We start from the raw sequence: 128,862 nt of genomic DNA, 5'->3' as shown, positions 1-128,862 counted from the left end.
ATGTAGAGTACATAAATGGTATAATTTTAAGCTTGTTGGTGATGTGTAATAGATGAAAGGGTACTATTAGGTATAAGCATAGAATCGAGTAGTACCGCTTTCGGCTGTCCATCTTACTGACTCGTATTTTCTCATTTTCCATACTTATATTTTTTGAATTGCTAAGCAATATGTTCTTTTTTTAAAAAAATTTATATAAAAGTTACTTTTCTCTAAGGTGCTCAATATATTGCTAAGAACATACATATAAATGTTTCATTCATAAATTATTTTTTGTTTACAAATATATTGAGCGAAAAGATGGGCACCTTAATGCTTTTTTTTATTTGAAGAAATTTTAACTCATAAGAATAAAAAAGTAGAGAAATAGTAATGTATGTACACATTAATCCCTAGGATTTTTTAAAATGTTTAAATAAATGAAAAAATTATATGTTTTCTCTCTGCAACTTGTAAAAAATCTCTTGGTTTTTTGTTATACTTTATTCCTGCAAACCAAATGGCTTTAATAAGTTTTTGATACTTAGAAAATCAAATCATTTGTTTTTACTCCAAACCGAATAGGCCTTTTAACATGGTTTTTTTTTTAGGTAATAGTTGAAATCTTTCCGGAAATAACATTGAAATAATGATGAACCTTTTAGTAATTTGGGAATTGCTCACAAATGTGGATGATTGCTACTTTTCTCTAAGGTGCTTTACGATTTCCGCAGTTCGATAGGAGTGATGCATGGAGTATGCATGCTTATGCTCATGAGCAATTCAAAGGTATAATGTTGTTTGGAAAATTAAGTCCTTTGAAAAAAAAAAGGAATTGATTGAGTTGCACATGAATATTCATAACCATTTTTCATCAGCGCTAGCTTTCAAAAACTACAGTAGAAGAATCCTTTACAAGATTCCAATCCAACAAAGATCATCTTGGAAAACAAATAAATAAATAAAATCTAGCATATGCGAATCTAACTACGATAAGATTTAACCGTAAAAAACTACGATAAGATTCACATGCTACCATTTTCCTGCCATAAGTTTTATCCATCATACGTGCAAGATTATGGGTTAAGTAATTTAGTTGTGTATTAAATTTAGTATTCCCCGAGACGCAAGGTATTAGTCGGTGGATGGCCCACTGGCTAACAACTAGGCAGACAAGTCGGCTGCTTTAATTTGTAAAACAAAATTTTGTACACAAGTACAAACTATATATCGTGATATGTTTTGTAACATATTTTAAAACTAGCACTAAATGCGTTCTCTAGTATAGATTATTTCTCGGTATTTTTTGTATATTTTTGACTTATTAAACAATGTATTTTAAATAAAAGTTTTTAAATATAAGTTGATCAACTTGTATTTATAAAGTAAAATTTTAATTTTATAGTAATTGATTTATTGTTTATACCATGAAATGGCTATCACAGAAGTAGATAATCTTTCATCTTTCATCTTCATTTAAGAAAAAACATAACCTTAGTACTGAATATTGATTATTGAAAGAAAAGCCAACGAATAAAATTGATATTTGACAAGAACAGCTTATTTTGAAGGTATTGTATATCTAATTTTGCATCATTTTTAAGGTTATTGTGAGAGGGCGTGAAGTGAGAGAGAGCGTGATGAATAGGAATATATAAATTTTAATTAGCACGCGTTCATTTTTTTTTTATATCCTAGTCGACCCGTTGATTAGTTACAGACTAATATTTACCGACCTAAACCAACTAAACCGACTTAAATTGATTGATCGTTACGACTAACTAATTCACTATTTAACCCTGATCGAGTCAGCTATGCGGTATAGTTGACTGACTAGGCGAACACTGACTTAAGACAAGGAAAACAAATGAAGCAATAGAAACAATTTTTAAGGTAATAGTTTTATACTTATATTCTTACTTGTCCAAAAGTCGAGAAAAGCAATCCAAAATTAACTCTAAAATTAAGTTCAAAATTATAAATTATGGCCAATGCAAGTAGTAGCCAATGAGACGTCCATTAGTATTTATGAAGTGAACAAAGCAGTGGATTCATCACTCCACAGTCCACAAGTTATGGCGAAACATAATTCAAATGCCCACCTTATTTTACACACACGAGTGTGCCTTTTTCCTGAAGGAAATTCAGTGAATTCGCTAAATTTTGTATGAAAAATATTGCTGATTGCTACTTGTTCGTTCCATCTCAACAAAATAAAAAACAATGTGTGCGGCTAGGACAGCCAAACTAAGCCCGGTTTAGTTCCCAAAAATTTCCGCATTTACTCGTCGATCACGTCAAATCTTTAAACACATATACAGAGCATTAAATATAGTTTAAAAAATAACTAATTATATAGTTTGAAAGTAATTTACGAAACGAACCTTTTAAGCCTAATTAGTACATAATTAGCCATAATTGCTACAACAAGTCACATATACTAATGACAGATTAATTAGGCTTTAAAAATTCGTCTCGTGGTTTTCTACCACCCTATATAATTAGTTTTTTTCAATTAACCGCAGAAAATAGTCATTCCACATTCGATTAAATATCCGATGTGACATCTAACCTAAAAAATTTCGCGAAGGAGAATGTAGCAGTTGCTGCTGGTTGGTAAGATTTGGGCGGGTTAGAGCAAGGCTAATAATATAGCCAACAAGCTAGCTATAAGACTTCTTATAACCAACTCTTAGCCCACACATATACTAGTTAGCTTTTCATTATTAATGACCCACATGTCACTCTCAAAGAGTTTCTTGGTTCTTGTGTCTCAGTTGGCTACAAGCTTATAACCTGCTTACACTCTCTCTTATCCTCTCTCTCCTTCACATAAGCATTTAGACAGCTTATAGCATATTATTATACTTGCTCACATGTACGTGTACGTTTTGTGTGTCAGCATGGGGTAAAATTAATGTGTTTCGTGCATACATGCATGCATGCGTAAATGGTGCTACAGTTAGGCGTTCAAGTGCGTAATCAATGGAAGAAAGCGCGATCAACCAGCGGCAGCCAGCGCCGGAGTGGAGTTAAAATCCGACGCGCTTTGGTAGCTCGCGCTTTGTTCAATCCGCCGGCGGTTTTCCTCCGCCTTCCCTCCGCCGTACGAAACGTACTTCATATGTTCTGTTACCTCCGTCTATTTTACATCGTAGATTTTCTAATCTAGTCTAATTTATCTATCTCTATATATATATATACTCCCTCCGTCTTAAAATGTTTGAGGTCGTTGACTTTTTAATGCACGTTTGATCATTCGTCTTATTAAAAAGTTACATAATTACTAATTACTTTTATATCATTTTATTTATTGTTAAGTATACTTTTATGCATATATATATATATATAACTTTACATATTTTTTTAAAAATTAAATAAAACGAAAGGTCAAATGTGTATAAAAAAATCAACGGCGTCAAACATTTAGGGACGGAGGTAATATATATACATATCTTGATTCATTAGTATCCATATGAATTTAGATAAGAAAGTTTTACATTATGAAACTATGAAACAGAGAAGGCTATAAAGTCTTATATTGTGAAATAAAGAGAGTACTATGTAAGATATAATACTCAAGATGATTGATAGTATTTATAAAAATAAATTATTTCAAATTGAAATGGTATTCTTATGGGATAAATATGGTAACATTATTCTTATGTGATAGATTTTTAATTTTTATTGTAGATAATCTACTTATATGCCATTGGGTTTGTCCGAATTCAATAATTTACTATTGCCATAGTCACTTTCCATAACTTACAAGTGAGTTTATCCATGGTTCTACATTATACCGTATTACCATTGGCCTAGGAATAATTTTCAAATATACCCAAAATGCCATGGGGATGTTCCCTTAGAAGTTTTAAAAAATTATGAGATTTTGTGTGCAGCCTCCATGAAAGTTTATTTATAAGTTTCAAAATCTGTGTATTTTATTTTGTGTGTGTGTGTATAAAAATTTACCCGTTATACGCAATATAGTACTCCCTCCATCCCTAAATGTATGACGCCATTGACTTTTTTATACACATTTGACCGTTCGTCTTATTCAAAAAATTTACATAATTATTAATTATTTTTATATCATTTCGTATATCATTAAATATATGTTTATGCATATATATAGCTTTAAATATTTGACAATTTTTTGAATGAGACGAATAGTCAAGCGCGTATAAAAAAGTCAACGACATATAACATTTAGGGACGAAAGTATTATATAGTTTTTAAAGATAGAATTATTGAAGTATCTACACAAACTTCTATATCTTGCAACGAGGCTGTGCAAAAATTTATATTTTTAAAACTTCTAAGTGTATAAATCAATCGTGAACCTTGCATGTATGTAAAGGTATTTAAGATATTTTAGAAAGAAACATCGGCTCGACGGCATTGCAGAACATTTGTCAAAATCATTGGCATATTGTAGAAAGTGACAACATCAATGGTAAATTATTAAATTATAATAAACTCAGTGCAATGGAGTAGAATTTTCTTTTTATTAATGAGAAAAGATTAAAATGTTTAACTTTAACACTGTTGTAAAGATAGTTGGGTTTTGGGAACGAAGTACTTTCAATGTTACCGTGGTTGCTTAAGTCCTTGTTCAAGCTTTGCATGCCCTGTTGAACGCAGAAAGCAGAAACGAAAAATGAGGGTGTGGGTGTGTTCGAGGAATATTTGAGAATTTACCAAATATAGAAGTGATGTTTAACAAATTACCACCGTGGCACCCCACGTGTCTATGACTAATGAAACAAGACTAGTTGAATATCACTACTATAGTCTATATAGCACATTTAGTGTTGCAGCTTGCAGACTCGTTTGGTACATGCATATGTTGTCCGTAAATGCCGTTCGCAAAGGTTTATTAATTGGATGAGTTATTGCCCCATTCTTTATGGGCGTGGTTGGGCGTCATAAAATTTTATATAATGAAATAATCAAATACTTCAACCGTCAAAATATAATCTAACATTTAAAAATTATTTCACAATATAACAACTTATACAACGTAGTTTTGCTTTCAACGAATCATAAATATAACAACTTATACAACTACCTTTTGCTTTTAACCAATCATAATTTTATTTTACGTGCGCACTCTTCTAAATCAATCATAATGTTGTTCAAATTAATTTCACCAACTTCCTTAATGCTCATGGGTAGCATAAAAACCATATACTCTGAAATGAAAGAAAGGAGTATGTCTTTTTTTTAAGTTTATTATAGCTATTACTTGATTAACCGTATACTAGCGGCCTTTTAATCAAAGCTATGTATTCTATTGTATGGCGCCGATACCTCAATGCACAACGTCACTCATCTTTGCTACCCTGTATGCCAGATGCCAAACTCCACGTTGCATCCTCCATGCCACCCTCACCGCACGGTGCCTAATCCGGTACCACATGATACCAATTAGTATCAGTTGGTACCGTACCGGTTGGTATCATCATACTAACTAGTGTCATCTAGTATGAGCGCCGCCGGGTGACAATGGCAGAACGGATGGTACGACAAAGTTTGGAAAAGACCCAGAGGGTGGATGTAGATCGGTGTTGGCGGTGAGGCTAGTAGAGGAGGGGAGTAGTGTGGATGAAAGTCAGCCCTGGTGGCGTCTTGGCATGGAGATCGGTGTCGGTGGAGGGGAGCAGTGCGGCGTAGGGATGGGGCGCGTGGCGACGTGAGCGCAGGAGAGACAACGTTGAGTTCCTGCAGGCAAGTGTCATCGTTGGAGATGATATATGAAAGGTCAGTGCTAGTGGAGATGATGCACAAAAGGAGGAGCATGGGAGGAGGAAGACGGTGATGCACGAAACTAAGCGGAGGGAAGCAGCATGAAGGAGGTTAGTTCCAGCGGAAGGCAAGCACGGAGGGGTCGAGGGGTGGAGTAGTAAGGGATGCGTGAAGAAGTTTTTGTTTTGTGCGTAATTCTCCCGCCCAGACGATAATACATTGATTAGTCTTTCTGATATTTATGACATACTCTCTCCGTCCCAAAATAAACCAATTTTTCACTTTTTAACTATAACTTTTAACGCTTTGTCTTATTCAATTTTTTTACGATTGATATTTTTGTTTTTATTGGATGATAAATCATGAATAGTACTTTACGTGTGACTAGTTTTTTTCTAATTTCCTAAAATTTTTTCAAATAAGACGGATGATCAAACATTAGACAAGGAAATCAGAGAATTGGTTTTTTTTTGGGACGGAGGCAGTATGAAACAAATATCACATTTGGTGTTGCAGCCTGACTTGTTTGGTACAAGCTCGTGAACAAGCATGTTGCCCGTAACTGCCGTTCGCAAATCGCAAAGGTTTATTGGAGGAGCTATTGTCATAAAATTTTATATAATGAAATAATCAAAAACTTCAACTGTTAAATTATAGTCATATCTAACATTTAGAATTTATTTCACAATATAACAACTTATACAGCTACGTTTTGCTTTCAACGATCGAGTTATAAATATAACAACTTATACAACTGCCTTTTTTTTAACCAATCATAACTTTTTTACGTGCATACTCTTCTCAATCAATCATAATATTATTCAAATTAATTTTACCAGTTTCCTTAATGCTTACGGGTAGCATAAAAACCATATACTCAGGAACGAAGAAAAGGAGTATGTCTTTTTTTTAAAATTTTATTATAGCTATTACTTAATTAACCATATACTAGCGGCCTTTTAATCAAATCTATATATACCATTGTATGGTGAGACACGGATATAGTCTTGTTATTTTCAGGTTATTTACCGGATTAATGAACCAGACTATTGTAATCTTCAATGAAAATTGTTTTCCTCAAAAAAATTCTACTTATTGTTACCGGAGTATTTATTAAGATAATTTCTCAAGCATATAATCTGCAGTAATTCACTGGTACAAAAACTACTCATATGTGCCGGTTGGATAATCTCATCAGCTGGGCACTCTCATTAGTGCCGATTTCCTATCCGGCACGGGAATTTGGGCACTGATAATGGGAGCCCATCAGTGACGGTTCCTCACCCAACACTAAGCGGCTCTTCGGTTTGGACAAATTCTATTGGAATTTGGAGGAATTGAACTGTTTCCTCTAAAATTTCTGTAAAATTTCTATGATCTAAACAAGCCATATATCACATCGGATGTTTGGATATTAATTTGAAGTATTAAACATAGACTAATAAAAAAACTAATTTCATAAATGAGTGGTAATCCGCGAGATGAATTTTTTAAGCCTAATTAATTCATAATTAGAGCATATTTACTGTAGCATCATATAGGCTAATTATAGATTAATTAGGCTTATTGGATTCGTCTCGCGAATTAGTCCAAGATTATGAATAGGTTTTATTAATAATCTATATTTATTATTTATAATAAGCGTCTAAACATTCGATGGGACAAGAAACTAAAAATAAGTCCGTTTATCCCACACACCACCTAATAAAAAAGTGCACAAGCCAAAGAAAAGGACAGAGGTAGCCGGCCTGATCCAATCGAGCTGACTCGTCCAAATGCAACAAAAAATAATTCAACCCGCAAATCCAGTGCACAGAGAGAGAAAGGGATCAGGGACTCATAGGATGAAGCCGAGATGGTGCGGTCGGGGCTGGGGTCGCCGCCGCCAGCTGGCCATTTCGCCACGCCGGGTCCGTGGGTGGCAGCCCCGCGGTCAGGGCCGGCCGGGGTCACCGCCGCCGCCGCCAGCTCGCCCACGCACAGAGCCGTACAGACAGAGTGAGAGATGAGGGAGAGGCGGCAGGATCGGGCTAGAGTTTTGTTCTGCACCGTGGGCTTTCATAGTTTCATCACGGTATGATTCCTCGGGGCCTCCCGGCTGTACCCTTCCTCGGCCCTGGCTCAGGCCTCGAATCCTCGCGTGGCTAAAATGCCTTCACCCCCATCCCCGTAGGGGCAGGGGCAGGGCCCTGGCCCCGCGGGAAAAATTGTTAACTCTAAAAGTTTTTCACACGATTCACCTATTAGTTCTACTAGTGAATATAGTTATGTAGTGGAGCTCGTCTCTGATGAGTTTATAGCTCATGTCGTCTGTCTCTGGCCCGTTCTTACCGAATGAGAGGGTATTTTCTCGATAGACGGAGAAAATTTTGTTGTACGAGGATAGATAAAAAAAGGAAAGTAGTGGAATAAAAAATATTTTGTATACTAATGAAGAAATAATATCTAACTCTACCTTTATATATATCATCATAGAATAGATTATTGTTGCTAACATGAATCAAATAAAAGTCAATAGTAAAAGACTTTACCTTTGAACATGCCTTTGTATTTATGATTATGTGGAGAAGAGAGAAAATGGAAGATAATAAAAACGGGCTATAGATTTACATCTAATGTAGCGTAGGCTCCAAGACAATATATGTGTATAAGAGATGGACCATATATAATGATATAGTTATATAAAATATATAACCAATGGTGGATCTATCATAGGGCGGCGGGAGACTCAAGCCCCCGTTTCCCTTGTTAAAGCTATTGGAGTCCTAACGAAGACTCTCCTAAAATTTATGGTAAAGATCAATGAAAGGGGGTGAAACTCTATCTAACTTGTTTAAACCACTTTAAGCTTGTTGGCTAGATCCACCACTATGTATAACTATTATACAAGTTGACTCTGTGCTATCACTTAATGACGTGAAAAATTTTAGAGTAGGTAGTTACCTTTTCTATATCTATTGATCTTGCTCGTCGAATCGATTAGATAAGCACACTATAGCAGCCTATTAATTGTGACATACTACCCTATTTGGTTTGTTAACAAGGCTAACTTTCGGTGTTTGCAGTATGTACAACAAGCGATTAGTACACAAGTACGTTCTAATCATGAAGTAATGGGAAAGATAAGTTTCCGGTCTACTCACCATTTGCATGAATATCGTTTCGAGAGTATTACAATATGCATTTATTTGATCAAACATTTATTTTTATAAAGGCTCTTTCGGTTGATGCATACATATCCATAGTTTTCCGTAGGTTTAAGAAATCTAATTGTGCACTTTGTTCCCAAATGTTTAGATAATCTTTCTATGTACATATATGTAATCATTATCCTTTTTTGAGGTCAGGACAATGCCTCTTATTAAATGCGTTATTGTAAGTTAATTGTAAATATATAAAATTTTACACTGAAATTTTAGTACATCTGGTTACCTTGGTACCTCTTAGTACCTACTCAGGACTATAAAATTGCTCACAAAAGAAAGGGTGCATGGCTAATGAGGGATGGAGAGGCAAAACAACAACAAAAGCACCCCAATAATGCTTATATTCATAGATAAATTCTAAAATGTATTAATGCTTATATTTAATTTATGAACGGAAAAACATATCATTTTAGAACATGTGTATTGTCAAACTTCAAAAACACACATAAATATGAGAAAACACGTCAGTGGAATTTGAAACCATAGGACGACACGCGTTTCTCTAAATTCTGTTTGGTTCCTAATGATATAGGAGTATGCAATAATAGATCAGGTGGTACCAATACCCAAAAGAATTCCTTTCGTTAATTCCAATGTGGGAGATACAATGATCACCAGTACCTAGCAGAAGAGGGGCACTTGCCTATATGGTTTAGGGGTCCAATTTAAATACTTAATGACACCAAGGTGGTCATTGTTTCTTAAAAAAACAAAAGGTTATATGTTATAAATAAAAAATAATTTATAAATAAAACTTCCATACAATTGTGCTTAAATATCTAAAAGTAAAGTCTAAATAATAAACTATACTACGAAGAGAAGAGAAGAAAACGCTAAGATTAACTTCAAACGTAAGGTTCAAGATACAAATTCTGATTTATAAATATAAGCATAAGTGAAAAAACATACACCAATGATTTCGGTCGCCGTCGACCATGCACGATTAAACGGAAAAGAGCCGACAAATCATTTCCAAACACGAACGATAGATACCCCTGTATGCGAAATTAAAAATAAAGCGATATCGATGGCCGTTCGTTCGTTTGGTTACACGAGACGGAAATTATTAATTGGCCGTCTGGTAGGAGCCGAAATATATATATACGTGCGTACGTGAAGCAGCTAGCCATTCCTCTGAATAGCGGTTTAGACATGTGCCCATCAGCGATTTAATTTATCATCATCGTCGTCGGCTTGTATCGAACCGTACGTGTTTCTCAATCATTCAAAATTATCATGGGCGATTAGTTAACACCGCCATGCCAACTGCGTGTCGTCGCAGCTACCAGCTCGCTCTCAGAAATCTGGGGTGATGGTTTGGGGAAAAAAATCTAAAACGTAAAATATTTTAGAATAAAGTTTTTAATTATATACATATTCTTAGCGATAGCAGCAGATCTAGCCAGCGAGATTATGAGGGTCTGAAAAAGTTAGATAGAGTTTTAGCCCCCTCTTCTATTGATCTTTGCTATGAAATTTTAGGGGGTCTACGTGTGGGCTCTAATGGCTTTAACGGATAGTGGGGGCTCGTCCCCATGGTAAATCCGTCCCTGCTTAGCGATTTAAAGACAAGGCTGCAACATAAACTTCAATAAATTCTTTTCCATAATCAACTCTAAATTTATAATTAAAAATTTAAATTTTGGCTTACTAGTTAGCATAATCACAACCGAAAAGGTGACGGTAGTGTCGGTTAAATTATGACGTGATGGCGTTCATCGACGATGATATATAGAGGTTACGCGTGTGCAGTATGTCTGTTTCACGTGAAAATGCAGTGCAGTAAACAGTGAGTCGTGATTACAGAGACTAGTAGCGTTTGAAATGGAATGTTTATCGGATTGTTGTCATGAATTATATATCCACTTGACTATGGAGAGAAATTAAATATTCTGAGACAAAACAGCTTAGAAAATAGTGACCGAAATATATAGCAGAAGAATGTTTTCTTAGACAAATATTCATATTAATTTTACAAGTGTCAATCACTAATAAGGATGAAACAGCTGAAAGTAACCGGGCTATACAGCGATTTGGTGAAAGTAGATCTCTGACTTAATTATTGTCATCTAACTTAGAATGACGGATATGAGAACCCTGTACCGAGCGGGACTGTGGTGGATACAGCAAATGATCCTAGAGTGTCTCCATAAACTGGATATAGTTGTAGCTCTCTTTTTTATTGATGTTTAGCATAAAATTTTAGAAGGATCTAGCGGAGATTTTCAAATTTCTAATAGGTAACGGGTAGGGCTGTTAAAAAGGCTCAATGCTCACGAGTAATTCGGGCTTGGCTTGTCATAGCCCCAAACAAGCTAAGCTCGGCATCAAACGAGCTTATATTATTTATTGATAAACTAATAGATAAATAAACATTAGTATGTACCCATACAATAAATTAGTATGTGTTAGTAACATATATTTATCTTGATCCTTTTTTATTATTTTATTAATATGGTTAACTACAAAATAATTATATATATATTATTATTAAATATACATTACAACGGTGAATAATGAGCTAGAATAGAGATTGCTTATAAGCTCAAAGGTAAAATAGGCTCAGGCCGAGCGCTCAAGCTTAGCTCTTTGGGTATGTTTAAGGAGCTCTTTGCAGTTGTAGCTTCTCACAGAATCTCCAAAAGTCAGAAGCTGTTCTACACAGTCACAGAATCTCCAAAAGTCAGAAGCTCTTCTAAACAGTACTCAACTTATGAGAATCTAGAGTTACAGAATCCAAAAAATAAACTAGAAACTAACCAGAAGCTAAAAAACCTAGCTTTTCCAGATTCTGAGAAGTTGACTTTTCACTGGCTGCTTCTCAGAATCTTAGGCTCTCTAAACAAGGCCTTTGATAGCCCTAGTAGTGGGGACTTGAACCTCCATCGCCTTCATAGTAGATCTACACTATCAATGATCAATGTAAGGTAAGCTAGTAAGACTGCGTTTGTTTCCCATATAAGTTAATTTATCCTCTCGTTTTTCGCGCGTACGTTTCCCGAACTGCTAAACGGTGTATTTTTTACAAAAAAATTTCTATAGAAAAGTTGTTCTAAAAAGTCATATTAATCTATTTTATATTTTTTAATAATTAATAATTAATAATTAATTAATTATGTACTAATCTATTACTGTATTTTCCGTAAAGAGTAAGTTATCTTATCCTCTATCGATCGAACACGGCATAAGTTAGATGAGTCATACTTCCCGAGTTGGTTTGCTACCTATAAGATACTCTAGCAAGACAAATTACAACTTATACACATCTATATCTATATTATTATAAAAGTAACTACCGCTTCCGTCGTTGTCATATACGTTACCGATTCGGTGTCGTGCTGCTTAATTTTTTGTTTGCGTCAGGGTGCGCCACGATCGTCCAGTGATGACCATGTCTTGCGTCGCAACGAGTCCGCAAGCCGTAGGCCCCGTCCCTTAAAGCAAGACGAGAAACAGCAAACCAAAACCAAATTTTATATCAGATCAGATAAAGAGAAAATCCTAAATAAGATGTGAAATTTACGCTCGATCCGGATTTCAATATGTCGTTCCAGAATTACACGATTTATAAGGCTTGCATCGAGAAACACAAAACTTGAAAATTAAAAGGTTATTGGTAGTCATTGCGCACCGTTTAAAATTAAATATTTATATCAAATAAAAGTAGGACTCGAATAACTTGCTTGAAAATGACACAACAGGTTTTTAATGTCTCTTTGTTCCTTCATTGTCGAAAGACCAACTGCCATATTTAATATATTTATGATGTTAAGCAGAATTTACTATTATCAATTATAATCATTCCAATGTAATGTACGCTTTCCAAATCAATTATATGTTGATCATAATTTACTATTTTTGACTAGACGCACACTTTATTTTCAAAACTTATCAAAGTTTATTTTAATTTACACGACTAAAATTAACTTAATATGGTGCAAAGCATGTACATTTAATACTTAATTTATTCATATGTTCTATAATTCAAATCACTATTATCTCTACTATTATAAAAATTGATAGTGTTTCTATCATTTGTCGTTCGTACGCGTCGCCCACGTCACGCACATTGCATGGGTCTTCCATTAGTGCGAGTGGTTTTTCATGAGTGGATCATGACACGTAAGAACAGTGCATTTCCTTTGTAAATGAAAGATTGAGAGTTATGTCATCGTCGAGAGTATGTTTTGTGCTTTTAACATATGCTTCCCATTAATCATACGTTAATCACAACTTACCATTTCTGACTTACGCGCGATTTATTTTCAAAACCTATTTTTAAAATTATTTTTGTTTATAAAATTAAAATTACTTTGCCCGGTGTAATGCACAGGTATTTTTTCTAGTGTATATATGTACACACATACAGTATTAGAATTAAATTAATCAAATAATAATTCATTTCCCTCAAAACAAAATAATATTACATCGTCTCAGCACTATTGAAAATTTGACAATGTTAACATATATACCCTAAGAAAATTTCGCAACTTAGAATTATGGCTGAGTTATTTATCTCAACAAGTGTTACGATCATCATCATCTTCCCTATTAAAATTTGATAATCCCAGCGCCATATGAAACAAATTTAAACAAACAAATCCGGGCGGATTCTCACATTGTTTCAAGTTCATGTCCCATTCAAAGATTCAATGAACCGACGAGCACAACCACCACCACATCGACGACATCAGCCGTCTTTTAGAACTTTCATCGCCTTAATTCCTCATCGAGACATAGTCAAATAAGTAAGAGACTGGCTTTGCATAGCCTACGACGACAACACTGTTAACATAATAACACATGCTAAACGTAACTAATTTTACCCACAGGGTCATCCTTACTGTGGTCACAAGAAAAAAAAGTCAAAGAGACATATTTATAAACAAAAAATAATTTATGACTAAAATCTTTTACATACGTGTGCATAGCGATCTAAAAGTCATAACTGAAAAATAAACTTCGGCGAAAAAACCTCAAACTTCACTCTAAATTTAAGGTTGAAAAATTCAAATATCGTGGGTTATAACCCAAACCCAAAACCATAAGATGACAATGACCGCCACGTACGGCAAATTAAAGCATTATAGGAGAAAATTCGGTCCACTGCCAACCCAAACCGCCAAAAAGAAAAACGCTGTGTCAACGAGAAAAACGTATTGTAGCATTATTATGATCTCGGGGCGTGAAAAAGACCGCGGGACGGCGAGGTTGGTTGGTGCTCGCATGCAACTGTTGAACCCTAGCCAGCCAGCCAGCCAGATAGCTCAATCAGCGAGACGACAGTACGGGCAGACGGCCATGCCGGTGGTGGTTGATCTCCTCGTCGTCTCCCTCCCTCCTGCACTGCAGGATCCATCTATATATCCGGCCAAGCCACGCCACTGCGCTTGTCGCTTGCGCTTCTGGCCGGATTCCATCCCGTTCAATTCCATGGCCTTCTCTTCTCGTTCTAGTTCTAGGACTACTCACTTCCGTTCTAGAAACCCCTCCTCTACTTCTCTTTTTATGAATAGTTGGAAAATATTTTTTATCACTTGCCTGGAATATATCTATTATGTTTTTCTTATTTATCAGTTAAACAGTCATTAACTTTTTAAGAAAAATTGATAAGATAGATTAATATACGATATATAACTTTATAAATATGTAAAATTTAACTTCTACAAGTTATAATAAAAATAACAAATTTAACTGTAAATATACCATAGCAGTTTCAATTTTATTTGTTTTTTTATTTTAAACTATAAGAGTCAAATTTAAAATTGTATATATGTCAAGTGATATCTATTGTATTTTTTAAGAAACATTAATAACTATTTAGAAGATATATAAGAAAAAAATAGATATCCAGCTAAGAGCAAGTTTAATAGTATAGCCAACTAATAGCTCCAATTTTCTATAGTCAATCTAATAGCCAATTCATATAATAGTTATCTACAAAACATACATGGTCTCACATATCATACACATACTGCGTCTTGAAGCTCGTGCTGTAGCTAGCTACAAATTAGTACCTCACTGTCTTCTCTCTCCATTTTTATCTCTTTAAAATATGTTTACAACTGACTTAGGACAGGTACAATAGCAGACTATAAGCCAGCTACAAACATATTTTAAAGAGATGAGAGAGGAGAGAGAAGAATAATGAGCTAATAATTTATAGCCAGCTGCAGCATGAGCTTCAAGATATAATGTGTGTATGATAGGTGAAACATGCTAAGATATGTTCTGTAGGTAGCTATTGTATGAATTGACTATTAGATTGACTATGGTGGTGTTTAGATTGAGAAAATTTTTGGGAGATGTGTCACGTCAAATATTTAACCGGATGTCCGAAGGGGTTTTCAGACACGAATGAAAAAACGAATTTCACGGCTAGCCTAGAAATCGCGAGACGAATCTTTTGAGCCTAATTAATCCGTTATTAGCACGTGTTGGTTACTATAGCACTTATGGCTAATCATAGACTAATTATGCTCAAAAGATTCGTCTCAAGATTTCTTTCGTAACTGTGCAATTAGTTTTTTTAGTTCATCTATGTTTAATGTTTTATTTAGGTGTCCAAAGATTTGATGTGATGTTTTTAGAAAAAAAAATTGAGAACTAAACAAGACCTATATAGATGAATTGAAGCTAGTAATTGGCTATAGTATTAAACTTGCTGAAATAGTCTACTGTTGTACCTACACTACAGATTAAAATCCATATCGTCAATTGTGATGCTCCGTTTCACCAACGGCCGATCTGCCATTAACGCCTCGAGCGCATGGGTTGTTGGCGGCTGGGCTTGGCTACACTACATAGCTAGCTGCGCTGCTCGGTCAGCTGTCCCAACTGAACCGGGGGGTGTCGGGCCCACATGCAGTATGCAGGAGGAACAGTAGCACAGTGACAGTGGTACACAAGTGAGGAGGCTGCTTGCAAGCTGTGTGCAGAGGCTGGATGGCAAAAAGGAGGAAATTGGGTTGGATTTGTGGCACACAGGCATGGCAGCAGGGGCAGTGAAGTAGTCCACCCAACGCTATGGATAGGGAGACTGCTGTTGGTAATGGCTACTTTGGAGAAGGACAAAGAGGACGATATTGAACTATATTACCTTGTAGGACTATTATATTTATTTTAAAATATAATATGTATTACGAGGCGAACAAAATAACTGAAATAACTCTGAGGCATTTACAGTGCACGTACGTGACGAGTGGTTGTTAGAGATATAGATACATACGCTTAAAGATAACAGAGTTTAGTAGAAACTCTAGAGATAAAGATAAAATACTAGAGATATACAATAGAATATTTATCTTGTACTTAAGTTTTTATCTCTATGTAACCTATAAATAAACCCACGATGGTCAGTGCAATATAAAACAGAATACCACGGATCATAAATTTCTCTTCTATCCAATATTTTCTACGTGGTATCAGAGCCTAAATCCCGAAATTAGATGTTAATTTTAAGTCTACGTCGACACGCCGGCGAGCCATCCAACCGAGCAACTAAAGACGGCAAGGATGCCTTCCATCCATCGTCCGACGCATGCATCTGCTGGCAGCTTCCGATCTGCAGTTCAACGCAAGGCGGCGGATCGTTCCAACCTGCAGATCAAAGACCCATGGTTCAGCGGCAAGACGACGACCATGCGTCAGTTTTCAGCACAAATACAGTGCATGTTTTCTTCCTTTCAATTAGCTAGCTAACCCTAAAGATTATTTATAGATTAGATTTCTCCAATAATTAGTATTAGATCAATTTCTTTTTAATCATCATATATCATCTATATATTAGATTAGATTAGTTTCTTCTTGCTACAAAATCCCTAAATTTTAGCGGCAGAAGCAGAGGTGCGGCGACATCAATCAACCAACAAGCAAGCACTGCATCAAGCGGCTGACGTCTTCACCGAGTCTCCACGTCCGTCATCAACATGCATTTAGGCCTGCTAATGGGTTGGATGAAAATGGGTTAAATGGGTTGGTTTTAATTTGGATTGTGTTTGGTTGGGTGTAAATGGATTGTAACTTCAAATGGTCTAGATTGGATTGGGTTATAGAGACAAATGGATTGGGATGGACTGGATTTGGTTAGGTTAGGTTATTTTAGATTCTAAATGGATTTAACCCGTGGAGGGTAAATGGATCGTGCACAAAGTTACTTTTATACATAACAGATCATCCCACTAAATTTTAGTTAAATTTGATAAACTTTTATAGTGTAAACACGAGTTTTAAAATTTTAGGTCCGAGTTTATACATATCAAATGGTGCATCCATTTTGTAAGAGTGGGTTGAATCCATTTTAACCAAATGGGTTGGTGCGGGTTAGGCTAAAATCAAAGTTGGATTGGTTTGGATTGGATCCCAATGAAGAATAATTGGTGCGGGTTAGTTTGGTAGACTAATTAGCAAAGAAATGGATTGGAGTGGATTTGGATTGCATTACAATCCACTGGCAGGCTTAATTGCTTTGAAGTAACACCACCAATGGTCTACATCAATATGAGAACAACATGACGCCGCTTCGTCCACAACGATAGACATTCATCTCGCGTCCTCTGACAGAAATCTCTGTAAGACGCTTCATCAACGACAGCACCAACCGCGTCATCTACGACGAGCAAAGACTACATCTACCTGGCATCACTATGGTGATGACCTCCTACACGGCATACAGAGTTCAACCAAAAATTGGTGACCGACATCAACAACGTTCTCTGGTATCTGCAAGATGACCCAAGGGCATCCTCTGACATATTCAAAGACGCTTCCAACGGTATCCTCTGACATCTGCAAGGTGCCTCATCTACGATCGCAGCTCCATCTTTAATTTTTTCACCTTCAGCTATATGCGGCTACATCAACTACCATGCATGTCTACCACGACCACGGCTACCACATGATCGGCTACCTCGATGGACATCACAACAAATCATTGTCGACAACTCTAATCAAAAGCGTCTGTGTCATCGCTATCGTCCATGACACTCCCGCTATGACTACGGGAGGGAATAGAGGAGAGAGACAAGGGACGACATAAAAGGGGACGCGGTCACCAAGGTGGAGGACCGAAACGACACAGAAGAGGACACAATTATCAAAGTGGAGAACTATCCATTAGAGATGAAATCGATGATGGAGAAACAAAGAAGAAAAGATGGTGAAACATAGGATTTCAAATCCAGTCGCAATCGTTCGCTTTGCTCCCGTTATAACTGAGGGGGAATGTTAGAGATAACAGAGTCCAATAGAAACTATAGAGATAAAGATAAAATCCTAAAGATATACGATAGAATATTTATCTTGTACTCAAATTTTATCTCCTATGTACCTTATAAATATACATACGGAGGTCAGTACAATATACAACAGAATACAATAGATCATAAATTTCTCTCGTATCCAATATTTTTCATAGTGGTTTCAAACTCGCCACTAGAAAAACTGCATGGGTGGAGATAAGAGAGATGGAGAGGAGTGGTTTCATGGTTCTTCTGTGAAGGACGAGCAGCCTCGTGAAAGAACACAGCAGGGCACGGTGAGGACGCGCGTTGGGAGAGGCATGGCTCGGGCTCCGCCGCCCCAAGCTCTGTCAGCCGCCTCTGTCGCCGAGGACGGTGTGGTCAATAGGGAGCAGCCTCGTGAAAGAACGCAGCAGGGCACGGTGAGGACGCGCGTTGGGAGAGGCATGGCTCGGGCTCCGCCACCCCAAGCTCTGTCAGCCGCCTCTGTCGCCGAGGACGGTGTGGTCAATAGGGAGGGAGAGAAAAGTGTGTGTGGAGATAGGGACGAAGAACTACAGCATGTTGCCCACTTAAGAACATATGCAATCATCGATTTATATAAATGCTAATAAATCTAGACATATATAAAAATTATACACATTTATCGATTGATAAATTTAGGCAAGATAAAAAGTCTTACAATATAAACAGAGGTAGTAATTAATTATTGAGCATGACAATATATATAGTGTGGTACTGTAATTGGTGTTCAACATCAATTAAACGTGCAAAGATGAGGGTGATCGAGTACGACGGTATGTACTGTAGTCCAATAGTAAACAGTGATGGTGAAAGCTTTGACCGATTGCAAAACATGAAAATTCCATTTTCTGAATTTAAACGATCGATAAAATTTTCAGGCGTCCGATCACCTTGAATTGCATATGGCCTAGCCTAAATTTGAGGTGCTGTGTAGGGTACAATTGGATACTACTATCTCCATCTCATAATATAATCATTTTTATACTATTTAGCATTCATTAAAGTTAAGAAAATAACTATAATGTTTATAATAAATAAGGTATGTGTATGAGTTATAGGGTAGGTGGGGCAAAATGAGATGAATTTTACATATGAAGTGATTGACGATAATATTATAAATAGTGTTAAAAATACTTATATTTTAGTATAAGATTATAATTTCAAAAATATTTATAATTTAAAACAGATGGAGTGGAAAAATATTAGGAATAAGAGAGTTTATTTATTTCTGTTTTCTGGTAGAACGATAAAGATACCAAGATATACTTGCACCCTCGTCATTTCGCTTCTGCTCACGTTTATATGCCATAATTTGAATTTTCAATTTTAAATTTATGGTTGATTTTGGTGGATTTTTTATGATAGTTTATTTTTCAGTCTTTACTTTTAGATCACTGGGAATATATATATAATTTTTTATTTATAAATTAATTTTTATTTGTAAATATGTCGTTTGTTTTTTTAAAAAAACGTCAATCGCCCCCTTAGTATATTTTATCTCTAGATGCATCCTGTAGAGAGGTGTTGACACCTAAATATTATCACAGGGGGTTAAATTTGAATGATGATCAAAACCTTTTTGTAAAGGCTGGTCAAATTTATGGGGCAAAGGTAACCTGACCTAACCGGGCCCCTTTGGAAAATATTCAATTGGGGAAATTATATGATCTATAGTATATCACTAACCCTCATGAGTATATATATAGCGTACGTAGAAGATATAAATTTAGACCATAATTTAAATATTCTATCTAATCTATGTAGGATTTTATATTTATCTCTGGATATTTTATTAGACTCTATTATATTCTATTTGAAATCATGTCTTTCTAACATTTTCTATTCTTTATTCAACCATCATCAATTGAGTCTCATGTGTCCTTCTCAAGATGACCAGCATATAACATTTAATCTGTGCCTTATCAAAAAAATATTGTCATTTCTTGACCACCACAGCGCCCAAAGCATTGTCGTTGCCCCAACCAAAATCTAAGGTCTTATTTTTGAATCAACTATACTGAGTCCTGTCCCAAACATGTGATTATTAATATCTGAAACAACATTCAGTTGATAAGTCAATTTATTACTTATATCTTTTTTCTATCCATTTGGCCATTACACTTTGTAACCACTTATTGATCGTCGTCTTGTCCATGTAACTTTCGTGAACGTTATAGCTAGCTTGCCAAGCCTAACGTCACCTCTAATACTATATATTTTTTTTATAGAAAAGAAATAAAAGAGTATCTATTAACTTCCACATATTTTAATGTTAAGCGAGAATGAATTGTAGAGGCATTTGTATTATGAGTTAGTTGTAAAGAGCTGGACCATTAAAGAAATTGCCTTTTAGAATGTTTAAAGATAATATGTTATCTCAATTGTTGGAGGTGACATAAGGCAAATCGGCGTACACGACCACGACAGGGCTCCTCCTGGGCATATGTGCTATGGAGGCGGCACACGAGGGTCTCACTGTCGTGGAAAAAAAGATCGTACTAAAAGGTAGACTTTCGTGTGCCGATCTACACTACGACGCAACTATGCCGCCGCGACTTGGAGCAAACGCTGTTGGAAGATGATGACCGGGGCCTATCCGTGTGTTCCTTGGTGGTTGACTTTTTATATATACATTTGGTCATTTTCTTGGTTTATTTTTTTGAAAATATAAAAAATATTATGCTCAAAGTTTCTATTATAATTATAATAAATTACAGCAAAATAAATGATCACCACATAATTTTCTAATAAAACAAATCGCACATCCAAAAAACATAATAAATTCGGAGAGATGACCTCAGGAACGGGCCAGCGCTGGAGCAATCCTCGTTTTATGTAGCTTAGTGCTCAGTGTTTGGGCCATGCTAGTCTCTTAAACTGGGCAAAAAAAAAATTATGTTCAAAACATGATTGTGTATTTGTGTTCCAAGTTTCAAAAATAGGCATAGTGTTTTCAGCTCATGTGTGCATCCAAATTTACTCTAAATACTTCACACACATACTAACACCAGCACAAAAACTATCCATTGATCACATACGAACTTCATATACTATATATACTTGTATATAGATACATACACGCAAGATCGAGAGATTCAAGACTACGTAGCACACGCGTTTTCTTTTATTCGAATCCGGCGGCATCACATCCGTCAAGCCTGGGCCACACGATCGCCCGCGCCGCCCCATCTGGACGGACAGAAGGCGACCACGTAGTCCTGCGCGTAGCACCTCGCCGCCGCCGCCGCCGCCGTGTCGTAGGGGTAGCTGACGTACGCCGGGCACGCGTCCCGGAACAGCCGCGAGTACGCGCTGCCCCGGCACGTCTCCGCCGTGCCGTACGCGCCGCGGCAGCAGAACGCGTCCGACCCGAACGCCAGGCACGCGCTCTTGCACGCCACCACCGTCGCCGCCGACGCCGACGACGACGGCGGCGCCGCCGTCACCTGCAGCTCCGGAGGGCACACCGCGTTCACGTTCTTGGCGCAGCCGGAGATCACGCACTTGCGGTCGGCGTCGGCACCGGCGGCGGGCTTGGTCCAGACGGACACCGGCAGGTTGTAGCCGTCCACCAGGCTGACGTCGTAGGAGCTCCCCTTGCTCCGGTCCTCGTGCAGGTCCACCTCGACGACGGTGGCGGGCGGGGCGCCGACGGAGCCGTTGCAGGCGAGACGGCCCTCGCAGTCGCCGGTGAGGCACGCGGTGGTGCCATGGCCGGAGGTGAAGTTGCAGCCGGTGCGGCCCCAGAAGCGGCCGTTCCACGTGGCCGGCGCCCTGACGCGCCTCGACTGCCCCGGCGGGAGGAAGAAGCCGCCGTCGGCGAGCACCGGATGGGCGGCGTTGGGCGCCGTCGCCGGCCACACCGGGAACGGGCACTTGTTCACCACCCGGAACGTGACGCCTCGCACGAGCACGACCGGCCCTGATCGATCACGAACAAAAATCAATGGAGAGGTTCATTTTTTGTTTCTTTCGTAAAAAAAGAAACAAACGATCTATTTACAAATAAAAAATAACTTATTAATAAACATTTGTATATATGTTTTCTAGCAATCTAAAAGAAAAGATCTAAAAATAAACTAATAAAAAATCCTTTGAAATTTCAGTTTTTAGCATAAGCCTTGTTTAGTTCCCAAAAATTATTTTTTTCACAAAAATATGATATCGAATCGTTGGATATATGCATTAAGCACTAGATATAGATAAACAAAAACTAATTATACAGTTAGAGGGGAAATTGCGAGACAAATCTTTTGAAACTAATTAGTCCATGATTAGTCATAAGTGCTACAGTAATCCATATGTGCTAATGATGAATTAATTAAGCTCAAAAGATTGGTCTCGCGGTTTCCAGATGAGTTATGAAATTAGTTTTTTCATTCGTATCTAAAACCCCCTTCTGACATCCAGTTAAATATTTGATATAACACCTAAAATTTTTTTTCGCAAACTAAACATGCCCTCGTAAACAGAAGCAAAAAGACGACTGCGGGAAATTATGAACGATCAGCGCATTGCATGGAAGCATTGATGAAAGCAGCAAGGAGAGAACATGGATGTGATGTACAGTACCTGAGAGGAGAGTGGTGAGGAGGAGGATGATGGCCGCCGCCGGGAGGAGCAGCGGACGGACGCCGGCGGCGAGCAAGGAGAAGCACGCCATGTCAAGACTCGGAAACTGATCGACTTAAGCTGTCACGCAGCGATGAAGCAGGGATCTTTATACTACCCTGCAGGAGATCGATCTTCTGCAGAATGCGATGAAGGATAGATGCAGAATGGCCATGGCTAGCAGCTACTCTGGCTACTTGGCTAGGGTCGATGAGGTTTGTGTGAGTGCGAGTGTGACTTGCATTGCAATGGAAGCAAAGCAAGCCATGATTGGCGCAGCGGCCACCTGGTGCAGAAAGTTTGAGGTAGGTAAACAATGGATTCAAAATGGCGAACAACGTGCGCGGTGAGTTTTCGGGCTCTTTGTATAAACTTTGCATAAACTTCTTGTATTATATATGCTTCCTATTTAAAATGGATGTGACACGGTCACACATAGCACATCACAACTTAGAAACTGAATTCGAAGATATAATACTCCCTCGGATCAAAAATATATCATTTAGGATAAAATTTGATCAAACTTTAAAATGCCAATCATTGGTAATTTCTTAAATGCTTATTTTAAATATAAGACAAATAATACACATATATTCTCCTGGAAAGTAATGTCATAATATCATAAATTTATTATATTTTATAAATTTATTTTGACACAAAATTGTTTGTCGTATTTTTATATGTTTGACCAAATTTTGTCTAAGTGACAAATATTTTTAACATGTATATATCTATACGAACTTAAAAATCACAGATTGTTAAACAATAAGCCCCGCGTTGACGAGTCCAGCAACGTTGAAACATGGGCCTGGCTGCTTAGTATTTGCAATCCCCTGGTTGTTTGGGCCGGCTTCGAACGTTCGGTCCTTCCCAAGTAAAAAAGTCTACTTGATAAAAATCCACTATACTTCGTGTCTCATTCACAGCCCGCGCCCAGGGCCATCTCTAACTATTTGGGTCCATGTGCTAAATGTAGAGTGAGATTTATGCTTAGAACACTGAGGGCCTCTTTGAATCACATGAATAATAAAACAGGGAAATAGAAAAAACATAGAATTCTGATAGGAATGTAAGTGTAAAACATATGATTGTAAAACACAGAAAAAACATAAAAATAGTTGTTTGATTGGACCACAGGAAAAACACAGGAATTTAAGGAGAGATAAATACTCATAGGATTTTTACCATGAGATTCTACCTCTTGTTAAATTTCCTCCAAAGCATGTATGGGAAGAGGTATTCCATAGGAATTTCATATGGTTTATTCCTTTGATTCAAATGGCTTTGTAGGAAAAATTCCTATAGGAATGAAATTCTCTAAAATTCCTATGAATTTTCTTTGAATCAAAGGGAGCCTAGTATGATAGACTAATATTGTATCTGTCTTTCGCAATATACTAGGATAGATCTATACTACATTTCTTGTACCAGGTTGTTTAGGTTGAGTTCAATAAGGCTGCACAGTCATTGACGGGTGCAAATACCTCTAAGTTTACATGGTTTACACTTATAGCTAACATAATTATTTTTTACACCATAATCATCTGCAAGTATGCACAAGTCATTGTTCCTGTCATACGATAGTTGTTGCTCATCACCTCTTTTGATCTCAGTGAAAACATGACCTATAGTGAACTGTGTCTATATATTATGGACAACACATGACACCCTTTCTTCGTGCAATGTTTAGGATGACCGACATTTCTTCAGGTCACGAATAGGCGGTTAACTCCAGTGTCCATGGTGATGGAACATTCTCCCATGGTGTGCGACCTGATGAGGGGCGGACAAAGGGATCCTCGGAGAAGCAGCAACATGCTTAGGAGGTGTTTAGGTGGGGAAAAGAAAATTTTGAGTATCGCATCGAACGTTTGATCGGATGTTGAATGAGGTTTTTGGACACGAATGAAAAATTAAATTTCACACCTTGTCTGGAAACCACGAGACGAATCTTTTGAGTCTAATTAATCCGTTATTACATATGGGTTACTGTGGCACTTATGACTAATCATGGATTAATTAGGCTCAAAAGATTCGTCTCACGGTTTCTTCTATAACTATGCAATTAGTTTTTTATCTATTTTTACTGTTCCATTTAGATGTCCAAATATTCAATGCGATATTTTTGGGTAAAAGTTTTTGGGAATTAAACAGGGCCCAGGGTAGTGGCATCAGGAAAGAGAGGCTTGTAATGTTGATTACCTCTTACATTTCCGACTCCCATTGTAATATTATTTTTCTATAGAAGGAAATCTCTGAGACGGAACATTTTTATAACAGATTCAGATCCTCATATGCCATCATGGCTAGGGCTGCGATCGCCACCCTGCATAAGGTATCTAACTCCTCTCATTTCTCGCGCGCACGCTTTCTGAACTGCTAAACGGTGTGTTTTTTGCAAAAATTTTCTATAGAAAAGTTGATTAAAAAATCATATTAATCTATTTTATATTTTTTAATAATTAATAATTAATTAATCATGTACTAATCTATTAGTATGTTTTTCGTACCGAGGTAAGATATCTTACCTGCTTCCAAACGAACAGGGCCTAGGTCATTTCGATCTTGCTTTTTTTTTTCAACTGCAGTTCTTTTTTCATTCCCACCTTGACCGTGTAGTGTGTACTCCGGAGTAATTGGAACTTTCCTGACAAATTCTGGCTGTTGTTGCAGGGTTGACAGACAGGGAGAAGAATGGTTGGTGCATTGTGTGGGCACCTGATGGCTTGGACATCTGTAGTGGCTACTGTATCATGTATCATGTTGTATGTAGTAGATGGTAGTTAGCCTTGGTCACACTGTGCCACCGTGTTATGAGTTGGCTTGAACATGTTACATGTCTGATGTCATGTGTCTCTTAGCTAATCTTTGCTTGCTCAATCTGATCGTCACCAAACGCTTAACGGTTTAACATTAGTCCGTGTTTATTGCTTAACCACATGTGGTTAGCTCTCTAATCTTTGATTAGGTCATGGTCATGACTGACTAAACACAATTTCTTCTCTACGCCCTTGCTCCAGGAGGTTTCTTCCGTTGGTTGGTCAGCTCTGGTGGGACCCACTTGCAGTGAGAGGCGTGGTGATGGGGCCACTCAGGCGAAAGGTCGATGCTGACCTGTGGATGGCTGGCGCCGGGCGGGCGAGAAAATTTTTTTTACTTGTTTGACCGCGCAACCGCGTGCTCGTCCTCCGGTGTTTTTTGTCGCTGACAGCTGGGCCCGCCGCACTGTGGTGTTGACCACTGCTGGGCCCCACACCGTGACGTGTCCGTGTGTTTGACGTGGGCGTCGAATGCTGGGGGACTATTCACCACGATGTCCCGTCAGCGGCGTCAGGCGACGGCACGCGCCAAGGATGCCTCTGTTTTGGAGCGCTATTGCTATTTGGACGGATTCAAGATCATCCTGCACAAGCCAGATTAGGGTTCCCGAAAACTTCCCTGCTGTCCGTGCCACGGCACCGCGGATCCGGTTATCGCACGGTAACCGAGGACACCTACTAAATTTAAATCTAAAAAAATTGAATTCAAAATCTACAGTTACCGAGCAGTTTTGGGTTAAAACCACCTGGTTTCGAAAACCGCGACTAGTGCAATCTAACAACTGGATGAAATTAATTTTGAACAAATCTGTAAAATAAAAGAAAAATAGGAAAATAATATTTAGCTATATTTGTGACATTTAGGACATGTTATAGAGAAATAAGAAAGTTTTGCCATGATCATTTCTAAATTCTTGATAAATCTTGGCATGCAAGTGTACCTATAACCAAATATTACGTGCAAAATTATTACATGTTTGCAAACATGTGACTACATAGCTAATTTAACTCAATTAGCATATGGAAAATTAATAAAAAGCCTATAATAAAATATTACTAGCTATCTACATCACAAATAGCTAACGCAATAAAAAATATGCTTCATGTATATCAATTACGTAATCAACTAAGTGCTGCAAATATTCAATTACCATTTTTTATTTTACCCAACCATTTTTCGGCACTGGATTTTTATTCTTTAGTAGATTTAGTTTTTTCATCAATTTTTTTTCACCAAATATCATTGCAAATCAATCTGTATATCATATATTTTTTCCACGGATTTCCTTAAATGTTTTGCATTTGGATCAATTTTGTATGGCGAAACTGCGACATGTTGAAGCCGTGCCCCAGCGGAGAGCCCAGTTCCTATGGTTACGATTGGTTACGATATAAGACTTTATAACATTTGCTAGGTTTACATAGATGGTGAAGAATCTAGATATAATATAAATAATATGTATTGATCAATAGATAAATCTAGGTATAACTAAAACATCTTATAATATGAAACAGATAAAACACATGATTGTGTGTACGTAAGAATGCTTTCGTTTAGCTGTATGTATCTTCATGGCACGTTTAATAGTTACGAGATCAAATATGACTTGTTAAGTTAATTGTTATATATAGTTGACCAAACATTTTGTCCAACATATTGTGTGGTAGTTATGAAAAGGCAATCAAGCACCACAAACTTCCATTATGAAAAAAAATGACTATAAGTTCTCTTACATATCATCGAACTATTGCCAATAATTTTTAGGTCTCATTTGATGATAAATAGGAAGTTGTATGCAGTGGTGTAGATAAGGCCCATCTACGGATCTACCCATGAGCTAGTGCTCGGGACCAGGTGGGGGGGGGGGGGTGACTGCCCAGCTAAATTATCTATGCAAATTAGCATAGAATGGCTGAGTGCTTACTCAGCCTAGACTATCTAGGCAAACTAGCAAAACAGTTAAGACCAAAACAACATAATTCGCACACTATCCTAGCCCGTTAATTACCAATGCATAACTATCATCAACCAATCAACCTAATCTATTGCAATGATTTATTCCTCTAAATCGAACTCGCTATTATCAACTCTGCATACACGGATCTATCAAGTCGTATATAATTGTGTGGTTTGTCCAGATTCTAGAAAATTCATGGACCCAACAACGGCTTGTGCATATGTTTTATAAACTCACGTATTGACAAATAACATCGATAAGTTATTTTCTTTGAAACGATAACACGTGTTTCACCAAGAAATGTATAAAAACACACACACACACACAGTAAGGATTGTAGTGTAAGTAATTGCAATGAAAAAAAAGTGGAACATATGGTATATGGCAAATAATATGGGTTCAACATTTTCATGCTCTCTAGCATGGCATTGATTTGCTAGGGGTAAAATTAAACGCTAACCTCTCCCTACCTCACTTCTCTCTAATTAACCTTACCTAATATCATCAGATCACATGGCATGTTCAAAACTTAGTTTAAGATTAACATTAACATTACGTATGGTGAGGTAATTGCTTCTTTATATAATGCGTCTCCTTCATCCAACCTTCGTGATCCACTCTAACCCACTATAAAATCTAAAAAAATGAGTACCTTATGATCTCGTGGCAAATATATACTACACGAGAGCCTGGTTGATGGTTAACAACAATGCTTGATATAGTCGCATGACATATGAATTTCAGGTGAGAGAACCTTGTATATAGGGGTGGACACAAAAAAACCGAAACCCAAAAACTGAACCAAACTAATTGGAACGAAAAGAGAATTTTTCGGTCACTAGTTTGGTCACCAATTGGAACTAACCGAAATATTTTCAGTTACTTTGGTTATCATTATCTGTTATCCAATATAGTTAGACTAATTTAAACAACAATATATATAAGCTGGTAGCCCACAAAGTCTATCAAATTATGCAATTATAATGCTATGTTTGGAGATATATTTGTGATTTGGTGTCATCTCCTGATATTGAACTATCAAAAAGACATAAAAGAGAAAGTGTTGCCAATTTTTTTCAAGTTCTTATTATTTTATGTTGCAACCTTAATCTGTCAAATTTCGGTGACAATTGAATCCGAATTGTCCAGTCCTAACTTTTCCTAAACTAATTTCGGTTTTAACTTTTCGATAACCAAATCTCCCATGTTACCGAACTAACTAAATGTCCACCCCCTACTTATATACACTATTTATTCGACAATTATATAGCCAATTTCTAGACATACCTAGATTTTTTCTCGGTATTTGTTTTTTTAACGGATAGAGAGGGGGCAGATAGTACACACAGCTGCAATTTTCAGTATATCAATGTACAAATTCGCCGTTTCCTTGCCCTCTAGGTTATTCTCCCCCAAACGGGAAAAAACGCGGAAAACAAAAGGTCATCGATAGTACGTTTTCAAACTTGACCAAAACGCCGTTACCGAAAGCCTCCGTTACTTCCATACAAATTGAGGGCGGAAACCACGAAAATGCCCCTCCATTCCTCCTCCTCGCAGACCTCGCTTCGCTTCCTCCCCTCCATTTCCACGACCACGAGGAGAGGAAAAGTAGCCAAAGCCAAAAGAGAAAAAAAAAAAAGAAAAAGAAAAAACACAAAGCGAGAGCACGACGACGCGGCGTGATCCAAATCGAATCGAGCCGCCTCGCCTCCGCTGACGCCGGGGGTGAGCCGCCGCCGCGAACCCGGCCGGATTCGGCCGCTGATCTCCTGCGCCCGATCCGGTCGTCCCCCCCCCCCCCCCCCCCCCGGGAGGCGGTGGTTCCCGAGATCTCCGGCGGCGGCCGCGAGGGCTCCTCCGCGTCGGATTCATCGCCGCGGGGGAGTGGGAGCGGGGAAGAGTACGATGAGCGCGCGGATAAAGGAGATGGTGCGGGTCGCCACCGCGCGGCTCGGCGGGGAGTCGTCTCCGCGTGGCGCCGGGGGCCACTCCGCGGTCGGACGCGGGGAGTCGACCAGGACGGCGCGGCTCGGCGGCGGCGGGGCCAGCCTGCGTCGGCAGCCGCAGCCGCAGGCGCCGTCCGTGCGGACCATCTGCTGCAACGACCGCGAGGCCAACGCGCCCGTCGGGTACAAGGTGCGCGAGCGTTTTCTCGTTGATCCATCCGTCGAGCGTTTGGAGATGCTGGTCTGGGTTTAGATCTCGTTGCTCATAGCGTGTCCCTTGCTCATATGTGGTTGTGCTGGAGATGGGTTGCTCAATGAGCTGGAGATATGTTACGTGCTTCTCTGTAGTTTCCTGGACCGGATTTTGTTAGTCACTTGGGCTGCATTATATGGAGAACTGCGAGGTCATTGCGCAGATTTGAGCTTATCTATTTTTTGGAATTAGTTATCAGTTAGCCATTGCCAATGATGAGATACATACACCGCTCATTATCTAGGCTCGATGAATTATAGTACAATGGCTGAACTACGATTTGTATCGACGCGCTTAGCCGCCCAAAATGCATGCTGTATTGAATAGTTAGCTTGGATAATTGTGTCCGGAACGAGATCACCAAGCTAAGTTTAAGCTATTATTTGTAAGATCCCTTATGTTTCAAATAACAAGATTTTGGATCGTGTCCTGATATTGCAAGTACTGTTGATGCCAAAATGCATTATGGAATACCAAAATGGGGGAGGTTCAAGGTTGTGCCAAAAGGTGTTTGATTTTTTGTCTTTGTATTTGGCTGAATACTACTGATCAAAGTGTTTCCTTTTCCTACCTGCAAAACTTCTTTGATACAGCTGGGTATTCATTATTTTATTTTCACCACGCTGCTGTACTTTCCCCTTTGTTTCATCTGTTAGTATAAAACTCTAAATGATTAAATCCATTTCAAATCACTACTCTAAAGATTAAAATGCACTGACTTACTGCTATATTGCCAACATGGTTGTAGTTTGTTTGAACATTTATTCAATCATCTCTTTTTGTTTGATTTTTAAGTTTCCCTCATCTGGTATCAAACTGTCAATTATGGAAATGCTAATGCTTTGGTTGTTTGACAATTGACTGATACGGTGATATATTTTTCTCTTTTTCTATAACATGTTTTCACGTTGCGTGTTCACATTTGCAGGGAAATTCTGTGTCGACTACAAAGTATAATGTGCTGACTTTTCTACCTAAAGGGCTGTTTGAACAGGTATTACTATATTGTTTCTTTTACCATTACATATGTTGCCAATAAAGAAAATTTAGGTAATTTGGTTTAACCTCGTCTCAAGACGGAACTAAGTTACGGGCATTATAACTAGCATTGTCAACAATAAATGTATGCCACGGTGGATGATGCCCATGGCTAGATAGCAGCTTTTAAGTTATTGCTGTGACATCGATTTTATTTTCCATAGAAAAATGATATCAATGTGTGAACCTTTTGTAGTTATCTGTTCGTTTTGCTTTGACAGTTCAGGCGGGTGGCAAATCTTTACTTTCTCATGATTTCAATACTGTCAACCACACCAATTAGGTATCTCTTTGTCTGACATGCCCCTTCACACACCTGTGCTACTTTTGGAATTCATTGTTTTATCTTGATGAATTGAGCATATCACTTCCATTGGTTGATTCAGTCATCCTTGTTTTCTTTTGCAGTCCAGTTCATCCTGTCACCAATGTCGTTCCACTAAGTCTTGTGCTTTTGGTTTCTCTTATCAAGGAAGCTTTTGAAGACTGGGTTAGTATTCTGCTATTCCAGAACTGCTTAACTATTTCGTTGTGCTTTCTAAAACTAAGTTAACTTATGACATTACCTTTTTGTTTGCTGTTCCTTACACAGAAACGTTTCCAGAATGATATGTCAATTAATAATGCACATGTTGATGTGTTACAAGGTCAAAAGTGGGAAAGTACTCCATGGAAAAGACTGCAGGTTGGAGATATTGTGAGGGTAATGTCTTAAATCTTCCTTACAGGCTTTTTCTTCCATCTGGTTATCCACAAAGTAAATAGGTGAACTAATAGTGGTGGCATTTCTTTAGAGCAGATCAAGCAAGACGGTTATTTCCCTGCCGACTTGCTCTTCTTGTCAAGCACAAATCCTGATGGTGTCTGCTACATAGAGGTTTGTACATTCATTTTACCTTTTTCGCTACTAGTAAATAAGCTTTGAGAAATCTCTCTCTAAATTGAAGTTCTTTTAAATATATTTTTTGTTCATCTTAGACAGCAAATCTTGATGGGGAAACCAATCTGAAAATAAGGAAGGCTTTGGAGAAAACCTGGGATTACAAAGATCCTGAAAAGGCTTTTGAATTCAAAGGTCTGTGTATTTTTGTTTTGTGTTGAAGACGTAATTTGTAGTTGTTGCCTTGTTGCGACTTGGAAACTTTTCTCTTTTAGGAACTTCACTTTTTCCTGAAACTATGACACTTATGTTTCTGTGGTTATTCTTCATTGTGCGTTTTGTGGTTGACTTTCATACTTACAGGTGAAATACAGTGTGAGCAGCCAAACAATTCACTGTATACATTTACTGGAAATCTTATTGTGGACAAGCAAACTTTACCACTCTCACCAAATCAAGTACTATTAAGAGTATGCTTTTTTTTCATTCTGTTTAGTTCATTTCTATAATTTTTTCTGTTAAAAAAGGATTTTGACTTGCTATCTTACTTGTATGTTCCTAGATTTAGCATGCATTTTTTTTGTGCACTCTTAAGATAAAAAAGAGCATTGCCATGGGATTCATGAACATATATATGTAACTTTGACCAACTTTTTTATAGGGCACACAAAATTATGCCAGTAGATTCAGCACAGAAATGGCACTTATGATTACACAACTTTTGCCAATGAGGGTAGCTGTGGTGCAAATACTTTCAAGTAACAAAATATATTTCAACCTTCGTGCATGTAAACAGCACTTGTAAAGTCCCACCTATATGATGAGCTATGGGTGGTGAATTTTGTGCTTATAAAATGCAGAACAGATGACCAATAGGATTCAGCTTAGTTCACTAAATAGACACATACTGGATTTCCACTTATGACAATATGTAGCCACTGTTGCAAATATAAACTAATTAAAATTGATACTTTGAGAAAGAATTGCGCACAACCAGAGTTAGGTTTAGTTTCTATCTTGGAGATTGTGAAGTACCAAAACCTGATAGCCTATGCTTCTATATGCTGTTTACTTGCATCGGCTCTTGCGAGTTTATTTTTATCTATGCACCCACAAGGAAATGCTTGCATTGTATGGTTAGATTCTTAGATGGATTGTTGTTCTCTGCATTTTAGTCACACTCTTAAACCACTGTTTCCAATATTTGTTTACATCATCAGACTGAATGGAGTCTTGCCTACTTCTGTTTCTCTGTGTGTGGTTATGTGTGTGCACACATGAGAAAGAAAGATAACCTAACTTATTTTTGCCTTCTTGCCACAGGGATGTAGCCTTCGGAACACAGAGTATATTGTGGGGGTTGTTGTATTCACGGGCCATGAGACAAAAGTACGAATTCTTCACTTTTCCCTGTATATTTAACACAAAGTCATGATTGCTGTTAGCTTCTTGAAGCTTAGTGAATGTGGAACATTGTCACAGGTTATGATGAATTCTATGAACGTTCCCTCTAAAAGAAGTACATTGGAAAAAAAGCTTGACAAACTTATCCTTGCTCTCTTTGCCACCCTCTTCACAATGTGTGTCATTGGTGCTATTGGAAGGTGAACCTTTTTCTCATTCTACATCATTTATTTATCATATTTATTCTTTTATTGGACCTATTTCTGAAGGAAATGGTCTGTTTCTATCTGTTGAGTGTTGACTCTTTATGTGGTTGATTTTCTTCCTTCAACTTCTATACTGGACAAAAGGTAGTCCGCAACTATCAAAACCATTAAATAACGCCACTATGCCAGTTTTGCAAGCATTTTTAAGTGAGGTGGCTTGCCACATCATCCTTTTTGGCTTTGTCTACCACATAATAAATACCTTTAGCCCTAAAAAGCAAATGATGATAAAAGAATATGGAAATGAAATGCATAAGTGGATAATCTAGTGGATCCTACTATTTCCTTGTTTTTTGCTCACTTATTTGCCATGTAGGCAGATTGTCACCTGGCAAAAAACCACCAATATACTTAGCCATGGACAAGATTTGCATGGTTTTTACGGTTGAGGGATGGGTTCTGTCTGGTATTAGAGTTGAGGGATGGACATTAAACTACTTAATCGCATGGAGAGTTGGTGGACCAAATACCCTGACAGGGTAGCCTTTATACAAGTACCAGTTTGGTTGTATTGAGGCTTGCATGTTCAATCAATTTAGATAGTTCAAATATATCTAGAACAGACTCACGTGCATCTAATTGTTGCAATCTATTATGAGATCAGATAGTAACAGAAGATGTGCTGTACAGCCCAGAACAGGACTGTTGGCAGTTTATTTGGGGAATGTTTTCTGTTTCTGTTTTTTAGTGATTTTGTGAGGGAGGGGTGGATGAACAGGTCTTAACACACTCTTCGAAGAAGATATATTTATGTAAAGATTGATTCGGAAGAATAATTTTTTTAATGGTCGAATAGAGTACCTGTACTACCCTTTGCAAAACTTTCATATATATTGCTTTTCCTATAAAAAATGGTTTCTTGCATCCACATACGATAGAAGAACAATGAAGATGCACAGTTGATATACTTATAATTTCTTTCAGTGAATTAATATAAATATCTAGTTATCTACTAAATACAAACTTAACATTTATCTTTTTTTTGTCAACAGTGGCGTGTTTATTAATGAGAAATACTTCTATCTTGGTTTGCGTGGGAAAGTGGAGGACCAGTTTAATCCTAAGAACAAATTTGTGGTACATAATATTTCAGATAATATATGCTATAGCTAGTTTGCTATATGTGCTCTTATATCCTGTTTTTGTTGCAGGTCACCATTTTAACCATGTTTACTCTAATAACTCTATATTCAACAATCATCCCTATTTCTCTTTATGTGTCCATTGAGGTATTTTGTCCAACTTCTTAGTTGATGCTTCTTATTTTTGGACTTTTGGAGCTCATCCTACCTTTGGTTGCAGATGATTAAATTCATTCAGTGCACACAATTCATTAACAATGATCTGCATATGTACCATGCTGAGAGCAACACTCCAGCTTTGGCTCGGACTTCTAACCTGAATGAGGAACTTGGACAGGTAACTTGTCTCATGCTTATCTGTTTGGTTTGAAGAGAACCCAAGGTTTAAACGATGGGATATGGCTAACTTATACTAGACAAATGGATCTGGCTAAAGGAATGCCACAACCTTATTGTAATAGTAAATCATGCCAAAATTTAGGATTGCTTTGGGATTTATGGTTATTTGACAAACATTGAGTAACCTGATGCCCACTTAATAAGCATGTTGAGCAGCTTCATCTGTTCAAGCTAGATGCATCCAGCATGGCTTTGGTATTTACTTGAATAGAACAGATCATAAATGCATACAATAGTGGATTAATGCTCAGTCTTTCTGATGGATTTTCATAATTACTGATAAACCAAACGGTTCCCATATATGTACTCTTAATATTAATTTTTACCATTAACACAATGGCTCAGGTTGAATATATATTCTCTGACAAAACTGGAACACTTACAAGAAACTTGATGGAATTCTTTAAATGTTCGATTGCTGGAGAGATATATGGAACTGGCATCACAGAGATAGAAAAAGGTGGAGCTGAGCGATCTGGAATCAAGATTGGTGGTGATGAGGTATTTAATAATTTTCTTCTTGTATAGCTGTTGAACTGTGATGCATGCCATAACAGATTATTTGTGTTACTTTTCTTATTTTTGTTTTATTTACCTCATCAGGGTAAAGAATCAGCTGCTGCAGTGCATGAGAAAGGATTCAACTTCGATGATGCCAGAATCATGCGTGGTGCATGGAGAAATGAACCTAATCCTGAAGCTTGCAAGGTAGTTATTATATACTAGTTATGAAATACATTCAGCTCTTACTTTTGTCCAGTGTTGTCAATGACCATGATTTCTGATTTTATGGACAAGCATATGTCCCGTTGTAAAAAAGAAGAGCTTCGGTTAATGTCTTTGTTCGTTGTTCCCCTTTTGATGATTTTTGTAATGTGGTAAACAACCAATATTTGTATGCTCCTTTTCTCTTCAGGAATTCTTCAGATGCCTTGCACTCTGCCATACAGTTCTTCCTGAGGGTGATGAGACACCGGAAAAGATCACTTACCAAGCTGCCTCTCCTGATGAGGCTGCACTTGTGGCTGCTGCAAAGAATTTTGGCTTCTTCTTTTATAGGTAATCCCTAACTTAAGTTATTTTTGGCTAAATATGCTGTTTTGTTCTTTTATGTGTTTTATCCAGTCAGAATTTCTCGAATACCTCAGCTATATGGTTTCGAAGGAAGTCATGAAAAGGACAGTAGTACAGGTAGGTTTATGAATGGATTAGTGCTTGTTCACTGGTGGAGGCCAGAGTGTGCCCGTCAACCCCCACCCTTACAGGCCCAACACACCCCCACACAACAACTTCATCATTTGTCCTTGGATTGAGGCAAAACTTGTTAAAATCATAAAATGGCCCCTTCTTGAATCTTGGTGAAGCTATATGCCACTGAACCTGTTATTAGTAATTCCCTTCTAAACTATATCTGCATTGGCATCCTTGCCTTCTTGGTGATCCATATGCTTCTGTTGGAATAGTTCTTCCCATTCCAATGGATACAGGAAGTTAACTGTTAATACAACCATTGAGATGTGGGATAGTCATTTTTTTTAAATTGCAGTGCAATACTTGTGAACAAGAGATTCTGTTCATCAGTCATAATATGGGAGGGTATGTTTTTGTGCTCTTCTTGTAGACGTACTCCAACCACAGTCATTGTTCGTGAATCACACGTTGAGAGGATGGGAAGCATACAAGATGTTGCATATGAAATTCTGAATGTTCTTGAATTCAACAGGTTTGGTGTTTTCTTTTTTATATGTAAATTTAGTGAGATGAAATAGTAGTTCTGTCCTTCACACTCTACTGAACTAACAGTACAAGAAAGCGTCAATCGGTGGTTTGCCGTTTTCCAAATGGAAGGCTTGTTCTCTATTGCAAGGTAAACAAGAAAATGGCTTGATTTAACTTCATTCTGTACACGGTTGCCTTGTTTTCACTAACCTTAAATAAATTTTGTGTAATAGGGTGCTGACAATGTTATTTATGAAAGATTAGCTGATTGCAATAATGACATTAAAAAGACGAGCAGAGAACATCTAGAACAATTTGGCTCTGCTGGCTTGCGTACACTCTGCCTTGCTTATCGAGATCTCAGCAGGGAGCAATATGAAAGCTGGAATGAGAAGTTTATTCAAGCTAAATCTTCATTACGAGACCGTGATAAGAAGCTTGATGAGGCATGCATCTTTTGATTATTTCATTAGTATATTGTGGTGTATGTTTTTTTTTAAAAAAATTCTGTGCTCATAAAATTTTTGTCAATATTTCTTGCCTATTACTCCCTCCACTTCATGTTATAAGTCACCTTGGTTTTGTCCTAAGTCAAACCTTTTCAAGTTTGACCAAGTTTATAGAAAAATATACATCCACAACACCAAATCAATTTCATTAAATCTACAATTGAATATATTTTTATAGTATATTTATTTTGTGTTGGAAATATTGCTATTTTTTTATAAACTTGCTCAAATTTGAAGATGTTTTTGACCTAGGAAACCCAAAGTGACTTATAATATGAAACAGAAGCATTAGCATTGAAGTTTACTTTAGTTTTTCTCACCTACTAGGTACCTATGCTCTAATATGAATTAGGTCTTTAGAACAATTCATCTCTATGGATGCCTTTGCATGGTAAACTTGTTTTTTAGAGATGAAATAGGATTGAACTAATACATAGGACTATTTTAAAAATATTAAAGAACATGGAGTAGTAGTTCTGAAAAAAATAGAGTTGGTGGAGATGGCAGATTCATTGCCACCACCATTTCCTTCTTTTAGAATACTACAGACATTATAGAGTTACAGAAATGTTTATTAAGTTTTTTTTGTTGCAAAGCAACATAAGCCACAGAACCTATGAATGTCAAGGGGCCATCTTATCTTAGAGGACTAGAATTTAGAAGTTGTCTATTCTTGTGTTCCTGGGCAATATTGTGATTAAAGGTTGCTTTTTTCATCCCTGTAGGTGGCTGAGTTGATTGAAAAAGATCTTATGTTGATAGGGTGTACTGCTATTGAGGACAAACTGCAAGAAGGGGTCCCGGCCTGCATTGAAACTCTTTCTAAAGCTGGCATAAAAATTTGGGTTTTAACAGGAGATAAGATGGAAACAGCAATTAATATAGCATATGGTGAAGCTTTTACTCTCTCAATTATATTGCTCATGTGTTTTCTTTTAGGTTTTTGTGTGTGTGTGAGGAAATCGCCTTTTTGTTCTTGAGATCCTTTTTTGTGTTTCCTATTTCATCTTATAGATAAATATACAGAGGATTTTAGTTGATTTTCTTCTCTGCAGCCTGCAGCCTTGTAAACAATGATATGAAACAATTCATCATCAGCTCAGAGACAGATGTAATTAGAGAGGCTGAAGACAGGGTAAGATGGACATATATCGAGTTGGTTTTTTCTTTATTAAGCTTAAATGATCACAAGTAGAAGCTTTAAAAAGTTCCATACTGAATGATTACATGAATTCTAACATGACGCTCATTGTGAGACATACATGTGGGCTCATGTGGGTCCAGGGCCCACATGTTTGAAGCATCAGTTTCATTTGGTGAACATCCAAGGTTGTGTATCGGTATATAATGGTTTGCCTTCCAAAGCACTTAAGAAGTAGGTGATACAAGTTTGCTTGGTACCTGGGTTTGGTATGACTTGTTTTGTGGGAGCTATAGCATTAATCCTCTTCTAATTTTATAGAATGAACAGAATGAAGTGATATTCTTCAATCATTTTTTTTATGGATGGTGTTGCTTTAATGGTTTAACGTCTCCATATATCAATGCATGTCTTGTACACATTTCATGTATTCCTTTTATTTTTGCATTTACTTGAGTAGGAAAAAAATCAGCTTACTACAGAATCCACACAAATCAGATTTTTTTTGTATCCTAATTTATTCTGTTCATGAACCTACCTATACCATTTATAACTCTAGCCATTTTCAGGGAGACCCAGTGGAAATTGCACGTGTTATCAAAGAATCAGTAAAACAGAACCTTAAAAGTTACCATGAGGAAGCCCAACGTTCTCTGATTACCATACCTGGACAAAAGTTGGCGCTCATTATTGATGGGAGATGCTTGATGTATGCTCTAGACCCAACTCTGCGTGTAGATCTTCTTGGTTTGAGTTTGATTTGCCACTCAGTTGTATGCTGCCGAGTTTCTCCATTGCAGAAAGCACAGGTAAACACCGTTTCTTCCTGTTATTGTTGTTAATTATGAATGCCTTACCTTCTTCTCAGGTAACAAAAGATGTCATCTGCTGTCTGAGGATCTATGCAATAAACTGGGATGTATGAGGAAATAATCAAATTCTCCTGACAAAAAAAGCGTCCTTGAAAAGATTTGTTTGTTGTTAATCATAGGAGCACATGAGAAGCTTTTGCTACTGCGAACTCAAATCTTGTTCTCTTGTCCTAATTTTATTGGCATGCATTTTATTTAGCTTTTAAGCATTGGCAATCGTGTATGATTTGATTTATTTATTCCTTTGCATAACTGGTTTGGTTAGAACAATGCACAAAAGTAAACAGCTGACACTTGCTCATATCATGCAGGTCACTAGCTTAGTTAAGAAAGGTGCCCGTAAGATAACTCTCAGTATTGGTGATGGTGCTAATGATGTGAGTATGATTCAAGCTGCTCATGTCGGGATTGGCATCAGTGGACAAGAAGGAATGCAAGCTGTTATGGCTAGTGATTTTGCCATTGCTCAGTTCCGATACCTTACTGATTTGCTCCTTGTACATGGAAGATGGTCATATTTAAGACTATGCAAGGTATACTTCGGTTCTTTGCAGTGTAGATTCATGTACAGTTCAAGAAAGTGATGACTGATGCTTTCTGTTGCAGGTTATCACATATTTTTTCTACAAGAATCTGACATTTACGCTAACTCAGTTCTGGTTCACTTTTCAAACTGGCTATTCTGGTCAGCGATTTTATGATGACTGGTTCCAGTCTCTTTATAATGTCATTTTCACGGCCCTACCTGTAATTATTGTTGGGTTGTTCGATAAGGTATGTAGCTTGTATTCATTTGATCATTTCTATTTGTGGAGTATGCTATTCTCTGTGCACTGCACTTAACTTGCCCCTTTCAGGATGTGAGTGCATCTCTATCAAAAAAATATCCACAGCTTTACCAGGAAGGAATCAGGAATGCATTCTTCAAGTGGAGGGTGATAGCAGTGTGGGCTTTCTTTGCCTTCTATCAGTCAATAGTGTTTTTTTACTTCACTGCAGCTGCAAGTCGGCATGGTCATGGTTCATCTGGCAAGACTCTTGGTCTTTGGGATGTTAGTACAATGGCTTTCACCTGTGTTGTGGTGACTGTGAATCTCCGACTTCTAATGTCATGCAACTCTATAACAAGATGGCACTATATCAGTGTAGCTGGCAGTATAGCAGCCTGGTTTCTGTTCATCTTCATATACTCCGCGATAATGACATCATTTGACAGACAGGTGGGATAGTTCATAGATTATTGAAAAATCAGTGCTCTATTTTGTTCCTATAAACTGCATTAACTCATACCACGTTTTTTCTGCAGGAAAATGTTTATTTTGTGATTTATGTGTTGATGAGCACGTTTTTCTTCTACCTCACACTACTGCTTGTTCCAGTCATCGCTCTCTTTGGTGACTTCTTATATTTATCGTAAGACATCTTATATTAGTTATTACTTTGCCAGCTCTTCTGTAATTTTTTTTTGCGAGTCTATGACTTTTAGTTTTGATACCTTGGTAGTTATGAGCCTGTGAACGACTTATTACTAGCTCTTCCTTCCATTAAATTATGTTGGCTTAACCTTCTGGTTTTTAAGCATCCTATGGTATGAATAAAAACAACTGATTCTAAGCTACTCTGGTATTTGTCTCAGAATTCAAAGGTGGCTCTTCCCCTATGACTACCAAGTAATCCAGGAGATGCACAGGGATGACCCTCACGAGTACAGCAGGATACAGCTGCCAGAGAGAAGCCATCTAAGCCCAGAAGAAGCGAGGAGCTATGAAATCTCCATGCTTCCCCGAGAGACGTCGAAGCACACTGGGTTCGCCTTCGACTCCCCGGGATACGAGTCGTTCTTTGCATCGCAGCAAGGTGTTGGTGTGCCGCACAAGCCGTGGGACGTAGCTCGGAGAGCTAGCATGAAGCAGCGACAGCAGCCACAGCGAACCGGAAGATGATCGTAAGCCTAGTACCCTACCTCACTCCCTTTTTTGTGTAAAGTTTTGTACATCACATGCTTTTGCCGGCAGACCACAGGAGTGTGTATAGCTTTGTAGCCATTTTTCGTGTTTTGTCACCCGTATGTTGTATTGGCGATGTTAGCATAGGACATTCATCCAGTTGGCTGCAGCAGAATCCCGTAGGCTAAAAACAAAGTTGGAAACTGGAAATACAGTTATTAGTGAAATTCTTTCTGACAGTGTTACAATGTTTACTCCGTTTTTATCCCTTGCTGCAATACTGTTGCAATGGTTACGCAACTTTCTATTTGCTGCGCTGTTGCCATGCCATTCACCAGCACTTGTATGATGTCCAAAAGCTGTAACTTATCTTGGCATATTGTCAAGTGTACAAACGTGCACTGGTGCTGAACAACCGAGCACAACAATGGAATGCAGCAAAAAATCAGGAAACAAAAACAGAGAAGCTCTAATGCAAAGCAAAATTGACAATACCAAGTTTGCTCTCAATTAGTATCAGGGACATGATCATATGATAGTTTCCTCAGTGGGTATTCCTCGCGTGGACCGGGAGCACTCTCCTTCAAGGCGTGTTCCACTAGGAGTGCAGCTACGGTGATGAGCTCGCCGCCGTTGCTAAGCGACTTGGCATGATGGTCGGCACCGCACTTGTGACCAGCGTAGCACACCATCTCCGCCCAGACCCGGCCTATCTGTCTCAGCATGCTCTCTTCCTGCTTCCGTTGTTCCTCCATCTTTATAAGGCCTGTGCCGAGCTGGTGTCCCCTCTTGATTCTTTGGTTAAACGACTTTGGTCCCCTGCCCCGTAGGTAGCTCATCAGTGCCTCGGTTGACCCGGAGGGCCATGCTCGTTGGTCCGTGTAGATGATGTCGTTGCATAGCTCGACGTACATGACGCGGTTGATCGGAGGAGGTAACATGTAGGGACGGGACGCTAGGAGGAAAAACATGTAATTGGAGAGCATCCGAACAGCCTCGGCTAGTTCATTTTCTTCTTCATCATCAGCATTGGTATTTTCTTCTTCGTCGTTACCATTGGCGTTTTCTTCTTTGTCACCACCATTGGCATTTTCTTCGTCCACCGGTTGGACCCTCGTTTGGTCCTTGGGCTTTGCTTGCTCCTCCTTCCACCAATCAAGATAGATCTCAGTAGAGATGTGCCAAGTGAGGATGTGTTCCTCTATAGTGGGCACAGGAGCACTGTCGCTATTGCTGCACTCACTGTCATTGTCGTCGTCCAGACACTTGGACAATAATTCCTCTCCTAGTTTTAGGGTCAAAGGGACCCGTGGGTAACTTGTGTCCACTTGGCAGCGAGCTCTCCAGGATCCTTCATATAGCAGATTCTTGACACCTCTTGGGACATGGATAAAGCGAGAGCAGGCTAGCACATTCCATTGGTCCTCTAGTCCCAACCATTTCGCTATTTTGCTTCTTTGGCTGGCCCTACCATGGACGCATAGCTCAACTAAGTTGAGTTGCCCCATGGAGCCTGTCCAGTAGTATTTCCTCCTCCAATCAGCAGCATGGACGAGTCGACGCAGAGGCAAAATCACACGGGAGAGTAGTTTTTTTATCGATGGAAGATTCTTGGGTGGTTTAGCCGGTTCTACTAGGAATGCCAATGTCCAGCTAGATAACATAGCCCTCAATGATGATACCATTTCCAGGATAAGTGCCCCAACAAACAAGATGAAAGTGACAACAATATCTACTCTATTGTAACCCTCCCACTGTTGCTTATGTCTATGATGTTGACAAAACAGAAAGAATGCTACAGCAACAACCAGGGGCAAAAATACACGGATGCAGAGGCCATACCAAGCATGCATCACCTCTGACTTGGTGTAGAAGACGTCATGCATTAGGGAAAGCTCTATCTCAACTACCTTATAAATGTCTTTTCCACTTAATTGTAAAAATAATTCGTGCCCAACAACCTTCGGTAATGGCCCCTTTAAAAAACTCTTGGGAAGATCCAACAACCGATGGGCCATCAATAGCAAGGCTTCCGTATCCCGGTACTCTCGAATAGGATACGCTGTATAGTGATCCATATTATAGACAGTTAAACCTAGCTTTGCCGATCCAAACCACCGATAATTTTTTCCTGATAGGCTACTACCAGCGCACTTGAGTGCCCATACTCTCTCCCCATATTTAACAACTCCAACTACCAACATAAGCATGGTGGCCCACCAAAGCATGGACCGGTCACCGTTTAGGATGGAAGATTCATAGATAACATAGGTGGCTGCAGACACCTGCACGACGAGCGTCTACAGGTGGCGCAGCCACAGCCGATTGTCCTCGATGGCATAGGCAGTGATGTTGTCCTGCCCACCGAGGTGCAGCAGCAGGAACGGTGCCCAGAATGCCATGAGCCGATGCTGGGGAGACCTGCTGGTCACGGAGAGGTGCCCGAGCACGTAGATTGCCGTGGTGTCGGCTAGGATATACGCCGACCAGATGAAGAGCTTCAGCACGCCGGAGTTGATGCTCCGGCGAAACTCGGCCAAGACGAGAAGCGTCACCTGCAGCGTCAAGCTGAGCAGCACAAGCGTTTGGAGGCCCCATTGTTTCCAGGCTATCACCACTTGGTCAACTTGGGCCATTACCTTCTCTTCTGGGTTCTGAGTTCAAACGGCACAGCATGTAAGTGATGAAAACGCAGGCACACACATATAGAGAGAGAGAGATTATACAAGCGAAAATCAAACAAAACATCACCTTAAATAGAATTCAAGGGCCTATCCAAAGATCTAGAGATTCACTGGACAAAATCAAAATGTACACACTTAATTTCGGACATACTTTGAAGAACAAAACATGAAAGTTCATCGATATTTCATCAACAGAACCTTTCCCCTCATGAAAATAGTGGTAGTAACAGTGCGGCAGTATGAAAACTTTCAGTTTTGCAAAACTGTGATAGCTAGAGATCGGACCACTTACACTGATATAACTGGACGAGCAGTGACCGATCGATGGCTGCAGCTCTCACATAACATACATAAGCTTAGTGTGGAGCTGTGCGCGATTTGAGTACCAAATGAGATGGATAGGCCACATCTGTAGATGTACATGTATATATATATATATGGAGAGAGGATGCTCACCTGTCATTATCAATAGATGTATTATTCCAAGGACAGATCATGGGGATGCTATAGCAATTGTTTTTGTCAAGTCTTTCATTTGGTCGTTGTTTTGGCAAAATTACTCGTTGAACTGATGTCACCATTCCAAAGGGGGTGTTTAGTTGGGGAAGCGAAAATTTTTAGGTATCACGTCAAAATTTTGACCGGATGTCGGAAAAGGTTTTCAGATACGAATGAAAAACGAATTTAACGGCTCGCCTAGAAACCACGAGACGAATCTTTTGAGCCTAATTAATCCGTCATTATCGTATATGGGTTGCTGTAGCACTTATGCCTAATAATGAACTAATTAGGCTCAAAAAATTCGTCTAATGATTTCTCACGTAACTGTGTAATTAGTTTTTCGTTTTATCTATGTTTAATACTCTATTTAGATGTCTAAAGATTTGATGTGATGTTTTAGGAAAATTTTTGAAAACTAAACTGGCCTTTCTTGCTTTTGCGGTGTCTGATGCCTTAACCCGAGTGCTGGGTGCTGCCCATGTGCACGCGAACGCTCGCGGATGCGCCACCAGCACGTCACGCTGAAGTTTTTTTTTCCGAAAAAAACAGTAAGGTGCTTATAATGTACACACTCGTCCATATAAACATATATGTCTTTCACAGGGCACTAGGTAGTATCCTACACACTCATCTCTATGAATATACACACATCATAACTTTATAAGCATCTTCAAAGATTAAACTAGCAATATATTTGGATCGATAAAGCTCACTGTCGAAAAGATATTCGTCTATCACTAAAAAGTATAATCAGCCTTACATACTAGTAACAATGTGGATAAGTTCCACCACAAGAAAACGAGATAGGCTATATATATTGGTCGTGTTCGGCAGCAAGATAAGTCTTATCTTTCTCGTTTTCACGCTTTACAAAAATTTTCCATAGAAAAAATTATTTTAAAAAACTATATTAGTCTATCGCCGGATAAATTAACTTATCCCCTCCCTAACGATCGCGGCCATTGTCATATTCTTTGGCCAAATCAATAATTTATTTTTTCCCCAAAATAAGTTACTGCTTTGATTCAAAGTTTGTTATAAATGGATACTGTTGAGTACTGCTCCCATCCGTGTTGAGTATTACCTGGCCAGCTAGGATTTGGGACCTCAAGGACTACGGTTTGTACAAACAGGCAGGCTTTGGGAGAGTTTTAGATTCTAAAAATCAGCTATTTGAGTTTCTGAGAACCTGAAAACGCTCCTAAATCTAGCTTCTGACACACGTAGGCCAGACAGCTGGAAGAAGCTCCTTAAACAGGCCCAAGGCCCAAAAACTTTAGAAGAAGCTACTTAAACAGGCCGAAGGCCCAAAAGCTTTAAGCCGTGTTCAATTGTTGGGGGTGATAAAGTTAACTTACCCGACGTGACGTGAAAAACGTACTAATAAATTAGTGCATGATTAACTAATTATTAATCTATATCTATACTATTATAAAAAGCGGTAACAATTCTATCTATACTATCAGCAGTAGCAACGCCCCTAATTTCTTCGTCTTCCGTGTGTGTCCGCGCGACAAGTAGAGTCCTATACTTAAGCTCAAGAACAAGGCAAGCAATAATGGCACAGCGGAGATGCTCTCCTCCCGCAGTCAGCAGGTTCCTTGTTCAAATCCCAGGTCAGGCAACTCGGTTGTTTATTTTTTTGGCGACTTGATTAACTGCAGCTAGCTGATTAATTAATATAAAATAATTATTAAAAGTATTAAACATAATTAATAAAATAGATGAATATGATTGTTTAAAACAACTTTTCTATAGATAATAAAAAAACGTATCAATAAATTAGTATATGGTTAATTATTAAAAAATATAAAATAGATGAATATGATTTTTTAAAACTAACTTTTCTATAGAAAATTTTTGTAAAAAATACACCCTTCGGAAATTGTGCGTGTGAAAAACGAGTGGAATTAGATATAGTATCAAATATTCCAACTCACAAAAAGTAAGTTTCTTTAAAACCAATTGATATTAATTAATTATATCTACAGTAGTTTAATTTTCTAACATAAAGATAGCTAACAATTTAATTTATCAGCAAGTTATCTGGTTATCTTGTTTTCCTTTTTATGCGCACGTGGACAGATTCAGAATTACAACTTCCGGTTTTAAAGGTCAGTATCATATACTACCAATCTCCATTAAATAGTATCATATACTACCAATCTCCATTAAATACTATTATTTAAAACAAGATGTCAACCTTGATTTTACATATGTAAAAGTATTTGCAGGATGGCTATGAATACGAACAAAGAAAACATTTTTTAGCACATCTGTTGACGTATAAACAGAACTAGGGTGAAATCAACATTCCTTACGGTGTACAAGAAATTCTTAAATGTATTAGCAATATTCAACAATAAAAATAGTTATTTAGTTATTTGATATTACTACAAACCTATTGTACACAGCAAAAGTCATGTGATCATTAATTAAATGTTTAATTCCCATTTTTGGCTGTACATGCTGAGTACAATTTACTACTTTCAATTATAAGCTTCCATTTGCAACAATTTAGTATTCTCAAATATCCCGTTCCAACCCCTGTTACTGGTAAAAGTGTTGGTAGTTAATATCTCTCTTTATGACATTACATGTCAGCTATAATCTTTAAACAAGCATGGGTTAATCGAACATTTTTATAATTTTTTAAACTTTTGTTTAACCCCGTTGCAACGCACGGGCATTTTGCTAGTTATTTAAAAAATATAAAATAAATTAATATGATTTTTTAAAACAACTTTCATATAAAGTTTTTGCAAAAAATACACCATTTGGCAGTTCACAAAGCGGAACTTTCAATCAGTGGTTCTCTTAATACCATTCTGCCATTCTGCCTTGCGATTATCTTGCTATAGCAAAGTGGAACACCATACTGCACAACGATCCCAACAAGAAATTTAACTTATGAAATAGTGGCAGTTGTAAAAAAAACTTAAAAACATTACAATTACGAGGCAAAGTTCCAAAATAACACTGTTTTCAGAAAACCAGTGGGTGTCATTGAACGACGGTAAAGCAACTTCTTGGTCAATATTCACAACAGAAAAATGATAGACATGCAAACAAACTGTTACAAAGTCCTTACAAAAACTAATGTGGCAAAATGTGGTTCAATAACTAGCAATTGACTAGATCAAACGGCAACGATATTTCTTTCTGAGGGGTTAGCAAGAATTTCTTAGTGCATATAGCATTACTCTCCACAACACTGAGAAAACAAATTTTGAAACAACCTAACGGTCCAGACTAACAAAACAACTTGTGAAATACCAAAACCAACAATTCAGAACTAAAACACTAAAACCGTACACGAGAAAACATCGAACAATTCAGAAGGAACTATGAGAATTCCACACGTAAAACAGAAGTATGATGCATATACAAACTTTATCGAGGAATTTACATTAGTTGAAAACATAAATCCATCTGACTACTCATTCCAACTAGAGAATTTCCATGATCATAGAACAATACCAAGTCAGGACTCCAGGATATGCAAAGCAAAGCAACACAATCAATACTTCAGGATACAAGAAAGGCAACACCAATCAACACTTGATTGTCAACAATATTGCTACACTGCTAACAAAGATGGATACCACTGGAACCACGACTAATCAGAGAATAAAACCAGCCTAATTGTTTTAACAAATTTATATCAAAGGCCAAAACGCTCAATGAAATCAGCTTTAAGGTGTTTAACAAATTCTACCCAGCACAAAACAGTCCATGAAATCATCAACATTGTCTAGCCTTACAGCAGCGTTGATTCTCGTTTGTGCATAACAAATCCTATAATTAGGCCAACCATTAACACCGTTTACAAACCATTAACAATATGCAATTCAAAATATTTCTGATCCATGGCACACGATATATGGAGCAGGCTAACTCGTAATCTCGAACCAAGAGCAATCACACGTTTCATGGTAATATATGGAATCACTTAGATTTCACCAGTGCGATAGAAAGATTTCATGTCCATGGTAATGGTAACATAAAGCATCATCACAGCTAAGTTCAAAAATCTTGGAAGCAACCATAGATCTAAAGATAAACATAAAACTCAGTAGTGCGCAGCTAGGAGAGGCATGGGCGGCGGCGGCGGGATGGGAGGACCACCTAGACGCGGTCGCGGCGGGGGCCGCCGTAGGGCGGGCGGGAGTAGGCCGGGGCGGCGGAGACCTCGGGCTGGCGCTCGACGCCGGGGAGGTCGGCCATGCCGAGCGCGGTGAGCATCTCCATGGTCTCCTTGTCGACGCGGATCTCCTCGACCTCGAGCGCCGACTTCTCCGGGACGAAGTCCATGCGGCGCTCGCGCTCCTCCTCCTGCAGCTTGAGCGAGATGCCGCGGACAGGGCCGCGCTGGATGCGGCGCATCAGGTGGGTGGTGAACCCGGCGACCTTGTTGCGCAGCCGCTTCGACGGCAGGATGGACACCTCCTCGAGCACCTTCTTGTTGGTGTGGAAGTCGAGGGTCATCCGCGAGTAGTACTTCTCGATCACCTGCCTCGAGGTCTTCTTCACCGTCTTGGTCCTGACGCGACCCATGGCTCCTCTCCCCTCCTCTTCTCCGGCGACGGCGGCGCGGCGGTTGCTACGTGCGTCGTCGGCGTCGGCGTCGGCGGCGGCGGCGGCGGGAGGATTAGGGCAGAGATTTTTGGCGAGGAGGGAGAGGGGAACTTCTTATAGGGAGGCGGCGGGTGGACGCTAGGGTTTGGGGCGCGATCTTGGCCGTCGGATTGAGATCGACGGTGGGAATTTGTTTGGGCCTTTCGTTCAGAACTGGTTTGGGCCGGACCGGGCCCACTCGCAAGACACGACGTCACTGACATGTGGGTCCAGGTGAAGTTTTTCTCTCTTTTTGCGTTTTTGTTCAGCGAAGCTCCGATCAGCTCTCTCCGGCGGCTCCGCCGGCGCCGGGCGATTGATGGAGGCGGAGGTGGCGGCGCTGTCGCAGCTGCAGCTGCAGCTTGTCTCTCTCGTCTCCGAGCACCGGCTCCTCCGCGTGAGCCTGCTTGCTGGTCATCCAATGCCTTCCTCTTCCTCTTCTAGTGCCAATAACTCCTCCGCGTTACGATTTCGCAGGAGCGTGAGCGTGCCGCGCGCGAGGAGCTCCACTCCTCCGTTCAGGTCTCTCTCTCTCTCTCTCTCTCTCTCTCTCTCCGGATCGTACTTCGCTTCTCGTTGCTGGGGATTAGGATATTGGGTCGTCGTGGAGTTCTTCTTTGCTAATGCGTGTGGAATTTGTGCAGAGGTGGAAGGAGACGGAGGAAGGGCACCGGCGGGAGGCGCGGGAGCTGCGCGCCGAGGTGGCGGCGCGTGACGACGCGCTCCGGAGCCTCGAGTCCAGGGTTCGTTTGCGTGGCCCCCTTCACACTCTCAATTTCGCCGACTAGCTTTTGCTCTCGGTCTCGGCTCATGGATTTGGGTGATACGCGCGCCCTGGAGCTCGTGTGGTGTAGTTTTGATGCCTAACTAAATTACAGTTACTCACTCAAACGCATTGATGCACTCGTACAAGAATTGCCGTATGTTGTTGTGTTTCGAGGCATTTAGACGATCATTTGAGGCTATTTGACCCGGTTGTCTATCATAGTTTATATTTGTACTTTACGGAATCATAAAAATGACTATTCCTTATTCTTCGAGAAAGAAACAATGACTAGTCCTGGTGCCTGGTTGATTAGGTATACACAAAACTTGGTTCTTGATGTCTATGTTATGTAATTCCACCCTGTGGATACTTGATTCTTCCTATAGTGCTTGATTTGTACCTGTTCAGCTGAGGTTCATTGCAGTATCTTTTTTTACAGATAAAATGCCTTGAAACTGAGAACGAGCAGCTGGAGAGAAACGAAAAGGAGTTGAAACATAACATGGAGGGGCTGCTTCAATCAAAGGAGGCTTTCATAAAACATTACGAGGCAGGCGTTTACCTTAATTTCATCCCTTCTTTTCGTCAGTTAGTTTATATGGAGTTGAACTCGTTTCTATGTTTTCTTCCCACGTCAAACTCATGGTATTTGTAATAACTGCATATCTATGTGAGACTACTTGCATTAGTATGATAGTTTGTTTTCTTAATAATCGATATGCATTTGTTAGACTAAGAGTGCATCTGGAGTCTGCTTTATTGTACATTGCCTATGATCTGCCATATAATTCTGCCTTGTTATTGCTTCTGCTATTTGCATATGTTGGTTCTTAGTCTCAAGACTTGTACAGTTTTAAGACCAATTCACATATTGACGAATTACCTGTATGTGGAACCAAACTGATTATTGGCTCATGGTACCATGTTTGATAGGCAGGACTCTGCTTGTTCTTTGCGATGGACCATCCAGATGAAGGATAAACAGATTGCTGTAATTTCAGAAAAGCTGAATGCTCATATGGCTTTATTTGGTTCAGTAGGAAAGGAAGTCACTGCGGTGAAACAAGTACTCGGTGATGTGAAATGTCTAGTTAGTGACAAGGAAAATGTAGGTACGCAAATAGTTTAAACCTCTTATCCTACCATTGTTTTGCTGCTACGTCCTTCTAAATAATTGTATTTTTTATTATCTTTATTGCACTGGTGTGCATTCTTTATGCATTAATCTGATCTATGTCGCAATTTCAGCTTCTGACTTGAAGGGTAAGGTAGAGAAGATTTCTGTTCTTGAGAAAGATTTTGTTGGTATGGTTGCTTCTTGTAATATACTTAATCAGCCTCAGATTGTATTTCCATATGATGATTCCATATATGTTGGTAATCTTTGTGAATCTGCTTTCTAACTTTGATTTTTCACTTATGCAGAAAAACTTAGTTTCTTAGAAGAAAAAATAAGTAAATACCAGCTTGAACTCCGGAATAGGGCGAGGATGATATATGAATTGAGGGAACATCTTGAGGCTGAGAAACTCAACAATAAATTTCAGCCTCAACTAGAAGAAATATCCATTTTTACTGAGTTAAAAGTCATTGCAGCAATCATAGTTTTCATTTGTCCCATTTTGTTGGTTGTATCTCTTTAACGATGTTACCTTAGGAAATCTTTATTGGTGAAGGATGAGATTATTGAGAGACTGACTTCAGAGAAGCAGGTTATTCTGTTCTAAGATCATGCCTTTCCAATTGTCTGTGATACTCCAAGAATGCGAGTTGATCTTATCTGTTTTTCTTTATTCAGGCAATGCATATGGAGCTTCACAACATGGAGATTGCTTTACGGAAATTTCAAGACATATTCACGAGTATGGGGGATGAGGTGAGACCATGAGATGCAAATATTGAAAACTTTTTAATTGCATTATCTCATTTGTGCATTTCAGTCTTGCCGTGCAGGATTATTCTTCATATACATAAATTGGTTGCCTTTTATTTAAAACTGAGTATCTCTATAACCCATTTATATATCAGGTAATGGTAAGAGGTCCACCTGTTTCTAATAGTCAGGATATACAAGATGTGAATAAAGAGCAACTAGAAAGGTGATGCTCTATTCAATACTTTGAATTCTGAACAAGAAATTTATTTGAATCGTAGTCATAATATGGTACTAATATATCATTGTGCAAACAGCATTCCAGGCAGTCAGTGTGAACCACCTAATGAGCATACCATGACAACTGTTGTTGATGAAGCAGGTATTATTATTTTTTACAGCGCTTTTAAATTGCTGTTACAGGTTCTTTGGTAGCTCTGTTATCATAAAGATATTAATAACCTGTTCTAGCGTGTAAGTCTATACATGGACATTAATTAATTGAATAATTCATATTACTTTTCTCCTTCAGGTATTTCTGAACTCTCTTCCATCAATGTTTAGTTTTTTCAACCACGTTAGTCAGTTACTGAGTTACTTGGTGCCCTATCCTTGGTGATAACCATAGCATGCTTATTTCTTTAGTCAAATGTAAACCACTATTAGTACATAGTTACATATTTCATTAACAGTCACTACTCCCAATGTAGAATCTAAGTCGGAAATGGACCCAGGCAGCAAGCAAGCACAAAGCCAATCATCCCTTATGGCAAGTAAACATACAATTGTATTGATTCTCTCACAATCCCATATTCCACGGTTTTAAGTGAATTTATTCATATGGATGCAGCATTCTGCCTTGCCACCCCCAGAGCCAGTAAATGCAAATGCCGAAACAGATGAATGCCTTCGTGGATCGGAAGATATTGACATGGTAAACACTAAAATACACTCCCTGTTGTCTAATGCTATGCTCTGACTTCGGTGCTTACGTGGTTTGCTTGTTACAGGATAATTCGTCCCCGGCACAGCGAACCGATTCTGTGAACCCAAACCTTGAGTCAGAAGACAAGCCCTGAGTTACATCTATGTTTCCTTTTAGCGGCGCTGTATCATCAATGCCAGTGCCAAGCATTGCAGCTCATGACCCATGCTCAGTGCTCAGAACCGATTCCTTGTATGTATAGCATGTTACTCCAGTTAGCCTGTAGAGATCAAGACGATACAGTGCTGCATTTATTTCTCTCTCTCTTTTTTATTATTTTCGACTTCAAATGTGTGCTATCTAGAGTAGTAGCTAGTCATGGATAGTTGGGGCACGCAAGAATCACGGTACTGTGTATTCCTTTGAAGTTAATGTAAATGTGTGTTGTGATGTCTCTTTAGCAACATGGCAATGTGATGAATCCTGTGGACGATTTCAGTCTAAGACTTGTGGGGTGATTTTTTGGCTCTCTTGTTGAAAAAGCTAAACGGCATATTTACAAATAAAAATAATTTATATAGAATTTTTATATGCGTACTCTTATCGATCTAAAAGCTAAGATTAAAAAATAAACTAAGGTGAAAAAAATAAAATCAACTCTAAATTTAAGACTGAAAATTCAAAGTAAGCATAAACAAAAGCAAAAATAAAAAATAAAAAAAGGTGTTTGTATATTGCGAGAGATGATCACTTCAGCTAAGAGTTGGGTTACAATAAAGAATGTAACTTTGCTAAAACCCTCTTTAGGTGTCGATGGCTTTTGCTCGCAAAATCAATGGAATATTTTTTTTTCATTTATGAATAAAATAAGTGTTTATAACATTGGATTAAATTTGAACCACTAAAGGCTTGGAGTTGAAACTTAAGTCAGGGCGGGCAGAGAGAGGATAAACCCAAAATGTTTTCGACTATAAAGCCAACTAATCTATGCTGCGTTTTTTTCCTCAGCATTTCTTTTTTTTGATTTTTCCTCACCTTTTATGTGCAAGTTTCCCAAACCACTAAATGGTGTGTTTTTTACAATAATTTTATATAGAGTTTCATCATATAAACTTTCTAAACAGATTTTTAACTTTAGCAGTTATTTTTATCATTTATATCATTAAATAGTGATAATAAAATATATGAAAAGCTAAACAATCGCCCTCATCACTGGCTTAAGAAATTCATAGATTTCGATCCATAATTACATAAATAACGTATGGATGAATCAATTTGTTTACATATTTGATTAATATAAAATTATAATTAACTTTAATTTAACTTACAAACTTCGAACTCAAACTGATCCAAACAGCGACCATGTTTTCGAGAAGTTGTTAAAATAGAATTTGTTAAGCCTGCCGGGCCCGGCCCGGCCCAACAGGTCAACAAACCACTCAGCGCAGCTCCCTCTATATAAACCACCCAAGACGAACCCTAGGGTTTCCACCCTCGCATCCACTCCTTCCTCCTCGCGCCGCCGTCGCCGCCGGAGCAGCAGCCTCATCTCGTCGTCGTCGTCTCTAGCAGCCGGAGAAGAGAAGGTGCGTGCGTATCCTCCCCCCCCCTCTTTCCCCCTTCCTTCGCCCGTGGCGTGTTCATGGCTCTCTTGGAAGCCATGGACGCGCGCCGCAGCGCTGCGCGGCGTGGTGGCAAGCTAGATAGATCACCATGTCGACGTCGTCGCTGCTGGCATCCCCCATCTGCGCTCGCGGTTCCGTTTGGTATCAAAGGCGGTAGATTGATAGGTAGGTAGTCTTGTGCGCGTGAATCGGTCATTGTTTTGATCGATTTTGTAGATTTGTGCATAGGATGAGTGAATCGCTAATCTCTCTGTACAAGCGGATTTGTGCATATCGCTAATTCGGTTATTGTTTTGTAGATTCGGTTATTATTGTAAACGATGTCTTGTATGGATTCCTTTTTATTCATAATCTTCTGCTTGCTACAGCGCGATTGCTGGGTCAAGCACTTAATCATAGTTCAGTAGTTTAGTGTTGATCAACTGTAGCAGTGTATTTTGTTGGTGAACTGTAATTGCTGGCACTAAACAATTGTAGAGTTTACTTTAGCTTGAATTGTATAGCATTTGATACTAAATTTTGATTTGATATATAAGCATGTATAATTAGAGTGCATAGTAGTATTGGGGATAACTGCAATTAAGTTGCCTACTGCTGTTTCACCTAAGAAATCAGTTTCACTTAACCGTGTGTTTCCTGCTTGTGCAGCATGGATACCCAGGTCAAGCTTGCCGTCGTGGTGAAGGTGATGGGCCGCACTGGCTCGAGGGGTCAGGTGACCCAGGTCAGAGTGAAGTTCCTGGACGACCAGAACCGTCTCATCATGAGGAACGTCAAGGGCCCGGTGCGCGAGGGCGACATCCTCACCCTGCTCGAGTCTGAGAGGGAGGCCAGGAGGCTGCGCTGAAGCTGGTGTTCGTGTTATTTCGTGGTTCCTGCCGTTAAAAGTAAAATGCCAGATCGTCGCCTTATTTTGTGTACTGCTTTCTGATCCAGTTCTTGAACAATGGTTTGTCTTTCTGAGTAGGCTATATGTTATGAATTAAGAGCAATGGAAATGTAATGGGTACTTATCTGGTTGCAGTTTTGGTCTGTTGTCTAAAACTAAAATTCCATTGTTGTGAGACATAGTTATGCTCTACTGGCTTTGGGCAACATGAACCGGTTAGATGAATGCTATCTTCAATTTACTAAAGAGTGCGACATGGCTATCAAAGCTGGAAATCAGCATAATTAATTGTTTTGTTTGAGGTTGTGAATGTCTAATCCTCCTCTGTACTTCACTCTCAGGTTCATCTTCTGGTTCTTATGGTTTGATTAACAAATGCATGTTCTTGCAATGAACCCAGCAATGTCTGATCTCTTCTGGCAGAAATTATGGCATCCATTATTTTCCTCCAGAAACCTTTAATTTCTGTTGTGCCTGAACCTTGAATAAATCCTACTTGCTATTACATCTCCCTTGAAAGAAACATCTTATTACTTGTTCACTGCAAGTCACAGTGTGTTTTCTCTACACATCTACAAAACCAAAGAATGGCAGTCCCATCTCCCCCCCCCCCCCCCCCCCCCCCCCCTCACTCGCTTTACACGCATCATCCTCCAGTAAAGAAAGAGAAGCAGCACTGCCTTTGCAATTGCATGCAATGTTAACACTAGAAAGCAGCCCAAGTAGCACTCCTCTGCCTTGGCTTCAGGCTCAGCCCCATGTTGTCACCTTGGGTTGTAGGGCTACAGCCAAATCTTGCAACTGGGATGCTATTTGGTGTCAAGGGGCTTGGCCTCGGTGACGAAAACCTCGCCGACTTGTCTCCTCGAGGTGACAGGCTGACCTCCTCCAATGCGCGGAACTGGAGCTCCGATGGGTAGTCGCGAACGCACCCGATCCGAGGTCCAGCTCCAGTGCTCCATTGGAAGGACAGTTGCTTCCCCAGCTGGTATGATTTCATGGCCTTCTTGGAGTTGATACGGCTCAGGATTAGCTCCTCTGGTACTTCCACCAGCTCATCTTCTTCGTCACCTCCCTCTTCGAACAGGTTCTTCTTGCAGAAGGCGAGGCACTCCCCGAACATGGTGGAGTCCTCGTCCATGTCCTTCCTAACCGGTGACGGCTTTCCTTTGCTGTCTGTGGCAGATAGGTCTCTGCTGTTGGAACTGATCAGCAGCCTGGTAGGCCGCTTCCCTTGCAGCTTGTTCACTGATGTGGATTTCCTGATTGTCGGTGTGGTCACCATGGTGGGTGCGCCACTGCTGATCTTGGTTTCTTCAGTGTCATGGTGTTGTGCTATTTGTGCATTCTGGTCTTCCTTGTCGGGCTGGCAGAGTTCGGTTAAGTCCTGCCTAGAATGGCTGCTCCTGAGGCTGAATTCGGGATCGTCTTCGTCTTCTGAAGGGTTCAACTGTAGCAAAACCGAAAAACGGCACACCAGTCAGCCAGTCAGTTCAAAGAAAACTCTAGCAGTGTTTATATTTGCCTGCAAATGAATTGTGACATTCACACTTGGCTTCTCACCATAACATTGGTCAGATCTACATTCCTCTCCTTCAGGAAGTTCATGAACTCCTGAAAATTCTGCTCTGTCGGGCGATAATGCCCGCTGTGAGGCCATACTGCCTGAAACAAGCCAATCTCGAGAGTCAGAAAGAGCAAACGCAGTGTTGCTCGTAGAAATCGACAAATCCCCAACATACCTTCAAATTTCCATCCTCCACAACTAGTCTCCCTGCAGCTGATGTAGCTCCCCCTGCCAGGAAGCTGGAGTGCTGGAATGTGCCCTTCTGTTTCTATAATCGTGTCGCAAAAACCCAGCATCTCATCAGTTTTTGGAGTGTTTGCAAGATGAAGAAATGTAGCGATAGTTTGTCAAGGAAGTGCCATGGATGCAGTAGCCATCTACCTCACCAATGTAGAGAGTCTTGCATGTGCTCAGCACAAAGATCCATTTTGAGCCCTTTCGGCTTTTGGTTGTATCGACGATCTGACGGTTCAGTTTGTACATTAGCCTCGAATCCTCGACAATCACTTCATAGGATTCCCTCTCTTTCTACAGTCCCAGAACAAACATTTCTCGTTAGTCAGATGCAATTTCTGCAGCTAGGCAGTTTCTCAATGGTTGGTTCGGATTTTCAGATCAGAAGAAGAATGAGGGAACTTACAGGGCCAAGGTACTTGATGCATTGCTTATGCAGCTTCCATCTTGGGCAGTGCTCTTCTAAGTTGACATCTTTCCCTTCACCTACATCCAACCTGTTCTTCAGAATCATAAAAATCGTCAGTAACCTTATGTGTCAACTGGGTTCAAAGATGTGAAACATTCTTCAGAGATTTGCAGACTCGCACCAGTAGAAGAATGGCTGCTTGCTCTCACAGTGGAGCCAACAGTGGTAGTAGTAGTGCAGATTGTGCCCATACCGATGTCGAGGATCGATCTGATAATCGGACATGAGATCAAATTTCAGTTTTCCTTGGATGCAATCATGAAAATAGTGCTTGGAGATCATGTTTGAAGCATGTACCGCCTCAAGCCAGTGCTGCAGAGCAAGTTTCTGGGCCTTCTCATCCTTGGACAGACCTTTGCCAACCTAAAGGTGATAGCAACACTACACCTATGTCAGTAATGCAGTATAAATTCCATGCTAACTGAAATAACAATCATGCCTATGTTAAAAGTTCAGAAATCAATTCCTCATATGACACTGAATTTGCGAAACACCCTCCTCGCCTCATCGACAAGGAGGGTCTAGGGCTCTAGGTCCACGTGTCAGTGAGCAAATGATGTGGACGATAAGGGATGATGCAAATGGACTCTACCTTGGCAGCCCTCATTCTTGCCCGAGACCATCTTGAGACCGCCGTCTCGGGCTTCTCAATGTCGAAAAATGACACCGAGTTCCGCTTGAGCAGCGCGAAATCGAGCAATTTCCACCTAAATTTCAAGCATCACACAATTCAAACACAACTAATACATTTACGGTGTTCTCTACCGGTAATATTCTACGACAAAAAAATGCACAAAAATTTGCATTTTGCATGAGGATCATAGTACTACATACCATCTCTGCTCGACGAGAACGGCACAATCTGCGAGCTGCCTTCTCGTCCTGAAACTCTTGTACACCTTCTGCAGCCTGACTGCGGCCGCCTGGTGCTCCGGGCTACGCAGTCCGGCCACCGCCGGAGACTCCGGTGACCGGTCTCCGGCGGCGGCCGACGTGAATCTCGACGGACTGGCAGTGGCATTCGGCTTGCTGCTACTGCTGCTGTCCTGCTCTGGGCTCCTGATGGATATCATGGTCTCCATCTGAACCGGGTCAGCCTCTCTTCTCTTGAAGCTCAGGGAGCCTTCTATGATCAGCTTCCCGCCGGAGCCGCCGAACGCCGGCTGCAATGCCGGCGACGGCGATGGCGATGGCGAGTGTGACTCGGCGGCGGCGGCCTCCTCCATCTCCATGGCGTCGAAGCTGAGGGACCGGATGAACAGCCTGCCCATGTTGTCCTCCATTGCTGGCAGGTAGTCGTCTGGTGGGTATGAGATTGACAGCCCCATCTTTTCTTGGCTTCGGGCCTCAAGGTGATGATGCAAGCTTTGTCTGTCGTCTTCTTTGCACGTTTTCCTCTTGTTTGATTGATCTGATTCCTCTTGCTGTTAATCCAAAATGCAAGTTATCCTGTGCAAATAAAAGCTAATTATGTTCCAAGGAAGAGTTTCACATTTTCAGAACAAATTTCATGTTCATTTTCATTCATTTGTTTTTCTTCTTTGAAGAACACCTTTTCATTTTTTGTTGGTAGTTTATAGTTTTTCAAGAATATATCCCATTCTAGGGCAAATGAGAAGTATAACAAGATTCAATCTTGCAACCAAAGAAAACCAAAGGAAAGAATGTATGACAAACTCAGCAAGAACACATCAACACATCAATTTCTAATTTCTTCAAAGAAGCAGCAACCTGTTCCCAAAATGCACCATTCATCTACCCCCCTTCTTTTTTTCCCTCAACATTGAAAGTTACAATCTACACAACATATGAACAGCAAAACAAAAGAATAGGAACAATCAAGAACAGAGAACTCTACCTTGTTGTTTGCCTCCTAATCCAATCACCTCAGAGAATTAGGAACAGCTTAATTATGAGACAGGGATGTGGGACAGAAGGGCAATAAGAGGAGATTCAGGAGCAGCCAAACATAAATAGGGCCATAGCCATGGAAGGAAGGAAGGAAGGTTGCAAGAGCACAGGGTAGCTTGCCTCAAAGCCCCTCAAGCCTATAAATAACAAAGCAAAACTTGGGGCCATCCCAGTCCCAGTGTTGTCAAAAAGAAAAAGGGTCACTGACAATTTCGGTGAGTTAAAAACTCTATAATATTGGTAGATAACTATGAGACATGCAAGCATGGATTAAACAGCTTTCACACTAGTCCACCTTCAGGTGGTGTTTAGGTTGAGAAAATTTTTGGGAGAAGTGTCACGTCAAATATTTGACCGGATATCAGAAAGGGTTTTCGGACACGAATGAAAAAACGAATTTCACAGCTAGCCTAGAAACCGCGAGACGAATCTTTTGAGCCTAATTAATCCGTTATTAGCACATGTTTGTTACTGTAGCACTTATGGCTAATCATGGACTAATTAGATTCAAAAGATTCGTATCAAGATTTCTTCCGTAACTGTGCAATTAGTTTTTTAGTTCATTTATGTTTAATGCTTTATTGAGGTGTCCAAAGTTCGATGTGATGTTTTTTTAAAAAAAATTAGGAACTAAACAAGGCCTCAAGCATTCTGAATTAAAGACAAAGAAAGAGAAATGTGGTGTCAAGAGATGGCTGGTCTATTCTGAGTTTTTTTTCCTTAGTTTGTTTATGGAAATTGTTACGCGTACGGCTCAGCCATCCGACTTACGTACGATCCAATTAATCAACGGTCGTAATTAATCAACGGTCGTAGTGTAACTCACTTGACCCCTTTATCTAATTAATTATTACAGTGTTTCGGTTATATATAGATAGTACAATTAAGTATAGCGGGACTGTTTGTTTATCGTCTCTACTTGTAAAATAAACTAAAATTAACCCCATGCTTATAAAAAAAAACTATGGATGCTTTCAATATGTGCTCTTTACTGACCCATTGAGAGTAATCTCATCCACACATTGTGTTAAAGAAATTATCAGCACTCTGCAATCCTAATGAATGTTTTCACCTGGCATTTATTCTGCTAAACCATTTGTGCACACTGTTGCTTGCAGAGTTTTATCATCAAACACCCTCTCAAAAGCATGTTGCCGACACTTCACATCAAAGAGAGGCACTGGGGCTTTAACCCAGATGCTGATAAAAATGGAGATCTTCTGATCCACAGCATTATTTTTATCCAGGTGCTGCGTCGATGACAAAAGGAGAAGTCACTTTCTGTTGGCGGTTGAATGAATCTTGTGTAGGGCCAAGGGCAACAATCACTTGCCAGGTGCAAGCTAGAACTCCTAGCTAGCAAGGAGATCAAGCTAGCAAAGGTGGCAACAACTCCCCTCTCTCTCACTGACCAATTCTCTCCATCCTAGCCAAAGTAACCTTGTGGTACAAGATGGTCTCTTTGATGGGGATCCATGGCACTGCATTCTGATTTGTCTCATCAAAACTTTTGTCCATAACAATTGGACACTGACCTCTTCTGATCGAAAACACAGAATCATCCCTAGAGAACAAGACGCTGCATCATCAATGTACTTATTGATCTTGTTTGAATTGAAAATGCACGCAGAGAGAGGGAGGAAAAATGGAGAGAGATGGTTGCAGTTGGTCAAGGGGACAGAGGCTGTACTCAGCACCGGCAGGCTACTCGAGCTGGCTGCTGCTGTACGTATCCGTACTTACGATGGCACAGCCTCTCCGGCCGTAGTCCGTGCAGGTTCGCACGTACGGTGACGGTGTGCATTTTCAATTCAAACAAGATCGAGTATTCTATTGGTCGTCGATGTTTGAAGAAGGATGAGATTATGAGAAGTGAGTTCTTAGAAACCGGGAATTTTGGGGTTTTTTAACTTTTGATTTTTAGTTTATTTTCTGGAACTTCAAAATCTGAGTAACAGTTTAAACTGCTTGGAGAAGCTGAAGAGTTTAGGAAAGAGCTACAGCTGACATAAAAATCTTTTATTATTGTAGGATCCAACTTTACTGTTCAGGATCCTTTGAAACATGATATTAGGAAAAAAAAGAGAGAAATAGAAAAAACACGTGATTTTGACATGAATGCACGTACAAGACAATATGTTTAAAAAACATATAAATAGTATGGAAATGATCATTTAATTAGACCGTAGAAAAAATACATGAATTGGATGAGGGCGAGACTCAAAGAATTTTTTTGAAGAAGTTGGAGCCATTGCTAACTTTTATCCAAAATCTATTTGCATTGAGTCATTTTTAGAAATTTTACAGGATTAAAAAGTTCCAAAATCGCTTGTTTCAAAATGCTAAACAATTTCTTTAAATCTTTTGTCTGAAAGGGAGCATTCATGTTGATCCTGATGGTTCATGGAAGGGAAATGATTTTGTTTACAAGGTGACTTAAAAATACTCAATCTGTTTTACAATATAAGAATTTCTAGCATTGCCTAGGATACTAATGAATCTAGACACATATATAAATTATATATATTTATTAACGAATGAGTTTAGATGAGGCTAGAAAGTCTTATAATATAAAACGAAGAGTCCATCTAACCTCGATTAATACCAACGAGTATTCGTGAATGGACCGGAATATCTAAAGTAGAGAAAGACATATTTCGTGTGCTTAAAAGCTTACTGCAGAACCTTGTCTTTTAACAGTTCCATAGTTTTTGTCTGTAGAAATGTCATAGGTGTGACAAAGAGAACCTAATTACGCATTAATATGATTAATTATGTGATTATTGTTAAAGAGTAACAATATCTTTACATCACTAATGCATGGATACCACGTCGTTTTGGACTTACTACCTACCCATATACACTTAGGTTAAGTAACAATGAAAATATTCTTGTCATTTTATATAAATGCTCAAACAAAACCTCCACATCACTAAACATTGATGCCTGCATGCTATATCGCTCCTCCTGTACATATTTAGATTAAATAACAATAACAATAAAACACAACAATAATAATGAATTAATCATTGTACTGTAAATCACCTAACTAAGGGCCCGTTCTGGGAATATTTATTTTCCAAAAAATATCACATTGAATCTTTTTTAGAAGTATTAAATATAGATAAAAAAACTAATTGCATAATTAGAGAGAAATCGTGGTTCGAATCTTTCGAACCTAATTAGTCAATGATTAGGTATAAAAGATTTATATTGTGGTTTTCAGACAAGCTATGAAATTTATTTTTTTATTCGTGTCAAGAACCTTATCCAACGTCCGATTAAATATCGGACATAATAAAAAAATTCACGGAACTAAATGCGCACTAATCTTCACATCAGTGTAGACACTGGTGCATGCACGCCACATCGCTCTGCCATCTGCATAGCGCACGCACACACTGACCGAGGTTTGATTGTGCCAACAGCAGAGTACAGCCTCGCCACAGCTGGCAGGAGGACGAGCCTGTTTGGTTAATTGCGACCTGTTGTTGTTAAAAGTGTAACCGCGTTGCCTAGCTCATCGAACAGCTGCTCAACTTCAGGCATATACTATCAATCTCCAATTTTTCGTTTTTTTATACTTATAAACTAAAATTTTTATCTTTTAATTTAAAGTTAATTTTTAGATCTAATTTTATGTGTTTTTATTGAAGTTTATTTTCAACTTGATTTTTAGATGGTTAAGAATACGTATATAAAAGTTTTATTTATAAATTAGTTTTTGTTAGTAAAGCAGGGCCAGAAGCTGACTGATGAGCTGATGGTATGTTGCTACTACTACTACTGAAGTGCAGTGTGCAGGGGCATTTCATTGGAGGTTTGGAGAGGAAGATGCTAGCTAGCCAGCTTACCTTAGCTAGATACATTTGCATCTGCATGATCTGATGAGGATGATGAGGGGGACTGGTGATTTGCACCTCCATCTCATCAGCAGAGGGCGTGTTTTAAAGTAATGATGGATGATTGATGGAACTGGGTTTATAATAATTATTTAAGGGTGCAAACGAATGGATTTAATTTTATGTTTAGTCCCAAAAATTTTCTTCCAAAAACATCGCATCGAATCTTTGAACATCTAAATAGAGCATTAAACATAGATGAAACGAAAAACTATCTGCACAGTTATGTGAAAATCGTGAGACGAATCTTTTAAGCATAATTAGTCCATGATTAGGCATAAGTGCTACAGTAACCTACATGCGCTAATGACGTATTAATTAGGCTCAAAAGATTCGTCTCGCGGTTTTTAGACGAGCCATGAAATTTCTTTTTTTATTTATGTCAAAAACTCCTTCTGACATCCAGTTAAACGTCTGATGTGACACCCAAAAATTTTTATTTCTCCAACTAAACGTCTGAAAGTGGAAAACTTGACTTAAAAGAAGTTATATAAGAAATACCTATGTTTCTGAAAAAAATTGTACTCCTTCAATTCCATTCGTAGTTTCATCCTAGGTCAAACTTACATGACTTTGACCGAGTTTACGAGAAAAATACACTAGCCTCAATATAACTTATAAGTCCTATAAAATAAGTCTAGGTAATACATCTATTTGTTAATTTGTTATTATAGATATTACTGAATATCGAGTTGCCAAAATTGGAGAAGTTAACATAGTACAAAACTAGAACATATCTTATCATTTGAAATAGAGGAAGTAGCATGTAGAAACTTAAGAGACATGCCTATAATAATCCATAATCCGTTACCTAGAAATACCACAGTGACCTGACTGGCTGGTGAGAGTGAGCCATGGCTAATATAGGCCCCATTTTAGTACGTGCGTATGCTTTCGTGGCTTTATGAAATGATGATTCATGATCGGCTACCTAGGCCCTTCTAGTTTGACTTTTTTCCTAAAATACCAAACGACATATATATAAATAAAAATAATTTTAAATAAAACTTATATACATGTTCTTAACAATCTAGAAGCAAAGGCTAAAAAATACAATTATAAAAATCTTAAAATCAAATTCAAATTAAATGTTAAAAATTGAAAGTTTGGCTTATAAGAATAAGCATAAGCATAAGCAAAAAATGTGAGGATGCTAGTTCATGAACTTTTGGCAAAAAGTACCATATGCCAATCTAAGTAGGCCATTGATATATAATTTTCCTAATATTATTTCATCTAGCTTGGACTCAGGGATCTTGGCTCTGATGCTGCATGGAGTTATATATATTGACATAAAAAAAATGTGGTCAGTAGGAGCTAACACATCTCGGGTCATGAAATTCTAGCTTCAAAGGAAGGCCCTGAAGAAATGCAACCTACCAAAGACAGGTATTTCACACACAGAAACAGAGTGATATTTCTCCTGACAAAAAGCCTTATTAGTTGCCGACTTGGCTTGACTAAGCCAGGTGTCATTACCATGTTAGATTACAACTTCAGTTTGGTCGAGCAAAAAAGGAAAAAAAAAAAGCCAGGATGCTAACCCATTTGAAGTGACTAGTTCAGACTGCATGTTAAATTAATAATTACCATGTTATTGACATGTTTGATTACTATTGTTTCGGAAGTGACCAGCTCAAACTTATGAGTGAGGTTTTGTGGTTTCAACCATGGAGGCTGATTATTTGGGCTTAACTCTGTTCAATTTTGTTTGGGCCATCGAAACATCATTTTTGTTCAGCTCTGACTAACTACTGGGCTTGACCATTTCGTCCTCTCTCGCCCACACTTAAGTTGGACTTGGATCTCACACCGCCAATGAAATATTTTCAATTCGTTTCAGGCACCTTACAGGGAAAAAGTTCAATCTAAGTCCCTTAACAGTTGGTTGAGTTTTATTCATATCCCTCGATCGCAAAATCAGATATATAGCATCCCTCAACTCAAAATTACGAAAAATCAAGTGCCACTTTAAAGACCTACTACCTCTGTCTCATAATAATTTTATTTTTCGTTTTTCTGTGTCCAACGTTTGACCATTCATCTTATTTGAAAAGTTTGTACAAAAACTTAAAAAAATTAGTCACGCATAAAGTACTATTCGTATTTTATCATCTAATAACAATAAAAATATTAATCATAAAAAATTTTAAATAAGACGAAGAGTCAAAATATTGTACCAAAAAACTGAAAAATGACGGAGGTAGTAATTACTTGTTAGGGCATAATTGGAGGCCCATACACATACGACTAAAAATTCTGTAGTTGACATCTTTGCTTCTTTGTTTTTTTTTTTTGTGCATAATTTGCACTTGATCATTGAATATATTGAAGGACATCCTTCCTGGTGAAATTATCCAAACTCTTAGGTCGTTGAATCCCATCTTCCAATTCTTCTGATATAGTCCGTTTCTCTCTTCCACGTCAACAAAAATCTGAACACGGCAATGTGCCCTTTGTACATGATCAATTTTACATTGAGTAGGTACCTAGAGGTACTAAAATTTTAGTGTAAAATTTATATAGAAAAAATGTTAGCTTCTATTACCTTCTCAGAAACCGTAAAATTATTGTTTGTACATGCCTTGTACACCCATCTCACAGGTAGGAGATTTTCTGATGGAATTTTCTGCAACTAGGAAATGAACGAATTTTGCAACCTGCATGTTCTCAAAAAAAATATATAATCAGCAAGTGAAACTTTTCCTTTCCTTTGTTAAGGGAATAAACCTCACGTTGAGTCTGAAAACACCTTTCATAATTGCTTAGAAGTTAAACAAAATGAGTGGCCATGATCAGACAAACATGGAAGCAGTAAACTCTACAGAGTTATTGTCCCTTACTCTTTTGTCTTTTCAGAAGATTCAGAGACTACCTTTCTAATGCTGTATCTAATCCTTGTCCTTCTTTTCCAGAGGTTAATTCAGGGACAGCAATTAGACAGCTCTGGGTTGCTTGAAAGAGTGAATAACCGAAAGTGGCACATCATAACTACACAAAATAAATAGATGCAAAAAGTCACAAATTTAGGAACCATTAATCCATTCATTGGCATGGCATGCTCATAAAAAGCGACTTAAATCATGTCAGATCCAACAGATGCTTTCGGAGGTTTAGCCAAAATATTCTTCCAACTCAAAAGCAGAAGCAGGGAAAGAGATGTCTGACACTCCAATTTGGAAGTGTACTGTAACATTGTCAGGTCTAAATGATGATAAGTTGATAACAGAGAAACTCAACTGCATTGCTATTCTGATGAGACTATGCATGAACATATGAACAGATGATTGATCATCCATATATAAACCCCTCTTCTGTTAAGTGAGACTGAATGCATATCTTCTTCAGACATTCACATTTCGAGTAAATGAATTGGTGTGCTTGGTGTAACCTAGGACATTTCTCTTACCAACAAGCACTGGTTGCATGAAAACGACATCTTCCTGTGAGACTGCTACCATAGTTCTGAACCTACAGAAAATCATGTCACAATTCCTGCATCGTATAAAAAACAAACAACCTCATTAACAGTTTGGCCATGTGGTTTCAGTACATGGAGGGCTCAAGTGGCAGCAACCCAGCCATCAGTTGTGACAGTAACCCTTAAACTGATATTCTTCTTCCAATGGATCCTCTTTACTTAGTATGCAATGCAAGTAGTTGAAAATATCCCTGTCTCCTATTCTTCCTGGATAAGTCTGCAAGCTACAACTACTTGTCTTTTTTTATCCTTCTTCCTGTAATTAATCAGAAAGTATTTATCATTGTCTTATTCAGTATTAAGTTGTATAATTTTTACAGCTAGAATCAAAATACAAAACAAAACTGCATTAGAGTTCTCTGATTGAACAAATGAAAGCATAATTAAAGGATGAAAGACTGAGGCCAGCAGTAAATCGTGCAACTATTATATGTATCAGGGTTTCAGCAACAATGAACCATGTTTTTTAATGCCGACATCGCCATATGATGAGATCATTGTAGGGATCAAATAGCTTAAAATCATTGGGAACCAAAAAAGGCAGGGGAAATAAAGGCTGGATTGAATTATCAGTGAGGTACTTGAGGTCCACAGCATCATGATAAATGACACACAGAAAAGCCTGGAAGTAGTCATAGATATACTAACATAGCAGAGCAGGAGGACCCATGAATTAACATGGAAGTTAAATCTTGTTAGGAAGGGCAGCTAATTGTTAATAAAAGTTTACTACTTTCTAATTTTCACTAGCTCAGCTCTGAAAGGTCTTCTCTTTGCAAGATCAATGTTCAGATATCTAGTTCAAAACTCACATGGCCAGTGGTCAGTCCTTTTTATCTTCACCTTTTATCGTATCTTTGTTAGTTTATTAGACAAAACCAAATTTTGAATTTTAAAACTTAATTTTAGGATTGAGTTTGAGTTTTTTTTCTCATCATAGTTTATTCTCTAGCATTGGCCGCTAAACCGCGAATAACAGATATACCCATAAAATATTTGTGTGCTCCATGGCTCAAGTTGGTTCCAAAAACAAAAACAAATAAATGGCTCAAGCTTCAGAAAGGTCACAAGAAGATGAAAACTTGGATTCTTTCCAGTACAAAAAGAATTTCCAATGCATGCCAAATACAGAAGAAATAATGGTAGCAGTAGGTAAGGCATACATCTGGTTGCCAGGTCACCCTCAATACCCTCCTCTTCATTCTGCATCTCACAGACTCACACTCACACACGCACAAACACACGAGCTACGAAAAGAGTTGCAGCGTCGCCTTCATCCAGCCATCATCATCTGAAGAAGAGAAGAAAATAAAAAGGCCTGAAATGCCATGTAATTTGATGCAGTAGTTGGGGAATTGTGATGGGGCCTTGAGAAGTTCACAGATCATTCTGAGCCATGATTTGAGAGGAATCATCAGATCAAGCCAACGATCTGGCTACCTGTAATCCCAGGGTCAGGTGGCCATCAGTCCAGGATGGGTTACCACACCAACAGCAAGTTCTTGTTGCTAAACTGAAGTGTCATTGTTTGCTCATTATTCTGCTTGGGCTTCACACTTGATTTTTGATCTGTCAAATCCACACTGTTCTTCTTAAAACTCTCTCTTGTTCTTATATAGATTATAGTACACTGTTTTTATGATCTTTTTTAGTTTTGTTTATAATGTTTGAGCATTATATGAAAACATCGTGATCAAACATTTTGATGATTGATTTTGCATTAGAACATCTATAGACTCAGTACATGAAAAATAATACGGATGTTTAGAAATACTTTTATGGTATACTCCAAACAGTCAAATTTATTTTTTTAACGTTGTGGGAACTAGACGTCAACTAAATTTGATTGGAGGAATTATTATTTTTTCCCTTAATTTTGTTACTATTTCAACACTAAACAAACATGATCAAAATGTTTTATTCCATATATACTAACCCCATTTTCAGCCCAAGAATCCAAGATGTTATATTGATTTTGACCCTCCCCCAACCCCCATTTCTCTTGCCTCCCTTCAAAGCTCTCCCAAGCCCTGGCCCCACCATGCCAGTCACACAAAGCAACCCCCAACCTCCCTGCCAGTGGGCCCCACGCCCACCCTCCGCCCGGGCCCACACCCAGAGACTGTCAAGTTCCCCTCTTTGTCTCTTCTCTTTATAACACACAAGTCCAGCGGCCGAGCTGAGCTGAGCTGAGCTCAGCGCGACGCGGCAGTGTGAGAAGGTGTTCGTCCATGGCGCCGCAGCTGGCCACGCTGGCGGAGGAGCCGGGAGGCGGCGAGGAGGCCGCGCGGGGGCGGCGGAGGACCGGCCTTCACGCGGCGCTCCACCGCTGGGCCCGGGGAGCGCGCATCCCGCTCCGGTTTCTTTCCGGTGGGGGAGGCGGCGGCGGCGGGTATGGTGGAGGCGGGGGGCGGCGCCCCTCCGCCGACCTGCGCGTGCTGCTGTCCGTCCTCGCATGCCCGCTCTCCCCCGTCCCCGTCCTCCCGCGCCACCCGCGCAACGTACGTACCGGTACCGTACGCCGCCGCCGCGAGCCACCTGCTCGGCCGCCGCCTCCGCCCGCCTCTTGCTATGCTGGAGCTCGTGCGCTTACGCCGTCGTGGGGGTGTGTGATATGCAGGTGGCGTCGTCGGCGCAGTACATTCTCGAGCAGTTCCGGGCGACGACGGGGTGCGCCAAGATCGAGGGCGCGGCGAAGAGCATGTACGCGGCAGGGAGGGTGCGGATGGCCATGGCGCCGGAGCCCGGCGCCGGCGCCGGTGGAGGAGGAGGCTGGCACGAGGGGTGCTTCGTGGTGTGGCAGCTCGTGCCGGACATGTGGCTCGTCGAGATGGCCGTGGCCGGGCACGCCGTCGCCGCCGGCTGCGACGGCCGCGTCGCGTGGCGCCGCACGCCCTGGCTCGGCGCCCACGCCGCGCGCGGCGGCGGCGCGAGGCCTCTCCGCCGCGCCCTTCAGGTTAGCACTGCATGTCCCCGTGCCGTGGCATCGCCATTGCCATTAGCTTTCTCCTCCAATCTAATTAGTGATTAATACTAATTTAATTAATTGGTTTTTTAATAACTAAATGTCTAAATCAAAAGAACTCAAAAGGAAAACGACCGTATGCATGCACTGTACGTACAAACGTACAAGTCTACCTAACGTGCTACAAAATAACCCAAAACAAAATATTCTGGAACGCATGGTATTGGTACCATTAATCAAGTTGCCAATACAATTATATAAATTAACATTATGACAGTTATATGAAAAATTAACATTATAACCAAAATATGTGACAGTTAATGTGATCATTTCAAAAAATTAGTGTGACCAAAATACCTTATTATGCTAATAATTTTGTAAGCACATACCATCATACAATTAGGCTGCATTCGGCATCTTGGGTTGCCAACGTTTCAAAAATAATTATTTATATAAAGTTGCTTTAAGAATCATATTAATTTTTTGATATAGTTTTAGCTAATAGTTAGTTAATGATAGATATGTTTATGTGTCAGGAGGTTAGTTCCCAACCCGAATGAGCGCATGCGTATACTTGAAAAATTAATCTTCTGGATAATGCAAGCGGCGGTTTGTACCGGACTAAGGATGCAAATAGGGGGTGATTGAACCGGATATTTATAAAAGAAAACTAATTTGTAAATAAAAATTTTATATACGTATTCTTGACAATCTAAAAAATAAACTTCTTTTTAAAAAAAACCAAAATCAACTCTAAATTTGATGATGAAAATTCAAATTTTGGCTTATAATCATTAGCAGAAGCGAAAAAATAGGAGTGTTAAACATATATAACATTTTGAACAATAAATCACATGTATTTGTAAACAAATTTTAAGCTACAATTTTTGTTCACTGGGAAGGTACCTAAAAGCAATGCGTGGTGTGTATGGGCGTGCGTGCGTGCGTACGTATAAAATCTCTGCTTTTCTTTTGCGGATCGCTTTGCTGAATACTCCTTTGCTTTTGCGCTTTAGTTTGTGTGATGGGTGTGTGGGAGTGTTCATGGCACCAAAAAGAGGGGGTGAAGAATTGGGGCATTTTGTGGAAGAAGAATCTTTGGCTGAAAAAAAAAGATGCAGATATGGCATTCTTTACATTGCCACACTGTTGCACCTCGGGATCTGAGATTGCTGCCTCTCATTTCCCTGAAAAAAATCAGATCAGTGTGTGTGTTCATAGTCTTATTACTATTGTTACTATACCTCTCTGAAGTCTGAAGCCTGAAGCCTGAAGCCTGATTTCTGTCTCAGTATTCAGTGGAATGGGATCCAGTCTGCAGACTGATGTTTCCTGCAAAGTCACACTGTTTGTCTGTTTACACGATTGCCTTGCAAAACTTGGTGTATTTGTCGAGGCATACATCTCGAGCAATTTGGCAAATGGACGGTAGTATAACCTGTGTCTGAAATTCATTGACACTCTAGTGTCAAGCAGAAGTATCATTCTTCTGTAGTGGTAAGTTTGACTAATTTGTCTAAACATACCATTAGCAGACAAGTACTGTTTTTTTACTAATCTTGAAACTTTTAAATGGAATTCTGTTGAATATTCTGACAATCGTGCGCAGATAGCTAGCTGAAAAACCATTTTATCCAGTCCTCATAGGATGATCGAATGAAAGAGTATGGATTATGATTAGGCGACCCACCTGTCCTTTGAAATTTCTAGATCTATTATTAGCTAGCGCAGCTTTAACAGCTTGGCAGTAAGAAATCTGGATGCACTACTCATGCATTCTGACTCATGTTTACCAAACATTTCAGGATGCAGCAGTGCGTATCTGAGTAGGTGTAACTGTCCTGACTGTGAGATCAATTTGGCCTATAAGGTCAATTGATTTAGACCTTTTTGTAAGGCCTCGTTTAGTTCCTATTTTTTTTTTAAAAAACATCTCATCGAATTTTTGATACCTAAATAAACATTAAACATAGATGAAAAAAAACTAATTGCACAGTTATGGAAGAAATCTTGAGACGAATCTTTTGAGCCTAATGAGTCCATGATTAGCCATAAGTGCTACAGTAACCAACATGTGCTAATAACGGATTAATTAGGCTCAAAAGATTCGTCTCGCGGTTTCTAGGCAAGCTGTGAAATTCGTTTTTTCATTCGTGTCCGAAAATCTCTTCCAACATCCGGTCAAACATTTGACGTGATATTTCTTCCAAAAATTTTAGTATAATTTAATAGTTTGAGGCCGACTCCGGTGCATATTACTTGTAGTATAATTTAATCTAGACCGCTGATCTAATTTTGTTGGACGGTTGTGATTAAATTATACTACCAACAATTTTAGGTGTAGTAGAATTCTGAGGGGTAATATCGTCTTTTTTATTGTGATAGTAAATGGGTCTTGCTGGACTTTTTTTATCCGTGCATAATATGATAAAAAATAATAAATACAAATCTAATATTAATCAAAGTATGAAAATATCCTTTTAAATCAATGGACGAGATTAGTTCTACTGACAGTATTATACTACAAGTAATATGCACCGAAGCGTTGCCCTAATAGTTTAATCAATATAGGCCCCTCATCTTTTCTCATCATCCATACTTTCTACTGCTACATTAGCTATTGGTATTAGAATTAAGTAGTGTAATTGTTTCTACTATTAGTAGAATTCATTTTTCTGGTAGTGATTTTACTGATAGTTGAAGTAGAATACTGCAAGTGAAGACCCACATTAAAGTAATTATTTTCTGAATCCTTCTAGAGACAAACAGTTTTCTCGGTCTGTCTGAAACCAATCAGAGCAACTGGACTTCTTTACATGGGTATCACCGAGAGATTGTACCTTTCTAGCAAGTGATTAGCTGAGCCAGATCAAGTTGATGAAGCACCTCATATTCCCATGTCAGATTAGTACTAATTATAGTACACACTGCATCCTGGTCAAGCTAATTAATTCCAAAGTAATTACAAGCACACCAAACTTTTACCAAATCTGTGTGGCAAAAGGTGTACGTGTGAAATGAAACTGGGGATGGGGCTACTCTCAACAAACAGTATCTCTATGCTGGATGCTCTGTACTAGTGAATACTGATGAACAGATATTAGTGGGCATCCTAGAGTGTCTTAGCTGTTTTGTACTGTGAAAAGAAAGAGGTTTTGGGCATGGTGTGTTTGATAGCATTGTAGTAGAAGTGTACTGGCTTTTCTATTTCACACAGCGTCCTCTGTCTCCTATGGCAATAAACTGCACTGCACCTGCATGTTCTTGCCTCTAATTTATGGCTCACATTTACATCTAGAAGAGAACAGAGATGTCCATGAAACAGCATAAGGACATCAAACTTTTTCTCAACAAGAACAGTGTTACAAGGACTTGGGACTCCAATAAGATGCTACCAAGTATCTGTTCATCTTCATGAGTATAGTGTAGGACTCATGGGCATCCTATATGGACACTGTTCCACAATAATGAAGCTGTCTCATAAAAAGGCCATGAGTCCATGACATGAGCCTTTATGTCTATAATTATGAAACAAATTGATGCCCCATCAATGTGCTTACCTAACAAAAATTTACAAGCACAAAAAGAGAAGAAAGAAAAACAAAAGATGAATGCAAATGCAATGGTGAACAGGTGAAGTTTCAGGTGTCCATCTAAACTAGGCGGATCTAGACATGGACAGCTTGGGCTTAAGCCTCACGCCTGGTTAAAAAAACATATTACAAAGTTAAAATTTTAGTTAAAATTTATCAAAAAATATGCATTCAATCGCTAAACCCTATACTTAGAAAATTTCTGGTTTCCCCTGATCTAAACTTGTCACGCTTAAGCTGCAGTAGTATGTATGTCTGTCTGTCTAATATGTACCAATGAGGAGTGTCCACGTGTGCATGCATGGAGCGAGCTGTGCTGTGGTGACGAAGTGTCGGTGTGCTGACGTGGCATGGATGCAGGGGCTGGACCCGGTGACGATCGCGTCGGTGTTCTCGGCGGCGGAGCACGTCGGCGAGAAGCAGGTGGAGGGCGAGGACTGCTTCGCGCTGCGGCTGGACGTGGGGCCGTCGGTGCTGTCGACGTGGAGCGACGGCGCGGCGGAGGTGATCCGGCACGGCATGACGGGCTACTTCAGCCAGCGGAGCGGCCTCCTCGCGCGCCTGGAGGACTCGCAGCTCACCCGCATCCAGGCCCCCGGGGCGCCGGCCATGTACTGGGAGACCACCGTCGCGTCCAGCGTCGCCGACTACCGCGCCGTCGACGGCGGCGCCGTCGTCGCGCACGCCGGCAGCTCCGTCGCCCACCTGGCGCGCTTCGGCGCCGACGTCGGCGCCGCCCGCGCCGTCACGCGGATGGAGGAGGCCTGGACCATCGACGACGTCGCCTTCAACGTCGCCGGGCTCTGCCCGGAGTCGTTCATCGCACCGGAGGAGGTGAGGATCAGCAGCCGCCGCTACGACGACGCCGCCGCCATCACCAAGAAGCAGTGACGTCATATGGGACAAAAGTGATCAAATGGTTATATTAATTACTCTATCTCTCTCCTAATTAGTGATTAGCTTGGTGATTTAATTAACTATTAGTTATGAGATTTGCTTCAGCCCAACAAAAAGTAACAAAAAGTATTTCGTGGTACCAAATCGTTTCTGATTATTAGATCTAACGGTGTACATTCTACTCAGCTAAATCCAATGGGGGGAAACAATTTGGTATCTTGAGATATCGGTATCTCGAGTTACTTTTTGTTAGACCGGAGCAAATTTAATTAGTTAACCCGGTGGATCTTAATTACTCTCATCATCTTGTAACCTGCAAGAGACAGCATGTGTGGCATATAATTCCTAGTTACTCTTTGCTAGCTATAGGTGAGTGTAATTTTTCTTTCTTTCTTTCTTTCTCTCTTTTTTCTCTCTTTTACCTGTTAATTGATGAGTGTGAGGGACTGGGATGCAATCATGCACCTATGTTGTACATATGCCAGTACTACTGGAATCACAAGAACAATCAGTATGAGTTAAGGGTTACACACTTGAGTCTCGAAGTCCTGTAAGAATTTTTCTTTTTTTTTTGGAGGCAAAGGGAGTAAATTTTAGGCTGTGGGGGTGGTTAAACACAACCCAAAAAAAATTAAACGTGGTAATAAAGTTAAACAGACCAAAATGTAGCAAGTTTTGAGCCACCGTTAACATTAACAATTAAGCTGTTCGAAAATTTAGCCCACGCACAACATTAAAACTGACCAAAATGTATCCCAGTGATAACATTAATCACGCTGAAAATAGCTGACAAATCATATTGGTAAATTGTAGAAACTTGTCTCACAACCACCCGAAATTAAGGGCTCCTTTGATTCAAAGGATTGGTATAGGAATTTTGTAGGATTCACAATCCTATAGATTTTTTTTATTATGTATGTCTTTGATTCATAGGAAAGAAAAGGAAAGGAAACATTCATTAGAATTGTATTCCTTTAGTTCATTTTCATAGGAAAATAATAAAGATGTCTAACCTCTTTGGAAACTTTGTGGAAGAAAAATCATGTGTTTTTTCTATAGCTCTATCAAAGGGCACATTTCATCTTTTCCTGTGTTTTTGATTCCCACGGGATTGAAAAATCATACTACTTCAATTCCTATGTTTTTTCTATTTCTGTGTTTTTCGTATCCTGCGAATTAAAGGGGCCCTAAGCAGATAATATTAGGCCCACTCTCAACATTTAAACAGGCCAACATCTAGCCCCATCGTCAACATTTCACAGGCCAAATTCTGTCCAACCGTATAAATTTAGTCCAAATTTAGCCCATGAAATCGGCCCACAGAACGAACCGCCAATCTAGCCCACCGTCCACTTTTCGAGAAGGCCCAACAAAAACTACGGCCCACAAGACGCAGCACGTTTAGAAAGCGGCCCACCAAAAGGCCCAAAAGCCCAACGAAACGAAACAGAACAAAGCCCGCCAAACAGAACAAACGAGGCGAGCCAATTTTATTCATGGGCTCAATTTTGGGTTGTAGTCTGAAAGTTTTCGTGAACAGAACAATGTGGGCCATATTTGTTTATGGGCTAAACTGTGTCTTATCTAGTACAAGCCCATTATGGAGACAAGTTGAAGTGGTTTATATGGCCAGTGAACAAGACAGCACCATCGCATGTCCTCTAAGGTCATTATTAAAAATAGTGTCATATTAGCACTTTGGTAAGTAATTAATCAAGAGAGAAAAGACAACTTCATCTAGAAAAACTCTATTTACGTAGCTTCTAATTGAACTTATCTTTTGCATGTATTATATATGGAACAATAAAATAAAATAATGTTCAGTCATTAAATAAATATCGTGTTGATTACGTCACTCTTGAAAAGATAAAATGAAACCTTCAACAGGAAATAGCCTATTCACCGATGATAAGTTGATAACCTCTAAAAACAAAAACAAGGCAAACCTATAACCAGGTAAATACATTTAGGATTGATCACCATATCGTTATTTTTTTAACAAAAGACGTCGTATCTTATATCTGACTTATATTAAGGAAAACCCAGAACTTATACATAAAAAACATAAGAAAAAATAATTAATGATCAAATTTGCTAATAAAAATGTTACTACATCCGTTTTATAATATAAGATGTTTGACTTTTTCGATTGTAACGTTTGACCATTCGTCTTATTCAAAAATTTAGACTATGGAGTAAAATTTAGACTATGGGCTTGTTAAACACACAAAAAAAAAATCAAACGTGCTAATAAACTTAAACAAAGCAAAATGTAGCCAGTTTTGGCAACCGTTAAATTAACATTAAGTCGTTCGAAAATTTAGCCCACGCACAACATTAAAACTGACCAAAATGTATCCCCGTGATAACATTAATCATGTTGAAAATAGCCGACGAATCAGTAGAAAGTTGTCTCACGACCACCCGAAATGAAGCAGATAGAGTTAGGCCCACTCTCAACATTTAAACAGGCCAACATCTAGCCCCACCGTCAACATTTCACAGGCCAAATTTATCCCAACCGTATGAATTTAGTCCAAATTTAGCCCATGAAATCCACAGCCCACAGATCGAGCCGCCAATCTAGCCCACCGTGTACTTTTCGAGAAGGCCCAACAAAGCTACAGACCACAAGAAGCAGCCCATTTAGGAAGTGGCCCACCAAAAGGCCCAAAGCCCAACGAATCAAAACAAAACAAAGCCCACCAAACACACGGGCCAGGCCGAAAGGTCATAAAATTGGAGCACATCGAATCTAAGGCCCACCGAATACACGGGCTAATTCATTTTCCTTCATTTTATGGGCTCAATTCCCTCTTTGAAAATATATGGGCCTATTTCATTTATTGGCCAAATTCTTTCACGAAAAGAGGTTGGTTATATCCATTTCTGGGCTTAATTTGTTCAAAGAAAATAGACGGGCCAATTTCTACTATAGGCTAAATTCGTTCATGAAAAATCATGGGCTAAATTGATTTTGGGCTTAGTTTATTCACGGAAACGAGGTGGGCCTATTTTATTCATGGGCCTCAATTTTGGCTTGTAGGCTGAAATTATTCGTGAACGGAACAATGTGGGCCAAATTTGTTTATGGGCTAAACTGTGTCCTATCTACCACAAGCCCATTATGGAGAAAGATGGGCTGGTTAACGATGATGGTGGGCTTAACTACTAGGATGAGGCCCATGCCGACGAGCCTATCATTATGTGGGCCTCAAATGGCCCATTTGAGAATGAACAGTAGGTCAAATTTAACTGTCTCTAACATCTCAAGAACGTGTAGATATTTTGGTCAGACCACAAGAAAGTTAGATCTACATGGGATCTCACCTGAATCGTCCCATCTATCCTCCTGAGGAGAAGTTTGTTTGGTTTCAAACTCCGATTCAAACAGGAGGAGTACGCCATGCTAATGTGCCTTGGATGATCCACATCTTCGGGTCAGGCGCTGATGAGCACATTGAACTATCCATGTGGCTGAGAGCCCTCACAGCCTAGGCACAACGACGCAATTATCAGGGGCGCGCTCTACCACTGAGCTAATAGCCCGTCGCGCGGGCCTCCCTTTGGATAACACAAACGCATGTGTTCTAAGGTCGTTATATTTAAAATAATGTCATTTTAGCACTTTAAATGATGTGGTAAGTAATTAATGAAGAGATAAAAAAATTCATCTAAAAAACTCTATTTACGTAGTTTCTAATTGAACTTATCTTTTGCATGTATTATATATGGAACAATAAAATGAAATTATGTATTGTATAGGCTATTTCAATAATTAATTAAATATCACGTTGATTACATCACTCTGTAAAATATAAAATGAAACCTTCAACGGGAAATAGCCTATTCACCAATGGTAAGTTGATAACCTCTAAAAACAAAAACAAGGCACGCCTATAACCAGGTAAATACATTTAGGATTGATCACCATATCGTTATTTTTTTTAACAAAAGACGTCGTAGCACATCTTATATCTGACTTATATTAAGGAAAACCCAGAACTTACATAAGACGCCATAGCCCTCAAGTCATATATGTAAGCTGTAGAAACTTGTCTCACGACCACCCGAAAATTAAGCAGATAGAATTAGGCCCACTCTCAACATTTAAACAGGCCAACATCTAGCCCCATCGTCAACATTTCACAGGCCAAATTTATCCATGAAATCTACGGCCCACAGATCGTCCACTTTTCGAGAAGGCCCAACAAAGCTACGGCCCACAAGAAGCACCCCGTTTAGGAAGCGGCCCACCAAAAGGCCCAAAAGCCCAACGAAACGAAACAAAAGAAAGCCCACTAAGTATACGGGCCAGGCCGAAAGGTCATAAAATTGGAGCCCATCCAAGCAAAGCCCACATTAAAGGCCAATTTCTATCGATGGTCCAAATGAACAAAGGTGGGCTAATTCGTTTTATGGGCTTAATTTCCTCTTTGAAAATATATGGGCCTATTTCGTTTATAGGCCAAATTCTTTCACGAAAAAAGGTTGGTTATAATCTATTGATGGGCTCAATTCGTTCAAAGAAAACAAACGGGCCAATTCCTACTATAGGCTAAATTCATTGATGAAAAATTATGGGCCAAATTGATTTTGGCTTAGTTTGTTCACAGAAACGAGGTGGGCCAATTTTTTCATGGGCTCAATTTTGGATTGTAGGCTGAAATTTTTCGTGAAGAGAACAATGTGGGCCATATTTGTTTATGGGCTAAGCTGTGTCCTATCTACCACAAGCCCATTATAGAGAAGGATGGCCTGGTTAACGATGATGGTGGGCTTAACTATTAAGATGAGGATCATGCAAACAAGCTTAACACTATGTGGGTCTCAAAGATCACTTAACTTAACGTCAAGTCAGTCTGAGATCCTTTAATCCTAAAACCGGAAATATATACCCCTAAACTTGTATAAACCATTTAAAAGGGGTCTCTCGGCAGTATTAACTCAAATTTTATCCGGTTTTTCTCACGTGACGTATGGTAGGTCCCACATATCAGTTTTTTTTAATTTTTTTTTGTCTTTTCTTCCTTTTCATTTCTACCGGGCAAGCACCCACCCGACCGTCACCAGCCACCGCCGCAAGACCGGTCGCCCCCAGCCTGGCCATCGCCGCCCCCACCTGGCTGACACGAGCCCCGCTCGGCTGCGCCATCCCGCTGGCTTTGTCGCCGCCGTCCCCGCCCATGCCCGCGCAAGCCACCGCCACTCGACAGGTCGTCGCCCTCCCGGCCGCCACTGCATCGGCCTCCTGAAGCCGCGGCCACCTCGGTCGTCGCCGAGCTCGCCCGCGTCCACGCAAGCCACCGCCGCGCGACCGGTCGTCGCCCACTTGGCCACCACTGCATCGGCCACCCACCCGGCTGCCACATCACGTTGAGTCTTTCAATGTCTAGTGGTGTGCATGTATAGCTTAATTAGCTGATTAGTTAGAGGATAGTCAATACATGTATGGGTTGTGTGGCAGTTAGCTGCGTGCATGCAGCTGGGTAATGGCTGCCCAAATAAGTGGATCGCGTGCTACGTGAATAAAAGAAAGACTTTCGTAGTCAAAAGGGATTGTGTGCATCCTTGTTATCTGCAAGTTTTTGTGTGTGGCGCCATGAAAGCGGCCGCCGATCGCGGTAGAGCCACCCACCGACGGCGCGGTCAAGACTGCTGCGGCGAGCCGACGACCACCAGCGGCAGCGGCGGCGCCGACCGCTCGCCTACACGGCGGAGCTGACGCAGTGTGTGGCTGGGTACGGAAACAAGGTTTACTCCTGCATGCTCAGCGGCTACCACAAGTCTGCAACGGCAATGGCGCCAGCGGCGACGGCAATGATAGGCACCGGATCAATGCGGCCATGTGCTCGGCATCATCTGGTGGGGTATCGCACTCAACCTGATGCCTACTTCGTCGCCACTCACATGAGTTGTTGGCGCACCGGGAGAGATCAGAGGAAGAAGAGAGAGAGGACAATGTGGGAGAGAGAAGAAAAAGAAGAAAAAAATGAAAGAGAAAAATTTAAAAAAACCTAACATATGGGACCCACATTATGTCATGTAAGTAAAACCAGAAAAAATTGAGTCAATACTGCCAAGAGACTTTTTATAAATGGTTTATATAAATCTAGAGGTATATATTTTTGGTTCTGAAATTAAAAGATCTCACACAGAATAGACGATAAATTGAGTAACCTTAGATAAACCTATTCCTATTTTGGCCAGCCCACGAGACAATACAATCGCATGTGTTCTAAGGTCATTATTAAAAATAGTGTCATGTTAGCACTTATAATAATGTGGTAAGTAATTAATGAAGAGAGAAAAGACAATTTCATCTGGAAAAAAAACTCTATTTACGTAGTTTCTAACTGAACTTATCTTTCGCATATACTTCCTCCTTTTCATAAGGTGAGATGTTTGATTTTTTTTTAATGTTTGATCATTCGTCTTATGTAAAAATTTAGTATAAATATAAAAAATGACAAGTCGTGCTTAAAGTTCTTTTGATAATAAAGTAAGTCACAAGCAAAATAAATGATATTTTCATAGTTTTTTAAATAAAACAAAGGGTTAAAATATTAAAAGCAAAAAAGTCAAAACATCTTACATTATAAAACAGAGCGAGTATTATATATGGAACAATAAAATAAAACAATATGTTGTATAGGCTATTTCATTAATTAATTAAATATCTTGTTGATTATATCACTCTGGAAACCATAAATGAAGAGTTTTACTCTCATCATTTCTTTTGTACCAAGGTAACGGTATCTCGAGGTACCAAATCATTTCTCACCATTGGATCTAGCTAAGTAGGACGCGCACTATTGGATCCAACGATCAGAAATGATTTTGCACCACGAGGTATCGATACCTTGAGATACAAAAAGAAGAATATGAGTAAAACTCTCGCAAACTGTAGTTTGAACAAATCATAAAAGTTTACAACGAGCCCTCGTTGATAATACTTAGTTCAGAAAGGATAGCGAATCATTCTTTCTTGACAGATCACCGCACAGAACTTGGTCCCTATTACTACGTCCCCCAGTCGGTCCATCCACCGGACTCGGTATACCGTCACCAGCTCCCTCGTCTTGGGATCGTAGTGACCCAGGGACTCCCCCGTGGTGACCCAGACCCGGCCGCTCGTCGGATCGACCCCCATCACCGTCGTCTTCTCCGACGAGTACTCCGGCGAGTGCGCGGCGAGCTCCAGGCGATGCTCCATGGTCCAGGCAGAGGAGGCGGCGTTGCCATTGTGGTTCGTTAATGCCCACACGTCTATGGTGTTGGCGTCCCGGTCCGAGCACGCCACGCAGAGCGCGCCGCGGAGCTGGAGGATGGACACGCGGCCGCGCCGCCCGGGCCGGCGCGGTGGGCCGTGCGTCACCTCGTACTGGCACGCGGTGGCGTCGCGGCAGTCCAGCGCCACCAGCTCGCACGCCGTCGTCTCGGTGGCGAGGTGGGTTCCGGCGAGGGGGTGGTGAGCGCGGGGTCGACGAGCCAGTAGATCTTGCCGTTGGCGTACGCCGGCGTCGCGGAGGCCACCGGCCGCGGTGGTGGGTGGAACGGCCGGGGAGAGCACCGGCGCTGTCGGACGAACAGCATCCGGCACCGCAGCTGGTATCTTCGCGTCTCGAGGTTCTTGCTCGTGTAGGCGAGGAGGACGAGCACGTGGTCGTCTTCCTTCTCGTCGTAGCCCAGCGCGATGCGGCCGTAGAACATACCGTCGCCGGCGCCGTCGTGGAGGTCGTCGGACATCACGGCATGGTGGTAGCCCACCGTGGGGTTGCAAACGAAGTCGATGTCGTGGAAGCTGCCGGCGTTGAGGCCGCGGCACGGCTGGCCGCAGGGGAACGGCTGCTCGGAGATGTCCGGGTCGTCCCCGACCTCGCCGACGCGATCGACGTCGACGGGCAGGCCGAAAGCGGGGTCCATGACGAACCTGACGCGGGTGCTCGTCGCGACCTTGGGGTGGGCGGCGTGCGCGCGGACGAAGCGGTCGCTCGTGACGACGGCGCGCCACTCCCTGCACACGACGGAGAGCTCGGCGACCGTCCGCGCCGGCAGCCACTTGAGGACGTCGGACCAAGCTCTCGTCGCCGGCGACAAGAAGACCATCTCCTCGATGGTCCGGCCCACAGGTACGAGGCTCTCCTCGTACAAGCCTAGTGTTGGGTACAGCGTGTCGACGAACTCGCCGCCGGTGGCCTCGTGCTCGTCCGGCCGGAAAAGGATCTCCGGTGAGCCAGCGACGCCGCCCGTGGGGTCCACGGCGAACACCCTGCAGTTGCCCGTCCGCAGCATGATTTTCTCGCCATACATGCACAGCGGCGCAATCCACCTCGAGCGGAGCAGATTCCGGTCATCCTCCGGCCATGATCTCGGATCGATGCAGCAGAGCTTCTCCCACCTCGCCGTCTCTTCACCACCGTACAGCCATAGATGATACGGCCCATCGCCGCTCTCACTGGCTCGTTGGCAAACGCACAATCGCCCGTCCAGCTCCGTGATCGTCCGCAGAATCTCGCCACCCGCCGCCGGCGCTGGAGCCGGCAACGAACCGAAGGTCTCATCGCCGACGTTCATCGTCACGACGGCGCTGCCGTCACGGCAGAGGAAGTGCAGCGAACCGTCCAAGAACACGGCGGGGTTATTCTCCCCGACGGTACATCCCTGAGGAGGTTTTCCGGCGGTCGGCCGCCAGTACGCCAGCGCGTCGAGGACGAACACCTCGCAGCACGTCTCGTCCTTGCCGTCGCCGTCGCCACCGCCGGTGAACAGGCGGAAGACCTTGTACCTTCTGGTCGCCGCACAGTAGCCGAGGCCGTACGACACGTAGAGGTAGAAAGGCGGCGGAGGCTGCGCCATAGACCGCCGGAACGTCTTCTTCATCGGCCGCGTGCTGTCGGGGAGGGCCAGCACCGCGCCGGTGCAGGGGTTGCAGACGTAGTAGCCGCCATTGTCGAAGCACCGGACCAGGATGAGGCCACGGAGAGGCTTCGTGAGCGGAGCAGATTCTTGACCGTACCGCCGCGGCCGCCGGCGCCGGGCTGGAAAGCAAAGAAGCACCACTTGTCGTCGTCGTCGTCGTCGATGTCGACGGGAGCCTTGAAGTCAGCACTGCCGCAGAAAAGCCTGGGGGCCGCCTTGTTGGCTCGCCGGAGATGGAGCTCTAGAAAGAACGGCGACGAGAGGGCGGCGCGCCACGAGCGGGAGAGGGTGCGGAGGCGGGCGACGGACTTGGCCGGGAGGCAGGAGAGGATCTCGAGGATGACTTCTTCGGGTAGCGTCGGCGGCGGCGGCGGCGACTCCATCGTCGCGCGCGCTTCCCGCTCCGGGCGCTGCGTGTCACGTACTACGTGCTACGGCGTCGCGGGAGACCCGTTCCTGCATCATTAGATCGCGTCCCGATTCCGTTACCGATCGAGATCGATCGTGATTGTAGTTGGTCACGGTTTGTGTTGCTGATGTTGTAATCAGGCCTGGTTAGTTTCAAATATTTTTTCTTACGAACATCACATCGAATCTTTGGACATTTAAATAAAATATTAAATATACATGAATACTAAACTAATTACACAGTTATGGAGGAAATCGTGAGATGAATCTTTTAAGTCTAATTAGTACATGATTAGCCATAAGTGTTACAGTAATCAACATGTACTAATGACGGATTAATTAGACTCAAAAAATTCATCTCGTGGTTTCCAACCGGAATCTGGTGTAATTAGACTACGTTTAATACTTTAAATGTGTGATCGTACGTATTGATGTGACCTCTCTAATAAAAATTTTCTCCAACTAAATGTTGCCTCAGACTACAAGTTTACATGATCAATTTGTTTTTAAGGAAGATCATCAATGGGGCCACCTTTTGGCTTTTTTGCAAAAAACAAAAAAAGACATGTTTATAAATAAAAAAGTAACTTATGAATATATATAGCTATCTAAAAGAAAAAGCTAAAAAATGAATCTCAAAATTAACTCCAAATTTAAGGTTAAAAATTTAAATATTACATTGTAAATATAAGCGAAAATATAATGATAAAAATGACCAACCATTACAAACGATACGACAAATACTCCCATGAGAACTTGAACTCTCGTCGTTCCTCGAGGATAAGTTTCCTCGTTTATTCGAACATCATCCAAATAGTTATTAAAAGTTAAACAAATATGTTTTTCTAAAAAAGACGAATCCAATATATGGTGAGCTGGGGAAGGCCGACGATGGCAATGAGGGGGAAGCTGTCGTAGAGGCCTCGTCGAGTGCTCCCACTCCGCCATGTTGGTGGAGCTACCCTCGGACGAATTTTCAACGTTCTTGGGAAGCCTGTTGACAATTTGGGTCCTGTAGATACTAGTGCAACATTCCTTATTCATAGATCTGCGCCTGTCTTTATCGAATTAGATACGAAATTATCCATCTTTGAAACAGGTATTAAGGTGGTCTCTTTTAGCTCCTTATCGGCGTAAGTATTTATGATATCTATACACGAATTTATCTATGTTTTTCGCTGCATACGTCGGTTTTAAACTTTACCTTTTGGTTGAGTGACACATGCCACTATTCTATATTGCTAAAATTTTTAAATAAACATTTAAACAGTCATTTGCGTATGCTTTTTGAGAGAAAAAGTTATAGGGGATACCTCTGGAGAGATGAAAAACTTACTATTAATAGTGTTATATTTGTTTAACCTTCTATAATCCCCCTCAAGCAAGTTGACTGGATTAAGAAATCGGATGAGATGAAGGGTACATACAGGGAGAAAACTTAAAGGTGAAAGGTAGGTGATACTACGAGATAATAGTATTACTTCTATTGTAAGAGAGTAGGGGGTGATAGGCCACATTAATGATATGGACCTACTCTTTAAAGATGCAAATGATAATAGATTTGAAGGTGCGGGTCATTGAAGATGAATAGGTCTTGCCGAATGATGAGACAGTTAACCACATTGGTGGTAGCGTTTAGGAGAGGCCAACACCAGTAAGAAATTGTGGTGACATGTTAGAGGTTCCAACTACATACTCTAGATAGGAGGGAGTGACATGTGGAGACCGGAGAATTCAATTGGAAAAAGAAATGTTAGTTTTATTACTATTTATGAATATCTTAGTCTTAGAAAATCAGATAAACCTAAAAATAATCTGATTTGTGCTAAAATCGTATTACCTCGTGTCCTAAGTTATAAATTTTTTAACACGTTTTCATATGGATGATAATAAATTTAGGGGCATTTAACTTTTTGCACTCTTAAAAATGACACCTAACATATTTGCCACCCGCTGTCTATGACATGTGGAACCTCATGTCTCTATAACATATGAGTCTAGTGGCAAATATGTTAGAACCATTTCTAAGAGTGGCAAAAAGTTAATTATTCCTAGTTATACATATATACAAAACATATATACATATAATTACGTATAAATCTTATCAAAATATCTTATAATATAAACAGTGAGAGTACTACGTTTCTCTGTAAATTTTTTTGATATTCCTACCTTTTGTGTTGAAACTCGAAAAGAGGCCTCAATTGAGAGAACTTGAAGACCCTCAAGCAGATCAACGGCCGAGATCTCTTCCAGCCGTCCCCAGTTTCATGTTCCGCCTCCGCCGCCGCCTCCTCTGCACCGGCGGCGCGGCGGCGGCGGCCGCCGCCCGCGGCCCTCCGCCGATCCGCGTGGCGCTGACGGAGTCCTCCGGCCGAGGAGTCCTCGCCACCCGCCCCATCGTCGCCGGCGAGGTCCTCCACTCCGCGCAGCCCCTCGTCTCCCACCCTTCCCACTCCCTCCTCCACGAGGTGAGCCCTCCGCTCCGCTCGCCGCCCGTTCCTCCAGAAACCCGACGTTTTCCCTACGGATGGAGTGATGAAACGCTTCGGATTTGGGGGTTCTCAGGTGTGCTACAGCTGCCTCAGGAGGAAGGTCGGGAGCAGCGGCAGCGGCGGCGGCGGGAGCTGCTACTTCTGCAGCGACGCGTGCAGGGACCACGCCAAGGTGAGGCCTTTCCACCATTGATTTGTATACTATCACTCATGATGCTATTATTTCAAGACTCGGTAGGGGTTAGTGTGGTGCTCTTGATCACTTGTGTTGTTCCAGTTGTTCATTATACTGTATCAAGATTCAGAATGTGTCTTGCAACAAAATGTGAATGGTAAATTGCCCTCGTAGGTGCAGACTGTTGCCTTGTTTGAATGGTCAAAGGCTTCCAGTATTTCAGAAAATGTTTCCCTAAAAAAAAAGGAGAAGTACAATATGTTTATATTCCTCCTTTCAACAAGATATTTGCGTAGTGTAACTGAAAATGGTGTTGTCTGACAAGATTTTGGCCAATTTAGGGATTCCATGACATTGAAAAGAAAGCGGATTGGTCTTTATTTGATGACCACTGCAGGTATATCTTTGTTCCTTGTGTGTATATATATGTGCTTCCCGACTTCCCCATTGCATCTATGCTCATGCTATTGGTTACTTGTTAATTCTGTGGTGATGCCATTTTGTTAAACATGCAACTTGCTTTTCTTCCTAAAGTTCACGCGGTCTGAAGTACCCATACATGGCGAAGCGACTAGCTTGCATGGTTATATCGGGAGCTGTTAGTGCAGACTGTCTTGACATACTTCAGCCAGCCCGTTTGCACCAGGGGACACTTACTGAGGTAGCTGCTTTATTTTTTTTTCTGTGGACCCTTGCTATTGTAACTATTGTTATTGTCAGAACACAAACATGTAACATTCAACTAATTCATATTCTATAATTTTATTTCTCTTGTGCTTACATGAACAATGGAATATTTTAGATGGAGGAGGAATTCAAATTGTTGGATTGCATTTTTAGGAAGGCAGGGTTTCAGGAAGAAGTCACAACTTGTATCCTTGATTTCTTTCTCACCTCTTTTGTGTAAGGCCAACCAGTGTTGAACAGTAATTCTGATAAAGATCCATAAAAAAATGGATCAAATCCATATTTCAATCCTGTCTAACTTACCTTTTCTCATCTAGCTTTCTTTGACAAATTAGTCTTGACCAAAGAGTGGTACATCAATGTGCTGGCAAGAATACGCATAAATGCATTCCGCATTGAATTGGTTGCAAGTTCATATCAGGACCTTCTATCATCAGCCGTAGCCTCTGTAGCTTGTGATGCAGCAGTTGGCAATGCTGTTTATATGCTTCCCTCTTTCTATAACCATGATTGCGGTATGTCTTTTGACCACGTGCTATTGAACCATAAGTAATATTTACATTTTTCACTATAAGATTTCCGTTTTCCAATCAAATATTCTAACGGTGTATTTTGGCATGAGATTCAAAAATTTGTTATTGCCATTTTGTTGCGGTGCGGTAAAGTTTGACTATGATTTCTGAATTCTTCATTATTATATGATTAAATATATTAACTGATTTGTTTGCCCAAATTATTTTCATAGACTTATATCATCAAGTTTTGTGGAACCTTTGGGTTATTAACCACTTTACAGAATTAGAAAAGGAAATTTATTGTACTGGATCAATATTATCGCATTTAGTTTTGTATGAAATTTCAGATCCTGTCATTCACCATATTTCGTCATCAACTTTCAGATCCCAATACTCACATAGTTTGGCTGGCCAGCGCAGACGCAAGATTGAAGGCACTCCGCAATATCGACGAAGGTATGGAGATCGATCCTCAGAGCACTGGTCCCGGTTATACCACCAACCCTTGCACACAGTTTGAGCAAAAAGCATGCATGCACACTGATGTCTGCCAAAATCGCTAAAATTGTGCTGCTGCATCTGCTACATAGGTGAAGAGCTGCGCATCTGCTACATTGATGCAAGCATGGATGTCAATGCACGGCAGAAGATTCTGGCTGACGGTTTTGGCTTCCAGTGCGGCTGCCTTCGGTGCCTGTCTGGAGATTAAAAAGATCATCTTTTTCCACCCTTTGATATGCACCCAGCGCATGCTCTGGTACTGTCGATTGAAACCAACGGAGGTGCAGTGAAACCTTCCAAATTTTCTGATTGAAGCCAGGAGACGCCAACAGCATTTATGCTCTTCCAAATATCGATTGGAAGCCAGGAGACGCCAAGTCGCCAATAGTAATCTTCAGATGCTCTTCCTTTTCGGAAGACTTGTATGTATCAAGGTGTATCTTTTTCTTTTCCCTCTCTGTGCTAAGTAGCGTACGAATTCTGAATGTTGTTGATTATCAGACATTATTTTTGGTACCATGTGCTTAGCTTGTTGCCATGTCGAAGACCCTGTAATGTTGATTTTATTCAAATTGCAGAATGCCATGTTTGCAAATTGCAAGTTCAATTGCATTATGAATAAGCTTTGTATTTGCTCTTGGTGCATTCGATACATCGTAATAGTACCTTTTGGACGACTCTATATCGTACTGCTAGAACAGAATACACGTCCAGGCTATCTAGCACTCTTCTCTAAATTTGTTAACTTTTTAACATGTTTGACTCATTTGTTTTATTCATTTTTTTTAAAATATGGAAAGCTATATATATATATATTATATAAAAGTATATTTAACAATAAATAAAATGATATAAAAATAATTAATAATTATATAAATTTTTTGAATAAGACAAATAGTTAAATATGTATAAAAAAATCAGCCATCAAATAATATTTAGAGACAGAGAGAGTACTAGTTATAAGCATATGAAAAATTTTACTAAATGTGCAAAAGATCAGGCAAAAAACAAGCATGCCTTTTCTGGTTTGTGCATTCGCTGTTCCATTCGCGAAGGTTATTTTCAGTATGTGACTAAGAAAATTGTCTGTCAAGTAGGGATTCATCTATGCGGTAGATAGGTTGAGCTACGTCTTATATGTCAAAGAAAAATGACTTGAACAATCAAATAATTTATGGATACAACTTTTTTTTTTCCAATCTACAATGTACACGGTTAATTAAGCGATGCTATGAAAATATACTACTATTAAGAAAAAAAACCCAAAATCAACTCCAAAATTAATCCCTCAGCTATAAGCAGGTTATAAGAGGCTTATTTAGCAACCGAGATATCAGCTTGTTTTTCATTAATGATAGATGTTACATGCACACCAGCCGATACCAAAACAGAAGTTTTATCTCTGTCAACACAATGCCTTCCTAAATAGTGCAAATTTGTCCACAACCATGGGCGAAGCATTGAATCCTGGATGATAGACCGCTCTCAAAATGATCAATGAGGGTCATATGTTTCACATTTTTTTTGGATGTCGGCACTCTCATGCTATCGCTGGCCAGCTTAGATACCACAGGGATCCCACAAAATTTTACTGGCCAGCATTCACTATTACGATCTTTGACAAAGAAAGGAAACAAAACAATACAAATTACAACAGATAATTTAAAGGAAATAATCAGGTGTTCTCCGTGTCACATCTGGTTCACCTCTCCTCGGAGCTGGTTCAAACTGCAAAAATAATCAAAGTTGAATCCCAGGGATAATTTCACAACCTACAGTTAGAGGCTTAGAGCACAACAGTACTGACAAGAAAAGTGAACCAGCAACGACGCTAATCTGTTTTTAAATTCGTTGGTATTACCATACCTGTATCATGTATAAGCTACATGTAGCTGGTTAACAATACCTGAATTATAACAACATTTGGAATAACGGCAAAAGGATATCAGAAAGAATAAAGTGGCATGCACCTGAATAAATGTGTGATTCCTGCAGTCATCAACCTCCAGGATGGATGCCATGTTGCCACATCGATAACAATAGTTGGGTGCACTGAATATGGTCACAACCTTTTGTTCCTGAAAACAGTGAAGAATAATAAGACAACGGTACTATGCTAGGCTGCTAGCTAATCAATGACACAATTAAATCTACGCTGAACAACTTACATGCGCCCAGTTATAACCCTCCATAACTAACTGATGAGCCCGGGCTACAAGTTTGAGATTATTGGTATGATTAAACTGTTCTGATATGTCCTGAAAAATGTGAAACATGTATAGTTGAGAACATAACAGATCTATTAATAAAAAAAAGAGAACTAATGGAAGTTGGCAGCATGCTTAGTACTTGGCCAAAAGTGTATCCAGCACCACGAGGAGATATGCCCCAACCACATCGATCATCTGGGTCAGACCATAAAAGATCACACATAGGGCCCTCATGAGGGACCTCTTGAACACGATCTAAGCTGCGAACACTATCAAGATTATCGATCGATGGTGATAAACCACCATGGAGGCAGAAAATCTCGGATTCAACCTTCAAGCAGGAGGACAATTTTAAATCAATAAAATTCCTGAGCAAATACAAAAAGAAAGATTTCTAAATTTCCAAGAGAACAGAAACATTGATTGATTATTACGAGGAACCAATGGAACTATAACAGATGGCAAGAATTGATATAGCACTAAGCACCAAACTGAAAGTTGTACATGGCCACCATCAGATTAAAAAAAGGATTGATCAAATCATGTATTTCCAATGGTCTTGCACATATATTGTCAATTCCAGGTAATAAAAAGGACAGTCAACCAGAAAGTGCACCCACACTAGGTTACATACTGTTGTTAGACCAGCTTTGGTTTCCAGGAAAAGCTTAAGCAGTTATGGTGGCAGTGGCACATGAAAGATGCCAGCATTACTTATCCTGGGGAGACAAAACCATTCAAGAAACAATCCACAAATTATCTAGAAGCACCAGAAACTAGTCAGGCTAAGAGGATAAATGTTTAGACTTTAGACTACTGAAGCCAGATTTTATTTAGAGAGTAGCGATTGCCTAAAGTTGACAAAGAAGGCACATGTACAAATGATGTTAACAAGTGTATTCCAACTGATACTAACTCTCGCATTGGCTTGGCGATTTCTTGGAAACAATAAGCAATTCCAAAAGAATATTCAGAACAAAAAAACAGGAAAGGAAATAGAAGGGGGTCTGCAAGTTGAGCACACACCAATGCTGTTAATGGAAAATAGTCAAAAAGGTCGGTGAAGATCTTCCAGACATTTGCACTTCCATACCTGGTTAAAATAGTCAAAAGGCAGAACAAGATCAATCAATTAAAAAAATAAAGGCAGACCACTTTGTATCCATAAGTCAATACTAGAAAAGAACTTAGATAAACTATTAGCTTTTATTTACGTAGATACATCACAAGTTGACTTTCAACCACCTAAATAAACTCACTTTCGTAGGCATTCATCGTAGAATCCATAAACTTGTGTGATCTGCAAGTATTGAAGAGTTCATAGTTTAAATAAAAATGAAATGAAAAGCAAACATCATCTAGATGGCACAAAGCAAGAAATGGTTTTATAAAAAAGATCACAATTTTTGAACAGGGTTTCCATTTTAAACTTATTTGATCTCCAGAAAAGAAAATGAATGATAAAAATCATTTCATGGGCATGGTGAAATTTACATACCTGCCGGCTCTCATGGTTTCCACGAAGGATTGTAATCCGCTGTGGGTAGCGCACCTTCAGTGCAACCAAAAGCTGGACAATGGTAGCATATGATGTCAACAAGTAACAGAGAGCTGCCAAACCTGTTAGTATCTCTATTGTTACTCTCATTGGTGAGAGGATGACACTCAAACTTAAGGCAATTTTCTGTTTACTTATCACCAAATGTCATACCCTTCCCGGGGGAGGGTTGGATACATATTTATAGCTGCCTACTAGTCTAAAAGATGCTGTCCTAGAGCATCTCAACAACCTGTCCTAGAGCATCCTAACAACCTGTCCTAGATGCTGTCCTAGCAACTAAAAACTGAAAAACAAGGGTAGGACACCACAAGACCAAGACTAAACAGCCTAAGACTTATTCCTTCATTATGCTGTCCTAGCAACTAAAAACTGAAAAACAAGGGTAGGACACCACAGGACCAAGACTAAACAGCCTAAGACTTATTCCTTCATTCTCCCCCTGAGTCTTTGTGCGTCGTCTTGTGGGAAAGTTGAGCCATCCCGATCCGGGAGCAAAGCTCAAGGAACTTGATCCTACCAAGGGGCTTGGTAAGCAGATCCGCAAGCTGGTCCTTGGTGTTGATGTAGCTGGCCTTGATGCTCCCTTCCTCCAAGCAGCCTCGAATGAAGTGGTACCTCACCCGGATGTGCTTGCTCCGTTCATGAAAAACAGGATTCCTTGCCAGGGCCAGAGCGGACTTGCTGTCCACCCTAAGCTCCACCGCTCCAGTGTCTCGGCCGAGGAGATCACCGAGCAGTCGAGCAAGCCAGAGTGCCTGGGTCGAAGCAGTGGAGGCCGCTATGTATTCGGCCTCGCAGCTGGATAGGGCCACCACCTGCTGCTTGATTGACTGCCAGCTAACGAGGCACTTGCTGAGGAAGAAGAGAATCCCGCTCGTGCTCTTACTAGTGTCGATATCGCCGGCGTGGTCGCTGTCGGTGTACCCAATGAACTGTGCCTTTCCAGGGCACCTCGGGTAGTAGAGGCCGTGGTCGAGAGTCCTCGCAACGTAGCGGATGATCCTCTTCACAGCCTACTGGTGCTCCGTCGTCGGTCGCTGCATGAACCGACTAACGTAGCCGACGGAGAATGCCAAGTCCGGCCGTGTGTGGGTGAGATAGCGAAGACTCCCCACAAGACGCCGGTACTACGTAGCGTCCACCTCCTCCGCCGTGCTGTCCCGGCTCAGCTTCAGCCTCTCCTCCATCGGGGTGAGGGCTGGGTTGCAATCGTTGAGCCCAGCGAGCTCAACTACGCGCTTGGCGTAGGCAGTCTGGCGAAGTGTGATCCCGGAGTCATCTTGGTGCACCTCGATCCCCAGATAGAAGGAGAGGGGCCCCAAGTCACTCATCTGGAAAGTGGCCTTCATGTCTTCCTTGAACGCTGCCACCTCCGTATCCTTGGTGCCGGTGATCACCAAGTCATCAACATAAACACCCACCAGCAGGGTATTTCCTCCATTCCCCGCCGGTAGATAGCAGCCTCGTGCGGGCTTGGCTCGAAGCCCATCCTCTTGAGCGTGGAATCCAACTTGGCATTCCACGCCCTCGGTGCCTGCCGCAGGCCGTACAAGGCCTTGTGCAGACGTAGCACCTTGCCCTCCTTGCCGGGGATCGCAAAACCCGGCGGCTGGTGCACGCAAACCTCCTCCTTCAAGTCGCCGTTGAGGAACGCCGACTTGACGTCCATGTGATGGATGCGCCAGCCTTCCTGAGCTGCCAGCGCAAGAAGGAGTCGCACGGATTCCATCCGTGCCACTGGGGCGAAGGCATCGTCGAAGTCGATCCCCTCCTGCTGCACGAAACCACGTGCCACCAAGCGAGCCTTGTGCTTGACGATGACTCCGGCTTCATCCCTCTTCAGCTTGAACACCCACTTAAGAGAGATCGCACAATGACCATGAGGGAGGTCAGCAAGCTCCCAGGTGCGGTTCTCCTTAACTGCGTCCAATTCCGCCTTCATCGCGGCGCGCCATGCCGCGTGTCTCTCGGCCTCTGCGAAGGACCGAGGCTCGCCGTCGTCGCACGCAAGGTGCAACTGTTCCTCCAGGTCATGAGGCACCAGTCCCGGCACTGGCTGGTCGCCGAGGAGGTCCTCCATCGTACGGTACCGCAGGGGCTCTCCATCATGGTAGGCGTCGATGCGCTCCTCATCGTGTGAGAGCGGAGTAGCGAACTGCACCGGGCTGCGCTCGACGTGAGCTGGTGTTGGTGTGGACGTGCCCGGAGGGGTGGCTGTTGGTGTCGGAGTGCGTGGGGTCGCCAACTGTGGTGGTGTCGGCGTAGAGCTCGGCGCAGCCAAAGTCATGGCTCGAGAGCGTGGCGCTGCCGAAGTGGTGGGTGCTGGAGTTGGTGGAGAATCGGAGACTGGGGTAGGCACGCTCGGTGAAGGGGAGCTACCCACTCCCCCAGCTTCCCTGAAGTGGATGTACTCGACAGTGAAGTCGTCATACGTCGGAGTAGAGCCGTTGTCCACCGTCTTGTCCCATGTCCATCCGCGCCCTTCGTCAAACACCACGTCGCGCGCTGTGCACACACGCTGTGTTACCGGGTCGAGGATGCGGTAGGCCTTCAAGCCTTCCGTGTAGCCGATGAACACCCCTGGGATGCTCCTGTCATCGAGCTTGCCGATGTGGCCAAGCTCCTTGGCGAACGCGAGGCAGCCAAAGACTCGCAGGTGGGAGACCGATGGCTTGCGCCCATGCCAAGCCTCGTACGGCGTCCTGCCATCGAGAGCCTTGGTAGGTGAGCGGTTGAGGATGTAGACGGCCGTTACCACCGCCTCCCCCCAGAAGAGAGCCGGCATTCCTCTCTGCTTGAGGAGGGCTCGAGCCATCCCCACAACCGTCTGGTTGCGCCGCTCAACGACGCCGTTCTGCTGTGGGCTGTACGGCGCGGAGTAGTGGCGGTGAATACCTTCATCGGCACAGTACGACGCGAATTCAGCCGTCGTGAATTCGCCGCCGTTGTCGGTGCGCAGGATGCGCAACTTGCTGCCGCACTCCACCTCCGCAGCAGCCTGCGTGCGCCTAATGGCGTCCGCAGCCTCTCCCTTGCTACCGAGGACCGTCACCCACATGTAGCGAGAGAGGTCGTCGACGAGCAGCAAGAAGAAGCGTCGTCCTCCTGGTGTGGCCGGAGTCACCGGGCCACACAAATCCCCGTGCACGAGCTCGAGCCGCTCCTTGGCTCGGAAGCTCGTCTGATGGGGAAAGGGGAGCCGCCTCTGCTTTGTCAACACACAGACGTCGCAGAACTGCTCCACGTGGTCAAGGCATGGCATGCCTCGCACCATCTCCTTGGTACTGAGCCGCTTCAGGGCCTCGAAGTGGAGATGGCCGAAGCGCTCGTGCCACTGCCACGCCTCGTCGTCCCGGCGGGCGACAAGGCACACGGGTTGTGCTACCTGCACGTTGAGGATGTAGAGTCGGTTGTTGCCTCTGGTTACCTTGACAAGGAGGCGACCACGGCGCTCCCCGATCTTGCGCCGATCCCAAATCCTCATGACTCCGTTCTTGATCACCACGCATGAGCCTTTCTCTTCTTCCAGCTGTCCAATACTGATGATGGAGTTCCTCAGCGCGGGGATGTAGTAGACTCCGGTGAGCAGCCTGTGCTCGCCGGACTTGGTGGTGAAGATGACGGAGCCGGTGCCCTTGATATCCACGCCAGAGGCATCCCCAAACTTGACGAAGCCTCGGACGCTGGGATCAAGCTCGGTGAAGAACTCCCGTCGACCGGTCATGTGATGGGTGGCCCCGGTGTCGAGGACCCATCCATCAGTCTTGTCGTTGGAGTCGTCGCCAAGAAGGGCTCGTGCCTTCGGCTCTTCTAGGTGGAGGAAAGCCGATGCGGCCGGTGCCGCTGGAGATAGCTCGATGCTTGCGTGTGCCAGGAGCAGGGCTGGTTCTTCCTCCACTTGTGCGGCGTTGGCTTGGCTTTGTCGTGGTTGTCGGCAGTCCTTGGCCCAGTGGCCAGTCTTGCCACAGTTGCGGCAGGCGTCGTCTCGCGTCGGCCTGCGGTTGCCGGTGGTGCCGCCCTAGACGCCTCCGCGGGCTCCACCCCGGATGCGTCCTCGCAACCTGACCCGGACGCCTCCGCGCCCCTTGTGCAGATTGCCGCGCTTGCGGCCGCCTACCGAGGAGGACTCCCCCTTTTTCCCATCACCCTGGCAGGCCTCCCACTGCTCCCGAGTGAGATGGAGCTTCCCGCCAATGGTGATGGGCCCGGAGAGGGGCTGTGGCTCATCGCCGTCGACGACCTTGAGGCGACCAATCGCCTCCTCGATCGTCATCGTGGAGAGGTCCAGCAGAGACTCGATGGAGCGGGCAATCTGCTTATACTTCTCTGGGATGCAGCGGAAGAGCTTCTCGACAGCTCTCTCCTCGTTGTAGGTGTCGTCGCCGTACTGCACCATCTTCTGCAACAGAGTGTTGAGACGGAGGGCAAAATCATCGATGTCCTCACCTGGCTTGAAGGCCAGGTTCTCCCACTCCTTGCGGAGTGCTTGCAGCGTGCTCTTGCGGGCGCGATCGCTGCCGATGCGTGCCGCAGCGATGGCATCCCAGGCCTCCTTGGCAGTCTGCTTTTGCGAAAGGGAAAACCGCATCTCGGATGGAACTGCAGCGATGAGGGCATCTAGCGCCCGTCGGTCTTCATCGTAGTCAACGTCGCCATACCGAACTGCCTCCCACATGTGCCGCACCTGGAGCCTCACCCTCATCACCGCGGCCCACTCGATGTAGTTGGTCTTGGTGAGGGTAGGCCACCCACCACCGGGACCAAAGTCCCTGACCACCGCTTGGATGCCGTGGTAGCCATGGCGCCGGTTAGGGGAGGGAGAGTCGCGCTGCCTGTGAGGGCCGCGCTCTCCGTAGATCCGGCCGCCATCACCGGGAGGGTAGCCGCCGCGGCGTGTGTTCTCTGGGTTGCCGCCGGCACGCCTGCGCCCATCTGGGCTATCGTTGCCGCACGCGCCCTCGCTTGGGGCGCCGTCGGCGGATGCGTGGTCCCCTGGACCGCCGCCGCCATGGGGGTGGGCTGCTGCCCACCGTATTGTCCGCTCCCGCACCCTTCCTCTCGCCAACTCCTCAAGGTCCCTGTCGGCGGTGATGTCGCCGACGATGGAGCCGTTGATGCTGCTACGCAAGGTCTCAACCTCAGCCTCCGCCGCACGTGCTGCATCTTCCGCCTCCTCTGCTTCTGCCTCCGCCTTGATCGCCGCCAACTCCGCTGCTGCCAGCCTTGCTGCCCTTGCTGCTGCTGCTGCGGTCTGTGCCGCTGCTCGCCTGCGCTCTTGCGCTGCAGCGAGCTCGGCGTCCTGCTGACGTCGTGTGCTCGAGGCGCCCGAACGCCGAGCTGCCCGTCGGACATGGCGCGCCTCCGGGGGGCTGCTACGTGGAGAAGGGAAGGGGAAAGGGGAAGGAGGAGCAGCCGGTGGTGCTGCTGTTGATGGTGGCTGAGTGCTCACTCGAGGTTGGGAAGGGGAGGAGCAAGAGATGTTCAACCTACAGGAAAGTGTTGCTCTGATACCAGATGTTAGTATCTCTATTGTTACTCTCATTGGTGAGAGGATGACACTCAAACTTGAGGCAATTTTCTGTTTACTTATCACCAAATGTCATACCCTTCCCGGGGGAGGGTTGGATACATATTTATAGCTGCCTACTAGTCTAAAAGATGCTGTCCTAGAGCATCTCAACAACCTGTCCTAGAGCATCCTAACCACCTGTCCTAGAGCATCCTAACAACCTGTCCTAGATGCTGTCCTAGCAACTAAAAACTGAAAAACAAGGGTAGGACACCACAAGACCAGGACTAAACAGCCTAAGACTTATTCCTTCATTATGCTGTCCTAGCAACTAAAAACTGAAAAACAAGGGTAGGACACCACAAGACCAAGACTAAACAGCCTAAGACTTATTCCTTCATTATGCTGTCCTAGCAACTAAAAACTGAAAAACAAGGGTAGGACACCACAAGACCAAGACTAAACAGCCTAAGACTTATTCCTTCAAAACCATCATCCACAAATAACTAGTACATTTTTTACACACTTTCTAAGTCATGACACAGAATGGTAGGACCAACCATAGTGAACAAACAAAACAAAAGATCAGGCTAGATCTTACCGTAACAGTCTCAACAGAATAGTAGCCACGATCTACATAATCTCCCATAAACAAATAATTTGTATCTGGACACTGTTAAACAATAAAAAACATTTGTCAGCTTTCAAAGTATGAAACAAAGACCAAAGAAAGCAGAAACAAACAAAAAGAAAAGACAAGTGGATTGAGTACCTTCCCACCAATTCGAAAAAGCTCTACTAGATCATGGAATTGCCCATGAATATCACCACAAATTGTGACTGGGCTCTTTACAGGCTGCATGTAAAGTACACAAGGGTTATAGTCATATCTTATATTTTACTGGACCTTATAACATACACATGTACCTAATTTTGACATTGGGTAGAATATTTGTGCCCCCTCAAAAATGACATGCATAGTTACAACTTACAAGTACAAAACATCACCATGCTTGGCTTGGTCTCTATAAATTAAGCATTGTTCTTATTGGCGCAACAGCCAATAATTACATAGTTGCGCTGACAAAAAGATAAAGAATACCAAACATAAGTCATCCTTTTGTTGTAACTATATACATTTAAATTGCTGGAGATGAAAGCAAAATGTGGGTTGCTACGATATGTCTGGACTGCAGCTATAAGGTTATCTGCTATTTTCATAACCATCTGAAATTATCTTATTCTGTGGGTTTCCCATTGAAGCATGAAGAAATCAAAAGGAGAGTAAGTACAGGGGGGAAATTCACAGTTTTGGATAAACGAATACGCTGGTGGGAGGGGTAAAAGATATCCTTGTTGAAAAGATCCTAGAGCTGTCATCGGCTTGAAATTCGGTCTCACTAATTCCAAATTGCCTGGCCAATAGTACACCCATATTTTTCACTGAATCTCTTCCCAATACCCACCAGCATACAGAATGTGCTGAAAGTAACAATATATTCCACAGATGGTAGATACCATCATACCAATCCCACTCAGATAATAAATTGAAAAAAAAGGTCAACTTGTTCACATGGAAAAAGCATGATATCGCACAAAAGCATCATTTTTTCCATGTCTATATCCAGCTAGATTCCTTCACAATAAACAAACAGAACAGAACAATATATAGCTAACACTACTCAGATGGTTAAGACTTCCTCAAGCAATCCATCAGCAGTCTAGACTTTCAGCCCAACATGCATACTATCATTTTTTTTTAGAGAAGGGCATTTTTACCCGGCCTCTATATCCACTCGGATATATGCAGCCATTTTATTTATTTTTGAGAACTTTGGGAACTTAGCCCAAGTAGAAGACTTAGCCTCTCAAATACCCAAATCTGAAATTCATGCTTCTATGGAGATTTGAATTCAGGACCTTGGGTGCTACTTAGGTCACTGCAACCACTAGGTTACATGCATACTATCATATCGCAGAGCATCGCATAATTGAAGGAAAGCTCCACCATACCTGAACATTGCTTTCTTCCATCAATATCTCCTTCGCCTTCTCACATAACGTTTTGACCTGAAAGCAGCCTGGTTAGCACAGAGGCAGAGACTCGTTGATTCCATGACTACCATCTAGCCAAGGCATGACGCATGTCACCGGAATCAAAACAGAAGCACAGCATATGCAGAAGAACAACAACAAAAAAAAGCAAGCGGATTCAAGTGACAGGCGTCGCATGCCTCCGGCGAGAGAGATTCCGCATCTAACGCAAAAGCTACAGCCAAATATTTTTCCGATCCGGCCATCACGGGCGCTCATAAAGCTCCACCAATTATTCCTCTTCTCCTCCCCCCAAATAATATACTCCAATTCCTAGATTCCACCTGAGATCTACCAAATCTGAACCACAAAACCTCGAATTTTTTTCCCGACACCCAACCCTAGCAGCCGCCGCCACCGCGGAGAAACATCCACACGGCGGGGCGGATCCGACACCGCGTAGAGCGAACGGGGGCGGGGGGACTCTCACCTCCGGCTCGGAGAGCGGGCGGCACTCCATGAGCTGCTCGATCTGCGCGTCCAGGCCGCCGCACCCGCCGCCGCGCGAGCCCACGCCCTCCTCCATATCCCTCCCCTCCCTCCGCCGCAGACAGGGACACCCCCCTGATCTAGCCCTAGCCCGAGCTCGTCGCCGGCGAGAGGGAGCGCGCGCGCGCGAGCGAGAGAGCGAGGGAGAGAGAGATGCGGTTCGGGAGAGAGAGAGAGAGAGAGAGAGGAGAGATGGGCAGCCAAATGCGGGGGAAGCGAAGCGGGGAGTAGCGTACTGGAGAGGAACGGGGAGATGTACGATGTACTGGAGAGGAGGGCCCACCTTTCAGTGTTCCTGGAGGGGAGTGGCCAGGGTGGGGCCCACCTGTCAGTGCGTCTGGAGGATCAGCAGCTAGCTGGCGGTAGGGACGGAACCGGAGAGGAACGGATGAGTAGGGGGAGAGCACGCAAGGCTGGAAAATCTTTGGGCTGGGCCCAAGTGTCAGAGGGTGACATTGCCCCGTGACATTCTCGGTGACATTGAGTCACTGACGTGTAGGACCTATACGTGCCTGGACCCATGTGGGCCTCACACATCAGTGACTCAATGTCATCGAGAATGTCACGGGGCAATGTCACTGAATCCACGTCCGATGGGTGGTGGGGTCCCACACGATGTGCGGCCGGCCACGGCTAATGGATGGAGGGGATCAGGGAAGCGGAGCTCCTGTTACACCTTTCTCCCTACCAGCATATCATCAAAATATATTTGAGCGATTGAATAAAATAAGTGTTACTAATGTAAAATTTATTTCATAGTTTTATACGGTAACATATCACTTAGGTTGTCTTCAACTGTACTTATACACGACCTACGGTCTAGTTTGGGTCACTCACAGAGAATAGGTTAGGCACCCAAAACACTTCTTTTCCAACAACGAACTCAAAGAAGAGGCCTCGCCTGCAGACTCTCCTTCAGTCGAGGAGAGAGAGACATGCATACGATGCTTTTTTGGGTTCGGTATCGTCTCCTACGCTAAATGAGTCTCATATTTGCCCACTCTGGTGGGACTCGTTTTTATCACCCAAAACACCGTAAACCACGCATTTTAGGTTTAGGTCGCATTATGCCAACACCGTTGGAGACAGTTTTAGATGTTATATCCAAGTGGCCAATAGGAGTTAAATAAATGTGTTGATATTAAACGAATTACTCTTTGTGGATTTTCAATCTAGTTTGATAGTTTAGATAAATGTGTACGCTAAGTTTCATCCCCATAAAACTTAAATACTCTCTCATTATAATGCTCATTCACATCACTCTTTTTGCTATATCATTAATGAGTTTAAAACCCTAAGGACACGGCCCCAAGGAGGCACATCTTGCAGCCCTGGTATCTCTCCTTATCGGGCGGGACACGACCCTAGCCTCCCATGACAAGGGTGTACCCCGCTAACCCACGTGAACCTCTTTTGTGAGTCTCGGTGTTTTCTACTAGGAGATCGTGGAGAAGGGTGAGGCACCGAGGTCTCGGGAACCCCCTGGGTTCGAATCCCTGTTCCTTGCACGTCGGCTTGTTGGGCCTTAGCACGACTCCTTCTAGCTTCTAGGGGAAGAGGAGCCATGGGTCCTATTTTGCTTACATATATATTTAATCAATACATTTGCACCATTGAATAATTGTCATAGTTCATTCAACTATTTAGCGCAAAAGAACCGACTTAGCTTGGTTATTACTCTCTTTGATCATAGATATTTAACTTCAAGATAAGATTTTATCAAATCTTTAAAATCTTGATCATGAATGTTATATTCAAATAAGTTTATAAAAATCTAACAAGTCAATGATATTCATTATACTACTGATACTTCCAATGGTAATTTTGTGCATATCATTTTACTAAATATTTGAATTTTGTATAGTTAAAGTCTAGAAAAGTTGGCAAGTCTTATCCAGCATTTTTTTTGAAACAAATGCATTCATAATACACATCACTATCGATGGACACACACTCCTATTATTGAAAGAAAAATTAGGTATAGGATTTCATAGTTGAAGTCTAAAAAATTTGACAAATCTTATCTAGCATATATTTTTATGAAACAAATGCATTCATAACTCTCATCACTATCAACAAGCACATGCTCATGTTATTGAAAGAAAAATTAGTTATAAATGTGAGCACCCATGTCAAATTAGGATTTGAAACGGGGTGGGCATGTTCCACAACAAGGAACCTAACTAGTTGAACTAATCCCACTTCATAAATATTCGACAAATTCTGCTATACGACACTCAAAAGTGGTGTGTTTGTTTTTTTCTGATTACAACTTTTTTTATTCTTGTAATTAACTTTTTCATGCTATATCAATATAAAGCTTAGCACTATCTGCCGAGGGTCGTTTAAAAAGGAAAACTCTTTGCAAGGGCGTTGTCGACTCGAAGAATGCACAAATTAACAACCAATTTATCAGAAGAAAGAAAATGCTTGTGTGTATCCGTGACTTGTTGACAAGTTGTTCTAATGCTGCTTCATCACCAAACTCCACTACTCTTTGTTAATCCGCACATAGTAATCAGTGATGGATGACCAAAGGGCATAAAAAATGAGGGGGTGTTTTAGATTGAGAAAATTTTTAGTAGAAGTGTCATGTCAAATGTTTGATTGGACGTCGGAGGGGTTTTTCGGACACGAATGAAAAAAAAACAAATTTCACGGCAAGCCTGGAAACCGCGAGACGAATCTTTTGAGCCTAATTAATCCGTCATTAGCACATGTTGGTTACTATAGCACTTATAGCTAATCATGGACTAATTAGGCTTAAAAGATTCATCTCAAGATTTCTTCCGTAACTGTGCAATTAGTTTTTTGGTTAATCTATGTTTAATGCTTTATTTAGGTGTCTAAAAATTTGATGTGATGTTTTTGGAAAAAAATTGGGAACTAAATAAGGCCTGAGTTTATCCCACAAATTTGTCCCATCCACTGATCCACTAGCCATGTTTTTCTACACCTTGGACCAAAGATCATGAAGCATTCACAGAAAAAGTTGCCCAACTTTGACAACTGCATTATCTTTTTTTTCATGTAAATAATCTATTGCCTTTTAACTCTTCATGTCTTATCAATTAAGTCCTTGAGTCAATAATTAAAAACTATTTTCTTTCTTTCTTTTTGGAAAAGTTAGGTTTTTTTTCCAATCCATCTTAGTTTAATCTAGTATGAACATAAGATTCTTCTTATTCTCTTTTAAAGGTCAAATCAACTCAATGATTGAGTATCAATTGCAATTATAACATCAAATCTACACAGAGTAACTGTGCTCTCTTAAAAAAGTACAGGGTGATTATGCACTTAATCATCCTTGGTTACTACAAAATGAAGAAGTGAGCTATCGGCAACTTAGTCAACCAGGTGTAAGATGAAAAAAGATAGTAGCATATTAGCCACTTAATTAGAGAAAAAAACCAATGAGTTATGAAATCTGAACAAGTTTTGGTCGGTGAAGATTCATTTACCAAAAGACACCCATAAAAGATTTAGGCCGCATTCGGCGTACCCACCAGGTAAGTAAGCTACTCTCGATTTCCGCGCGCACGCTTACCGAACTGTTAAACGGTGTATTTTTTGTAAAAAAAATTTCTATAAAAAAATTGTTCTAAAAATCATATTAATCTATTTCATATTTTTAATAATTAATAATTAATTAATTATGTGCTAATCTATTACTATGTTTTCTATACAGTCATAAGTTAACTTATGCCCCCTTACCGAACGGGGCCTTAGCCATAGCACTCTTCTTTCAATAAAATAGGACCCTTTGGAGAAAAAGTTTTCATTTTAAATAATTATGGCAGAGCTTGAACCACTTGGAAACATTTTCCTATGTGCACAGCTGTTTGAACTGAGAAACGTAAGGTGTCAAAAATTCCTACAGAGTTGCTTACCCATAAAAATTCAAGAAGAGTAACAATTGAGTAGCTTAATTGAAATTCATTTGTGCATTCCCCTCCAAATACTTGCACTTCCACCTCTGAAGCACCAAAACATCTCAATCAAACAATGACTTGTGTGTTTTAGAATATCTAAGGACTAATTAGTCATGCCACACAATTTCTTTTTTTCCCCTCTGTGTTACTACTTTTGCAGATTTTCCATGTTTCACGTGCCCCTTCAATCTTTTCTTCTTGCTCAATTTATATTTGTTACTATTTGGTGCCATTAATCAATACATGATGCTTACATATATAGCTAGGAAAGCAAAACCTATGGTTCATAGGACATCAGACATAAATTAATCAAATGCTAGTAGTGATTAGTGAACCAAGGACTAAGGCTCTGTTTAGTTCCCAAATAACATCACGTCAAATCTTTAGACACCTAAATAGAGTATTAAACATAGATAAAATAAAAAACTAATTGCACAGTCATGTGAGAAATCGTGAGACGAATCTTTTGAGCCTAATTAGTACCTGATTAGCCATAAGTGCTACATTAACCTACATGTGCTAATGACGGACTAATTAGGCTCAAAAGATTCGTCTCGCGGTTTCCATGCCAGCCGTGAAATTCGTTTTTTCAATCGTGTCTGAAAATCCCTTCCGACATCCGGTCAAACGTCCGATGTGACATGTAAAAATTTTCATTTCACCGACTAAACACCCCCTAGCTTGTGGACAATACCCTTTTGCTGTTGCAGTGCATGCAAAGTGTATCATTGCTTGAATGGACCGTTCTTTTGAGATGTCCCACTAAAGTTGTGCCAATGCATGCAAGAAACTAACCAACTTTAATCAATTGTTCAGCTCCCCTTTTTTTTTTTTTCAAATTCAACGATGACATTTGCAAAGTTGGGACGGACTTCCATAATTTCCGTGTAAAACACTTCAATTGTCGCATGTCAAAGAAAAATCTCACGTTACAAATGCCCCTAATACACTCCACACACATCAAAAAGAAAAAGGTAATGTGACATGCTCAGTTGGTCAGGTTTCCTGTACATGCGTGCTTCGTATTTTCACAGAATTTATTCTCATAAGATACATGTACACATAGGTGTGTTCGCTATTAAAGCACATACACAAGCTACATGATAAAAAGCCTTTTTAGGGGTGTGCCAGGTACACGTCCTCTGCTATAACGGTAGCGTCGATACCAGCACTGATGTATAGATTCATAAACAAATATGATCTATATGCCAGTGACCATAATAACACTGTTATTACAACATAGCATCCTTAGTTAAGTGTACTAGGATACACCTGTCATTACCTAGATGATAAGTATGATATGTGTTTGCGTGTGTGTTCGACCTGTACCAGAGAAAGAGAAAAAAAAAGACAAAAGGAATGTGAAAAAAAAACACCAAACCCAAGTCAAGGAAAAACAGCAGCAAAGGCTTTCAAAGCCAGGATGCCAGGTCAGCCCCAGATTTCAACCTGGCCCCACCAGCCAGTGAGTGGGGATGGTGACCGGTGTGTGTCTGGTGAGGACCCCAGACTCCAACAAGTCTACCCTCTGGCCCCACACACGCACACCCACCCGTCCATTTTGCTGTCGCCATGCAATTTTTTTTCAACTGCAAAAAAACCAAATCAAAACCTCTCCTTTTCTCCCCCATTTCGTTTCGCGTTCTCTTCCTTCCCTCGGGGGAGGTTTTTGTCCACGGAACGAGCGGCTCCTGCTCGCTCTCCCAGTCCCCACGCCGCGTGGATTCCCCTCCCTCCCTCCCCGATCCGGCGATGGACTCGGCGGCGAGGGCCTCCCGCTCCCAGGCGCCGCCGCCGCCGCCCGCCGCCGGGATCCGCGTCCGCGCGCCGCTGGTGAGTGTCGGGGTCCGTCTCAAAGACGCGGTTTTTTTTTTGGGGGGGGGGGGGGGGGCGGCTTGGTTTGTGCGAAAGGCGGAGGCTTTGGAATCCGAGGGGGTCGTGAGACGCCGGGCCGAAGAGATGGGGGGGTTTCGTGCTGCGAGGCGGTGGGGTTTGGTGGATTGTGCTGTGGCTGGGGGCGGCGGGCGTGTGGATCTGGGGTTCTTGGGAGGTGCCCGGGGCTATGGTTTTGTGACTTCTTGCGGTTGCGGGGATGACGTGGGGGAAATCCGTGGAAATGGAAGGCGTGAAATTTTTGTTCTGAAATTTCTTCACTGTATCAGGTGGTGCTTCGTGGTAGTTGTGATCTTAGCGCTAATCTGTGGCTGGTACTACTTGTTGGTATTGTTGCACATGCTAGATAAGATTCCTCGCTACCGTGTTTCGTTTATTCTGTTAATTCATATAGAAGTTGCATGAGCAAATGAGGCTCTGCCGCGATGCTCTAAAAGATGATCCATGCCTGTCCCCTATCGATCAGTTAAGTTGTTGTTTCTGGAGTGTATTCTGCTCAAGTGACGGGATGAACAAAATGATTGGCGAGTATTTGTGAATCTGGAGGAATATCTTGTGTCTAACCGTAATGTAGTTGTATAGTTTGGGGGGTCCATTTTGGGCTTGAATTTGGCCATTTGACACTTTTGGGTTGGAAAGTTGCAATTGCTTTGGGTCAGGTCGTTACTTGGAAGTCTGGAACACCAACGTTGTACATACTGTTTCTAGGGTTCACACAGATATCTGCAAACTTAGTAGGTAGGTTAGTATCTCTAACTTTCAACTGGTTTCTGGGCACTGACATCATGAACTCAGCTTCACATATCCATGGCCATTTCTTCACAAAATTTACATGTTTATTGCACATTTTTTTCTTATGTGCAATGCTCTATTTACCATGGGCTGGTATTTCCTGACTTTTGAATTCTTAAACTGTATACAATGGTTCTAATCTTAAACTTCACAACTAAAAAAAAAACTCTCGGCTTTTGATGTGCAACTACCTCGCCTAATCTTGCTTTATTGATTTTATATGATACTCAAACCTAAAGTCATGCTCTTAATACGTGCCTGTAAATTATGGAGGCTATCCTGCAACCTTTATTTACTCAAGTGAGCTAACAGTTAAAATCTTATGATGTTGACTAATCCACACTAGCTTTTGTTTTGGTATTTAAACAGAAACTAGCTTTGGAAAAGAAATAGTAGTTAGAAATCAACATCATCATGTTGCATTGTTGATCTTTGTAAAAAAAAAGTTCAATAATCTCTTCAGAAATCAACATCATCATGTTGCATTGTTGCATTGTGGTGATTTATTTTACTCAGGACCATGTATCCATATATTTTGATGTATCTGGTAAATTAGTGTAACTTGGACTATTACAGTGTTACTGTGTAATTTTTACCACGTTATATTCACATATTAAAACAGGGTCGTGGTGAATTTGAAAATTGTTGCTGTTTCAGAGCAAATATGATCTGCATAATATTTTTATGGTGGATAAAATTATATTTTGTATGTGTCGTTGGCAGTACAAGTAGGCACACTATTGGGTGAATATCAGCTGTGGTTTTCATGCTTGCAGTTTTTTCCTTTCTTCTAGTACATTGCTTTGCTAATTTACTAACTTGTTGGATGGTTGCATTTTTTAGGTGGAATCTGTCTCATGCTACTGCAGATTAGATACTGGTCTGAAAACCGTTGTTGATGCTAGAAAGTTTGTTCCTGGAGCAAAGATGTGCATGCAACCTGATGTCAAACCCAACAAGCGCAAATCAAGGGGCTCTCGGAAGGAGAGGTGCCGAACTCAGGCACCACTTTTGCCTGGTCTTCCTGATGACCTTGCTATTGCTTGTCTCATACGGGTTCCTCGAGTTGAACACCCCAATCTTCGAATGGTTTGCAAAAGATGGAATCGTCTCTTGTCTGGGAACTACTATTATTCCTTGCGCAAGAAAAATGGGATGGCAGAAGAATGGGTTTATGTCTTTAAAAGGGACCGTGAAGGAAAGATATCCTGGCATGCCTTTGACCCACTGCACCAGCTATGGAAGTCGCTGCCACCAGTTCCAGCGGAGTATTCAGAAGCATTAGGCTTTGGGTGTGCTGTTCTCAGTGGTTGCTATCTGTATTTATTTGGTGGTAAGGATCCTCTGAGGGGCTCTATGAGGCGCGTCGTATTTTACAATGCTCGGACAAACAAATGGCACCGAGCTCCAGATATGTTACGGAAACGACACTTTTTTGGTTCTTGTGTCATAAACAATTGCCTGTATGTTGCTGGTGGGGAGTGTGAAGGAATACAAAGGACACTCCCATCTGCTGAAGTTTATGATCCAAATAGGAACAGATGGGCTTGCATTGCTGAAATGAACAATGGGATGGTGCCTTTCATTGGAGTTGTATATGATGGCAAGTGGTTCCTAAAAGGGCTTGATTCCCATCGCCAAGTGACGAGTGAAGTCTACCTACCATCATCCAATTTGTGGTCAACCATTGATGATGAAATGGTTACAGGCTGGCGAAACCCAAGCATTACATTCAATGGAAAGCTCTATTCATCTGATTGTCGAGATGGCTGCAAGCTTAGAGTGTATGATCCAAACACAGGAACGTGGGCAAAGTTCATGGACAGCAAGCACCACCTGGGCAGCTCACGTGCCTTTGAAGCTGCAGCGTTGGTGACACTGAATGGGAAGCTTTGCATTGTCCGCAACAACATGAGCATCACCCTTGTTGACATATCCGACCCAACGATGAGTATTGAGACTGATAGTGCACGCATGTGGGAGACTGTTGCTCGGAAGAGCCAGCATAGGTCGTTTGTGGCTAACCTGTGGTCAACAATTGCAGGAAGGAACCTGAAGAGCCACATTATCCATTGTCAAGTGTTGCAGGTTTGAGTTCAGCCTGCAGTGAATCTGAACATAATCATTCCAGTGAAACGACCCCTCCTTTGGAAGGTCAATTAGATTCCATACCAAAATCGCGGCACAAGAAGCTCGTCGCCGAAACAAATCTTGTTCATTCGATTACCAGAAAACACCAATTCAATATTCTGGAAATGTGAAGCTACTCATCAGTTAGGAAGGAGATGGATACCTGAAATTTTATGCGCAAACTGGAAACTGAAAAGAATATTTCCCTAGTATACCGGGAGTTAAATAGTCGCGGTGATAGGCAGAGAATATACATCGGTGGATATCATTTCACTAAGCTGGAATGCTCCACCCTCAGCCTCTCACTGATCATTGTACTTATCTATGTTGTATGATGCTCCCTTTGGCATACTGCTTAGTGCGTAATGTTGGTTGTATGTTGTAGCGGCAGATTAGACCTGAGATTAGAAAAGTAATAATCCTGTTACTTGCTGTACTTTCGGATTCGTATGGTTTTGGTATATCATGTGCTGGAAATCTTGGTCTCGGTTTTTTAACTGCAAGGAAGGTAGTATGAGTGATTAGTCTGCACCCTGTGTGTATTAGAATATCTAAATGCAAGGCTTTCAAATGGGTAATAATCGTAGGCATGCACATCGTGTATACCCTTATCTTTTCAGTATAAGTTAAAATTTGATTTTTCAACCCTAAATTTAGCATAGATTTTAAGATTTCTTTATATAGGTTTATTTTTTACCTTTGGTTTTAGATCGCTAAGAATATATATATATATAATTTTATTTATAAATTATTTTTTGGTTGTAAATATGTTGCTTAGCTTTTTTCTTAAAACTAGAAAAAATTGCCTGTGCACCGGGTAAAGCTAATTTTGATCGTTTAAATTAAATAGTGTTTTAAAATTAAATTGTGTGCCGAGTCGGGAATAGTAAATTATGATCGATATACAATTGATTTGACATACATACAGTAAACCTTATTATGATATTTTCAATCAAGTTATCTAAGTCCTACTCTTTGATTTTCTTTGTTGGATGCAACCAAATTAAAAGTGTGTTTAGAAAAAAAAAGAAATTTAAGATTGTTTAGAAAAACATAAAAAACTAACTTTTAGATTATGTGGAAAAATAAAAAGTAATAAATTTAGATACTACTGAAAACCCTAAACCTTGAACTTAGATAATTTATTTCATCGTAAGCTTCTGCGCACCTAAACAATCATCAATGGTAGGTTGAATGCAAGTGACTTGAAGTCTTCTCTAGAGAAATTTTTATAGTACTGTATATATACACTACACATACACTCCATAAACCCAACCTGTTCTATTCAACGTTTCTTTTATATTCGTGTGATAATCTATTCAATTGTTAACATGCACCACTAAATAAAAAAATCCACTTGTTGTAAAAGAATATGGAAAATAAAAATATAATATCTAGTATTTGATATCAAAACCTTCTCAATATTTTTCATTATATTAAATTCTGTTTTCAAATAAAAGTGAACTTAAATTTTCAACCTTCTACTTGGAACTATTTATATGAAAAAAATTCATTGGCAAACTTTGTACATAAACAAAATATTTCTATGCATGAACATGATATTTCCATTCATCTAATTTTCACATAAATATTCATAACTTTACATATAGATAAAATATTTCCAGTCATAAACTTTATGCATAGATATTTGTAAACCTCTAACATAAATAAAATATTTATGTTCATAAAATTTTTATATAAGTAAAATATTTGTATCTCCCCAGTTTTGAGCACAAGTAATATGATACAGTCTCCACAAGATTCCGAAAAACGGACAACGGAAACATTATTCTTTTTTATAATAGGTAAGAAAACCAAATAATCCCCTATGTCTATATATAAAGATGCACTCAGTTTTCTCTCATGCTGTGCTCATCCAAGCAACAAGCAAAGAAGCTTAGTAAGGACTCCAACATTAGGTTTGGGAGGTATCAGGAGGTCCTGTGGTAACATGTTATGTAGATGATCATTGGGATATAATAATCTTGAAACCTCAACGCAAGCGTATTGTGCAAATGCTCCCACTATTCCATAAAAAACTACTTTGGAGATTTGAATTGGGACATGTTTGTCTAATTCATTCCTAAAAATTTATATTTTTCTAGAACAGAGAGAGTAGCACGGAAGCCATACCTAAAGTTGATATGTGTAGGTAGCATCTTAGGTTGGACATGCTGCAGGTATGAAATCCGTTGCACTCCTACCAGAAAGCGCCCAACTAGCCAGTTACAAGGATCAGGAGCATAATTCATAATTTCATACTCCACTAGTAGTACTTGAGAAACTATAGGGTGATCAATATATTTGTAAACAGAAAATAATTTATGAATAAAACTTTTATATATATATTCTTAACGATCTAAAAGCCAAGGCTGTAAAATAAAGTTTTGTGCAAAACTCCCAAAATCGACTCCAAATTTAAGGTTAAAAATTTAAATTTTGACTCATAAACATAAGAAGCAAAAAGATACGGCTGTATAGAGCGTCGTTGATGCTGGAACTAAGTTCGAGTGAAGTGTAGGGTTGGGAGGCATGTGAATTTCACTTTTGTCAAGTTTTTCCATTACAATCTACCGATATTTTGGTGACCAGTTTATGTGGGGCTTGGACAGGTTTTATGTCAACTTGAATTCAAACATCTCTTTCATGTTCTTGTTGGAAAGCATTTGCACATGTGATTAACCATAATTTTTACTCGTCTGCTCGAACTAGTTGGACGCCGGTGTCCGGAATTAATCCCTGCATTTGAGTGCAAAAATTGCTCGTCACTAGTATTTTTCACACACTGCAGCTAGCTTCGAAGGAACAGCTTAGAGGACATGGATTTTGGGTTCGTGAAAGCTAGGTGTGTTGAATGTAATGCAAGAGAAAGTGTTTCCCCAAATTATTAGCTTTTTCTTTATATAATAGAATTCATTCATTCTGTCCCTTGCTTTTTAAAAAACTAGAACAATTATCACAAAGGTTGCATGACAAATTACTACAAATTAATAGCTTGATTCAAACAATAAAACAATATTGTGTGTGGTCTTACATTCCTCAAACTATTTAGAAAATTATTTGCATTTGAAGCCAAATATTGAGCTGTCAAACTGTACACTTTGATTTAGTGCATAACCAATTATAAGGTAATCTGGCTAGAGATCACTCTTAGGGGTTGATTGTTTGGCTTAAAAGCCAAACGACACATTTGTGAATGAAAAATAATTTATTAATAAAACTTTTATATACGTATTCTTAGCAATCCAAAAGCCAAGACTAGAAAATAAACTTATTTGTCAAATTTTAGTTTATAAGCGTAAGCAGAAACAAAAAGGTGGGGATATTAATATTTGTCCTACACAAACAATGATATGGTTTACTCTTTAAATAACGCGACATAACAGCACAGAAATTTCTATCACTAAAAGGCCGATGTAGAAGTCTTCAGGTTAAAAGTTGTGCCTAGAACATTAACAAGATGTAGGGTGATATATACATATGAGTAAAATACATATATCAAATTAGGGTAATTGGTGTTACTTCAGTCTAGGAGAATCCCAAATTTAGTAATTAAAAATAATTTATGGGTAAAACTTTCGTATGTATGCTTAGCAATTTAAAAGCAAATACTGCGAATTAAACTATGATGAGGAAAATCTTAAAATTGACTCTAAAATTAAGTTCTAAAACTTAAGTTTTTACTTATGCTTATAAGCTATTGACAAACAATGATGCTGTTAGTTTATACACATAATAGCAAGGCTAATAATATAGTTTTTTGGTAGCTATAAAAATTAACGCATCATATACAGCCAACCTAATAGACCAATAACCTACTCATCCAACAGTAGTCTACATACGTACTCACTCTACATATTATTAATTTATGACCCACATCTCCCATAACTTTTGAAGACATCAAGATAGCATGATTGATTGGTTTATATGTGACTGCTCATCTTGCACCCTGAGGGTATTAGAAATTCTAAATGCAAGGATTTCAAATATACAATAATTATAGGCATACACATCAACTCTCAATATATAGTCAATCGGTTGCCTCTCATGCTGTGCTCATCCAAGCAGCAAGCAAAGTAGCTTACTACAGCTAGCCAGGACGCCAGTGCGGTTGCCATTGAGCTCTATTCCATTAGGGTTGAGAGGTATTAGGAGAGCCTATGGTGATATCATGTGGATGATCATTAGGATATTACATTATAAATTCAGGCTCAGAGAGCATGGGTGCAGCTATTGAAAATATCAACGGAGTGTGTGTGGGTTATCTTCTTGATTGTACACGTTGCGGGGTTGCAACATATCGCTGAGCGGTGACATTTGTCGGGTTTGAAGTTGACATTAGATTGCAATTTACTCGATTTTAAATTGCAGCTCCAAATTTTTCTACCCCTTATCTGTAGACACTATAATTGACTTTTGACAAATCAGGACCAACAGGATAACAATCAGCTAGCTAGTATTTTGTCGCTTGCAAATACTCATATAAGTACATTGTGAGGAGTCTCGTGGTGTTTGGTACAGTCATATCTAGAAATTGGACTCCCACATGCAAAATGCATAATAAGACCCTAAAATTTGAAAACGTAGTATAAGAAAAGTATTCTTTTTCTTCAATATGCAAGAGAATAACATAGCATTTCATTAAGAACAAGAAAGGAAATGGGAGCTTTCAGGGGGTGGGGTGGGGGCATACCTATGCATAAACATATGCAAAATATAAACGTTTCATTATATGTTCCTTATGAGTCTTATGAACACACCTTACAGAAATGCTAAAACACTAAAGGTATACACAAGCAATGAATTGAATCAGGTTGTGCTGAAAAGCATAATCTTTTTAGTATTATTTCAATAGAATCTACAATTATATTTAGAGACTACATGATGATAGACGATCTAGATGTGTATAAAACTCATGGTTTGTGGAGGACAGGGGACATACATTTTACTTGCTGGTGTTGCAACCTGGAAATTGGGTTCTTGCAGATACGAATAACAGAGATTAGGAAACAGGGAGTTCCGGTCCATGCAGTTGGCGAGTAATTAGCCTTGTGTCAAGCACCTGGCATCGGACTGGGCCCTGTAATCTCTCTGGGCTTTTCTTCCTTTTCTGTTTGGGCACTGTAATTTGTTACTAATTAAGTATACATTTAGTACTAAGTGTAGATTTGGGCACCGTAATTTTTGGGCACATCTTGCACCGGCACGGTCCTGGTGGTACAAAGGCCTTCATAAGGAGCTTATTCTTGGAGGGATTTTCAGTACTGTCGTTTCTCTTCTGGCTATACTTATAAGTTAAAACTTGAATTTTTAACTTTAAATTTAGAGTAAATTTTGGTAACTTTAAATTTAGAGTAAATTTTGGTATTTTTTTATCATAGTTTATTTTTTAACTTTAACTTTTAAATCACTAAAAACACATATATAATGTTTTATTTATAAAATATTTTTATTTACAACATGTTATTTGATTTCTTCTTGAATAAGCTAAACAATCACCTCCTTTATGAGCTGTTTATGTCTTCCATGCATCTATATATAGAGCCCAAAACAGGGAGAGCCAGGGAGTCCATGTGAATCATTTTTTGTGTGCCACTGCTTGAGAAAGTACAATGTCTATTGTTACTTCGAGCTAACTTCAAGTAGCAAGTATAGGGTTGGGAGGCATCAGGATATCACTTCTGATATGTTTCTTGGTATAAGCTACCTTGAGATCTCTTGCGTGGGTGTTTTTGTGGCACTTGCACAAGGGCTGGTTTTATACTAGATTGAATCTGATAACTTTTGCATGTTTTTGTTGACTAACATCTGCACCATGTTACTGACAAACCTTGTTCACTAATCTTGCTTTCAAGTGGAGATTTGGTGAATGTCAGAGACTGGCTCACTACTTTTGAGTCCTAGATTTTGGTTGCTACTTAGTTATCAGTCTCTCATGGGTTGCACACTAATCTTATGGTTACCTTCGATGAACCAGTTAGAAAGTAATTAATTAGAACTGGTAATGTGAGTGATAAATATACGGCCTTATAATTTGTTTTCTCAAGTTACTTATCTTTGAAAACAAACATGAGTAAAACCTATCAACAAAGATTAATGTAGAATTCATGAAATGAAAACCGTGCCGGAGGATCTTTATTTAGTTATGAGGTTTATTAATGAGCTCCACTAGCTACAAGTATGATGTTTTTGCTACGATGGTTGTAAAGCGAAACGCCTCAGCCATGGCGGCCATCGCTGTTCGGCTTCAGGTCTGCAGCGTTCATTCGTGCCACGTTACATATTCATACATTGTCCAGAGTCTATGTTTGATCATACATGTTAAAATCATATACATAGCATTATTGGTTTATTAATATATCATTATTAGTGGTAACGTGTGCATTCTGACCCATCAACCATGGTCCATTCAAGACAACTAGACCTACTCTACCATAGACCCAATTGAAGCTACAACGTTAGATCGTGGGTCTACACAACGTTAGATACTTCTAATGGGTGACGGCCGTATTCATCTTTTAAATTGTGCTATTGGCATCACTTACTCTCTCTCTCTAGATTGGTTGTTCTAGAAAAGTCATCCCCTCCTAGGTTTAGTTTTTATGGGACAGAGCGAGTACCGGTGTAGCCCTTAGCCTAATAAGTTGGTTAGTACAGTAATCGCTACTCCCTCCGTTTTATAATACAAGATGTTTGACTTTTTTTTATAATATTTGACCATTTGTCTTATTCAAAAAATTATGAAATATCATTTATTTTGCTTGTGACTTACTTATTATAAAAAGAACTTTAAGCACGACTTGTCATTTTTTATTTTTATACTAAATTTTTGAATAAGACGAATGGTGAAACATTGCAATCAAAAAAGTCAAACATCTTATATTATGAAACGGAGGTAGTATAACATTAACAAAGTTTAGGATAAATAAGAGGTAATTAGGAATATTTAAGGATTTGCCACTCTTTTGATAGTAAATTCATATATATATATATATATATGATATATGGATCTTAGAGACAGCGAGTGATAAATCCTTAAACGTGATAACATAGTACGTGGCAGAGTTCCCATTGACTAGGGTCACCGTATGTTTGTACTACCAACTTATTGCTTGCACACCTAATTAAGAACATTAGTGGCGATATGTTTGGTTAATTATGTAATCACAACATTTATAAGTCATGTCAACATAAATAGGGGTATTCGCTGAAATAGACTGGATCCTCTAGTGCTCTATCTACTATATATATATATAAAGGAGCTGGGATTTGGCCCTCCTCAGAGGTTTGGACTGGTGTGGCCACCAGGAGATGCCGACGCGTGACCCCGTGGGAGCCAGAGCAATTGTCATAATTTTGCATAAAAGCACTCATGTTTATTCGTATTTTGTTATAGGTTCCTCGTGGAACTTTTTCTGGTTTTGTGCTCTTGTGTTTAGGCCCTCTACTTTCTACAATATCCTATGTGAAAAAGAGAAAATTCGTAAAATATGACCATGCTCTAAATGATGGAAAGCTAGGGTTCTTTTCAAAAATAGACTCCTCCTGCTTTGCCGCTCTGTGACTTCTTGCCTGCCCTGTGCTTTGCCACTGGCATGGCCCGCTCTGTGCCATTTTGCGTTATGTGCTATGTTCACAGATTCACTCTCTCATGATTTCAGTTTTTTACTGTTCATATTTACTCATGTTAATCAATTTAATGTATCGTTAATGTTATGCTAGAAATTCAATTTTGATTAATTTGTGTATCATAGATACATCATAAATGTTAATAGTTTCATATATAAATATTTTAGTAAAAAAACTCATAATGCATCTCAGTAAACATTTTAAAATCTAATAAAATTGATCTTCTGTTGTCGAATGTTCTTTATTTTTCTCTGCCAAGTCCAAAACAATTATCACGACCCATCAATCTAATAAATCTTTCATACAGTAAACTACTATGTTCAAATTAGTGCCTTAATTATAGGATAGTTAGGCCTAGGAATTTGAAATTTTTATCCGAGCTTACAACGCTTTTATTATTCATACTGCTTAATTTCATTGTGTAAATTAGTCCTTATATCTTGCACAACTATTAACTTATAGATCATAACATATCATAACAGAATACTTCTTTCTTCATCATATTAAAAAAATAATTACGATGGTAAATTCTCCCAAAAATATATATGCTAAAAATAATAGTAGATTGGTATTTTTTTTATGCCACGGGTGCTAGTTGTATTAATAGCATCCTGAGTTTTCACTGAGCCTCTTCCTTTTCTTCCCTACCATCGAACCAACAACTAGATCTCGTAACGTAATTGATACTATCAAGTTGGTTGCAAACTGAAAGGCGGACACATGGTTATTATCTCGTGCTTAAGGATCACATTAGATTGATCTGATAAATTACGATAAACATAGTCTTTAAAAAACTTTCACCTCTTTTATATTACAGTACAATATAAATATAATTTTATTTTAGTATGTTTGAAGATTAATCTATACATATAATATTCATACTTGTAAAGTTAATATTTAAAACTTACTTATAGTTAAATTATTTTTAAAAATTTGATGTTATCCTTGTCTAGACGAGAAGTACCGTCGAACCACAGTGATTTCTACGCACACACAAACCACTCATGTTTGTTGGCTGCTGTCTCTACACCGCCTGTGTGTAGGACAGTGCCAGTGAGTTAAGCCTTGTCTAGTTGCAAAAATATTTTGGTAAAAGGGTCACGTCGAACGTTTGATCAGATATTGGAAGGGTTTTCAGACACAAATAAAAATAAATTTCACAGCTCGCCTGGAACCGCGAGACGAATCTTTTGAGCCTAATTAATCTGCCATTAGCACATGATGGTTACTGTAGCACTTATGGCTAATCATGCATTAATTAGGCTCAAAAAATTCATCCCATGATTTCTCACAAAACTGTGCAATTAATTTTTATTTTTATCTATGTTTAATGCTCTGTTTAAGTGTCTAAAAATTTTGATGTGATGTTTTTGGGAAAAATTTTTGCAAACTAAACGGGGCCTTAGGCCAGTTCGGGTTTCACCCTCCTTATTCCTAGATTCTCTTGTTTTCCACGCGCACGTTTCCCGAACAGTTAAATTACAAAAATTTTCTACAAAAAAGTTGCTTTAAATTTATATTAATCTATTTTTCTAATTTTTTATAATTAACCATTAATTAATTATGTACTACTAACAACACTCACGCCGAACTCAGCTTAAGAGTAAAAATCATGCAAGATGAATAGGGGCACGATTTGCTCTTACACAAAACGCGCGCGCACACACACAAGCCCCTTGTATGTTTGTTCCAGCTCCAGTTTGCCTCTCAAAATTGTCTACAATCCTAGCTGCTTGGTCAGATCCATCCATCCAAGCTAACACAACATATGAATTTATTTTCATTTTTGTGCTGCGATTGGTAAATTAAGCACAGAGGCAAGCACTATCTAGGATTTAGTAACTTATACATTATGCAACCTGGTGATGTGGCTAGAGTGAAAGAATTATATGGAGGAAAGCATGGTCCAAATGGCACGCATTTTATTATTTGCGGAATTCAGGATGTATAAAATGTTTGTGATAGTGAACTTGAATATACATACATACATACATACATATATATATATATATATATATATATATATATATATATATATATATATATATATATATATATATATATATATATATATGTGCTCATGTGAGAGACCATATTCCAGCAGTTAGTGTCAGCAGTCAGCACCTCCTGGTCAGGAGCACAATTAGCATACTGTTTTGAGTTCTCCTATGGAAAAACAACAGAACATTGTCATCAGTTCCTGTAAATTTCTATCTATTTTGAGCCGGTGGAAGGCTTTTCTGGTTCACATCACTTGGATATGATTTAATTTGCTGAGACACAGTGTGCAGAATTAGTGCTCTCTGGCTTGGTGATATGCCTGCATTGTAGTCATTTTTCGGAACACAGTCAGAAATCAGAACCAAACAGTGTTGAATTCTAGCTCACTTCACTTGAATGCCATTTAATTTGCTGACACACAATCTGCAGAATTAGTACTGTTTGGTGAAATGCCTGAATTGTGGAGTAGTTTTTTTTTTTGGGAACACATTTCAGACGGTGTTGAATGCATCAGCACATTATTCGATGTCACTTGCCTTCCAAACGACAAAAAATAATGTCTATTACTAAGATAATAAGGATTGAAATGGAGACAGGATTGCCAATGCATATAATGCTAATTGGCAGAAATAAACAGAGTGAGTATTGCAATAACATAGAGAGTTCAGTTAAGACTCAGTTGGCTGTATAAAAAGGGTTCCAACTTCCAAGGATCGATGGATGGGAATGCATACATACTCCTACAACATGATCTTAGAGGATATGATTGGGAAGCATCAGGATCTGAAGGTTATCCCACATTTTTGTCTTGGTAGATATACTACGACATACTAGAAAAATAAATAGCTCAAAGATGAATTATAGCTAGCACTAGTTGGCTATAGATAAGCATTGACGGCCATGACCAGTCCAAGAAATTGAGAAGGATCAGTATGACAGTTTTTGCTTCCCAGATTGTGTATCAGAGTTGTACGAGCTAGTTAACGTAGGGTTGGTCCTATTCAAGTAAGCCAATTGGGTATGTTTGGAGTGTACAATTGAACATGGACTTAAAAATAGTTAGGTCAACATAGATTTATCCTCTTCTAGTCCAAGCCAATGTTTTAATATGTTTTAGACCACCTCGTGCATTTCCCCAAATTTCTGTCTTCCTCCTCTCCTGATATAGTTGAATCAGACTTGTTTTTCTCGGTTGTGGAAAATGCTTGATCATAATATTGTTCATCATATCAAGGCATACTTTCGTATTTTTTCCTCTTTATCTTTGGCAGAGTGCCAACAGTTTTCAGCAGCTATGGTCTTCGTTACTATCCATGCATCTAACTTGTATACCTCTAGTCATCTTTGGTCACAGAGTTCCTGCTTCTTCAATAGCAGGAGTTTCATATAGAGATGGTGTCATTATATTCATCGTTAGCTCTTCTAATGTTGATAGACAGTCACTAGTTGGTGTAAAGCACAGTGGTGGTGGACACCTCTCGCAATGGATTTTAATCAGTGTCAAGTGAAAAGGTTGGCCTATCTCTGATCTATTTTGCAACTTTGGTCATCACAAATAGTCCAAAGTGAAATTAACTCTTTGGTCATGGGTGTTTTCTAAATATAAGGGTGCGATCATTTGGCTTTCGTTGGAAAAAAATCAAATGACATATTTGCAAACAAAAAAATTATAAATAAAACTTTTATATGTGTGTTCTTGGCAATCTAAAAGCAAAGACTGAAAAATAAACTACGATAACAAAAATAAATCCAAAACCAACTCTAAATTGAAGGTTAAAAAAAATTTAAAATTTGGCTTATAAGCATAAGCAAAAAGCGAAATGATGAGGGCGTAAGGCTTCATGTGTTTAGCATCAGGGCCTTATATTTTCATATTCAGCCTTGGCACCATTTTATTCAAGATATTATTACTTAAGGGCAAGTTATTTTGGGAGGATACATGCTGCAAATAGTTCCATAGATATGCTATAAAGTCATTTTCAAATACTAAGTTAAAGCATTGTTTGAACTTAGTGGGTGTTTATGGTGCTTAGTAATTCTTCGGGGTTTTGGAGCATTTTCTTCGATCATATATTTATAGGGGTTTCGAGACAAGGGAATGTCTTGGATAATGACTCAAGTACTAGTCATATTTTAATTTGTGCCAATAAATATCAGCCACCATGTATATATAACCCGGTACCATTATTAGTTGTTTTTGTCTCCAGTGGATTTTTACTCTTCATTTGGAAGAGTTTTTCACATTAAATACGTGCCTATAAATATATGCCTACATTTTGCTCTATTTTTCTAACATCTTGTTCACAAGTGCTACTCCTGAACATCTTGTTTACAAGTGCTACTCCTGCTAGCAGTTTGAACATGATCATCTAACATATTCACATGCTACAATGGCACTGCTGCGAGTGGAAGGCACCAGGAAATGAAACTTACCATGGAGAATTTCACACTCAGCAACCTCTTGATTGGATGCTTCAATCGTTGAGTCTCGCACCTTGCAGAATCAATCCACAAGTCACGTGATCATGCGTATGTCCCAATGTTGAGCGCGTCCCAGCGCATTCACCATGGCAGGCAGGACGAACGACGGTGTGCTTCATCCATTGTCACCAGGGTTCGCGAAACGGCGGTTATCGCCGCAGTAACCGTGACCTCCACAAGAATGTTAACAACATGACCACAGCAGGGTCAATAAATTTGGTGAGAATTCATAAAATTTAAGAAAAATTAGCGAAAAAATATAAGTGGTATAGGTTGATTTATAGTGTAGTTTTGTGTGAGAAATATATGAAAAATTGTATTCCCCGATTATGTAAAAATCATTAGTGAAAAATGCCAATAAAAATGGAAAATTGCAATGTTCATTGCACGGCCCATCATATTATGCAGATGCTGAACAAAATTTGGTCATCATATCATGGATAATATTTGGTATTGTATGATGGATACTACTATATTTTAACAGTTGCTTCGTATTGTACTATGGACTGTATCATGGAAACTCTATTTATCATATGGTCTATGGGCACTAGTTTATTTATGGTTTTTTTCTGCTATTTATTGTGTGAAATGTGTTTGGAATATCACTTGTGTTGTGCAATAATTAGGACTTATCATTTATCATGTATATATTTGTTGCAATGTCATAAATTTAGTAAAGGTTACGCCAAAATTTTCTTTTTTCCCAAAAGCATATCCTAAATATTATAATTATAGCTATTTACTATTTTTCTTACAATTTTGTAGTTTTTCAGTTTTTTTTAACCTTCTACCTTCGAATCATCCTTGCCATGGTTTTTTGTTAAAACCGCGTGGTTTTGACTTAAAAAGCCGTGGTAACCATGGATTTTGAATTCAAAATTTTCATATTTGAATTTGCAGCGGCATCCACAGTTACCGTGGTGGTAACCGCGCCTCCACCAGGTCGTGGTCAGAGGTCTAGGGGCGGTTTTGTTAACCCTGATTCTCGCTGGCATTAGGACCTGTAGATGTTGTTGGTTAACAAAGCACATAGTTGATTGATTGATCTTCTCTGTACATGTCATGAATCTTTCGAGATCCACCCTACAATATGGGGTCAAAAAGCCAAAAAAATAAGCGATTCGTTTTTAGCCCTTATAAAAAGAAAACAGATTCTTGATACAGCCACTCAGATCTATGGTAGTCTCAGTTGAGATTGATAGAAGGTGAGAATGGTTCAACTTTTGTTTTTGTCATATATGTCAAAAATAAAACCAAATTCATAAACACATTACTGATACAAAAAGGTGCATAGAACATTTATGCAAAATTTCGATGCTATGTGGTATTTCATGCGATTTTTCAACCTTTTTTTTTCTTCATTGGTTCTTTTCTTCTTAGCTATTCAATTTTCCTTCACATGCAATTTTAGTTCTGATCATTGTAGAACTTGAGATGCAGCGAAAATGAACTAGTAATGATGCTACCATGAGCTAATGTGTTCTCCATGAACTGTTGCACTAGAAACAAATTGAATGACTCGGTTTATAGGTAATGGAGAAATAAACTAATCAAACTGAAACCAATTGAACAAACGACGTACAACCATAGATTTTGTTCTCTAGTCCAAATCACATACCTATTCGAACTCTATTGAACTATGCCGATCAACCACCAATGAGAAGTATAGCTGAATGGAGCAGTATATTTGGTAAAATTAAAATATATCTACAGCTTCCGTATTAATTTGCACCCTCATTTTTTCGCTTTCTGCTTATGCTTATAAGCTAAAATTTGAATTTTCAACCTTAATTTTGGATTGATTTTAGGGGGGGGGGAGGTTTTGCTAAAGTTTATTTTCTAGCCTTGGTTTTTAGATCGATAAGAATACATATATAAAAGTTTTATTTACAAATTATTTTTCGGTTACAAATATATCATCACCCCCATCTATTGCAGACTGGTTGATACCGTTTTAATTGACTTATCGAATTAAATGAAAACACTACCGGCGTTTTAATTCGGTGTCATAATTACATCAATATGTAAGTTTATATGCAACCTGGTCCATTCATTATTAAGGCTCTCGATGTTGCTAGCTTTGTGCCTTTGTTGAACTCCCCATCCAAGCTCTGTATTGCACATAACTATGTTCAGCCAGTTATATGGACTATGCATTTGAGTGGGGGTGCAAAGGATATATGCATATTAGTCAAGGGCATTTCTGTCTTTTCCCATTGTACTAAGTTTATATGCTCCTTTGAGCCTAATTCAATGGAATTAAGTTCAATCCCCAAATTCCTTTCCACTGAAATTAACTAGTCTAAGTGGTTTGCATTTCATTGTTTGCAGAATTCAGGATGGTTAAAATGCTTGTAATGTCTTGATGGCCTGCTCAGGTCAGAGATCATCATCAAATGTAAGGCGCAGACTATCTAAAAAACTTGGATATTAACGAAGAACTTAATATCACTTAAATAGGTAGAAGTAAGACTTTGAACCCAGGCTGACTAACCCATCATCTTATGGAGCTAGCCGAAAAATCCCTAAGCATTTCTCGAGGCGTAGACTATCTAAATCGGTCTCTCACCACCGACTGGATGGATAGTATTAGAGCAGGTACAATAGCAGGCTATAAACCAGCTATAAATAAATTTTAAAGAGATAAGAGGGGATAGAGAAGAGAGGTGGGCTACTAATTTGTAGCCAGCTTCACACGGGCTCCAAGACAAAATGTATGTATGACATGGGGGACCATGTATTGATGTTTTATAGGTAACTATTGTATGAATTAACTATTAGATTAACTATAGATGAATTGGAGCCAGTAGTTGGCTATACTATTGAATTTGCTCTTAGCATACTGTTTCAGTTTTCCTGTGTGAATAACTGATTATCTTTTAGTTCCTGGACATTCTTTTTTTTTTCTTTTTTGGTAATCGAGAAAACAAAGTTTCTCACTTAACTGGAACTATGGAAGTCAAGATTATTCTGCTGAGATACAATTTGCACCGTGACTGTTTGGTTCGGTGACAAACCTGAATTCTGCTCATTTCTGCGAAGATATTCAGAAATCGGAATCAACGGTGTTGAAAGTATCTCTCCGTTATTCAATGCGACTTTCTGTCCAAAAGCAGTAGTGACTAGTACAGTAAGAAAATAAACAGAGAATGAAAAGTGACAAGTCCACAAATTGCAGATATATAGCAGATTGCTGGCAAAAAGAAACAAAAAATGAGTATTGCAATAAGAGATAGAGTTCAGACAGACTCACTTGACTGTTCAAATGAAAAAGTTTCCAGCTTCAAATAATCTATGTATGTACTGATAGGGTCGTAGCTCCCAGAGCAGAGTCTGGGAGGCTAGGAATAGGAGGCCTGAAGGACTGAAGTTCGACCAAAGTTTCATGAACTTCAAATATTCAAAATAATCAAGTTCGACCAAAGTGACCGCTGCCAACATCACCGAACAATAGGAGATGGACAGACAAACCAGGAAGAATGAAGCTGCGGTTAAGTTCTTACTTGATTTACTGCTGGAATTTGATATCTTCCCTTTAAATGTTTTATGCATAACTCTCTTTATTATTGGTTTAACATATAACAAAGTGGTTCATGTTACTCTAGTAAAAATAAGGCTCATTGTTTTATGGTCCAACATGTTAGTGGTGGTGGATGAAGGCAAATATTCACTGTTTATTACTGCCTGGAGTCTTTTAAATGAGTAAATGTAAGCCATCTCTTGAACGTAGTACATCCCATCAGGATGCTTTGTGCCTACAAACTCTCACAAGTCACAACAGATAGAGCCTCTCTACATGGCTATCCAAAACATCTAGAAACTTTTACTCACCATTCATTTTGAGTTCAAAAATTTTACTCACCGTGAAATGAAACTAACATATATGAATCCAAGTGACAGGTTGTGAGAACTAGAAACCTGTCATCCTTTGAGGTCGAGTTGAGGGATTCAATAAGATCATGATGCATTCTCTAAAATGATCGAATTACATGTGTGGGCTTGGAATGCACCGAGAAGCCAATGGCGTCGACCAGCCATTTGATGGGGGCAAACTGTGCGAAATGGTGTTGCTGTTGCCAGGTGAAGACTATGCACAATGACTAGCTTTGAATGAACATGCTAACATGGTCAGGTTGCAGAAAACTGCAAAGAACTGTCACAGGAGCACAATTAGGTGAAACATAGCCAGGATAATGTCTCCTCCTAGTTTACAAATCTAGTCATTCGTTAATTTCTTTAGTCAGAAAGGCTCATCCTGAGTGTACTGAAGTTATGCAGAAATTGTCACCACTCATGTGAGATAGAATCAAAACTGAAAAAAAAAACTGCATTTTCGTGCAATGGGCTGTCCAAAACCAAGGCCTGGAAAATGAAGCTGAACCATATGCATATATTATTCAGAGTAAATTCGACAAATAATATTTGATATATTTACATTCACAAATCAATGAAAAGAGTGACGATAAGATGCATGCCTAGTGTTTAGACTTTATGGAGTGACACACAACCTAATTACTAATTCCTAACAAAACATTTATCAATATTTTGTTAGTGATTCACGTAACCTCACCTTTTATTTCTTATAAGAAATATTTTTTTTTCGATAGTCGACATGAGTCCAGCCTCTACATCATCGTGTATTGTATCCAGCCATTATTATAACACATATAGATTTCTTGCCTTTCACATAATCCATCTAGCTGCAGGAATGTGGTAATATCCAAAGGGCAGGCTATTGTTTAAAACTGCCCCATGCTTGGGTTATTTGTACTGAAAGTCGACAATTTAAGTTACATGATGGAGCATTGGAATGGGATGCATAGAGATGTAATTCTGCAGCACAGGTATAATCTTACCTAGAGCGGCTCTAACCAAGGATTATTAAATATCAATATTATTTTTCTACTTACACAGAGATTACTTCAGATAAATTAACTTATGTAATGTGACACTGAAGGATCGGATATCTTGTTTTTACATTTATGAAAAAGAAAAGAGTCATATCATCTAGTAATAATAAATATGTAGCTAGTTATTTATGCATATCACTTTGTAATTAGCCATCAATTTCTGATAAGTTCCTCTGAATTACAGAAGCTTGTGACTGAAGATCAACAACTCAAGGGCGTCAACGGGCTATCAATTGCTGTGGTTTTGAATTTTGAATCAGACATCTGTAGCACAAGAATTCAGTCTTCACCTCAAAACATGTGGAGACATGAATTTTGAATCCTTCGACTCTAATTTTCTTTTATGTTTTTCAATCTGCTCCATCTTCTGAATGATTTGTAAGACCTTTTTGCAAATTAAGCATAGTGTTTTGTTTTAATTTTATTTTTGGTATTTTTTTAAATAGTGAACCAATATTGTCATCAGTCGATTTCTCTTCGCCACTTGTTCACCGGTTTGATGCAACTTCCTCTTTGTTGTTATTCAAATAAGCAAACTGTTGCGGCCTTCAGGTCCAACTCGACCATTATATAATGCATTATAAAAATAGTGCAATCAAACCTTCTCATCGCATATAATTGATATAAACAAATTTGTTCAGAAAAACTAGTAAACATGATCTCCCATAAATTCCATTCAAGTTCAACATTGTAGCTATTGAACATGCATGAAAAATTAGAGCACATAAATAATAAAAATGTTGCAGGGGACAGGACTTATGCTTCTTTACTAAAACAAAAATAGCAAAGCACATGGGCCACCAACAACTAGTACCATATTTCAAAGTTTTGTCACTGTTGGTTGGTGTTCGCATATAAATTTTCGATGTAAGCTAAGGCCTAATAAATCTTTGTTTCTGAAAGTTCTAAAAGAAGAGTGATGGATGTTCTTAATTCATAGGAGAGAGATGTTAGCTCCACAGTGAGGATAGGAGGCATCAGGATACAACAGCAGAACTTCATGCATACAATTTGAGTGAACTAATCTAACAACGAATCTTTGAATTTGGGAGTGTTCTGAAATTAACTTTGTTCTGTATATTTTGAAGTTGGGGGCATAGACCAAGTATGACCACCATTAAGCTACATACTACGAGGTCAACCTCTGTGAGAGGAATTATGGGGATGTCCCTATGGATTGGATTAAGTGGCAATAACAGTGATAAGATCTGAATATGTAACTGATCACATCTCAGCTATTCTCTGGTTTTATCTTCTGCTTTAGTTTGATGCTAGTCACTCCCGGTGATGGAAGTGAAATTTAATTGTCTTAAGATCAACCGTTGCTTTTGGGATATGTTTTATTAGTTTGATAACTACATGTAGTACACATATTTCTAAGTAGTTTTCTTGTTTTAATTAAGCTATAATTTGTAATTTATGGTCATTTATCTAGTCGTCACTGTAGTAATTCGCTGTAGCTTTTATAAACCAAATACCAGAATAAATTAATTCCATTATCTTAAAAAAACATCATGTGTTACTTATCTTTCATAGGATAGCCATATCTTGAATTTCATTCATGAACTCCATTGATCTTGTGAAGCTTTTGAATAGCCATATGAATCTACAACTTTAAAGTTATCAGCATTTGCTATGCAAATTATACAACACTGAAACTCAGATATATGTGATAGTTTTTTATCTGTATTAATTGGGAAAAATTTCCTTTTACCACTCAATGAAACCTTATTCTCAGTTACTCCATTAAAATTTTGCCCTTCTCTCTTTTGCTACTATTCCGTTAGTGCTCGGTTCCTTTTTGCAATTATCATCGGTCAATATGAGTTGACTGTTTGACCCTGAAAGACCAATATGCCCCTATGAAACTAACAACTCTGACAAATTGAAACCAACGAAAGTATAATTCGTTTTTATTTTTTTTCAGTTTTGTATTAAAAATATAGGAAATAATTTCCCTTCAAAACAATTAAAGGAAATTATTTTTTATAACCACGTATAAATATTCATATCTTCCAATATTCCAACAAAATATTAAATTGTGACATGCACAATTCCATACTACAAATTGGCTTGTGAAATAGTATATCTATGAACGAAATAATTCCCATAGTTGATATCTTTTAAAATAATAATAATAACAACATAATTCTTTTTTCTAGTGGATATTTAATATCTTTTAAGTGGCCAGAATTTTACTCCCTTAAAACTTTATGTGCTAATTTATTGTTTAACTACAAGAGCATGACAGTTTATTTGTTGCAAAGTTAACAGTCAACTACCGTTTACTTAGACGGTGATGGCAAAACAAAAATACACACTAATGAAAGATTGGTAAAGGAGAGAGGTGCAAATTTTCGATGATGAAAGAGAGAATATAGTTACAAAGAGTGGCAAAAAGAAAATTTTCCCTAATTGATTGTGTGTGTGTGTATGTAGTATAAAGAAAGTTAAACAACTTGTCTTAGTTCATTTCTTTCAGTGACAAAATTTTGGTTATATATGCACCGTTCAAGAAAACCTGACAACATTCTTGGCAATGTTATGTAGAACATTTTGCTACAAATTAACTAGGGTTGTTGAATGCACTCACAGTGCTATAGATCAACAATGCATTGCGAAGTTTGCACCCGGAAACTAGAAGGTGCTTGCTTAGTTAGAGCATCCCAGCAGTTCATCTATCTCATCCTCCATCCTAAAAATAAAGGATGAAGGATAAAATTGAGTTCCAGCAGAACATCTATCTCATCTTCTAGTTTTGGATGTCATCCATATTAGGAGAGAGAGAAACTTCATATTTAGATGTTCTCTCTCCATACTCCAAAGAAATATGGAGGATATCATATATAGATGATCTGCTAGAGTACAATAAGATATGAAGGATAAAAGTGTTTTAGATGATCATCCAAATAAAAATATGGATGATAAAATTTAGATGAGTTGTTAGGGATGTTCTTAACTGAAATATAAGAAACAGCGAGAAGGGACTATCTTGTAGTGTAGCAGATATGCCCATTTTACACAAACAGACAACTTATTATGTGCTTGATGCCTTCCTCTACCTGTACAAGGACGTTATTGTCAGGTATTAATGTTCGGAGATGGGGTATATATTGGTACCTACCACAATTCACAATTGATAAAATCACCATAGCATGGTCACATTGAGGAAGGGAATGCATTGAGATGATGCTCCAAGCTTGCTTCCATCGTGTGGGTTTGGGAGGTACCAAGAAGATAAGCAAGAAAGTGGCCATTTTAGACTTCCCTAATCAATCTAAAGCTTCTTTCAACTCATAATAGTTTTTCCTCTAAATATGTGATGCCAAAATCTTCACGGAAGTTCTTGAAAATTTCACTGATGAGTTGCATTCCGTTATCCGTAATAATTCTGTTTGAAATACCAAATCAGTGGACAATATTGAAAACAAAGATTACCAGATAGGTCAATACCTATCAAAAATCAAGAACCAATTTCTGTCGGAGAATACAATCAAGATCGCTGACCGGTGAATACAATCAAGATCGCTGACCAAGATCGCTGACCGGTGAATACAATCAAGATCGCTGACCGGTTGCTGGAAATT

General features: G+C 40.2%; 10 protein-coding genes, 1 long non-coding RNA gene and 1 pseudogene across 12 annotated transcripts; 6 read left to right on the top strand and 6 right to left on the bottom strand.

Moving 5' to 3' along the window:
• Positions 1–21,114: 21,114 nt before the first annotated feature.
• LOC102715052 (pathogenesis-related thaumatin-like protein 3.5) lies at positions 21,115–22,912 on the bottom strand. Its single transcript, XM_040528427.1, has 2 exons — positions 22,769–22,912; positions 21,115–22,118 (listed from the first exon to the last, which is right to left on the bottom strand). Exons 1-2 carry the CDS (start codon positions 22,857–22,859, stop codon positions 21,349–21,351), a joined length of 861 nt encoding a protein of 286 aa, XP_040384361.1. The 5' UTR covers positions 22,860–22,912; the 3' UTR covers positions 21,115–21,348.
• A 6,228-nt stretch (positions 22,913–29,140) lies between these two features.
• Positions 29,141–41,307, top strand: LOC102710625 (phospholipid-transporting ATPase 3). Of its 2 annotated transcripts, XM_040528056.1 has the most exons (27): positions 29,141–29,723; positions 30,715–30,780; positions 31,046–31,107; positions 31,233–31,314; positions 31,417–31,527; positions 31,624–31,701; positions 31,803–31,899; positions 32,068–32,174; positions 33,028–33,093; positions 33,187–33,308; positions 34,367–34,451; positions 34,526–34,603; positions 34,677–34,793; positions 35,201–35,356; positions 35,459–35,563; positions 35,772–35,914; positions 36,477–36,578; positions 36,659–36,722; positions 36,808–37,020; positions 37,809–37,974; positions 38,139–38,218; positions 38,794–39,033; positions 39,408–39,629; positions 39,703–39,870; positions 39,954–40,316; positions 40,403–40,509; positions 40,733–41,307. In XM_040528056.1, exons 1-27 carry the CDS (start codon positions 29,493–29,495, stop codon positions 41,037–41,039), a joined length of 3,738 nt encoding a protein of 1,245 aa, XP_040383990.1. In that variant the 5' UTR covers positions 29,141–29,492; the 3' UTR covers positions 41,040–41,307. The 2 variants fall into 2 exon arrangements, with proteins under 2 accessions (XP_040383990.1, XP_015697364.1); XM_015841878.1 differs by lacking the exon at positions 29,141–29,723 and having other exon boundaries at positions 30,765–30,780; positions 31,051–31,107.
• LOC102710336 lies at positions 41,288–44,114 on the bottom strand (annotated as a pseudogene).
• Positions 44,115–48,155: 4,041 nt separating this feature from the next.
• On the bottom strand, positions 48,156–48,889 carry LOC102714770 (40S ribosomal protein S17-4-like). The gene has a single exon (XM_015841866.2). It carries the CDS (start codon positions 48,782–48,784, stop codon positions 48,356–48,358), a length of 429 nt encoding a protein of 142 aa, XP_015697352.2. The 5' UTR covers positions 48,785–48,889; the 3' UTR covers positions 48,156–48,355.
• Positions 48,890–49,119: 230 nt separating this feature from the next.
• On the top strand, positions 49,120–52,943 carry LOC102710057 (golgin subfamily A member 5). Its single transcript, XM_015841751.2, has 14 exons — positions 49,120–49,241; positions 49,322–49,366; positions 49,489–49,587; positions 50,050–50,160; positions 50,548–50,722; positions 50,859–50,915; positions 51,036–51,172; positions 51,263–51,322; positions 51,409–51,486; positions 51,639–51,709; positions 51,801–51,865; positions 52,194–52,252; positions 52,334–52,417; positions 52,494–52,943. Exons 1-14 carry the CDS (start codon positions 49,164–49,166, stop codon positions 52,560–52,562), a joined length of 1,188 nt encoding a protein of 395 aa, XP_015697237.2. The 5' UTR covers positions 49,120–49,163; the 3' UTR covers positions 52,563–52,943.
• A 945-nt stretch (positions 52,944–53,888) lies between these two features.
• LOC107305182 lies at positions 53,889–55,168 on the top strand. Its single transcript, XR_001551294.1, has 2 exons — positions 53,889–53,994; positions 54,682–55,168. It is a non-coding gene; the product is annotated as an uncharacterized LOC107305182 (long non-coding RNA).
• A 59-nt stretch (positions 55,169–55,227) lies between these two features.
• LOC102714319 (IQ domain-containing protein IQM2-like) lies at positions 55,228–59,192 on the bottom strand. Its single transcript, XM_040528067.1, has 10 exons — positions 59,051–59,192; positions 58,027–58,641; positions 57,785–57,899; positions 57,490–57,555; positions 57,314–57,402; positions 57,130–57,220; positions 56,871–57,017; positions 56,665–56,757; positions 56,486–56,587; positions 55,228–56,372 (listed from the first exon to the last, which is right to left on the bottom strand). The coding sequence occupies exons 2-10, from the start codon at positions 58,518–58,520 to the stop codon at positions 55,629–55,631; spliced, it is 1,941 nt and encodes a 646-aa protein (XP_040384001.1). The 5' UTR covers positions 58,521–58,641; positions 59,051–59,192; the 3' UTR covers positions 55,228–55,628.
• Positions 59,193–68,622: 9,430 nt separating this feature from the next.
• Positions 68,623–74,534, top strand: LOC107305065. Its single transcript, XM_040527934.1, has 3 exons — positions 68,623–68,987; positions 69,107–69,442; positions 73,405–74,534. Exons 1-3 carry the CDS (start codon positions 68,718–68,720, stop codon positions 73,933–73,935), a joined length of 1,137 nt encoding a protein of 378 aa, XP_040383868.1. The 5' UTR covers positions 68,623–68,717; the 3' UTR covers positions 73,936–74,534.
• Positions 74,535–80,601: 6,067 nt separating this feature from the next.
• On the bottom strand, positions 80,602–83,251 carry LOC121055579. The gene has a single exon (XM_040528395.1). It carries the CDS (start codon positions 82,822–82,824, stop codon positions 81,316–81,318), a length of 1,509 nt encoding a protein of 502 aa, XP_040384329.1. The 5' UTR covers positions 82,825–83,251; the 3' UTR covers positions 80,602–81,315.
• A 2,249-nt stretch (positions 83,252–85,500) lies between these two features.
• Positions 85,501–88,160, top strand: LOC102714042 (histone-lysine N-methyltransferase ATXR4). Its single transcript, XM_006661705.3, has 8 exons — positions 85,501–85,742; positions 85,840–85,938; positions 86,283–86,338; positions 86,476–86,602; positions 86,744–86,813; positions 86,964–87,143; positions 87,528–87,599; positions 87,734–88,160. Exons 1-8 carry the CDS (start codon positions 85,542–85,544, stop codon positions 87,850–87,852), a joined length of 924 nt encoding a protein of 307 aa, XP_006661768.2. The 5' UTR covers positions 85,501–85,541; the 3' UTR covers positions 87,853–88,160.
• Positions 88,161–88,966: 806 nt separating this feature from the next.
• LOC102713770 (serine/threonine-protein phosphatase PP2A-4 catalytic subunit) lies at positions 88,967–99,680 on the bottom strand. Its single transcript, XM_006661704.2, has 11 exons — positions 99,449–99,680; positions 98,938–98,994; positions 97,697–97,780; positions 97,526–97,597; positions 91,353–91,424; positions 91,114–91,154; positions 90,881–90,947; positions 89,994–90,185; positions 89,813–89,902; positions 89,615–89,722; positions 88,967–89,372 (listed from the first exon to the last, which is right to left on the bottom strand). Exons 1-11 carry the CDS (start codon positions 99,542–99,544, stop codon positions 89,307–89,309), a joined length of 945 nt encoding a protein of 314 aa, XP_006661767.1. The 5' UTR covers positions 99,545–99,680; the 3' UTR covers positions 88,967–89,306.
• A 5,361-nt stretch (positions 99,681–105,041) lies between these two features.
• LOC102709494 (F-box/kelch-repeat protein At1g55270-like) lies at positions 105,042–108,690 on the top strand. Its single transcript, XM_040528285.1, has 2 exons — positions 105,042–105,272; positions 106,968–108,690. The coding sequence occupies exons 1-2, from the start codon at positions 105,192–105,194 to the stop codon at positions 108,216–108,218; spliced, it is 1,332 nt and encodes a 443-aa protein (XP_040384219.1). The 5' UTR covers positions 105,042–105,191; the 3' UTR covers positions 108,219–108,690.
• The last annotated feature ends 20,172 nt before the right edge of the window (positions 108,691–128,862 follow it).

The sequence above is a fragment of the Oryza brachyantha genome, chromosome 10 (genome assembly GCF_000231095.2).
Source record: "Oryza brachyantha chromosome 10, ObraRS2, whole genome shotgun sequence".
NCBI lineage: Eukaryota > Viridiplantae > Streptophyta > Magnoliopsida > Poales > Poaceae > Oryza > Oryza brachyantha.
This window is presented reverse-complemented; position numbering and strand designations above follow the sequence as displayed.

Coding starts and splice junctions, on each gene's coding strand:
- LOC102715052 (XM_040528427.1), bottom strand. CDS start 22,859: ATGGCGTGCTTCTCCTTGCTCGCCGCCGGCGTCCGTCCGCTGCTCCTC. Junction 22,119..22,768: donor CCTCACCACTCTCCTCTCAG/GTACTGTACATC, acceptor GTGATCGATCAG/GGCCGGTCGTGCTCGTGCGA.
- LOC102710625 (XM_040528056.1), top strand. CDS start 29,493: ATGAGCGCGCGGATAAAGGAGATGGTGCGGGTCGCCACCGCGCGGCTC. Junction 30,781..31,045: donor CTAAAGGGCTGTTTGAACAG/GTATTACTATAT, acceptor TTGCTTTGACAG/TTCAGGCGGGTGGCAAATCT. Junction 38,219..38,793: donor TTAGAGAGGCTGAAGACAGG/GTAAGATGGACA, acceptor AGCCATTTTCAG/GGAGACCCAGTGGAAATTGC.
- LOC102714770 (XM_015841866.2), bottom strand. CDS start 48,784: ATGGGTCGCGTCAGGACCAAGACGGTGAAGAAGACCTCGAGGCAGGTG.
- LOC102710057 (XM_015841751.2), top strand. CDS start 49,164: ATGGAGGCGGAGGTGGCGGCGCTGTCGCAGCTGCAGCTGCAGCTTGTC. Junction 51,866..52,193: donor AACTGTTGTTGATGAAGCAG/GTATTATTATTT, acceptor CTCCCAATGTAG/AATCTAAGTCGGAAATGGAC. Junction 52,253..52,333: donor AAAGCCAATCATCCCTTATG/GCAAGTAAACAT, acceptor ATATGGATGCAG/CATTCTGCCTTGCCACCCCC.
- LOC102714319 (XM_040528067.1), bottom strand. CDS start 58,520: ATGGGGCTGTCAATCTCATACCCACCAGACGACTACCTGCCAGCAATG. Junction 57,221..57,313: donor AAGCAGCCATTCTTCTACTG/GTGCGAGTCTGC, acceptor TCTGAAGAACAG/GTTGGATGTAGGTGAAGGGA. Junction 56,758..56,870: donor AGACTCTCTACATTGGTGAG/GTAGATGGCTAC, acceptor ACACGATTATAG/AAACAGAAGGGCACATTCCA.
- LOC107305065 (XM_040527934.1), top strand. CDS start 68,718: ATGGCGCCGCAGCTGGCCACGCTGGCGGAGGAGCCGGGAGGCGGCGAG. Junction 68,988..69,106: donor TCCCGCGCCACCCGCGCAAC/GTACGTACCGGT, acceptor TGTGATATGCAG/GTGGCGTCGTCGGCGCAGTA. Junction 69,443..73,404: donor CTCTCCGCCGCGCCCTTCAG/GTTAGCACTGCA, acceptor GCATGGATGCAG/GGGCTGGACCCGGTGACGAT.
- LOC121055579 (XM_040528395.1), bottom strand. CDS start 82,824: ATGAAGAAGACGTTCCGGCGGTCTATGGCGCAGCCTCCGCCGCCTTTC.
- LOC102714042 (XM_006661705.3), top strand. CDS start 85,542: ATGTTCCGCCTCCGCCGCCGCCTCCTCTGCACCGGCGGCGCGGCGGCG. Junction 86,339..86,475: donor TTATTTGATGACCACTGCAG/GTATATCTTTGT, acceptor TTCTTCCTAAAG/TTCACGCGGTCTGAAGTACC. Junction 87,600..87,733: donor ACTCCGCAATATCGACGAAG/GTATGGAGATCG, acceptor TCTGCTACATAG/GTGAAGAGCTGCGCATCTGC.
- LOC102713770 (XM_006661704.2), bottom strand. CDS start 99,544: ATGGAGGAGGGCGTGGGCTCGCGCGGCGGCGGGTGCGGCGGCCTGGAC. Junction 97,781..98,937: donor TGGAAGAAAGCAATGTTCAG/GTATGGTGGAGC, acceptor CTTTACATGCAG/CCTGTAAAGAGCCCAGTCAC. Junction 89,903..89,993: donor CTGGATACACTTTTGGCCAA/GTACTAAGCATG, acceptor CACATTTTTCAG/GACATATCAGAACAGTTTAA.
- LOC102709494 (XM_040528285.1), top strand. CDS start 105,192: ATGGACTCGGCGGCGAGGGCCTCCCGCTCCCAGGCGCCGCCGCCGCCG. Junction 105,273..106,967: donor TCCGCGTCCGCGCGCCGCTG/GTGAGTGTCGGG, acceptor TGCATTTTTTAG/GTGGAATCTGTCTCATGCTA.